This window comes from Hyperolius riggenbachi, chromosome 8 (assembly GCF_040937935.1).
Source record: "Hyperolius riggenbachi isolate aHypRig1 chromosome 8, aHypRig1.pri, whole genome shotgun sequence".
In the NCBI taxonomy this organism is placed as follows: domain Eukaryota; kingdom Metazoa; phylum Chordata; class Amphibia; order Anura; family Hyperoliidae; genus Hyperolius; species Hyperolius riggenbachi.
The window spans coordinates 148,870,220-148,993,384 of NC_090653.1; the positions used below are offsets into that span (position 1 = coordinate 148,870,220).

The following is a 123,165-nucleotide window of genomic DNA, read 5'->3' on the forward strand; positions in this document are numbered from 1 at the left end:
TATAAATCGGTGCCAAATATAGCCGAGAAAAGGGCTGCACAGGCAGACAGCTGTTTGACTATTCCTTAAGTCTGAGGGCTGCAGGTCTCTGGAAAAGAGACCTGTCTTTTCTTCGCAAGTTTCAGAGTTGCTCTGCTGAGGAATTTGCATACACTTGTCATGCAAATTGCCTACCTGCCTCCTTTGAAGGCTTGCAGTATAAATACCTTGTTGGTCATGATGGTTTGTTCCTGCTAACACCTGGAGTGTCAGCCTTTGCTATTGTTTGCTAAGATTATCTTAGAGTAATTCCTTGGAACTGCACTAGGCATTCCTTCTAGTGCAGTCAGGTTGTATCATCTGTTTTACCTGTGCGATTGCACGGTCGCCAGCGGTTTGCGATTGTGAATCGTTCTGTCTTGCGATTGTCTTGTCGCCAGTGTAAATGGGCCCTTAGAGTTAGGCACCACCAGGGGAAGTCTTACCACCTGGGGGGGGGGGGTGTCTTAGCTTTAGGCACCACCAGGGGAGGGTTCCGTGTGAGAGTAGGGAGAAGTTAGGTCATCGTAATAACCTTTCTCGGGTATATCCAGCACCCTTTTATAACTAAAATCACTTATCTCAGCTATATCTGGCACCCTTTTATAACTGTAATTACTCTTCTTGGCTATATCTGGGGCTGTAACGATTGTGTAATTATTTCCGTGGTCAGCGCACAGGATGCGCGCTGACACTGCGGAAATCCTCCACAAGCGTATAATCTGAGAGTACCCAGCAATGGTGCTATGCACCTGTAGAGGGGAATTCCTGCCGGCAGATAGAACTGTGGAGAACAGAGGAACAACTCCTCTGTACTGCCACAGATGCCAGATAGGAATTGTACGAGGGGAAGCAATGCAGGGCAAGATAGCCCTTAAAGAGAGAGAGCACAGAGACAGGATGTATGTGTGTCCACCAATCTAGTCGCCACCCAGCGACGATGAACACACAACAGTGAAGACCAAGTGGGAAGCAATCACAAGAGATGGCGATTGCTAACAGCGACACAAGACTGAATAAGCACAGAGAAGGAATGTATGTATGTTCACCAATCTAGTCGCCACCCAGCGACGGCGAACACACAACAGCGGAAACCAAGTGAGAACGCAATCGCAAGAGATGACGATTGCTAACAGCGAAACAAGACTGAATAAGCACAGGGATAGAATGTATGCGCGTCCACCAATCCAGTCGCCACCCAGCGACGGTGAACACACAACAACGGAAATGAAGTGGGAACGCAATCGCAAGAGTGGCGATTGCCAATAGAGACACAAGACCGGATTAGACAGAGCACAAGTGTAGCAGGAAAGACATAACAATAACAATGATCAGAACGTCAAGGAAAATAACAAATGCTAGCTAAACGTGAACACCGCACTCATTCGCAACAGCGAACGCATTTAAGCACGATCACCGCGCGTTAGGCGCCCAGTGATAAGCGTGCCACCCCAACTAACCAACACACACAACACAAATACGAAATAGAGAACGTGAGCGCTTGCTAAACGGTTACCTCACCGAGCCTACAGCAAGCGTTCGTACCAGACAAGACAGAGAGAAGGAGCAGCCAGCAGCAACCGCAGCTCTGGCCTACAATCCCAGACAGAGCACAGAAGGAACCACCGCTGCTAACGCTAGAGCGGATGCGATCCATAAAGACAAACAGATGGGGCTACCAGTAGCAACCGCTGCTCTGGTTAGCACCCCTAAGGCAGAATACAGAAGGAACCACCGCCACTACCGTTAGGGCGAGTGTGATCCAAACAGACAGAACGATTTCCTGTCGACCGACACTGGCGACAAGACAATCGCAAGACAGAACAATTCACAATCGCCAACCGCTGGCGACCGTGCAATCGCACAGACAAAACAGATAATACAGCCTGACTGCACTAGAAGGGATGCCTAGTGTAGTCCCAAGGAATTACTCTAAGATAATCTTAGCAAACAATAGCAAAGGCTGACACTCCAGGTATTAGCAGGAACAAACCATCATTACCAGCAAGGAATTCTGTGAGCACAAGGTATTTATACTGCAAGCCATCAAAGGAAGCAGCTAGGCAATTTGCATGACAAGTATATGCAAATTCCTCAGCAGCAGAGCAGGTCTGAAACTTGCAAAGTGAAGACAGGTCTCTTTTCCAGAGACCTGCAGCCCTCAGACTTAAAGAGAACCTGTACTGAGTAAAAATATTTAAAATAAACACATGAGGTAACTTCAAATGAACATTGCATAGTTACCTTGCCATCAGTACCTCTCAGAAGCTCACCATCCATTTTCTTCTGACAATTATCCCTTCCAGTTCTGACAATATTTTGTCAGATCTGAAATATATCAGTTGCTGTCAGTAAAATATCAGTTTCTGTCAGTTATAGCTGAGAGGAAAACTGATGTACCAGGTAATGTCCATGTTTCCCTATGGCTCAAGTGGGCGATGTTACAGTTTAACTGTGTGCTGACCAGAAAGTTATGGGTAATGGCCATTTTCAAAATGGTGGACGGAAAATTCCCTTGATCGCAGTGAACAAACAGGACGCGGGACAGGAGAAAGACACTGAGGAGTAGACTACACAGGAGGTAAGTATGACTTGTGTATGCTTATTTTGACTTTTAATTTTCAGTTCAGGTTTTCTGTAAGGAATGGTCAAACAGCTGTCTGCCTGTGCAGACAGCTAAGCGGATCATTACACACAGACAGCAAAATGTCAGGTCTGGCCCTGTGTCCTAACTGCCCTGGCTGTGCACATGCTCAGTACAAAAAAGCCAGGGACACACAACCATTCAGTTGGTGACGCAGGGACACTTGCATTTTATTGTATAGGATAACTGAACTGCTGATATAACCAGGGCCGGATTTGTACTTTTTACCGCCCAAGGCCAACTATACCATCTGTATGGTTGTTATCTCTGTGTGCCCCAATGATAATTCTCCTTACTTTCCATCATTGCTGTCACAGACAATAGCTATTTTAGTAATATACGTATAGATTATAAATTATGTTTTGAACTTTTATGTTATGTTTGCCATCTTGTTAATGATGGACTTATTGTGTCACCATGAGAGTTAGGCAGAGGTGAACCTGCAGGATAGAGCTTACAGGTCTTGCAGGGACGACACAAGTACAGGAAAGAGAGTTTAAAGGTTAAAGCTGTCCTTGTAGATAGGGATGGCTGCATAGAACAGCTTTACTGTCCCTCACTGAGCCGCCCCTAAATTTCTGGTGCCCTAGGCCATGGCCTATGTGACCTTGCCAGAAATCCGGCCCTGGATATAACCAATCTTTAGACGTACTTGTAGCTGCATTTATATCGCTGCAAAAATTATGGGCGCCCCTTTCTACCACTTATAGCTGTACATTGCAAGAAATAACATTTACGTCTATGAACACAGACTGCTCTGGAGCCCTTTTGATCTGATACCCTGAATAGTTACATACAATATATTCAGTCTATCACAATCTATCACACACCATGCAATTCTTGGTAAATTTGGGTTTGCATTTTCCAGCACATCCAAAAATATATATAAAAATATATATATATAGTCAGATTTCTCAATCGAAAAAAAAAATAACTTTTGATTTTCGGTACAACCAATGGTTTTCATTGAATTGCAGTAAAATTGAACAGAAAAATTTGTAATGTGTGTGGCCACCATAGAGGACAACTAACCTGAGAGGGATATGGAGGCTGGGGAGGGGGAAATGTTTCCTGTTGGGGGATTAGGCCTTATAGACACTTAAGAACTAAACACTTTACCTTTATTATTACATTAAAATGGAAAGGGCATGCATACATGAAAATTATCTCTTCTGGTGAAAGATGTGCTGGACAGGAGGCACACATATGCACCAGTAAGGCAGGAGAGTAAAGTGGCTAAAGATGGACTACTGTTTAGTATTAGAGATGTATCGAACGGTTCGCCGGCGAACGGTTCCAGGCGAACTTTGGGGGTTCGCGTTCGCCTGGACCAAGCGAACTTTTGCGGAAGTTCGATTCGCCCCATAATGCATTATGAGGGTCAACTTTGACCCTCTGCATCACAGTCAGCAGGCACATTGTAGCCATTCAGGCTACACTAAGCCCTGGAGCCCCACCCCCCATTATATAAGGCAGGTTTGCCAGGCCATTATACCCACTCGTGTGCCTGCTAGAGAGAGGAAAGGGACAGCTGCTGCAGACTTGTTCTCCTAGGGAAAGATTAGTTAGGCTCTTGGCTTGCTCCTGGCTGATTGTTATTGCTAAAATAGCACCCCTCAACAGCTCTTTTGAGAGCTCTAATGTTTTCCTGATGTGTTTTTTTTTTGTGTGTGTGTTGCTCACTGACATTATACAGCCCTATCTGTTGCAGCTGGACCTTGGTAATTGTTATTACTGTGCCAGCCAGGCCCTTCCTAACTATCTATACTGGGACACCTACCCAGGGCTGTGGAGTCGGAGTCGTGGAGTCGGGCAATTTTGGATGCCTGGAGTCGGAGTCGGAGTCGGGAAAAAATGCACCGACTCCGACTCCGACTCCTAATGAATTTGTAACTGTAATTAAAATAGAAAATATGATAAATTGTTCTATTTCTCAGATAATAGTCATTAAAAATAATGTATTTATACAGTATATATACAGTAATAGCTATGCTTAGTCCACAAAAATGAAATAAACCAATCAAAATTAGTTACTTGTGCTGCTTCAATAAAGCAGTCCCCCTATTTTTAAGGTCAGATATACATATCTGATTGTGACTGTATATATGATGTGTACACAGGAATCTCTTATATATACTAAATAACATCTATGCTGTAAGAATAAAGCCTGATGTGTAGCTGTGTCACTAATAGAGATGGTCAATGAGATGGAAGTAATTCTGCATTGATGCTGATTTATGCAAATGTATGCACTCCCTTTGCTGATGAAATCAAATAATTTGATATGTTATTAAAATTTGGTTTGATGGTGACTACAAATTAAAAGGTAACTGAGACGGATGAAAAGTAAAGCTTTATACATACCTGGGGCTTCCTCCAACCCCCTTCAGGCTAATCAGTGCCTCGCTGTCCTCCACCACCCGGATCTTCTGCTATGAGTCCTGGTAATTCAGCCAGTCAGCGCTGTCCGGCCGCATGCCGCTTCCACAGCCAGGAACATTCTGCACCTGCGCAATAGTGCTGCACAGGTGTAGTATGCTCCTGGCGGCGGAGTGTGTGCATGCGCACTACGCCTGACTGGCTCAAGTACCTGGACTCATAGCAGAAGATCCAGGTGGTGGAGGAGGACAACGAGGGACTGATTATCCTGAAGGCGGCTGGAGGAAGCCCCAGGTATGTATAAAACTTTAATTTCATCTGTCTCAGGTTTACTTTGTTACACAGTAGTACTATACTCTACATATGCACTCCCCACAGAGCTACAGGGAATCCACCGAGAATGCTGTGCACATTGAACACAGAGGTGTTGTCTGTTTACAATCTCCTCATTCCCCTGCAGAGTACCTGCACATCATTCTTACATGTACCCACACTTACATTGCCTGATAGATGTTCTTTGTTCCGGTTTGTACCTTTTACAAGTACTCTTACCAAGGACTAGTTTTAGTCTAAAGGGAATAAATATAGTAGTCTACATATCCTTCTCACTTCAGTTGTCTTGTAAAATTCCTAAGCGTTGGCAGTTAAGAGACGAATTTCATGTTACATACTTTTAATCAACAAAATTGTAATATGCAAATTAGAGGAGTCGGAGTCGTGGAGTCGGAGTCGGTGGAATCCTAAACTGAGGAGTCGGAGTCGGAGTCGGTGGATTTTTGGACCAACTCCACAGCCCTGCACCTACCTATGCCTACCTAACTACTTGGGCACCTACTTACCTATACGGGGACACCTACCTACCTACCTATACTAGGAGACCTACCTATGCCTACCTACCTATACTGGGACTCCTACCTATGCCTAGCTAACTACTGGGACACCTACCTATGCCTAGCTAACTACTGGGACACCTACCTATGCCTACCTACCTATACTGGGTCTCCTACCTATGCCTAGCTAACTACTGGGACACCTACCTATGCCTACCTACCTATACTGGGTCTCCTACCTATGCCTAGCTAACTACTGGGACACCTACCTATGCCTACCTACCTATACTGGGACTCCTACCTATGCCTACCTACCTATACTGGGACTCCTACCTATGCCTAGCTAACTACTGGGACAATAGATAATAAGGTCGTTGTTTCATTGTGGACAGACCAAATTTGATCAGCTGGACAGTCACTGTCATTGAGCTACCACAGCCCGGCGACCATATGGGCTTGAAAACCGACACGGCCTACACTCTCGCCATGGTGCGCACCAGTCCAGCATGGCCGTCACTACGCAAACAGCTGTTTGCGGTGCGTTACACAGTGAGTTTGGTGCGTCAGTGTGAAGCAGAACTCTAATTACACTCCCTGATTGATGTATACACATGCAAGATGTTTTTAAGCACTTTAGGCCTGCAATTTAGCATTCAATGTCATTTCTGCCCTTAAAACGCTGCTTTGCGTCACATCCAGATTTTTCCCTGGGACTTTGGGCATGTATCCCACTCCGCCATGCCCCCCTCCAGGTGTTAGACCCCTTGAAACATCTTTTCCATCACTTTTGTGGCCAGCATAATTTTTTCTATTTTTCAAAGTTCGCATCCCTATTGAAGTCTATTGCGGTTCGCGAACTTTTCGGCGAACCGAACCTTCCGCGAAGGTTCGCGAACCGAAAATCGGAGGTTCGCGACATCTCTATTTAGTATATAATAGGGATTCCATGAAAAGGCAAATGGGTCCCTGTGACCGTATCATATACCGTATTTTTCGGACTATAAGACGCACTTTTTCTCCCCCAAAAGTGGGGGGAAAAAGTGGGTGCGTCTTATAGTCCGAATGTGCATCCATGTGTCCCCCAGAAGGAAGTGCGTGGGCAGACTAGAGTGCACTCACTTACTCAATCCCGGCTCTGAGTGCTGCATCTGCCTATTTCACCTTCCCTGCAGGCAAGTGATGATCACAGACTTTGTCCCCGCTGATGGTATCAGCCGACTTGCTGCATAGGTGGCTCTGGCACGAGCCTGGTCTTTTTCTGTGTCCGCCTCATCCATACGATCTTCACCACTGCTGGTGGCTGACATCGGAGCGGTGCATCTGTGCACCGGCTCTCTAGTTGTTTCATCCCGCTGTATGTCCGCATATCATCCGCGGGCCCCCCTCGCCGCAGATCCACGAACGGGAACATGGCGCCCACCCTCTTCTATCTCCTAGACCATTATCCAATCAGGCGGGGGGCGCTGTCCCTGACCGCCAATCACAGCCATCCTTTGCCTCCTCTCCTCTCCTGATTGGCCGCGATTGTCCCGCCGGCGGGACCATCGCGGCCAATCAGGAGAGGAGAGGAGGCAGAGGATGGCTGTGATTGGCGGTCAGGGACAGCGCCCCCCGCCTGATTGGATAATGGTCTAGGAGATAGAAGAGGGTGGGCGCCATGTTCCCGTTCGTGGATCTGCGGCGAGGGGGGCCCGCGGATGATATGCGGACATACAGCGAGATGAAACAACTAGAGAGCCGGTGCACAGATGCACCGCTCCGATGTCAGCCACCAGCAGTGGTGAAGATCGTATGGATGAGGCGGACACAGAAAAAGACCAGGCTCGTGCCAGAGCCACCTATGCCGCATGTCGGCTGATACCATCAGCGGGGACAAAGTCTGTGATCATCACTTGCCTGCAGGGAAGGTGAAATAGGCAGATGCAGCACTCAGAGCCGGGATTGAGTAAGTGAGTGCACTCCAGTCTGCCCACGCACTTCCTTCTGGGGGGACACATGGATGCACATTGTCAGGGAACAGAGGACTCAGGATGGACAGAGGACAGGGGTATGGACAGCAGACACAAGGGGTGTAGACAGGTGACACAGGGGGACAGATAGAGGACACAGTATGAACAAATGTCATAGGGGGTATGGTCAGCAGACACAGGTGGCGCAGACAAGTGACACAGGGGGACAGAGGACATGGTAAGGACAGAGGTCACAGGGGCTATGGACAGAGGACACAGGTGGACATAATAATTGGGGGGAAAGGGTCTAGAAGACACCCCTGCACTGTAGATGCACCAGGTTTAGCATATTTTTTTTTTCCTGGATTTTGCCCTCCAAACCTAGGTGCGTCTTATAGTCCGGTGCGTCTTATAGTCCGAAAAATACGGTAGGTCTAGGTACTGGGGTAACAGTAAGTGTAAGTGCTATACAACATTGCTAACAACCAACAAGTTTCATCAATCAAGACTTCGTTGGGGTACAACAATTACAGCAAACACCCACCAACACCCCAACAAATCATAAAAAGTACTAATTAGTGTGCTAATAACGCTCAAGTCAAAGCTGAAGGGATATGGAGGCCGAAGCAGGTTCTTCAGGCACACAGGACACTTAGCGCCGCCAAGTTAAGGCGCCCCAGCGGTTGCATTTCTCTCCGAGTTGCAACAACTCGAAGGGGGAACAGTATTTATTTTTGCAGCAGCAGGGAAAGCCTTCATTAAGCACGCCTTGCGCCCAACTCACCCGCGACACGCATATACGTACGCATGGAGGCCGCCATATTTATTTCCTTTTAGACAATACCAGTTGCCTGTCATCCTGCTGATTTTCCGCATCCGCAGTGTCAAGCATGTGGAGAATGCAGTCAAACTTAAATGACACCTGAAGTGAGAGGAATATGGAGGCTGCCATATTTATTTCTTTTTAAACAATACCAGTTGCCAAGCAGTCCTGTTGTTCATTCTGGTATCAGCGTCTGAATCACACACCTAAAACAAGCTTTCAGCTAATCGTTCCACATTTTTGCCAGAAACATCTCATCTACATGCTTGTTCAGGGTATATGGCAGCAGGACTGCCAGGTAACTGGTATTTTGTTGAAAGGAAATAAATATGTCAGCCTCCATATCCCTCACACTTCAGGTTCACTTTAAAGGGCATTAGAACTAAATGAAATCGGTACTTACCTGGGGCTTCCTACAGCCCACCGTAGGTATCGAGGTTCCCCGGCATCCTCCTGGATCCTCTCCCAGTCCCGCTGCAGACTTCATTACCAGAGACACCGAGCCGAGTGTCGGCCTTCCTTAACGGTGGATTTATGCGTCATCACACTGGCCACTACGCGTCATCATGCCGGCTGGCGTGACAGTCCTGCGCAGGGGCGGTTTTCTAACTCTGAACCGTGCATGCGCAGGACTGTCACACCAGCTGCTGTGATGACACATAGCGTCAACATTAATGAAGTGTCGGTCCAACACGCGGCCTGGGTGTCGCCGATAATGAAGTCTGCAGTGGGACCAGGAGAGGAGCCAGGAGGGTGTCGGGGGACCTCGCGGCCTACGGTGGGCTGGAGGAATCCCCAGGTAAGTACCGATTTCATTTATTTCTACTGCTCAGGGTCCTTTTAAGTCAAACATCTAATCTGCATGCTTGTTCAGGGTCTATGACCCTATGAGTATTAAAGGCATAGAATCAGCAGGGCAGCCAGGTACTCTGCATTGTTTAGTATGACACCACCATATCCCTTTCAGGTCGTTTGTTCTGTAAAGGAGACAAATCACCCCACCTCTTTTTTTTTCTTTTGCAGGAATTTCCCATAGGGAAAAAAAATTGCAAAAGTGCTTTGGTTGTAGGTTGTTTTACATTTATTACAGTTTTATCTGAACACAGTGATAGAAAATACATGTATAGCTTTTATAGGTTATTATGATTTAGTCCAATTCTGTTTTTTCTGCTTTTATATGTTGTTGGTTGCTATGGGCAACAACACTACCGTTCGGCACCATATCACGGGAAGTGCGATAACTTGACACTCATCACAGCAAACAGCATAGGAGATAGAACTTCTTAGACGTCGTCAAAGGTTCAAGAGTTTATTTGTAAAACAAATATACAGATGTGTTCATCAGCAATCTTATATCTTCATTACATGTTACCTCCCTCGTGGTGAACCAAATGGTCTGTAGAATCTTATGCATTCCATGCAGACTTGATCTATCCCTAGTGAATAGACCAGGCGGCTTTCTCTTTATGCTAGTTGCACTTAGGCATATATACAGCGGTTACGGAAAGTTACAAGAAGGAAGTCAGCAGAAGTAGAGAGAAGTGCCTTCAAGAGCCCATGTTGACTATTCTTACCAGGGGCGTAACTAGAAATCACTGGGCCCCCCTGCGAATATTTGGATGGGCCCCCCCCCCCATAGGTGCCAAATAATCGTAATGGGGCAGCGTTTCACTGTAAATTAATTGTAAAGTGGGCAGCATTTTACCAGACAATCGTAATGTGGGTCAGAAAATCGTAATGTGGGCAGAGTTCACCAGAAAATCGTAATGTGGGCACCAGTCACCAGAAAATCGTAACGTGAGCAGCAGTCACCAGAAAATTGTAACGTGGACAGCATTCACCAGACAATCGTAATGTGGGCAGCGTTCACCAGAATATCGTAATGTGGGACAGAAAATCGTAATGTGGGCAGAGTTCACCAGAAAATCGTAATGTGGGCAGCGTTCACCAGAAAATTGTAACATGGACAGCATTCACCAGACAATCATAACGTGGGCAGCGTTCACCAGAAAATCGTAATGTGGGCCAGAAAATCGTAATGTGGGCAGCGTTCACCAGACAATCGTAACGTGGGCAGTGTTCACCAGAAAATCGTAATGTGGGCCAGAAAATCGTAATGTGGGCAGCGTTCACCAGAAAATCGTAACGTGGACAGCATTCACCAGACAATCGTAACGTGGACAGCATTCACCAGAAAATCGTAATGTGGGCCAGAAAATCGTAATGTGGGCAGAGTTCACCAGAAAATCGCAATGTGGACAGCAGTCACCAGAAAATCGCCATGTGGGCAGCAGTCACCAGAAAATCGCCATGTGGGCAGCAGTCACCAGAAAATCGCAATGTGGGCATCAGTCACCAGAAAATCCTAATGTGGGCAGCAGTCACCAGAAAATCGCAATGTGGGCAGCAGTCACCAGAATATCGTAATGTGGGCAGCAGTCACCAGAAAATCCTAATGTGGGCAGCAGTCAGTCACCAGAATATCATAATGTGGGCAGCACACACCAGAAAATCCTAATGTGGGCAGCAGTCACCAGAAAATCCTTATGTGGGCAGCAGTCACCTGAAAATCCTTATGTGGGCAGCAGTCACCAGAAAATCGCAATGTGGGCAGCAGTCACCAGAAAATCCTAATGTGGGCAGCAGTCACCAGAAAATCGCAATGTGGGCAGCAGTCACCAGAAAATCGTAATGTGGGCAGCAGTCACCAGAAAATCGCAATGTGGGCAGCAGACACCTGAAAATCGTAATGTGGGCAGCAGACACCTGAAAATCATAATGTGGGCAGCAGACACCTGAAAATCGCAATGTGGGCAGCAGACACCTGAAAATCGCAATGTGGGCAGCAGTGACCAGAAAATCGCAATGTGGGCAGCAGTGACCAGAAAATCGTAATGTGGGCAGCAGACACCTGAAAATCGCAATGTGGGCAGCAAACACCTGAAAATCGCAATGTGGGCAGCAGTGACCAGAAAATCGCAATGTGGGCAGCAGTGACCAGAAAATCGTAATGTGGGCAGCAGACACCTGAAAATCGCAATGTGGGCAGCAGACACCAGAAAATCGTAATGTGGGCAGCAGACACCAGAAAATCATAATGTGGGCAGCAGACACCTGAAAATCGTAATGTGGGCAGCAGGCACCTGAAAATCGTAATGTGGGCAGCAGACACCAGAAAATCGCAATGTGGGCAACAGTGACCAGAAAATCGCAATGAGGGCAGCAGTGACCAGAAAATCGTAATGTGGGCAGCAGACACCTGAAAATCGTAATGTGGGCAGCAGACACCAGAAAATCGCAATGTGGGCAGCAGACACCAGAAAATCGCAATGTGGGCAGCAGACACCAGAAAACCGCAATGTGGGCAGCAGTGACCAGAAAATCGTAATGTGGGCAGCAGTCACCAGAAAATCGCAATGTGGGCAGCAGTCACCAGAAAATCGTAATGTGGGCAGCAGTCACCAGAATATCGCAATGTGGGCAGCAGACACCTGAAAATCGTAATGTGGGCAGCAGACACCAGAATATCGCAATGTGGGCAGCAGACACCAGAAAATCATAATGTGTGCAGCCAGCAGACACCTGAAAATCGTAATGTGGGCAGCAGACACCAGAAAATCGCAATGTGGGCAGCAGACACCAGAAAATCATAATGTGGGCAGCAGACACCTGAAAATCGTAATGTGGGCAGCAGGCACCTGAAAATCGTAATGTGGGCAGCAGACACCAGAAAATCGCAATGTGGGCAACAGTGACCAGAAAATCGCAATGAGGGCAGCAGACACCAGAAAATCGCAATGTGGGCAACAGTGACCAGAAAATCGCAATGAGGGCAGCAGTGACCAGAAAATTGCAATGTGGGCAGCAGACACCAGAAAATCGTAATGTGGGCAGCAGACACCAGAAAATCGCAATGTGGGCAGCAGACACCAGAAAATCGCAATGTGGGCAGCAGACACCAGAAAATCGCAATGTGGGCAGCAGTGACCAGAAAATCGTAATGTGGGCAGCAGTCACCAGAAAATCGCAATGTGGGCAGCAGTCACCAGAAAATCGTAATGTGGGCAGCAGTCACCAGAATATCGCAATGTGGGCAGCAGACACCTGAAAATCGTAATGTGGGCAGCAGACACCAGAATATCGCAATGTGGGCAGCAGACACCAGAAAATCATAATGTGTGCAGCCAGCAGACACCTGAAAATCACAATGTAGGCAGCAGTCACCAGAAAATCGTAATGTGTGCAGCAGACACCTGAAAATCACAATGTAGGCAGCAGTCACCAGAAAATCGTAATGTGTGCAGCAGACACCTGAAAATCACAATGTAGGCAGCAGACACTAGAAAAAAAAATGCACCTGTGAAAAAAAAACAATTCACTTACCTGACAGAAGTCTTCTCCTCTCCCGGCATCTGGCTCGCAGCTCCCCGAGTCCTCCTGCAGCACATCTCCCGCGCTGACAGGCAGAGTGCAGGGCTACGGCAAGATGGCTCCCGAAGCCCTGTACTGGAGACACAAATAGTCTCCAGTGTAGAGCTTCTTCGGCGGCCATCTTGCCGTAGCCCTGCTCTGCCTGCCGGAGACTATGAAGGCTGCTGGAGCGGGGCTGCGAGGAATGAACTGGCGCAGCGTCTATTAGACGCTGCGGCCAGTTGAGCACCTTGCTGGGGGGTCCAGAGCAGCGCTCCCCCCACGCACAGTGAGCGGGCCCCAGAGCAGCCCCGGGCCCCCCTGCGGCTGAGGGGGTCGCATCCCCGGTAGGTACGCCGGTGATTCTTACAGTATACTAACCTCTAACGAGTTAAATGTGACATCATCCCGCAGGGATGATCTAGTACCCATCGCATGCAATTGGCTGATAATAGCATGTGATGGGTGACCCTATCTGCGCCTGCTCCGATGGGACAAGCCAAATATGGTGTTTCCTCTCTTATTACCCAGAAATGAGGGAAAATGTTCCCTGGCTATTGTTTGCCTTTAGGAAATATGAAAACATTCGATGTTTACAGAAAAGATGCCTGGCAGTCTGTACATTGTGGACCGATAAGCACTCCTTGGGCTGGCCTTCTGTGAGACACAAGACCATGTTCCACGGTGCTTATAGAAATGCTTCTTAAAGGGAGACTCTCTGCAAGTCAAGTCTTTTAACTAACCTCAGTTAAAGTAACTGATGCCTAAGAATTCAAGCATATCATACTTAAATTCTAACAAAAATGAGCCATAAATTACTTTTCTCCTATGTTGCTGTCACTTACAGTAGGTAGTAGAAATCTGACAAAGCGACAGGCTTTGGAGTAGTCCATCTCTTCATAGGGGATTCTCAGCAAGGCTTTTATTCTTTATAAAGATATTCCCTAAAAAGGATTTAAACAATGATGCTGGCCAGCTTCCCTGCTCTCTACACAGTTTTTGGCAGTTAGACAGAGCAACTGCCATTCACAAAGTGTTTTTAAAAATAAATAAATCCCTGAGAATCCCCTATGAAGAGATGGACTAGTACAAAACCTGTCGCTTCTGTCAGATTTCTACTACCTACTGTAAGTGACAGCAACATAGGAGAAAAGTAATTTATGGTTCATTTTACACTGGAAAAAACGTACTTATTTGTATATGTTTGCACATATTTAAAATTTAAAAAATTTTCGCCATAGTGCCCCTTTGATTTGGGTTGTAATTGAAATATTTACAAGAACATCTTCCATTTACCAAAAAATGTGTGTAACCAGATTTGTAAAAAACTCTAAATATACATGACTATATTATCCAAAATGTGTGGGGTTTTTTGCAGCTGTGCCATTACTGAAGCCCCCAGATTTCTAGCAGTACTACTGCATAATAGGTACTCCAAGTGTCAAATTTTGACAATGCAATCTAGCGCCCATAGTAAGCAGTGGTACTGAAAGAAATCTGGGGGTCAGTAGTGGTGCAGCTGCAAACCATCCCCCCCAAATTATGAATTATGAATTGCCTAGGGGTAACTCTGGACTCTGAGCTCTCCTTTAAACCACATATTAACACTTTAACTACCTCCTGCTACTTCCATCTCAAAAACATTTCCAAAATCCGTACCTTCCTTTCACAAGAAGCAACTAAAATGCTTGTGCATGCCCTAATCATCTCCCATCTTGACTACTGCAACACACTACTCTGTGGTCTACCAAAAAGTAGACTGGCACCTCTCCAATCCCTACTAAACTTTGCGGCCCATCTCATCCACCTCTCTTCTAGATCCTCTGAGGCAGCCCCTCTCTGCCAATCCCTCCATTGGCTACCAGTTGCCCAAAGGATCCAGTTTAAACTTCTCACACTTGCATACAAAGCTCTACACAAGCTATCGCCTCCATACATTTCCTCTTTAATCTCCAGATACCTCCCCGCCCGGACCCTCCGTTCCTCACAGGAGACCCTTTTGTCCTCCAGCCTCCTCTCACTCTCGAATCCAAGACTTCTCACGGGCTGTCCCTCTCCTTTAGAACTCTCTCCCTCAGCCGGTTCGTCACGCCACGAGTCTGGAAACCTTCAAATGTACTCTGAAAACACACCTGTTCAGACAAGCCTATAATTTGCTATAGGCAGCACTGAAGGCACACTGGCTCACCCACTAATCCTTGTGTTTCCTTCCCTTTTGTTTCCTCCCCACTACCGTGTAGATTGTAAGCCCGCAAGGGCAGGGACCTCATCCTAGTGTTTCTCATACTGCTGTTATTTTAACATTTGTACATGTACCAACTACATATCAACTATGTACCGTATGTATCTGTATTTATTCTATTCAATGTCATGACTGTACAGTGTCTTGTATTTCTTATGTATATTTGTTCCCCATTATTTGTTTGTAATATGTACAGCGCTACGGAGGATGTTGGCGCTATATAAATAAATAATAAAAAAAAAAATAATAATAATAATATGGTCATCCTCTTAACATCGGGGGCTATACAGCCATAATTGGGAGGACAGAACTCCCCAGCTATAAACACAGTTATTAGCGGATAATACCCGGCATAGTGAGTGTTCAAGGTACGGATATTATGTCCCTGGATATCCTCCGGTAACAATAAATTAAGGCTATTAACTTGCCCACCAGCTGGCACAAAATAGAAAGTCAAGTGTGTGGCAAGTGATGAAGTCACTGCAATGCAAAAAAGGCTCTCTGCCCCTTCGCTTCCTGCATGCTGCAGCGGTTCCTATCTACAATGGCTGCATGTGCAGTCTGTATGCATAGCAGTGAGCTGCGAGCTTTAGTGCACTAGGAATCTAGCATAACACAGGCAGGAGTGTGGGATATGGAGGCTGACCAGAGAGATTGACTTGCACTTATGTGAGTGCTGTTGCAGACAATACTGTACTCTAAAATTCTTACAACAAAAAGCATACCATTCTATTCATTATGTTCTCCTGGGCCCCTCTGTGCTGTTTCTGCCACTCTCTGCTGCAAACCTGGCTTGTAATTGCCAGTTTTAGGCAGTGTTTACAAACAAACTAACCAGCTTGTGATAGGCTCAAATAAGCAGAGTGTGTGAGTCATACAGACCCTGCATGGGGCCTGGAGAGGGTGTGTATAGCTTCTATCCAATCACAAGCAGCCCTGCACATTCCAGTCTGACTGCCTCAGCCCGACAGAGCCGACAGTGGAGAGAAGATTAGATCATATAACAGAGATAATACAGTCACTGTGCAAGTAGGAAAGGCTGCAGTAAGCCATACCACATTAGAACAGGTATAGGAACTTATAAGATAGAAGAAATAAGGCCGAAAATTTTGTTACAGAGTCTCTTTAAAGCTTTGTTTAGTTTGGCATGATACAGGTTTTCTTGCACCAATATGTATAGCTTTGTTTAGTTTGTTAAGATACGGGTTATCTCTGCGCCATAATTATGCACCAGTATAGAGGGTACTTGCATTGTGGTCTATAATGGTGCCTGGTTACCATCCGTGCGTCATAATTGCCTGATTTGTATCGGCATTTATATTTAAAAACGATAATACCGTACTTTAAAAAAAAACAAATAAATACTGCAGGCACCCAAATTTCTTCTTCAGCACCCAATAGACAATCATTAACACTGAAGTCAAATGCAGCACCCAAATTGTCCATTGGCAGCATGCAGTGGTGGCTCCGGGACTTTTTTTTGGGAAGGGGGGGGGTGCTATGCAGGTGCTGGACCAACTTCTGGGGTAGCTAAAAATGGGTGTGGCTATAACTGGCAAAAAAATGGGTGTGACCATGACCAGATAAGGGCGGACCTAACTGTAATTTAAACTGAACCCAAGGTGAGAGTGATAAGGAGGCTGCCATATTTATTTCCTTTTAAACAATACTAGTTGCCTGGCAGCCCTGCTGATCTATTTGGCTGCTGTAGTAAACTGAATTACACCAGAAACAGCAAACCCCTGACCTGCTGCATGCTTGTTCAGGATCTATGATTGAATTATTATGGTTGAATTAGAGGTAGAGGACCAGCACGGCACTGCCAGGCAACTGGTATTGCTTATAAGGAGAAAAATATGGCAGCCTCAATAATATTCTCACTTCGGGTTCCCTTTAAAAGTGCAACCCAAAGACAGTGGGCCCAAGTTTTGGTGACCCTTTCTCAGGAAAATTCACATAATTGCGCAGGTTTTCTCAAGAAAATACACGTAATGTGAGCAGATTTGCCCAGAAAATACACTCATTCATGTCGGCAGATTTGACCAAAAAACACGTTCAATCATGTGGCAGATTTGACCAGAAAATACGTGAAATCATGAGGCAGATTTGACCAGAAAACACGTGCAATCATGTGGCAGATTTAGCCAGAAAACACGTGCAATCATGTGGCAGATTTGACCAGAAAACACTTCAATCATGTGGCAGACTTGATCAGAAAACACTTCAATCATGTGGCAGACCTGACCAGAAAACACTTCAATCATGTGGCAGACCTTACCAGAAAATACGGTCCATCATGTGACAGACTTCCCCAGAAAATACACCGGCTAATAAAAAGGAAAAAAACAATTCACTCACCTGCAGAAGACCTCCTGTCCCGGCCTCCATCTGGCGCGCAGCTCCCACAATCCTCTGCCAGCCAGCAACTGAAACTCCTGCGCTGAGAGCAGGGCTACGGGAAAATGGCGTCCCGAAGGCCTGCACTGCAGACTCGAAGTCTCCAGAGCAGGGCTTCAGATGCCATTTTACCGTAGCCCTGCTCTGCCACTTGCAGAGCTGCGGTCTGTTGCTGCCGGTGAACTGACACGGCGTCTATTACACTCCAAAAGTCAGTTCACGCTGGGGGTGCTTTAGGGATGCTTGGAGAATTTTAGGGGGTGCCTCAGCACCCCAAAACACCCCTCCTGGCGCCGCCACTGGCAGCATGTGTCCATTTTTCTGTTTCCCTCCTGCGTGTGCACAATGGCATGTACAAACCAGTATCTGGTTAGTTACATAGTTACATAGTTATTTTGGTTGAAAAAAGACATACGTCCATCGAGTTCAACCAGTACAAAGTACAACTCCAGCCCGTCCCCCACATACCCCTGTTGATCCAGAGGAAGGCGAAAAAACCCTTACAAGGCATGGTCCAATTAGCCCCAAAAGGAAAAAATACTTCCTAACTCCAAATGGCAATCAGAGAAAAATCCCTGGATCAACATCATTAGGCATAACCTAGTAATTGTAGCCTTGGATGTCTTTCAACGCAAGGAAAGCATCTAAGCCCCCTTTAAATGCAGGTATAGAGTTTGCCATAACGACTTCCTGTGGCAATGCATTCCACATCTTAATCACTCTTACTGTAAAGAACCCTTTCCTAAATAAATGGCTAAAACGTTTTTCCTCCATGCGCAGATCATGTCCTCTAGTCCTTTGAGAAGGCCTAGGGACAAAAAGCTCATCCGCCAAGCTATTATATTGCCCTCTGATGTATTTATACATGTTAATTAGATCTCCTCTAAGGCGTCTTTTCTCTAGACTAAATAAACCCAGCTTATCTAACCTTTCTTGATAAGCGAGACCTTCCATCCCACGTATCAATTTTGTAGCTCGTCTCTGCACCTGCTCTAAAACTGCAATATCTTTTTTGTAATGTGGTGCCCAGAACTGAATTCCATATTCCAGATGTGGCCTTACTAGAGCGTTAAACAGGGGCAATATTATGCTAGCATCTCGAGTTTTTATTTCCCTTTTAATGCCTCCCAAAATTTTGTTCACTTTAGCTGCAGCGGCTTGGCATTGAGTACGATTATTTAACTTGTTGTCGATGAGTACTCCTAAGTCCTTCTCCAAGTTTGATATCCCCAACTGTATTCCATTTATTTTGTATGGTGCTAGACCATTGGTACGACCAAAATGCATGACTTTACATTTGTCAACATTGATCATAGTAATAAGACATATTGTTAATAAGCATTTTACTGTGCTTTTAGATGCCCTGGGTGCTACAAATGGTGCTGTTTACTTTAATTCCTATGAAGTAGCCGATCAGCTACTAGCCGCATTTGGATATTTACAAAGTTAACTAGATTTAAATTAAAGACCTGTGTTCATAAAATGTAACCTCTTGAGCTTGCTTATTAAAAAAATAATGTCCAATAAAATATTGAAGGCAAAGACATTTAAAGTAAACCTGATTTCTTGCAATGGACAGAAGGAAAACAGAGAAATGCACCCTTTATGTATTTGGAGAGTTTAGCCTGTCTTAATTCCCCCTCATTTGCGACTAATCATCACTGTAATTTGATCTATCAGCTTTGTCAGCTAAGGAATCTCATCTGCCATGGCAGAGCAGCTAATTTGTAAACACAGGATGTTAACAATCTGTCTGCTTACATGAAAGCAGGAAATAGACACCCTACAGATTAATTGCAGGATTTGTATCAGCTGTAACAAGGCAATGTTCTTCATTAAAGGTTATTTTGCTGTTGCGTATCTTTTAGAGCAGCGAGTAAGTTTAGGTCCGCTTTAAGAGGATGTAAGCAGCTTATTTACACTTTTGTACTATCTTTTCTTTTCAGTGGAAAAAGCGAGAGGAACCATTAAACTGTAGCACGAAAATCTGTAAAATTCCACCCATGCCTAATTAGTAACGTTCAGTCAGAAAGACACTGCACTGTGTAAGCAAAGGGGAAGAGTTACGCATTCTGTCCTCACATGGATGTGGAATTCTCCCTCACACAGTCCTAAGTACACAGTACACACGTCTTCAATTTATATACAGATTGACCAGTTAGGACCAGCCAGAGAGTGCACTGTGTTCATTGCAATGAGCTCCCCAAAAAGAGAATACCTGTGTAAAGTGTTGGTAGTGGGTGATCTTGGTGTGGGCAAGACTTCGATTATACAGCGCTATGTGCACAACATCTACTCTCACTGCTACAGAGCTACCATTGGGGTGGATTTTGCTCTTAAAATCTTGAACTGGGAAAAGAACACTGTGGTGAGACTGCAGCTGTGGGACATTGCAGGTAAGTGGATTTCTGAGGTTGGTCCTGGCAGACCTGCCTATCATCAGACACAAAAGACCATATGCAACTTTTTAACCTGAATTATCTCCTATGAGATACATTTACTCTTCTCTTTAAACTAACGTTTCGGCATTTTACAACTGAAAAAGTACCCATGAGTAGATGAAAAAGTACTATCAAATTTATTTTGAGTATATTCTTGCTAGCTGGTGGCTTAAAAGGCATTTTATGACAAGTTGTAAAAATATCACTTAGGTGAAAAATTGAAATTGGCCCATATTCAATTGAATTGAATATGGGCCAAAGGCTCTAGAAAGGGTAACTTGAAAAAAGGCTTCTTTTATGTGAGACATTTTGGATACATAAGCCCAGATCATTTTCATCCACAAGGCAAACCTAGGCAGTTGCCTAGGGCCTGGAGAGAGTCTAGGGGCCTGGCAGATGCTAGCCCTCAGCTATCTTGCCTAGGGCCCAATTTCATTTTAATCCTTTCCTGCATAAGTCATATTCTCCCCAGGGCTTAAATTAAGTTTTTTGTTTTTTAAATCTTTCTTATAATATAATGTAATATGTGACATAGATATGATATCAGTTGTTATAATGACAGTTTCCATAGATTGCCTGTTCCTGGACACATAGATCTTCAGCATCTGATTATGACTAGCCCTTTTATTTTGGTTTCAGTGGGGTGGTGCTGTTTCCTTTCTCTCCCCATCTCCCTCCCCTCCTCCGATCTCAGATAGCATTACACCCAATTTACTATTTCATGCAGGTTAGGGGGAAGACCTGATTTCAGGTGCATTTCCAACTTGTAATTTAACTACACAGAGTAAAGTGCCTTCACACTTATCCCTGCGATTTCCAGGCACGCGGCTTCATATTAGTGATTTTGCATTTTGCGATGTTTCGCATCCGATTTTTTTTGGGGGGGGGAGTTTTTATGCAAAAGGGAGCCTGAGCATTTAAGCATACCAACGTATAGTTAGTTGTGCCCCCTCAATCCCCCTGCCCGGCGTTAACCTCTCTGCCTGCCGGTTCTTCAGTTTCAAAATGCATTACAGCAGCGACTCTGTCAAAAGTCTCGCTGTGACCCCCGGAACAGAAAGCCTGCAGGTCCTCTCTGCGCATGTGCAGGCTTCATGGATTCTTCCTCCTCTGTTCCCCTGCCCTCTGCCGCACATCCTTCAGCTTCTCTGCACTTTTAGGACTGGTGTTTCTGAATATCCATTTGACAGTACCTCGCAGATTCTCGATGAGCTTTAGGTCAGGCAGGTTTGCCAGCCAAGCAAGCACAGTGATATCATGGTCATTAAACCGGGTATTGCTGCTTTAAGCAGTGTGGGAAGGTGCCACGTCCTTCTGCAGAAATGAAATAAGCATCTCCATAAAGCTTGTCAGCAGAGGAAAGCATGAGGTGCTCTAAATTTACTGGTAGATAGCTGTGCTGACTTTGAACTTGATAAAACATAGTGGACCAACACCAGGAGATGACATTGCTCCCCAAATCATCACTGCCTGTATTCTGTGCCTATCTACTCTTCTTCCAGACTCTGGGACCTTGTTTTCCAATTGGAATGCTAAATTTACTTTCATCTAAAAAGAGAACTTTGGACCACTGAGCAGCAGTCCAGTCCATTTTCTCCTTAGCTTAGGTAAGATGCTTTTGACGTTGTCTGGTTCAGGAGTGGCATGACACAAGGAAAGCGACAGTTGTACCCCATGTCCTGGATATGTGTATGGTGGCTCTAAGCACTGACTCCAGCCGCAGTGTACAATTTTGAACTTTTTCACAATATTCAAATATTCTGATATGCTAAATTGGGGGGGGGGGGGGGGGGGGGGTTCATTGTCTACAGAAGGGCAAAAAATCAGATCCAGGAAATTATAGACCTGTAAGCTTAACATCAGTTGTATGCAAACTATTTGAGGGGTTACTAAGAGATACTATACATGACTTCATAGTAGAAAATAATCTTATTTCTCAGCATCAACATAGGTTTACTAAAGACAGGTCCTGTTTGACTAACATGCTCAGCTTTTATGAGGTAGTGAATGCTAATATGGAAATTGGGAATGCTGTAGATGTGATATACTTGGACTTTGCAAAGGCCTTCGACACTGTTCCCCACAAAAGTCTGGTGCAAAAGTTGAGGATGCAAGGCATGGGGAAGAGTCTGTGTTCCTGGATAGGGAACTGGCTAATGGACAGAAAACAAAGCGTTGTGGTCAATGGATCGTACTCAAAATGGGAGACTGTTAGCAGTGGGGTCCCACAGGGGTCTGTTCTGGGTCCAGTGCTCTTCAATTTATTTATTAATGACCTAGTAGATGCAGTAGTGAGCAATGTTGCTATTTTTGCAGATGATACAAAATTGTGCAGAATCATCAACTCTCAGGAAGATAGTGTCATATTGCAACAGGATCTGGATAGGATGGCTATATGGGCACATACATGGCAGATGAAATTCAATGTTGACAAATGTAAAGTCATGCATTTTGGACGTACTAATGGTCTAGCACCATACAAAATAAATGGGATACAGTTGGGGACATCAAACTTGGAGAAGGACTTAGGAGTACTCATTGACAACAAGTTAACAATCGTACTCAATGCCAAGCAGCTGCAGCTAAAGCTAGCAAAATTTTGGGATGCATTAAAAGGGAACTAAAAACTCGAGATGCTAGCATAATATTGCCCCTGTTTAACTCTCTAGTAAGGCCACATCTGGAATATGGAATTCAGTTCTGGGCACCACATTACAAAAAAGATATTGCAGTTTTAGAGCAGGTGCAGAGACGAGCAACAAAATTGATACGTGGGATGGAAGGTCTCACTTATCAAGAAAGGTTAGATAAACTGGGTTTATTTAGTCTAGAGAAAAGACGCCTTAGAGGGGATCTAATTAACATGTATAAATACATCAGAGGGCAATATAATAGCTTGGCGGATGAGCTTTTTGTCCCTAGGCCTTCTCAAAGGACTAGAGGACATGATCTGCGCATGGAGGAAAAACGTTTTAGCCATTTATTTAGGAAAGGGTTCTTTACAGTAAGAGTGATTAAGATGTGGAATGCATTGCCACAGGAAGTCGTTATGGCAAACTCTATACCTGCATTTAAAGGGGGCTTAGATGCTTTCCTTGCGTTGAAAGACATCCATGGCTACAATTACTAGGTAATGCCTAATGATGTTGATCCAGGGATTTTATCTGATTGCCATCTGGAGTCGGGAAGTAATTTTTCCCTTTAGGGGCTAATTGGACCATGCCTTGTAAGGGTTTTTTCGCCTTCCTCTGAATCAACAGGGATATGTGAGGGAGCAGGCTGGTGTTGTACTTTATACTGGTTGAACTCGATGGACGTATGTCTTTTTTCAACCAAAATAACTATGTAACTATGTACAGGCTATAATTAGCAATATGAAAGTAAATAAATGCGTGAAATATATCACAATGTGTTTAATGAACCTGTATTATATATATATATATATATATATATATATATATATATATATATATATATATATATACAGTGGTGTGAAAAGCTATTTGCCCCCTTCCTGATTTCTTATTCTTTTGCATGTTTGTCACACTTAAATGTTTCTGCTCATCAAAAACCGTTAACTATTAGTCAAAGATAACATAATTGAACACAAAATGCAGTTTTAAATGATGGTTTTTATTATTTAGTGAGAAAAATAACTGAAAACCTACATGGCCCTGTGTGAAAAAGAAATTGCCCCCTGAACATAATAACTGCAATCAAGCGCGATAACTTGCAACGAGTCTTTTACAGCGCTCTGGAGGAATTTTTGGCCCGCTCATCTTTGCAGAATTGTTGTAATTCAGCTTTATTTGAGGGTTTTCTAGCATGAACCGCCTTTTTAAGGTCATGCCACAACATCTCAATAGGATTCAGGTCAGGACTTTGACTAGGCCACTCCAAAGCCTTCATTTTGTTTTTCTTCAGCCATTCAGAGGTGGATTTGCTGGTGTGTTTTGGGTCATTGTCCTGCTGCAGCACCCAAGATCGCTTCAGCTTGAGTTGACGAACAGATGGCCGGACATTCTCCTTCAGGATTTTTTGGTAGACAGTAGAATTCATGGTTCCATCTATCACAGCAAGCCTTCCAGGTCCTGAAGCAGCAAAACAACCCCAGATCATCACACTACCACCACCATATTTTACTGTTGGTATGATGTTCTTTTGCTGAAATGCTGTGTTACTTCTACGCCAGATGTAACGGGACACGCACCTTCCAAAAAGTTCAACTTTTGTCTCGTCGGTCCACAAGGTATTTTCCCAAAAGTCTTGCCAATCATTGAGATGTTTTTTTAGCAAAATTGAGACGAGCCTTAATGTTCTTTTTGCTTAAAAGTGGTTTGCGCCTTGGATATCTGCCATGCAGACCATTTTTGCCCAGTCTCTTTCTTATGGTGGAGTCATGATGAACAATGTCCTTAATTGAGGCAAGTGAGGCCTGCAGTTCTTTAGATGTTGTCCTGGGGTCTTTTGTGGCCTCTCGGATGAGTTTTCTCTGCGCTCTTGGAGTAATTTTGGTCGGCCAGCCACTCCTGGGAAGGTTCATCACTGTTCCATGTTTTTGCCATTTGTGGATAATGGCTCTCACTGTGGTTCACTGGAGTCCCAAAGCTTTAGAAATGGCTTTATAACCTTTACCAGACTGATAGATCTCAATTACAGTACTTTGTTCTCATTTGTTCCTGAATTTCTTTGGATCTTGGCATGATGTCTAGCTTTTCAGGTGCTTTTGGTCTACTTCTCTGTGTCAGATAGCTCCTATTTAAGTGATTTCTTGATTGAAACAGGTGTGACAGTAATCAGGCCTGGGGGTGACTACAGAAATTGAACTCAGGTGTGATAAACCACAGTTACGTTATTTTTTAACAAGGGGGGCAATCACTTTTTCACACAGGGCCATGTAGATTTGGAGTTTTTTTTTTCTCGCTAAATAATGAAAACCATCATTTAAAACTGCATTTTGTGTTCAATTATGTTATCTTTGACTGATAGTTAACGGTTTTTGATGAGCAGAAACATTTAAGTGTGACAAACATGCAAAAGAATAAGAAATCAGGAAGGGGGCAAATAGTTTTTCACACCACTGTATATATATATATATATATATATATATATATATATATATATATATATATATATATATATATATACAGTATATATATATATATATATATATATATATATATATATATATATATATATATATATATATATACAGTATGTATATATATATATATATATATATATATATATTTCCCAGTATATGGTAGTATGAAAACAATTCATGGTTTTAGGGAAACCCATACTGCTGTTTTTTGTTCATTATGTAGCAAGTATTTAAACCTTCTTGCATAGCTGTCATATATGCTTGGTCAGCTTGATACTCCCATTCAACAATACCCTGCTTCCCCGAAAATAAGCCCCAGCATTCCCCTCCCCCCATTCTCCAAAAATAAGTCCTAGTTATAGTTCCTAAAAATAGTCAATTTATATGGTGTCCAGGCAGCTATAGTATGCAAGTAAAAAGTAAAACCCGGTTGAAATAAAATGCAGCAGTACCGATAGACTCTTGACTAAGAAAAGCAGACACTCCCAAAAGAATTGCACTCAGAAGACCCCATGAGACCCAAAAATATAATGTTTGGCAAGTGCCGGGCTCTTAGTAAACGTAGATTGTTTTACTTGGAGAATTGAAATACGGTCAATTATAAGAAATTCATGATAGAATGCATGATTTGGAAAGTTATGATGATGAATGTTTTGACATGACTGTATTTAAATAAATGTTGATTTTCTTTTTGTTCAAGTATAAATAAAAATGTTTTTCATTGAAAAAAAAAAGACATCCCCTGAAAATAAGCCCAAACCTATCTCTTGGAGCATAAATGAATATTTTCGGGGAAACACAATGGTAGCATCATGACAATGCAAGCCTAGGGGTTAGAACGTTCTGACTGCATTATATTCAGCAGCAATTTATGACAATAACAGTATATTTCTCTACTAATAAAACATAATAATAATATCAGATTCTGATGTGTAACTAAATGTAGACATTTGTTTTGATTGTCTCAGGCCAGGAGCGCTTTGGACACATGACTCGCCTGTATTACCGTGAGGCAGCTGGTGCTTTAGTGGTCTGTGATTTGGGCCGGGCTGCCACATTACATTCTGTTATTCGCTGGAAAGAGGACCTGGACTCTAAAGTCTCACTGAAGAATGGGAAACCAATCCCAATGATCCTCATTGGAAATAAGTGTGATCTGATTCCCTATGGTGTAAACTGTCAGAACATTGAAGACATGTGTCAGGAGCTTGGGTTTACAGATTGTCACATGACCTCTGCTAAGGTAAGAAGGTACTCCGATCATATGGGATGAGTCTGACTATAGAACATTTTTTTACTCTCCTACTGACCAATTAGTTTATGCCTACACTGATAATAGGACAACAGAGTATTTTAAGTGTACCATAACTTAGGAACTCCTCTGCAAACAGAGGCTATATGTGAATTCCTCTCACAAAGACAATTCCACACAAAAGTTTGCACCTCTCATGTTGCTTCCCAGATAGTGTTTTCCTGGAGATGTTTCTTATAGTGAAGAGCTGTGAATGTAAACAGTGATGGCTCACTGCTATGACTGTCTTTCCACTGTTTCTTGTCACATTTGCGCATCGTGGAACCACAAACAAGATTGTGACCCAAAACACACAGCTTGGGCCCCTTTTACACTTATCATTTGCTTTCAGTAATTACTGAAAGAAAACTGATTTTCAAAGTAATGCCCATGTTTTCCTATGGCTCAGTTCCCAATATACACGTTTTAACTGAAAGCAAAACTGAAAACGTGTACCAACACATACTAACGCACACCAACACATACCAACACATTAAGTGTAAAAGGGCCCTAAAGAACTAACAAATTACAAAACATTGGTCTATTCTGAAATCTCCTATTTATCTTGATTTAAATCCTACTAGGCATCTAAGGGCTCATTTCCACTTGGGGTGATTTGCCTTTGCCATATGCAAATGCGAACTGGAATCGCAACTTCTTGAAATCAATAGGCTGTTTCCCCCCCAAATAGTGGCTGCAACACTTTTTGGACATTGCATCCAAATCCCCTTAGTCGTGCATTGGCACGCATGGCAGAGGATTTTGCATCAGCCTGAGTACCAGTGATGATCGCGTGCGGCTTTTATTAGAAATCTAGCCTAAGGAAAGAACATAAGCATGTGGTCTGGTGAAAAATTCTTAAGCCCTGACAAAACTGGAAGAGTTTGCAGAGGAAGAGTGAGCCAAACTACCTTTTAACATATGCAGAAATCTCTTGGAGAGATGCAGGAATTGCTTGTGGCTGCCTCTGAAGGTTTGCATCAAAATATTAGGTAAAGCGAACCGGAACTCAGAACTTCCCATTTGTTCAAAAAGATAAGCAACTGCATAATCACCTTTACAGAAAAACATTTCCTTGTTACAGCTTAGAGCTCTTTTAGAGATGTTGTAGTGTAGTTACTTCCTGGTTTTCTGGGAGCACAGAAAGGGTTAAACTTCTGTGTTTACATATTAGCTCTCAACTAGGCTGACACGTCAGACAGCGGGATGCTTAAATTACACTAGCTCATTACTTGCTGAGAAGGGAGAATTGGACAGGCTATTCTCTATAAACACATGCACAGTGGACACAAAGTGAATTTCCTCTTCTCTCCTGTGCAAGACTTCAGGTCCACTTTAAGGTTCCCTTTGTTGCCTATGTTATTTTCATTTGTATTGATTATCATTATTTTTATTTAAATATCACCAACATCTTCCGTAGGGCTGTACATAGTACAAAACAAATATTGGGAAACACATATACTGTACATGAGAAGTTCAAGACACTGAACAGTCATAACATCCGGTTATACAAGTACAAATACATACTATACTTAGTTAATGTATGCATTAAGATATCACTAAAATTTGTATGCGTTCATACGGTAAATTGCAGCAAAATAAGAAACAATAGGAGGAGGTCCCTGCTCTTGCAAGCTTACAATCTAGAGTTAGAGGTGGGCCGAACGGTTCGAAGGCGAACTTTCCCGGAAGTTCGATTCGCCCCATAATGCTCTATGAGGGTCAACTTTGACCCTCTGCATAACAGTCAGCAGGCGCATTGTAGCCAATCCGGCTATACTAAGCCCTGGAGCCCCCCCCCCCCCCCCCCTTATATAAGGCAGGCTCCGGCGGCCATTAGCCTCACTCGTGTGCCTGCTAGAGACTGACTAGGGACAGCTGCTGCAGACTTGTTCTCCTAGGGGCAGATTAGTCAGGCTCTTGCCTTATTAGCTTGCTCCTAGCTAAATCTTATTGCTATAATAGCGCCCCAGAACAGCTCTTTTCAGAGCTCATCCTGCTCTTGTAATCAATTTTTTTTTCCGTGTTTGAAACTGACACTTGTGTTGTTTAGACAGCATTGCTAATTCATACTGTGTGTCCCACTGCCAGCAGCAGCAGCAGCACATTCAGTGACTACCTGTGTGTGTGAGACACTTGTGTTGCTTAGACAGCATTGCTAATTCGTAATGTGTGTGTCCCACTGCCAGCAGCCCACCAGCATCAGCAGCACATTCAGTGACTACCTGTGTGTGTGACAGGGAGCTGCACATTGTACTACCCACCCAGTACTGCATTTACCTACTACTAGAACCTGTTGTGTTTAGTTAACCCACCTCATCACTGCATACACCTACGTTTGTGTTGAGTGAACTCACCTCACTGCATATAACTACCTTTTGTGTTGAGTGAACTTGCCTCACTGCATATCTACCTTTTCTGTTGAGTGAACTCACCTCAATGCATATAACTACCTTTGTGTTGAGTGAACTCAGCTGACTGCATCTAACTACCTGTTGTGTTCACTGAACTCACCTCACTGCATATATAACTACCTTTGGCTTGAGTGAACTCAGCTCACTGCATATAGCTACCTTTTGTGTTCAGTGAACTCACCACTCTGCATATAACTACCTTTTGTGTTGAGTGAACTCACCTCACTGCATATACCTAGCTTCCCCCCGAGATGGACAAAATGGACAAACCATGTAGAGGAAGAGGTAAAGGCAGACCCAGAGGAAGGCCACCTGGCACTGGCAGGTCTGTGCGAGGTGGTGTTGCTGTGATTTCGTGCGGATCTGGCCAAAGTACAGTGCTCAGAAGAAGGCACGTGCCATCACTTCCCAAAATTGTGAGGACGTGCTTGAGTATTTAACACAGAACACCTCATCTCCCGCAGCCACCAGCGCTACAACAAGCACCACATCTGCAGCATTTGACACTTCGCAGGAGTTATTTGGTAATGGTGGTGGTGAAATCACCGATTCACAGCCACTACTGCAACAACAAGAAGAAGGCGCAGGTACACCACCTCATACGTCTGAGTTAGGTGGCGATAGTATGGACGTAACGTGTGAGGAGGGGCATGATGACCCACCTGAAGTTGGTGCAGTTGTGGAGTTGTCTGAGGAAAGTGAAACTGGGCAGGAGGATTATGATGACGATTATACGGATGCCACATATGTTCCCAATAGAGATAGAGATGACCAGGGGGACAGTTCAGAGGGGAGCCAGAGAGGAGTAGGAGGAGATGACTCCATGATAGAAGCAGAGGGAGCTCGTCCTCAGAAACAGCTGGGGGCAGTGTCCGGCGCCATGTATCGCCAGCTAGGGTCAGCCAGCCAACATGCCCTTCAAGGTCAGCTGTTGATGCCACCGTAGTGCCATCACCCCAGGGGGGCTCAGCGGTTTGGAAATATTTTAACGTGTGTGCCTCAGATAGGAGCAAAGCCATCTGTTCTCTCTGCCTTCAAAAATTGAGCCGTGGAAAGGCCAACACTCACGTAGGGACAAGTGCCTTACAAAGGCTCCTGGAGAAAAGGCACAAACAGCTATGGGAAGAACACCTGAGGAAAAGCAGCACCCCTCAAAAGACAAGCCACCCTCCTTCTCCTCTTCCTCCTTCAGGTGCATCGTCTTCATCCGCTTTCTCCCTTGAACCTTCACAGCCACCCTCCTTCACACCGCCTCTGCCCTTGAGCGGTTCCTGCTCCTCTGCCCACAGCAGTAGCTAGGTGTCCATGAAGGAAGTCTTTGAGCAGAAGAAGCCACTTTCGGCCAGTCACCCTCTTGCCCGGCGTCTGACAGCTGGTGTGGCGGAACTATTAGCTCGCCAGCTATTGCCATACAAGCTGGTGGAGTCAGAGGCTTTCCGTAAATTTGTGGCCATTGGGACAACGCAGTGGAAGATACCAGGCCGCACTTATTTTTCACGAAAGGCCATACCCAAACTGTACCGTGCAGTTCAGAGGTAAGTGGTGTCATCTATTGCGAAGAGCGTTGGGTCAAGGGTGCACCTGACCACGGATGCCTGGTCTGCCAAGCACAGGCAGGGCCGCTACATTACGTACACAGCCCACTGGGGAAACCTGGTGACCGATGGCAGCAAGCAGGGAGTACGTGGCTGCGCAGCGGACCGACTTGTGACACCTCCACGGCTTGCAGGCAGGCCTCCTGCCACCTCCTCTCCTTCTCCTCCAGCTACATCCTCTTCGCTGTCAACCTCCTCCTCCTCCTTGGCTGAGTGTCAGTTGAACTCTAGCGGTGCTGCCATCTCCTCTTCCTCTCCAGCTACACAGCCCCATCTCCCCAGAGCCTACGCTGCATGCCAGGTACGACGGTGTCACGCAATTTTAGACATGTCTTGCCTCAAAGCGGAGAGTCACACTGGAGCAGCTCTCCTGGCTGTTCTTAACAAAAAGGTGGAGCAATGGCTGACCCCGCACCAGCTGGAGATCGGCAACGTGGTGTGTGACAACGGCAGCAATCTCCTTTCCGCTTTGAATTTGGGAAAGCTGACACATGTACCCTGCATGGCACATGTGCTGAATCTGGTCGTGCAAAGATTTGTCTCAAAGTACCCAGGCTTAGAGGACGTCCTGAAGCAGACCAGGAAGTTGTGTGGGCATTTCAGGCGGTCTTATATGGCCATGGCACGCTTTGCGGACATTCAGCGGAAAAACAACTTGCCGGTGAGACGCTTGATATGCGATAGCCCAACTCGCTGGAATTCCACCCTGCTCATGTTCTCTCGCCTGCTAGACCAGGAGAAAGCCGTCACCCATTACCTGTACAACTACAGTAGAAGGACACAATCTGGGAAGATGGGGATGTTGTGGCCAAACAGCTGGACACTGATGCGAAATGCATGCAGGACCATGCGGCCGTTTGAGGAGGTGACCAACCTGGTGAGTCGCGCTGAAGGCACCATCAGCGACTTGATCCCCTACGCTTACTTCCTGGAGCGTGCCGTGCGTAGAGTGGTGGATGAAGCTGTGGAGGAGCGGGAACAGGAACAGCTACGGCAGGAGGATTCGTGGAAGCGATTTACATCCGAACCACATGTTTCCTCGACACCTGCTGCACCACAGAGGTGGGAGGAGGAGAAAGAAGAGGAGTCGTGTGGGGAAGGAGAGGAGTCAGACTCGGATGACGATTATGAGGAAGGTGTTTCTGTGGAGGAGGAAGAGGAGGCGGCGGCAGAAGAACAACCGCAGCAGCCATCACAGAGGGCTTCTGCTGCTCCACGTTCCCGTGGTATTGTTCGTGGCTGGGGGGAGGAAGAGGAGTTGCGTGACGTCACTGTGGAAGAGCAAGAGGAGATGGAGAGTACGTCTGGATCCGACTTTGTGCAGATGGCCTCTTTCATGTTGTCCAGCCTGTTGAGGGACCCCCGTATCAAAAAACTCAAGGGGAATGACCTGTACTGGGTGGCCACGCTACTAGACCCTCGGTACAGGCACAAAGTGGCAGACCTGTTACCAACTCAACACAAGGCGGAAAGGATGCAGCACTTGCAGAACAAGCTGTCAATGATGCTTTACAATGCATTTAAGGGTGATGTGACAGTACAACGCAATAAAGGTACCACTGGCAGTAATCCTCCTCTTCCTCACCAGTCCACGCAGGCAAGGACAGGACGCTCCAGCGATCTCGGGGTGATGTCGGACATGCGGACATTCTTTAGTCCAACGCCTCGCAGTAGCCCCTCAGGATCCACCCTCCACCAACGCCTGGACCGGCAGGCCTGGCCTTAAGTGTGGATGTACACACTGCGACTGCGAGCAGCGGGGATGAACCCTTGCTCTACTGGTTGCGCATGCTTGACCTGTGGCCAGAGCTGTCCCAATTAGCCATACAACTTCACTCTTGTCCTGCCGCAAGCGTCCTGTCAGAAAGGACCTTCAGTGCAGCTGAAGGCATTGTCACTGAGAAGAGAAGTCGCCTAAGTCATGACAGTGTTCAGTACCTGACCTTTATCAAAATGAATGAGGCATGGATCCCTGAGGGCTATTGCATGACCGAAGACTAAGTCAGTCCCCACACACAGCATCTCTGCCTGCAGGCCACTTGACTGCTTTCTCCGCCACCACCACCAGGGTCCAGGACTCTTGGCGGATTCCAGAATTTTTAAGGCCGCTGCTAGTAGTGGCCGCTATACTAATTTTTCTGGGGCGTGCACATGCCTGCCTAATTTTTCTGGCTGAACTGCAGGCGGCTGCAACAAAAAAACAAAAGGCATGTACATGTGCCAATCCCCCTTCGTGATCATTACCTTGCTGCGGTGAAGGGGCTTGCCTATCACAATGAAGCAATGACCGCCGGGAGCCGGCTATATGAGTGTCTCGGGTGGGGGTAGCACACCAAAGATAATAAGGTCGTTGTTTCATTGTGGTCAGACCAAATTTGATCAGCTGGACAGTCACTGTTCTGTCATTCAGCTACATCAGCCGGGCGACCATATGGGCTGAAAAGCCACCATCACCTGCACTCTCGTCATGGTGCGCACCAGTCCTGCACGGCCGTCACTACACAAATGGCTGTTTGCAGTCACTGCATACCTTTCACTGCATCTGTGACTGCACATTGTATTATACCTGGCAGTCAGTGCAGAACTTGCACTTGAATGGATGGCAGACTTGCCCTCCATAACGGATTTCCGTTAAAGGATTTAAAGTTGATTCATTACATTTAGGGCCTCAAAAGTCCTCCTGAGTCCTGTATTGTTATTTTTGGTCACTACCTCGGGGCGGGCATGCATGCCTGCCTGCCTGCTGCCCTCCTTGCCTGGATGTGTGGTGGTAGCCGTTTCTTAGGCTCCAACTCTGGAACGCAATACAACCATCTACAGTTTCAAACAATTTAAAAATACAACCATCTACAGTTTCAAACAAGTTAAAAATACAACCATCTACAGTTTCAAACAATTTAAAAATACAACCATCTACAGTTTCAAACAATTGAAAAAAATGGCAAAAAACTTGCCCTCCGTAAAACATTCTTGGCAAATGCTTTCGACTTGGTTTGTCTTCTGCTGGGTCAAGGGTCCATCTGACCACAGATGCCTGGTCTGCAAAGCACGGTCAGGGCAGCTACAGCATGGGTCTCAGCAGGCTCCCACTTCGGGCCGGAATCCAACCTTCATTCCCCGCCCATTACCCGTGGTGACAATGGCAGACTTGCCCTCCACAACGGATTCCCATTAAAGGATTTAAAGTTGATTCATTACAATTAGGGCCTCAAAAGTCCTCCTGAGTCCTGTATTGTTATTTTTGGTCACTACCTCGGGGCGGACGAGCATGCCTGCCTGCTGCCCTCCTTGCCTGGATGTGTGGTGGTAGCCGTTTCTTAGGCTCCAACTCCGGAACGCAATACAACCATCTACAGTTTCAAACAATTTAAAAATACAACCATCTACAGTTTCAAACAATTTAAAAATACAACCATCTACAGTTTCAAACAATTGAAAAAAATGGCAAAAAACTTGCCCTCCGTAAAACATTCTTGGCAAATGCTTTCGACTTGGTTTGTCTTCCGCTGGGTCAAGGGTCCATCTGACCACAGATGCCTGGTCTGCAAAGCACGGTCAGGGCAGCTACAGCATGGGTCTCAGCAGGCTCCCACTTCGGGCCGGAATCCAACCTTCATTCCCCGCCCATTACCCGTGGTGACAATGGCAGACTTGCCCTCCATAACGGATTTCCGTTAAAGGATTTAAAGTTGATTCATTACAATTAGGGCCTCAAAAGTCCTCCTGAGTCCTGTATTGTTATTTTTGGTCACTACCTCGGGGCCAGGGCCGGCCCGCTCATGAGGCGGGGTGAAACATTTGCCTCAGGCGGCAAATCTGGGGGGGCGGCACCCGCCTGTCCATGGATGCTGGGGGCCGCCCGCCGAGCTGGAGGGGTAGTTGGCAGAAAGGGGGTATTGGGCCTAACGGTGGGGAGGGGGGTCGGACCCCCCCCCCTCCCTTGCCTGGGTCCCCCGATCTGCGCTCCTCCTCCAGCGTTAAGTACCAGCGTGCATATGATTAAGAGGCGACGGGCAGGGGAATCACTCACCTCTTCCACGTTCCATCGTGTGCTCCACTGACGTCACTTCCGGCAACGCCGCCCACTGTATTGTAAGTGGACGGCCTTGCAGGAAGTGACGTCAGTGGAGCGCACGATGGAACGCGGAAAAGGTGAGTGATTCCCCCGCCCGTTGCCTCTTAATCATATGCACGCTGGTACTTAACAATGGAGGAGGAGCGCAGATCGGGGGACCCAGGCGAGGGAGGGGGGAGCTCCGACCCCCCTCCCCACCGTTAGGCCCAATACCCCCTTTCTGCCCGCTACCCATCCAGCTCGGCGCCCCCAACCCCCCCCCCCCCCACCCACGCCTGGGGGGGCGGGGGGTGACGATTTTTTTTCAAATTTTTTTCTAATTTTGCCTCGGGCGGCAAAAAGTCTAGGGCCGGCCCTGCTCGGGGCGGGCGTGCATGCCTGCCTGCTGCCCTCCTTGCCTGTGTAGTGGTAGCCGTTGCTCAGGCTCCACACCGGATTCCATCCCTCATTCCCCGGCCATTACCCAGGGTCACAAATGGCAGACTTGCCCGCCTCCATATGATTCTCGTGAAAGGAATGTGGTGTCATCTTTGCCCGCCATAACTGGTTCTCGTTAAAGGATTTAAAGTACATTCATTTCAAATACAGCAAGCCCTCGATAGTCCTCCTGTATTGTTATTTTTGGTCACTACCTCGGGGCGGGCGTGCATGCCTGCCTGCTGCCCTCCTTGGATGTGTAGTGGTAGCCGTTGCTCAGGCTCCACACCGGATTCAAACTCTCATTCCCTGGCCATTACCCGTGGTCACAAATGGCAGACTTGCCCGCCTCCATATGATTCTCGTGAAAGGAATGTGGTGTCATCTTTGCCCGCCATAACTGGTTCTCGTTAAAGGATTTAAAGTACATTCATTTCAAATACAGGAAGCCCTCGATAGTCCTCCTGTATTGTTATTTTTGGTCACTACCTCGGGGCGGGCGTGTATGCCTGCCTGCTGCCCTCTTTGGATGTGTAGTGGTAGCCGTTGCTCAGGCTCCACACCGGATTCAAGCCCTCATTCCCCGGCCATTACCCGGGGTCACAATGCCAGACTTGCCCGCCTCCATAGGATTCTCATTGTAGCGGTACTGAACAAGTACACAGCAAGTAGAAAATGTAATTTAAAAACAAAACGTAAGCTTTTTAACAATGCCATGGAAAGTTGATAAGGAAGTCACACATTACCTGACATCACTGAGTGAGGAAGAGCAATCTCGCCATGTTGCGCAGTAGTCCAGCATGGCCGTCACTATACAAACAGCTGGTAACTTGCGGTGCCGTACACAGTTAGTTTGGTGCGTCAGTGTGAAGCAGTACTCTAATTACCCTACCTGATTGAGGTATACACATGCAAGATGTTTTAAAGCACATTAGGCCTGCAATTTAGCATTCAATGTGATTTCTGCCCTTAAAATGCTGTTTTGCGTCACATCCAGATTTTTCCCCGGGACTTTTGGTGTGTATCCCACTCCGCCATGCCCCCCTCCAGGTGTTAGACCCCCTTGAAACATCTTTTCCATTACTTTTGTGGCCAGCATAATTTTTTCTATTTTTCAAAGTTCGCCTCCCCATTGAAGTCTATTGCGGTTCACTAACTTTTTCGCAAACCGAACCTTTCGCGGAAGTTCGCGAACCCGGTTCGCGAACCTAAAATCGGAGGTTCGACCCATCACTATCTAGAGTATTAATATATTAAATCGTCTATTAAATCAAAACTCTCAAGCAAAGACACATTTTTTTCTAAATGAGAAATGGGTGCCAGTTATTTTTGTCAATTTAAAATTATTTCAATGTCAATTCTGGCTTCTTTTTTCTTGTAGGAGTACAGAATACTTGGCCATGTCTCTATTTCTTTGAATATGCAGTGTACCTTATATGTTTCTTTTATGTTACCATATCTACTCATATCCATGGAGATGGAGCTACAGAAGATGTAATTGTTGTAGCAAGGCTTAAGTAGGGCTAGGGGTCCCATCAACATGTTATTACAGCACCCCATGATTTGTAGTTACCTTCCTGTGTACTTGAGTACTACCTGTGCCCCCTGATGGTTGACCTGAGCTTCTGCAATGAACACTGGTTTTTTAAAGCAGTATAATGGCATAGATAATCCCTGTTACATAACATTGGTAAAGTTCTGTTCAGAAGATGCAGAAAGAAAGATAGCAGCCTCCATGATACAGACTACAGTTCGCAGTTCTGGCCAGCAACATTAGATGGTGCTGTGTATCAATACACCAATGTTTTTAGGCACGCAGCTGGTATTAAGCAAAAAAAAGAAAAGTTTGTGTATATTTGCTTTAAGGAACAGTAAGTTATTGGTTGCTCAGAAAGGAACAGTGAGTACTCTGGAGTCACACATACCCTTGATAGTTAGACTTGTATGGAATGTCAGTCCTGTTTTAAGAGAGATTTAATACCAAACCCCATTCTGGAACAACCCATTACTAATTAAACATACAAACAACATGTAAATATTTTATTTTTGGTCTCAATTTGAGCATCATGTGATGGGATTTTTAGACTTTATTCTCTACTCTCTGGAACCTGGAAGTCATTTTCCATTGATATAGTCTAGAATGATGGAAGAAAGTTGGGTGGCAGACTGAGCCACATCCCATTCCAAGGACCATGCTGAAGGAAGAGGAAATGGCAGTACAGACTACAGACCACAACCCTCTAATGACACTATGAGGACTAATCTAACACTTATATGACAGCAGATTTTAAATATAATCATGGTTAGTTCTGAGATTTTAGGGATGGAAAGGAATGGGGAATTTTGGTACTTTTCCGTTAGCCAGGCGCAACCACTAGGTGGCGTTAATTATATTCTCCCTCCAGGCTGCCATGGATAGTAGGGAAAGATGTAACTCTGGTGGAGTTTTATCGCCACCTAGTGGATGCGCCCGGCTAACGGAAAAGAACCGGAATTTTTATGTTTTGATGGAAATTCACTTTAAAGGTGCATAAAAAATAATGTACTGTACATTACAATACCTGCAAAACAGGCCTAAGCACATCAGACATTGCCCAGTGGGAATTTTGGAGTTATTCTGGACTGCATAGGCTGATTTTTAAGGCATCATTCATTTAGAAATGAGATAGAAATCCGGCCTTCTTCCAACAGCTATTCATTATATTATAACACACTGTGGCCCAGTGGATAGCACCTTTGCCTAGCGCTAGCAGTGCTGGATCCGTGGCTTGAATATGAGCTAGGACACTATCTACATGGAATTTGTATGTGCTCCCTGTGTTGTGCGGGTTTGCCCTAGCTTTAGTATATGCGGTTCTGTATGTGCTTGCAGTTTTGCCACATTAATTAATATTAAGGCAGGGGACACACTTGACTGATTTGTTTTTTTTTCTGCACAGAAAAACGGAGAATTCATGTTATTCAATGGGCTAGTTCGCACTTAATGCGTTTTTCGTTTGCAGAAAAAAAAACGACATCCTGGAGGATAATTCTGCACATTTTGTCAGTTTCTCTATCAATTACATTAGCTGCTGTGAAAAAACGCACAGGTTTTACTGTATACAAACACCTCGAGCTTGATTCACAAAGCCATGATAAAACATATCACGGTCGCGCTAGCGATTTGCGCACGCTATATCGCACATAACGGTTTGCGCTCGCAATCGCAAGTTTTCATGCAAAACATGGCAATTTTCACGTGAAAATTTGTGATTGCACACGAACACCGTTATAGCGTGCGCAAAACGCTAGCGCAACCATGATATGAGTTATCACGGCTTTGTGAATCAAGCCCATATTGTGCAGAAAACGCATGCAGAAAAACTGGAAAACAAGTGTGTCCCCGGCCTAAACATGCATTTTCCAAAGAGATGCAGCATCCACAGACCAGTCAGCACCATCAATTATAATTAAAGCCCTTTATTGAATCAAAAGCAGCATGACGTTGCTCTGAAACAGTGACAGCTCCGCTGTTTTGGTCAGACAGACCTTTCCCTGAAAGTGAATGGCTTGAAAAAGGTCTGTCTGACCAAAACAGAGGAGCTGCCGCTGTTTCAGAGCAACGTCATGCTGCTTTTGATTCAATAAAGGGCTTTAATTATAATTAATGGTGCTGTCTCGACTGTGGATATTTACCGATACTAACGACATGGAGCAGCGGCCATTACACTGTTAGTACCACCCACGGTATGGAGGTAAAATGGTCATTAGAGTTGGACCAAACAGTTCGCCGGTGAGCAGTATTCTGCGAACATCAGCTGTTTGCATTTGCGGCAAACAGCAAACATTTGGCGTATTCTATTCGCCCCTATACATTATCATTGAGCTAAACTTTGACCCCTTACCTTACAGTCAGCAGACACATGGCAGCCAATCAGCTAGCACCCCTTCCTGGACCTCCCACCCCCTATCAAAAAGCAGTTGCAGTGGCCATATTGGATTCATTCTCTGCTGGCTGCTGACTGTTAGTGAGAGCAGGGACAGACTTGCTGCAGATAGGTAGGGAAAGCAATAGCTAGGCCTGTGTTCTTGTTCCACACTTGCTGTGAAAGCACTTCAAACAACCCTATTGAGGGCTAACACATCGGTTTTCTGTGTTTTATTTTGGGCCGAAGGCACAATAGAAGGACACAGAAGCTGGTCACTGTACACAAAACATGCCTTTGTGTCCTAATATGATTTAACAAACATGCCTCGGGTTCTCTTTACCAATTTTTGAAAAGCTGAAAGTCCTGGCTTTCCATTACACCAGGTCCCGTGTCAGTGTAATGCTCCATTGCCAAGTTAAATGGTTTTGAAGGAAATTTGTCCCCTGCATCTTGAGAGGTGTATAGCTGGGCTGCTCCTTCATCGTAACCGGTTCAGCGCCGCAGTGCTGAAAATCTCATGCATCCGAGCAACGTTCACCTCCCATTCATTCGCCTATAACTTTATTGCTACTTATCACAATGAATTGATCTATATCTTGTTTTTTCCGCCACTAATTAAGCTTTCTTTGGGTAGTACATTTTGCTAAGAATTATTTTTTTCTAAATCCACTTTAACAGGAAGATTAAGAAAGAAATGAAAAAAATACATTATTTCTCAGTTTTTGGCCATTATTGTTTGAAATTAATATACGCCACTGTAATTAAAACCCATGTATTTTATTTGCCCATCTGTCCCGGTTATTACACCATTTAAACGATGTCCCTATCACAATTTATGGTGCCGATATTTCATTTAGAAATAAAGGTGCATTTTTTCAATTTGCGTCCATCACTATTTATAAGCTTATAATTTTAAATAATATAATAACATACTCTCTTGACATGCATATTTAAAAAGTTTAGACCCTTGGGTAACTATTTATGTTTTTTTTTTTTTTAATTGTATTTTTTTTATTTATTTTTTTTAATAAAATTGTATGTGGGTAATTTTTGGTGTGGGAGGGAAACTGACTATTTTAAATGTAAAATAGTATAATTGTTTATTTTAAAATGTATGTTGGTGCAGTTTACTATTTGGCCACAAGATGGCCACAGTGAAAAAAGTCCTGGATGCGAACGATCTCGCATCCAGGAACTTAAATGCAGGGGAGATGTTTCCTGGGGGCAGAAATACCACGCTCTCTGGATAGAAAGTGTCGGTATTTCTGCGGGGAAGTTAGATCGGTGAATGGGAATTATATTTCCATTCACTGATCGGGGGCGGGCGGCGGGTGTGCGCGGGCGCGCGCCCGATCGCGCGCACCACGCAGGGAAAGCAGCAGTGCCTTTCTGGACGAGAAAGCTCGTCCAGAAAGGCCGAATTGGTTAATAGAATGTACAGCTCAAGCCAGTAACACACAGAGAGAGGTCAGGAGGGTGTATAGCTTGTTTGCTCCTTCTTCTTCTGTACTGAGACCAGCACAGTATATGACCACCTTAACAATATAAGCTTATATTAACAGTGAAGGTTATATGTGCGTGCAGTTAATAATGGCGCAGGGGGAAAAATGGCACACCGATCTGCCGATAAATGTTTCATAAAACGCTATTTACCGTTTTAATGTAAATACATTAAAATGGTAAATAGCGTTTTATGATACATTGTTTGGCGGAAGGGTGCGCCATAAATGCAGAGCTGCTAGTGAGGCAGTGGGGGTAGGTGATGCTGCCACTGCTCAGTAACGATCAAGGCAGTTTCGCTCCCCGTCTCCAGGCTCTGAATACCCCGCTCAAATGTATTTCTTTCCCCCGCTAGCAGATTCCCGTAGACAGCTCTGCTAGCAGTGCCAGCGCACTTCCGCTATTTATCCTCACAGGTCCCGGTTTACATGTGTTAGGCTTAATCTGCCTCGTTGTTGCTTAGTCCCGTTCCGTGATCGGATTCGGAACACTTCAATAACAAACCGGCAGAGAACAGCGCTGATTGGGGGCTAAGCAACAACGAGGCAGATTAACACATGTAAACCGGGACCTGTGAGGGTAAATAGCGGAAGTGCACTGGCACTGCTAGCAGAGCTGTCTACGGGAAGCAGGTATGATCTGCCAGCGGGGGAAAGAAATACATCTGAGCGGGGTATTCAGAGCCTGGAGGCGGGGAGCGAAACTGCCTTGATCGTAGCGGCATCACCCTGCACCAAAATTTCAGCCCTCAGGCAAGCGTGTGCGGCTGTGTGCCATAATTTCTATGTTCAAAACGGTAATTTAAGGTTTTACATTTACTTGAATGGCCGCGCCATAATACTCCGGCAGAGCTGTGCGCCATTTTTACCTGCCCCGGTTATATGCTTCATCTTACATAGAGGTACGCTCTTTAAGCAATTAATTATCTTTCTCTTCCTTCAGGAAAATGTGAACATCAATCAAGCAATGTCCACTTTAATTAAACAAATGGTAGCAAACATGGAAGAATGTGAATCTACAAATGATCCCAATATTGTAAGACCTTCAGCACATCCTCTACATTTACGTTACACAAAAGGTTGTTCACAGTGTTGTCGCTTTTGATTATAGTGGTATAAATCTGTATACAAAGACATGTAAAATAATGTACATAGTGAATTTGTATGTAGACAGATACATTTGTTATTAGCATGTATTATTAAAGCTTTAGTTTAGACTTCTGTCGTTATGTATATTATGTGGAACGTGTTATGATATGCGATGCAAATAAACCATTTTGGATTATTCTTTTTTTATTACCCAGCATGCTGGGTTTGCAAAGCTGACTTTTTGGGCCAATGCCAGATGCACCTTGGTTAGACCAAATAACAGCCTGTGAACTGTCCAGTTTCTCCCCCTGTCCCATTACCACCCACATAATAAGGTAGTTGGGGAGCAGCAGGGAGGGAAGAAAAGCCCTTAATTCTGATATCTTGGTCAGAGGAGAAGGGGGTGCCAGGCTACTTTATTCTGATATCTGGGGGGCTGTGGGGCACAAGGCTACTTAATTCTGATATCCATGGTTGGGCATAGCAGGCTACTAACAGAGGAACTTTAACCCAGGATTGAACTACATCCCAAGCAGTGTCTGATACTCTCTTTCCTTATGTGAAATCTTTACTTTTTCTCATATTAATCATCAGGGGGGGCAGAGCCGGGACAAGGTTCTCCAGCACCCAAGGCTGAGGCACCAAAGTGCGCCCCTCCACCCCTCCCACCCCAGCCGTCACATACTGATTGCTATTAGACTAAGAATTACAGCCACTGCCATGTATCCCCTTTTCTGATTTCTCTCTGCTTCAAACACATCAGGGGAATGAAAGCTGAGTGAAGTATGTGGCCCCTCCTACACTGGGTCCTGAGGTTGGAGCCTCTCTCGCCTCTGACCAGCCCTGAGGGGGGTCTATGTGGCTGATATTGTGGTGAAACCCCTTCCACGGTGTGATGTCATGCCCATGGTCCTGACAGTTTTCTGTCTGTGAACCTCATTGCATTGTGGGAAATAACTGCTTTTTCCAACTGCCAAGTAAACAATATTTCTTTCTGTAATGGACATTTAGTACAGATCACCTGGCAGAATTAAAGATGTCACCACTCGTGATACATTTCATAAAGTAAATCAGGGAGAGGAAGTATTTTACAATTAGCAAATACTGACTAAGTATCTTGTCATATTTTGCAGAGGAAATGAGTCACCATTCTATCAGATTATTATATTTGGAAGGGGGAGGAACATGCCAGGTCATTAATTCTGCTATCTGGCTGGTACACCAGGCTACTTTATTTTTATCTATGGGTTTGTTGATGTTTTTTTGTTTGTTTTTTTGTTGTTGTTTTTTTTTGGGGGGGGGGGCGCATAGTACCTTGTTTTTGAAGGTGGGGAGCATACTGCTTTATTATATTTTGGGGGCACAATTCCTACATATGTTTTGGTGACACAGTGTTCAGATGTATTTCATACTGCCTCATTATGTTTGGGGTCACACAACCTAATTATGTTTGAGGACGTGCTGCCCAATTATACTTTGGAGCTCAATGGCTGATTATGTTGTGGGTACACTCCACCTATTTATGAGTTTTAAGGGATGTACTTCTGGAGTAAAAATCTGCTTATTTATGTTGTTTGGGGAGGTACCTGCTGCCCTACTATGTTGTTTAAGGGGACACTGCCTACTTGTATTTGGGGTATACGCTGTCTAATTATGTTGTGTAAGAGGACACGCTGCCTAATTGTGTGATCTTCTGTTTAATTATGTTGTCTGAGGGTAGATGCTACATAAATATCCTATATAATAATCTCCCTGTTGCTGCGTCCTCCTGTATCCATTTACCAGCCTAGTGAGCATGCGTGGCACGTGGCCATGGGCGGTCTATGTGTAGCAGTCAGGACGGGTGCAGCAATGCACGCATGCGGGGTCTCTGACGCGCACATAGAATGCGGCTGTGGACGGCGCATGTTAGCCCTTTATTAAATTGGCTTTGTGGCTAGTGATCTTATATAATAGAAGTGGTTATTGTAAAGAACATTGTACATGTTCTATTTTGTATGTTTCTTGTGGCTGTTGTAAGGTGCTTAACCTTTTCAGGACCGACCGCCTAACTCCCCTTAAGGACCAGGATCTTTTGCATGGGAGGGGGTGGGGGGCGCGTGTTTGGGGGGTCAGGCAGCCGGATCGTGTTAGGGCTTGCTGGGCCAGATTTCCCTCCTGGAGCCAGGTGTCCCCCCTTTGCACCAGCAGCCTTCACGCGATGAGCCGCTGAGGACACCTTCACTCTCGCCGACATCCCTCCTCATTCTGACGCTAAGTCCCGGGTCGTGGCATGATGACATCATCAAGGCGCGGCCCAGGACTTAGGTCACAGCGAGCAGAGATGCCGACCAGAGCGGTGGGGAGTGCCGATCGTCCTGGGAAGGGCAGGGAGGTGAGTGGATCTTCTTCTTCCCCCCTTCCGCCGCAGCTCTGTAAGTGATCACTATGATCCGCCGGCGATTATAGTGATCATAGTGATCACATGATCAGAAGCCATACGTGATGGCTTCTGATCACTGAGGGGAGAATCTCTCCTCTCGGGTGCGCACGATCGCTTCGGGGAGTAGTAACAGAGGGTGGCGTAGATCCTTCGCCGCATCAGGCTAGAACAGCCACAAGTGTGGCGTAGAATCTAATGCAGGTGGTCCCCAAAAGGTTAAAGAGGAACTGTAGTGAAAATAACGTAATGAATAAAATTGCTTAATTTTCTACAATATTTATTTATAGATTATTTAGTCAGTGTTTGCCCATTGTAAAATCTTTCCTCTCTGAAATTCTGAAATTTATCACAGGTGGTGGCGACATCATTAGTTCTGCTAGGTGATCTCTGTGCATAGCACTCTTAGTAAACAAACATTCCGCAGAGGGAGATATTGTTTGCCTGGCAGCTAGAAACAGTCATTATTTCCTATAATCCAAAAATGTTACACAGTACACTGTCAGGACCATAGTCATGACATCACACTGTGGGAGGGGTTTTAGCACAATATCAGACAGGCAGATGTTCCTGAAGATCTATTTGAGAAAAGGTAAAGATTTCTCATGGTAAAGGCAATATCGGCTACTGATTGGGATGAAGTTCAATCCTGGATTAAAGTTTCTCTTTAAAGGGACACTGAAGTCAAACAAAAAAAAATGAGTTTTACTCACCTAGGGCTTCCAATAGCCCCCTGAAGCTCTCCACTGCCCTCGCCGTCTCCCTCCGATCCTCCTGGCCCCGCCGGCAGCCACTTCCTGTTTCGGTGACAGGAGCTGACAGGCTGGGGACGCGAGTGATTCTTAGCGTTCCCAGATACATTAGCACCCTCTATGCTGCTATATGATATATGATATATGCTATAGCAGCATAGATGGCGCTATTGTGGCCAGGAACGCTAAGAATCAATTGCGTCCCCAGCCTGTCAGCTCCTGTCACCGAAACAGGAAGTGGCTGCCGGCGGGCCAGGAGGTTCGGAGGGAGACGGCGAGGGCACCGCACAGCTGCAGGGGGCTATTGGAAGCCCCAGGTGAGTAAAACTCCTTTTTTTTTTTTTTACTTAAGTGTCCCTTTAAAGCCTAATCCTTTGTTTGAGGAAAGGAGCTTTGTCCAAAGTTTTGCTGAGGGTGACCCTAATTTTTAGAGCTTGAATACAAAAAGGGGAGAGGGGGAAAGGAGACAATAGATAGCCCACTATGGTGTAGTATGAACAGGCTTGTTGTAGAAGACCAAACTTTGACACCTAAAATAATACTCACAAGTGTGGGTTACCACTTAGGCAACCACTGTGAATGCAGATGGGAAAATTAGACCCCACCCCACTTGGGTTAAGAAGTCGCTCTCTGCAGAAGCAAGTGGTGGACTTACCAGTGGTGTCTTAAAGGGGTGGAGGCAAGAGTGGCCCGCCCCCCTCTCATCGCGCTAGGGGGTGACAGCCGGTCCCCATGCAGGATGCAGCTGTGAATTACTGCTGCCCAGCCCCCCACTGGTCACCCGGACCAAACACCCCCCCCCCCCCCCTGCTTTACTGATCTGCCGTCTGCATGGGCGTCCGCACATACGGCAAAACCGGGCATCTGCCTGAGCCTGGCCGCCCGCTGCCCCCCCTGGCCGTGTGACCGTGCAGCCAGAAGGAGGGGTCCAGCGCAGAGAAGAGAGAGAGCTATGGGCACAGTGGGGAAGGGCGGACGTCTCCCCCCCCCTTCCCTCACCTTAGGGTGCTCTCTCTCCCTCGCTGTCCCCTCCGGAATGAAGTGTGCAGCGGCTGGGCAGAGGGCGGAACTTACCTCGTCTCGCTCCTGCGCCGGAAGTTCTGGTGCCGCACTCTGGTCTGGATCAGACCAGAGTAGCGGCTAATCCATCCGGCGCGTGCGACGAGAGGAGGTAAGTTCCGCCCGCTGCCAGCCGCTGCACACTTCATTCCGGACTCCGGAGGGGAGAGCGAGAGAGGGAGGGAGAGCCCCCTAAGGTGAGTGCCCATAGCTCTCCCTCTTCTCTGCGCTGCTCCCCTCCTGCTGGGGCACACATGGCAACTTTTTCTGGGGACATATCCCACTGCCTACATATACTGGGACATATCCCCCTGGCTACATATACTGGGACATATACCCCTGCCTACATATACTGGGACATATACCCCCTGCCTACATATACTGGGACATATACCCCTGCCTACATATACTGGGACATATACCTCCTGCCTACATATACTGGGACATATACCCCTGGCTACATATACTGGGACATATACCCCTGCCTACATATACTGGGACATATCCCCCTGGCTACATATACTGGGACATATCCCCCTGGCTACATATACTGGGACATATCCCCCTGGCTACATATACTGGGACATATACCCCTTGCCTACATATACTGGGACATATACCCCCTGCCTACATATACTGGGACATATACCCCCTGCCTACATATACTGGGACATATCCCCCTGGCTACATATACTGGGACATATCCCCCTGGCTACATATACTGGGATATATACCCCTGCCTACATATACTGGGACATATACCCCTGCCTACATATACTGGGCACATATACCCCTGCCTACATGTACTGGGCACATATACCCCTGCCTACATATACTGGGCACATATACCCCTGACTACATATACTGGGCACATATACCCCTGGCTACCTGTTCTGGGAACATCTCTACCCCTGGCTACCAGTTCTGGGGACATCTATACCGCTGGCCACCTATTCTGGGGGTACCTATAGACCTGTGGCTACCTATTTTAGGGGAACCACTGCTGTCAGATTGAGTGTATTTTGGGGAACTGCTGCCAGGTGAGAGGTGTCTACATATTAAGGGGACATTCTGCCTATTTATGTGAAAAGCTGTCTATTTATGTGCCTCATGACTGCTGAATTTGTCTTGTTGCGGGCCTCATGGTTACTGACTTTGTCTTGTTGGGGGCCTCATGATTTGTTGGGGGCCTCAAGATTGCTGAATTTGTCTTGTTGCGGGCCTCATGATTGATGAATTTGTCTTGTTGGGGGCCTCATGATTGCTGAGTTGGTCATGTTGGGGGCCTCATGATTGCTGAATTTGTCTTGATGGGGGGGGGGGGGGGGCCTCATGATTGCTGAATTTGTCTTGTTGAGGGTCACATGATTGCTAACTGCGAGACTATGGGAAAAGCTGAATCATCATCATATGAGACAATAGCATTAAACCTACTTTTTCCGCTTTTTAAAACAGAAAATGAAACTGGGAGGTTCTAAAAAAAATGAATAATTTTTTCAGGAGTCGGATGGATGAAATTGTTTATCTTCACAGTTTATTTTCAACTTAATTTTCCATAATGTTCATGTATGAGTTAAAACGTTTGAATTTAGTTTAAATTGCTGTTGGCACTTTGTGATAGTAAAGTGACTTTGCAGTTTGGACACTCCACCTCCAAAAGGTTCGCCACCACTGTCCTAATCTAATGTCCCACCATTGCTTAGTTCATGTAAACTTGTCTCCACCCACGACCACACCCACATTCTGGTTCATGACCACACCCATTTTTCGGCGCAGCGCGCCGCATGACGTAGCTCCAACACCGACCCAGATTTGCGTCGCGCGTACGCCCCGCTTTTTGCTCCCAACTTTTTGCCCCCCCCTGGAAAATTTTCTGCGGACGCCCATGGCCGTCTGGTCCCGTCCTGTTGAAATGCGGAATCCCCCTCCACTTATCACCGCATATCAGTGGTGACATCATGCAAGTAGCCGGCAGCAAGGAAATGCCCAGTAACGGTGCTGCTGTTATAAAGGAAGTGACATCTGTTTACTTCCTGTACACAGCGGACAGCACCTGTTCGCCGGGCAGCGAACAGGTGCTGTCCGCTGTGTACAGGAAGCAAACAGATGTCACTCCCTTTATAACAGCAGCACCGTTACTGGGCATTTCCTTGCTGCCGGCTACTTGCATGATGTCACCACTGATATGCGGTGTGAACAGTATTTCTCGCCGGGCAGTGGAGGGGGATCTGGGATTTCATAGGGAGGGGACCAACTGGCAGAAGAGGTAAACGGGGGAGAAGGGGAGGTATACCCTTTTTCTGACTGCACCTATTCCTGGCTATCTATACTGGCCAGAACCGGGACAAGGTCCTCCAGCACCCAAGGCTGAGACAGCAAAGTGCGCCCCTCCATCCCTCCCACCCCAGCCGTCACACACTGATTGCTATTAGACTATGAGATGCCCCAGGGCCCCCAACCTCCCCAACACCTTAATCTCTAGTTATCTGGCTTGCAGTCACTGCTATGTATCCCCTTTTCTTATTTCTTTCTGCTTCAAACACAATTGGGAATGACAGCTGAATGAATTATGCGCCCCCTCCTACACTGCGCCCTGAGGCTGGAGCCTCTCCAGCCTATGCCTCGGCCCAGCCCTGATACTGGCTACACCAATTCATGACTACCTATTCCTGGCTGCATCTGTTCCGGGCTGCCTATTCGTGGCTGCACCTATTTCTGACTACCTATTCCTGACTATCCATACTGACTACACCTATTCCTGACTATCTATTCCTGGATACACCTGTTTCTGGCTACCTATTCCTGGCTACACCTGTTCCTGGTTACCTATTCCTAACTATACTGGTTACACCTATTCCTGGCTGCAACTATTCCTGACAATCTATACTGGCTACACCTATTTCTGACTATCTATTCCTGGCTACACCTGTTCCCGGCTACCTATTCCTTGCTGCACCTATTCCTGACTACCTATTCCTGGCTACCTCTGTTCCCAGCTACCTATTCCTGGCTACACCTGTTCCTGGCTACCTATTCCTGACTATCTATACTGGCTACACCTATTCCTGGTTACCTATTCCTGGCTACCTATACTGGCTGCTCCTATTCCTGGCTACACCTGTTCCTGGCTACCTAATCCTGGCTGCACCTAATCCGGACTATCTATACTGGCTACACCTATTCCTGACCACCTATTCCTGGCTACACCTATTCCTGGCTGCACCTATTTCTGGCTACCTACACTGGCTGCACCTATTACTGGCTAGTGGCTACCTATTCCTGGCTGCACCTATTTCTGGCTACCTATACTGGCTACACCTATTCCTTTCTACCTATTCCTGGCTGCACCTATTCCTGGCTACACCTATTCCTGGCTACACCTATTCCTTTCTACTTATTCCTGGCTGCACCTATTCCTGGCTATCTATACTGACTGCACCTATTCCTGGCTACGTGTACTAGCTACACCTATTCCTGGCTAACTATACAGGGTGCACCTATTCCTGGCTACACCTATTCCTGGCTGCACCTATTCCTGGCTATCTATACTGGCTGCACCTATTCCTGGCTACACCTATTCCTGGCTATCTATACTGGGTGCACCTATTCCTGGCTACACCTATTCCTGGCTGCACATATTCCTGGCTACCTATACTGGCTGCAACTATTCCTGGCTATCTATACTGGCTGCTGCTATTCCTGGCTACACCTATTCCTGGCTATCTATACTGGGTGCACTTATTCCTGGCTATACCTATTCCTGGCTGCACCTATTCCTGGCTATCTATACTGGCTGCACCTATTCCTGGCTATCTATACCGGCTGCACCTATTCCTGGCTATCTATACTGGGTGCACCTATTCCTGGTTACACTTATTCCTGACTGCACCTATTCCTGGCTATCTATACTGGGTGCACCTATTCCTGGTTACACCTATTCCTGACTGCACATATTCCTGGCTATCTATACTGGCTGCAACTATTCCTGGCTATCTATACTGGCTGCAGCTATTCCTGGCTACACCTATTCCTGGCTATCTATACTGGGTGCACCTATTCCTGGCTATACCTATTCCTGGCTGCACCTATTCCTGGCTATCTATACTGGCTGCAGCTATTCCTGGCTATACCTATTCCAGGCTATCTATACTGGGTGCACCTATTCCTGGCTATACCTATTCCTGGCTGCACCTATTCCTGGCTATCTATACTGGCTGTTGCTGGACTTAGTGCGAGGCACAATTAACCAATGACAACTCGCTGCTATACGGTTAACTACCAACTTTACTTATGTATGGGAGATTAGCTTATTGATGGACTTTATCTGCTCCTATGTGCGGACCTGTGTGTGTGTGACATGCAATGTGGTGAGTCTGGTCGTGTGCCTTGATGTAGTATGTGTACAACAGCACTGTTGGTTTATCGTGTCTTGTACACCATTTTATGCTTTGATAAGTCACAAAACAATAAATGAAATACTTTTTTCAGGGCAACCAGGTCACTTTTCATTGATTGGTTAACAATTGTGGCGGTTGGGTATCTATTTACCTGGTGGAAATTATGGTAACTGAATTTTTGCCTGTCCTCCTTCCCCCCCCCCCCCCCCTTTTCCCCATCCTCCAATATCTATACTGGCTACACATATTCCTGGCTACCTATACTGTAGGCAACTTTTCGTGACAACCTATACTGCAGGAAACTATTCCAGGCTACGTATACTGCGGGCAACTATTTCAAGATACCTATACTGCAGGCAACTATTCCAGGCTAGCTATACTGAGGGCAAATATCCCAGGTTACCTATACTGGGGGCAACTATTCCAGGCTACCTATACTGGGGGCAACTATTCCAGGCTACCTATACTGGGGGCAACTATTCCAGGCTACCTATATACTGCGAGCAAATATTACAGGCTACTTATACTGCGGGCAACTATTACAGGCTACCTATACTGGGGGCACCGATACCTGGCATTACCCGCCGTGGTGTGATTAATATGCGGCATTCACTCCTTTCCTTTTTTGGGGGGGTGGGGGGGTTGTCATTTAATACACACAGAGTCAGACGACCTAGGTACGCCACTGGGACTTCCCCCCCAAAAAAAATGACACAATAGGTCTATTTTAGTATAGAACACAATTTTATTGGAATTTGACTCCACTTTGTTGCAACGCATTTTGTGGGTCAAGCCCGCTTCCTCAGGCAATAGGGGCGTAACTGGGAGAAGTCTCTCAGTGCTTGAGCATCTAATCTAATTTCTAGAGACTTGACCTGCCAGTGGTCCTGTGATGCCAGTGGTACTGAGAAGTGTCCTGTATCTTGTAAGAACCTAGAAATGTCACCGGGTGTTACTACAGACGTGTGTGTGTGTGTGTGTGTGTGTGTGTGTGTGTGTGTGTGTGTGTGTGTGTGTGTGTGTGTGTGTGTGTGTGTGTGTGTGTGTGTGTGTGTGTGTGTGTGTGTGTGTGTGTGTGTGTGTGTGTGTGCGCGTGCGTGTGTGTGTGTGTATGTGTGTGTTGAGACCTATGCAAACTAGAAACTTTGCTTTTCATGCTTTTCTCCTCCATCCTTTCTCAACAAGAAACAAACTTCAGTCTCAGTTATATTTTTTTACAGTGGTCTGAGCCAAACCAATCAAATCCTCTTAGCATGTCTGATTATGACTGAATGTCTGTACCTAGCTTAGATAATGACTTTTGTCAATTTAGAGCTATTACCGTAAATGACATGCAATGACATGTAGTAATCCATTCAGCTCTGCTTCTCGCTAATAGTATAATAGCAGAGGAGCTGTTGATTTTAACACTGTGCCCAGTATTATGTCTTAACAAAAGAATGATGTTCTCCAAGGCGGCTAAATGCTTTTCATCTAGTCCAGAGGCTCACAATGACTTCTTGTGGATGAGAATAATATTGTGTATTTCTGACTCAATTTCTTAATCATAGCTTAACAATGAAGCTTGTTTGTAAAAGACTTTATCCCCAGGGTCTTACTCTTTTATATGAATTAATTTGACATGGGACTGATTCAAATTATAAGAACAAGAATTTCCTGAAAGGGAATATTTACCAACTCTGGTTAGGGAAATAGTTTCATCGTCTCAGATTTTATTAGATCCAGCAGTGAGCTTATTCTAAAATATTTAATTAGACCTTGAAGTTTTATTTTTTACTTCTGGGCTGTACTACAAAGTCAACATTTTCTGTTTAAGAGTGCATTGTGAACTATGAACAGCTGAGAGCGAGGGGTAACCTGCTACTACTTAGTGCTCCACCATGTTGATGCAGCTAGCAGACTATTTGGGGTATGCGGCCTATATTCTGTCCTATATATTATTTCCAGCTTGCATAATAACGCTTTTCAATCTATATTGCATGGAATTATTATTCTTATGGAGTATGAAAGCGGGGGCTTCAAGATTTACAAAGTTTACTTATTTTTCACCTAAACTGAGAGCTAATGCATGAGATAAACCAAATAATGAGAGATAAATCGTGAGTTAAGTCAAATAAGGAGAGATAAACCATGAGTTAAGTCACTTAAAGCAAACCTGAAGCAAAAAAAAGTATGCTATTGTAACGATCGGTGAAGCACAGAGAGGATCTGATTACCGGTGATCTGCAGTATCACGGGGAATACAGATGTATACCAGATTATAAGTGATCTGCAGTATCACCGATAATCCGATATACTAGCTAACCTCTGTTCACCTGTGTAGAGTGTAGTGATTTGGTGTGACAGTAACACTTAGAGGACTAGGCCTCAGTACAGCAAGGAGTACTGCACAGATTCCTTCCGCAAACCTGAGCTCTCCAAGACGGGAGGAGTCAGGCTGACAGTAGGAAGGATATTCTGAAAGTAACCCTCAAGAGGAAGGGTCACTAACAGTGCGAGGAACCCCCTCTAACAGCAAGGTCGGTTCTCGAGGTCGGACAAGCCAAGTCGTACACACACGGGCAGATAAAGTACAAGATCAGGAGGCAAAGGCGGAGTCAAAGTACAGACAGGGTTTCGGCAACGGGGTGTCAGATAGATCGAGGTACAAAATCAGGAGGCAGAGACAGAGTCTAGAAACGAGCCGGGGTTCGGCAACAGAGCATCAGAAATATCGAAGTACAAGATCAGAGTTCAGGAGAATGGTCAAGCAGGCAATAGGTCTTAACAGATAATCACAATCAAATTAGTACTTTAGCTATCAACAGAATCTAGCTAAGTGTAGGATTACAGCTCCAGCTGGTCCCGGCACACTTGCGGATCTAACTACGGATCTGGGTGCTCCCACATATGTGATCGCAACGCCAGACACCGGAGAAATGACCAGACAGCAGTATATATACACTGGTGTCCCCCCAGCACCTCCCTAAGTGCTGGACCAATGACGTGTGGGGCCAGAGTCAGCTGACCAGCCTGGTCAGCTGACTCCTTTCTGGCTGCCATAAATTCCCTGCCTGAGTGCGCGCGCGCGCGTCACTCTGAAACTAGAGGGACTACGAGTCCCAGCCACAGCAACCCCGCTCTGCATCTCTGCAGCGGGGGTATGCGCGCTAACCGCCGCGCTGACTCATGGCGGCGGCTCTTCCGCGTTTTCTTACAGTACCCCCCCCCCCCGAGGAGTGGACTCCGGACAGCTCCTTCCAGGTTTTTCTGGATGTAAAGCATGAAACTCCCTTACTAACTCGTCCGCATGCATGCGGTTCCCAGGTACCCATTGCCTCTCTTCGATGCCATACCCTTTCCAATGTACCAGATATTGAGTAGAATTTTGTACTACCCGAGAATCTAAAATCTTCTCGACTTCATATTCCGGTCGATCATCAATTATTACAGGAGGAGGAGGAGTGGGACCCACATGAACTGCAGGTTTCAGTAGGGATACATGGAAGGACCTAACGCCACGCATGTTCGTAGGGAGATCAATGACATATGTGACATTGTTGATCTTTTTTGCTACCTGGAATGGGCCCACGAACCTGGGCCCCAACTTGGTTGAGGGCTGTCTCAAGGTCAAGTGGCGGGTGGACACCCAGACCAAATCTCCTGGTTGAAACCTCCACTCTAAAGAGCGTCTCTTGTCCGCTTGACCTTTCTGACTCTGAAATGCTTTCACTAGATTATCTTTTATGGTCCACCACATGTCCCTAAATGACCTCTGCCAGGCCTCCAAGGCTGGGAATGGATTGGACGCAATCGGCAACGGAAAGAATTTAGGTAATCTCCCAGTCACTATCTGAAATGGACAGAAACCCGAGGAAGAACTCTTTAAGTTATTGTGCGCAAATTCTGCGTAAGGTAAGAATTTAACCCAATCACACTGCGCTTCAGCAACATAACATCTTAAAAATTGCTCTAATGATTGGTTGACCCTCTCAGTTTGGCCATTTGTCTGTGGGTGGTAGCCCAACGAAAATGACAGTCCCATGCCCATTTGGTGACAGAATGCCCTCCAAAATTTTGAGACAAACTGGACTCCCCGATCGGATACTATGTCTTCCGGAATTCCATGCAGCCGGAAGATATGGGTGATGAATAAGTCGGCCAATTCCTGGGCCGAGGGGAGTCCTTTCAAGGGCACGAAATGGGCAATTTTACTAAAGCGGTCGACTACCACCCAGATGACCGACATGCCCTCCGACCTAGGAAGCTCCCCCACAAAATCCATGGACAAGTGGGTCCATGGTTCACTCGGGGTGGGCAAAGGCTGCAGAGTACCAATAGATGCCAGCCGGGAGGGCTTGCTTTTTGCGCACACCGCACATTCCCTGACAAACTCTTTGCAGTCAGCTGCTAGGGAGGGCCACCACGCACACCTGGCCACAAGATCTTGCGTTCTAGACGCCCCAGGATGTCCCGCATTCTTGTGTGAGTGGACCATCTCCAAGATCTGGAGACGGAAGGTCAACGGGATAAACAAAACCCCCTCAGGTTTCCCTTCCGGGACATCCTGCTGGAAAGGACCTAAAGTTTCCTTCCAGTTCTTCCAAGTCTCGGTAGCGGCTAACACCAACTTTCGTGGAACAATGGTCTCGGGAACAGAGGGCTGTGCTGTCTCTGTCTCGAAACACCTAGAGAGTGCTTCCGCCTTGGTATTCTTACTACCTGGAGTGTACGTAATCAAGAATGTGAACCTCGAAAAAAATAACGACCATCGAGCCTGCTGAGGGCTTAACCTTTTAGCCCCCTCAATGTACTCGAGATTCTTATGGTCGGTAGAAACCGTGATCATGTGCTCCGCTCCTTCCAGCCAATGACGCCATTCTTCGAAGGCTAGTTTGATGGCTAGGAGCTCCCTATTGCCTATATTGTAGTTTCTTTCTGCCGGAGAGAACCTCCGGGAAAAATAGGCACAAGGGTGTAATCTCCCCTGAAGACTAGTGTTGGGCCGAACAGTTCGCCTGGCGAACCTCTCTGGGCCTCTTACTACTTCCGGGTCGCAATGACCCGGAGTAGTACGCCTGCGCTGCCCAGCAGAGCGCGTCCTAGATCGCGCTCCTGTTGCCGGGCACTCTCTGCGCATGAGCGTGACGTCACTCATGACGTCACGCACATGCGCAGAGAGTGCCCGGCAACGGGAGCGCGATCTAGGACGCGCTCCGCCGGGCAGCGCAGGCGTACTACTCCGGGTCATTGCGACCCGGAAGTAGTAAGAGGCCCATGGATTTAGAGATGTTCGCCACATCTCTACTGAAGACCTGAACGTTAAGACAGCACAGCCCCCACCCCCACCTCTGAGGCGTCTACCTCAACTATAAACGGGAAAGAAGTGTCCACGTGCCTCAGTATGGGCGCCGAACAGAACAACCCCTTTAAAGTAGCAAATGCCTGTAAGGCCTCGGGAGGCCAATGAGTGGTGTCTGCCCCTTTTTTAGTAAGACTGGTAAGGGGTGCAACTACTGTGGAGTACCCCTTAATAAACCTTCTATAGTAATTTGCAAAACCCAAGAAACTTTGTAAAGACTTTAACCCCACCGGCTGCGGCCACTCCAGGACCGCGGAGACCTTGGCCGGGTCCATAGACAGGCCCGAGGTGGAGATTATATATCCCAGAAAGGCCACTGACGTAACCTCGAAAATGCACTTTTCCAGTTTAGCATATAACAAATTCTGCCTCAGTTTGTTCAATACCCATCTGACATGGGTTCTGTGATCAGAGAGGTTGTTAGAAAAAATAAGAATGTCGTCAAGGTACACTAAAACGAACTTCCCCAACACCTCTCTAAAGACCTCATTAATGAGTTCCTGGAAAACGGCCGGGGCATTACATAACCCAAAGGGCATTACCAGGTACTCGTAATGCCCGTCCGGTGTATTGAAGGCCGTTTTCCATTCGTCGCCCCTTCTTATACGCACCAGATTGTATGCCCCCCGCAAATCCAGTTTCGAGAATATATTAGCATCCGTGACCTGTGTGAATAGGTCATCTATTAATGGCAACGGGTAGCGATTCTTCACTGTGATTTTATTAAGCCCCCAGTAATCGATACATGGCCGTAAGCCCCCATCTTTTTTCTTAACAAAAAAGAAACCTGCCCCAGCGGGTGACCGGGACGGCCGAATGAAGCCCTTGGCCAAGTTCTCACGGATATAATCCTGCATGGCCAATTTTCCGGGCCCCGACAAATTGTACAAATGGCCCCGGGGAGGTACACAACCTGAACGGAGATCGATGGGACAGTCGAAAGGGCGATGTGGGGGCAGTTTGTCAGCTGCCTTGGGACAGAATACATCGGAATATTCAGAGTACTGATCTGGCACACCTCCCACCTGAACTCTGGTTTGCCCCAATGTCAACTTCCCCAAACACCATCGAAAACAATGAGATGACCAGGTAGTTAACTGACCCGTGGCCCAGTCTATTTGAGGTGAATGGGTTTGCAACCACGGCATGCCTAGGATAATAGTGGAGGTGGACATGTGTAACACAAAAAACCGTAACTGTTCCCCATGCAGTACCCCTATGGTGACTTTCACCTCCGGGGTCTGTGACAGTGGGCGCTCCCGTTGCAGAGGGGAATCGTCCACTGCCGTGACCTGAATGGGGGGACTCACTGGAGTGAGGGGAATACCCAACTCCTGAGCAAATTCAAGGTTCATAAAATTAGCCGCTGTGCCAGAATCAATAAACGCTTCAGTGGCTACTGACTTATTCTCCCATGTAATCGTACAGGGGAGAAGCAATTTTTTCTCTTTAAGGGGTGAAAATTGTGTGCCTAGGGTGTCACCCCCCACTACTCCTAGGCAAACTCGTTTCCCGACTTGTTAGGGCAGTTTCGCACCCTATGCCCTACTTCTGCACAGTACAGGCACAATTGTTCAGTCATTCTCCGCCTTCGCTCCACCTGGGTCAGTCTTGATCGACCAATTTGCATCGGCTCGGGTGGAGACAAGGTCGGAGGAGGTGAGACAGGCGGAGATGCCGTTACTGAGGACGCAGCAGAAGATGCCGCATAAGAAGTCACCCTGACACGGTGACTGCCCCTAGTCTGCCTCTGATGGCGTAGTCGACGATCGACTCGGATGGCCGATGATATGGCCTCATCGACTGTCTTGGGCTCGGGTAAGGTTAACATCAAGTCAGAGACCTCCTCCGACAACCCAGACAGGAAATAATCCATCATAGCAAAGTTGTCAAATCTGACGGTAACAGACCACCTACGAAATTCTGCCGCATAATCCTCGACCGACCCTCTGCCTTGCCGTAAAAGTTTGAGCTTCCGCTCAGAGGTTGCCGCAAGGTCAGGGTCGTCGTATATTACGGCCATAGCCTTAAAAAATTCCTCTACCGAGGTCAGAGCTGTATCTGTGGGAGGCAGGTTGTATGCCCAGGACTGGGAATCACCAGTTAACAGTGTTTTAATGAAAATGACCCGTTGGGTCTCAGTCCCCGAGGATCGGGGTCTCAACTCGAAGTATGATAACACTCTACTCTTGAAATTCCGGAAGTCAGACTTGTGGCCGGAAAATTTGTCGGGTACAGGCATACGTATGTCATCACTAGGAGGGGATCGCACTGAATCAACTGACGTTTGGAGGGTTCGCACAGAGCCTGATAGGGAATCAATTAAAGCTTTGTGCTGGCCCAGTGCTTGATGAATGCTATCCACCGAAGCGGCAAGCACAGTTAGAGGGTCAGTGCGTGCGTCCATCTGTTTATTGGTCTGGCGTTCTGTAACGATCGGTGAAGCACAGAGAGGATCTGATTACCGGTGATCTGCAGTATCACGGGGAATACAGATGTATACCAGATTATAAGTGATCTGCAGTATCACCGATAATCCGATATACTAGCTAACCTCTGTTCACCTGAGTAGAGTGTAGTGATTTGGTGTGACAGTAACACTTAGAGGACTAGGCCTCAGTACAGCAAGGAGTACTGCACAGATTCCTTCTGCAAACCTAAGCTCTCCAAGACGGGAGGAGTCAGGCTGACAGTAGGAAGGATATTCTGAAAGTAACCCTCAAGAGGAAGGGTCACTAACAGTGCGAGGAACCGCCTCTAACAGCAAGGTCGGTTCTCGAGGTCGGACAAGCCAAGTCGTACACACACGGGCAGATAAAGTACAAGATCAGGAGGCAAAGGCGGAGACAAAGTACAGACAGGGTTTCAGCAACGGGGTGTCAGATAGATCGAGGTACAAAATCAGGAGGCAGAGACAGAGTCTAGAAACGAGCCGGGGTTCTGCAACAGAGCATCAGAAATATCGAAGTACAAGATCAGAGTTCAGGAGAATGGTCAAGCAGGCAATAGGTCTTAACAGATAATCACAATCAAATTAGTACTTTAGCTATCAACAGAATCTAGCTAAGTGTAGGATTACAGCTCCAGCTGGTCCCGGCACACTTGCGGATCTAACTACGGATCTGGGTGCTCCCACATATGTGATCGCCAGACACCGGAGAAATGACCAGGCAGCAGTATATATACACTGGTGTCCCCCCAGCACCTCCCTAAGTGCTGGACCAATGACGTGTGGGGCCAGAGTCAGCTGACCAGCCTGGTCAGCTAACTCCTTTCTGGCTGCCATAAATTCCCTGCCTGAGTGCGCGCGCGCGCGTCACTCTGAAACTAGAGGGACTATGAGTCCCAGCCACAGCAACCCCGCTCTGCATCTCTGCAGTGGGGGTATGCGCGCTAACCGCCGCGTCCAACGCGGCGGTTTCTCCGCGCTCCGCAACCTTCTGCACGGAGACAGCCGCCTCATGCTGAGAGGAGGCGGCTGCCTCTCCGTGTGTGTGGCCACTGTGCACGGAAAGAGCCACCTGCCGCTGACTCATGGCGACGGCTCTTCCGCGTTTTCTTACAGATATAATGAATTGTGTGTGTAATACAAATAATGAATAGAATATTAGTAGCAAAGAAAAGAGGCTCATATTTTTAGTTATATGGCTTTTTCTTTTTATAACATTGCATCATACTGTCACCATTGCAGTTTGAGGGCTCGTTTCCACTAGTGCGGCGTGCGTCTCGTAGACGCACGCCGGCACTGAGCGGGTGGGCGGGATCGCAGGCGAATCCCATGAGCCGTGCCATGCACGGCTATGGGAATCGCAGCCTCCGCCGCGAATTCTGTAGGGGGTTCCGGCCGAATCGCTACTGCAAGCGATTCGGCCGGCGGCGCAGTTATCCCCTATGGCAGAGTTTCCCCGCGCGATTTGCCTGCGGGGAAACTCTGCGGATTCGCGGCCGTTTCCGCGAGAGTGGAAACGGGCCCTCAAAGCCACACACTTTTTCAAGCTATAAAACAAAATCAGAAATTATGACCCTTTGAACTTTCTTGCAGTAAAACCTTATCTCAAGCTGTCTCTCACTGTTTCTTGGCTTTTTAAGTGCTTTAGGAAACTGGACTGTATTCGATCCAGTAGGTTGAATAGCTCAGAGGAGCTCTTTTGCATGGATAAAAACTGAAGCTATTTAACTCTTCCTGTTCTGTAAAACAATATGAGATGCTTTTCTTTGTTACTAATATTCTATTTCTTAGCTGTACCTGGACCCATTGTCAGAATCTAGATGGGTGAAGTGGTAATGCCCAGACTCCTGTGGCGAGAATATGCAGGCAGTTCCTGGAAGGTGAAGGGATTGATACCATTGACTGGCCACCAGCAGACCTGCTTGAACTAAACTTAATAGAACACTTCTGGGACATTATATCTGTCTATCAGATACCACCGGTTTTCATCTCAGACACTCCATGATCTCCTGGGGCACTGCTTGATCTCCTGGACAGTCTGAGATCTGAGAGGTCCAGCTATGGGAGGTGATCCCCAGGACTGTCATCTCATTAGGAGCACACCCTGACATTGTCCGGCATGCATACAAGCATGGGTGTGTGTGTGGGGGAGGGGGGGGGAATGTTCATACAAATTACTGAGCACAATTTTGACCACCTTTGAGAAATTTCAGAATGTAAATCAGGGTGAGGAAAGATTTTACAATGGGCAAACACTGAGTAAATAATTTATAAATGAATATTGTGAAAAAATAAGCAACTTTGTTCATTACGTTATTTTCAATCAAACAAACACAGAACATTTATATCGCGGTTTTCTCCTGGCAGACTCAAAGCGCCAGAGCTGCAGCCACTAGGACGCACTTTATAGGCAGTAGCAGTGTTAGGGAGTCTTGCCCAAGGTCTCCTACTGAATAGGTGCTGGCTTACTGAACAGGCAGAGCCGAGATTCGAACCCAGGTCTCCTGTGTCAGAGGCAGAGCCCTTAAAGGGAAGGTTCAAGCAAAATAAAAAAATGAGTTTCACTTACCTGGGGCTTCTACCAGCCCCATGCAGCCATCGTGTGCCCTCGTAGTCACTCACTGCTGCTCCATTCCCCCGCTGGCAGCTTGCCAACCTCGGAGGTCGGCGGACCGCATTGCGTACATTTTTACGCATTCCCGCTAGGGCAGGAACATTAACACATACATATTAATGCATTACTGGTTCAATGCGTAAAAATGTACGCAATGCGGCCCGCCGACCTCCGAGGTCGGCAAGCTGCCAGCGGGAGACTGGAGCAGCAGTGAGTGACTACGAGGGCACACGATGGCTGCATGGGGCTGGTAGAAGCCCCAGGTAAGTGAAACTCATTTTTTTATTTTGCTTGAACCTTCCCTTTAACCATTACACTACAGTTGCTCTTAAAATAACGTACTGGTATGTCCTTTTTTGATACACTATTCAAAACACAAGCTTATCCAGCACATAGCTTGGCAAGCAAAAGTGCACTTAGCAAAAAACTGGAATCATGATAACCTCTCCCCTGAGGAGATCTCTAAAAAATGTAGTGACATAATGATTACAGAAAACATATTAGTCAGGATCTCTAACAACACTACACGTTTCCTGATTACTTAGAGACCTAGGATAACTTGGCTGGGAAATTGTGCATGGAGGCCATTGATTCTAATTTAATACTTACTTTGGATAAATAAGATATTTAATCTAATATTGCTCTCAAAACTGTCTGACACCTAGTGGTATAGTTAACTGATTGCCCAACTTTTTTGTTTATTGTTGTATTAAACAGCCTCTCTAAGCTAACAGTAAGAGAATAATCAAAAAACTAATATTTTGTTTACCCCTTCGTGGGATTTTATACATGCATTACTCACATCTTCCAACTTTTTGAGATAAGAAAGAGGGGCACTTAAGCCATGCCCTGCCACACCCCTAACCACACCCCCAGCACACCCCTAGTCACGCATAACATAAAGATTTCATAATAAAAATATGTTGTTTAATCATTCAAACCTGGTCCTCTCTTTCCTGGTTTACGTTACTTTCTATTAACATTTGAAAATAACAAATATGTCAATTTGAAGGAATGGGATGAAATTTAGAGTCAACTAAACACATTATTCAGTGCAAAAATTCATATTTACATATATCTGTGCATCAGTCCCAAAGAGGGACTATCCCTCAGAAAAAAAGGGACAGTTGGGAGCTATGCATTACTGTCAGTTTATATTATTCATGTTATACGTTAACTATATAACATATGGGCCTTTTTATAGCATACCAGTCCATCTGATTTGTCTTAGATACTTTTTGCTTAAGAATCCCACTGCTGTGCCAATGTCAGGTCTTATAAGGGTAGCAATATAAAGTAGTTTTCTCATAGCATAGCTGTTAATTATCTTGAATATTGATTTCTTTAGGCTAATTTGTCTCCGTGGGAAAGTTAAATCATTTAGTATCATTCATCCCAAAAGTTTCAGTCTCTTCTTGTATATTGTGACCTTTACTTTCGAATTAATCTGTATACCAAGGTAATGTTTTATGTCACCTGGGTCATATGCCCTCATTTAGGGCTTGTAGTAATTTAAATTTAAAGGTATACTGTTATGCCACACAACCCCTGCAGACAACTGAAAACGTTCAGAACTAATGACCAGTTTCTACATTGCCTCCATCAAATCCATCCTCTTCTCCTCTACTATCACCTGGTCTGCAGGTGAAACCACAAGCAACAGGCTCAATCTTCAAAGAGTAATCAACGCCGCAGATAGGATCATCGGATCACCCCTGCCGCCACTGGACCTCCTACAACACTAGACTGATGATCAGGGCCAACAGGATATTGAACCCACCACAGCAGTTGCTACTTCAACCATCTCCCATCCAGGCTGCCACTACAGTACCATCGCCACCAAAACCTCCAGACAAAGGAACAACACCTTCCTCCCCCAAGCTGTCCTTCTCCTGAACTCAATTAGAGATGGCCCGAACCTCCGATTTTCGGTTCGCGAACCGGGTTCACGAACTTCCGCAAAAGTTTGGTTCACGCGAACTTTCGCGAACCGCAATAGACTTCAATGGGGCGGCGAACTTTGAAAACTAAAAACACTTATGCTGGCCATAAAAGTGATGAAAAAGATGTTTCAAGGGGTCTAACACCTGGAGGGGGGCATGGCGCAGTGGGATAGTCGCCAAAAGTCCCGGGGAAAAATCTGGATTTGACTCAAAGCAGCGTTTTAAGGGCAGAAATCACATTGAATGCTAAATTGCAGGCCTAAAGTGCTTTAAAACATCTTGCATATGTATACATCAATCAGGGAGTGTAATTAGAGTACTGCTTCACATTGACCCACCAAACTCACTGTGTAACGCACCGCAAACAGCTGTTTGTGTAGTGACGGCTGTGCTGGACTGGTGCGCACCATGGCCAGAGTGCAGGCCATGGTGGTTTTCAAGCCCAGTGCTTTAAAACACCTTGCATGTGTTTACATCAATCAGGGAGTGTAATTAGAGTACTGCTTCACACTGACACACCACATTCACTGTGTAACGCACCACAAACAACTGTTTGTGTAGTGACGGCCGTGCTGGACTGGTGAGCACCATGGCCAGAGTGCAGGCCGTGGCGGTTTTCAAGCCCATATGGTCGTCAGGCTGTGGTAGCTTAAAGATAAAACAACAGTGACTGTCAGGTAGGTATATGCAGTGATTGGTATTATAATGTGCACCTGTCACACACAGACAGGTACCGGACAGGCTCAGTAACACTGCGTGCGCTCACGTAGGTAGGTGGGTGCACTGAAGTGAACAACAGGTAGTAGGTATATGCAGTGATGGGTATTACAATGTGCACCTGTCACACACAGACAGGTACCGGACAGGCTCAGTGACACTGCATGCGCTCACGTAGGTAGGTGGGTGCACTGAAGTAAACAACAGGTAGTAGGTATATGCAGTGATGGGTATTACAATGTGCACCTGTCACACACACAGGTAGTCACTGAATGTGCTGGTCCTGGCAGTGGCACACACAGTAGGAATTACCAAGGCTGTTTATGCAACACAAGTGCCAGTGGGACACTGTAACAATTGGTGTCAGCAACCCAGATTTTTCTGATTATTGGTGATCTGCAGAATCACCAATAATACAGATGCTATACCTGATTATGTGGTGACCTGCAGAATCACCATAATACTGGTATAGCTAGACACAGGACAACCAATGTGGAATTGTGTTTTGGTGCGACAGTAAAGAAAGAGGAGATCTCCCGAGAAGCAGGAGATGCAGACAATACTGCAGCCAAGAATCCCCTGAGGGGCAGGGAATTCAGACTGCACTGCAGCCAGTGAGCACCTGAGGAGCAGGAACCACTGACTGTACTGCAGCCAGTGGACACCTGAGGAGCAGGGACCACTGTCTGTGCTGCAAGGATGATCACCTGAGGAGCAGGTGATTAAGACTATACTACTACAGCCAGGGATCCCCTGAGGAGCAGGGGATTCAGACTGTACTGCAGCCAGTGGACACCTGAGGAGCAGGGACCACTAACTGAGCTGCAAGGATGATCACCCGAGGAGCGGGTGATTAAGACCCTACTGCAGCTAGCAGACACTTGAGGAGCAAGTGTTGCAGACAGTGCTGCAAAGACTGATCACCTAGGGAGTGGGTGACAGCTCTCAGAAATTCCTCACTAATGGCTAGACCCAGTGGCGTAGCTAAGGAGCGGTGGGCCCCGATGCAAGTTTTACAATGGGGCCCCCCCCCAGCACTCTATGCGTAACAATTGATACGGCGCACCAAAACCTGCCAAGGGCAACTACAGTGTCAGAGGTGCAAGAAAAGGATGGTAAACAGTTTGTTAAGGATTACCACTATTCAAAGTATCTATTGAAGTTATTATTATGAGCACAGGACCAATAGAGAGCTAATACTGTAGTTGAGGGAGGGCCCTTCGGGGCCCCTCTGGCCCAAAGGCCCCGATGCGGTCGCTACCTCTGCAACCCCTATTGCTACGCCCCTGGCTAGACCCACTAGTGAGGATAGGAAGGTCAGACAAGCAGGGTCAGCAACGTACGGACAGATAAGGTACATAGACGGAAGGCTGATTCAGAGTAAGGTACAGGCAGTGCCGGCAACAGTAATCAGATAGGCAGAAGTACCGAATCAGCAAACAGGAGAGTAGTCAGGAAAGCAGAATATCATAATAGATAATTAGTAGTAATATAGCAATATCCTAGTCTAGGTGTGAAGTCCTTGGTTTCAACACCTGGGATCTAGACTAGAGAATAGTACACAGATATCACAATGCAATAAGTACTTTAAAGAGGAATTCCAGTGAAAATAATGTAATAAAAAAAGTGCTTCATTTTTACAATTATTATGTATAAATGATTTAGTCAGTGTTTGCTCATTGTAAAATCTTTCCTCTCCCAGATTCACATTCTGACATTTATTACATGGTGACATTGTTACTGTGGACAGGTTATGTAGCTGTTTCTAGCTGTTCTGGCTGTTACAGACAGCTGTAAACAGCCATTTCCTGTCTGTGAACATTGTTACATTGTGGCAGTTTGCCCAGAGTACCGCGGTATTCAGAGCTTCTTGTGGGAGGGGTTTCAGCACAAAATCAGTCACACAGCGCCCCCTGATGGTCTGTTTGTGAAAAGCATCATATTTCTCATGTAAAAGGGGGTATCAGCTACTGATTAGGATAAAGTTCAATTCTTGGTTGGAGTTTCTCTTTAAGCTATCAACAGAAACTGGCTAAGTGTGAATTCCTAGCTCCAACTGGTTCTAACACACTGTAAGATCTGACTAGGGTCTGAGCGCTAGCACGTTAGTGTTTGCAACAGCAGACAACCAGCAACTGACAGGCAGGTCCTATATATACTCAGAGCGCTCCACAGTGCCGCCCCAGTCACTCAGCCAATCCGGATCACTACTGGAGTCAGCTGACCGGCTGATCAGCTGACTCCTCTTTTACTTGCATAAAGGTCCTGTCGCCTGGTGCGCGCGCCCATAGCTCTTAATCTATGTGCACTAGAAGGACCAGGCAAAGCAGCAGCATGTAGCTGTGCGGCAGAGGCCGCCGGCTGATACGTGGAGATAGCCGCCATGCCGCTTGGCCATGCGGCGGTATCTCCGCTATCCTTTACAGACACACACAAAAAAAAATTGATCACAAGAACAAGATTAGCTCTCAAAAGAGCTGTTGAGGGGTGCTTTTTTAGCAATAACAATCAGCCAGGAGCAAGCTAACAAGCCTACAAGAGCCTAACTAAGCTTTCCCTATGAGAGTCTGCAGCAGCAATCCCTTCTCTAATTACTGCAGGCACACGAGTGAGTCCAATGCCTGACACTGCCTGTTTTTTATAAGGGGGGTGGGGCTCCAGGAGGGAGTGTAGCCTAATTGGCTACAATGTGCCTGTTGACTGTGATGTAGAGGGTCAAAGTTGACCCTCATGATGCACTATGGGGGCGAACCGAACTTCCGGAAAAGTTTGCGGTTCTCCGCGATCGCAAACCCCGGAAGTTCGTCTGCAATCGGTCGCCGGCGAACCGTTCGGGCAATCCAGGGGTCGGCAACCCGCGGCTCCGGAGCCGCATGCGGCTCTTTTGCATCTTCGCCGCGGCTCCTAGGCGGCTCCGGTGTCAGTGGCTGCGGCGCACGTGACGTGTGCTGTTGTCGCTGGCCGGCAGCCTATCAGAGAGGCCGCCGGACCAGTGCAGTGCAGGGCTTCGGGCGGCCATTTTCCCGTAGCCCTGCAGGCAGGACGTGACGTAGGAAGAGGATCGTGGGAGTTGCGCGCCACAAGGTCGGGACCGGAGGTCGGGACAGGAGGAGATCGTGACAGGAGGTCTTCTGACTACTAGGTGAGTAAATGGGGTTTTTTTTTCAGATCTGCTGAAGGATTGTGCATATGGGGGTCAGATCTGCTGAAGGATTGTGCATATGGGGGTCATATCTGCTGAAGGATTGTGCATATGGGGGTCAGATCTGCTGAAGGATTGTGCATATGGGGGTCAGATCTGCTGAAGGATTGTGCATATGGGGGTCATATCTGCTGAAGGATTGTGCATATGGGTAGAGTTGAGCTGAAATTTTCGTAATTTCGCATTACTATAATTACGCATGCGAAATTTGCGATTACGATGCGAAATTAGCGTAGCGAAATTGCCATTAAAATCGTAATTGAAAATACCGTAAGCGTAATTTTCAACGCGAATTTTCGCGTTTCGTTCATGCCGTAATTTCGCATTAAACGCTACCGTAATTTCGCGTTAAACCGTAACGCTCCGTATAATATAAAAAAGCCGCCGACTTTAAGGGTTAATAGCAAAGCCCCCTTAAATGCTAAGAGCCTCAAATTTGGAGAATATATTAAGGAGATCAGGAGGAATAAGAGGAAAAATTTTTTTTCAAAAATACCTTATAGTTTTTGAGAAAATCGATGTTAAAGTTTCAAAGTAAAAATGTATACATTTAAAAACCCGCCGACTTTAACGGTTAATAGCAAAGCCTGCTTAAAGTTTAGGAACACCAAATTTCTAGGGTATATTAAGGGGATCAGTGGGAATAAGAGGAAAAAATTTTTTTTCAAAAAGACCTTATAGTTTTTGAGAAAATCGATTTTTAAGTTTCAAGGTCAAAAATGTCTTTTAAATGCGGAAAATGTCAGTTTTTTTTGCACAGGTAACAATATTGTATTATTTTCATAGATTCCCCCAAGTGGGAAGAGTTTTACTTACTTCGTTCTGAGTGTGGGAAATATTAAAAAAAAACGACGTGGGGTCCCCCCTCCCAGACCTCTTTAACCCCTTGTCCCCCATGCAGGCTGGGATAGCCAGAATGCGGAGCACCGGCCGCGTGGGGCTCCGCACCCTGACTATACCAGCCCGCATGGTCCATGGATTGGGGGGTCTCGGAAGGGGAGGGGCAGCCAAGCTTTCCCCTCCCCCTCCGAGCCCTTGTCCAATCCAAGGACAAGGGGCTCTTCTCCACCTCCGATGGGCGGTGGAGGTGGAGGCCGCGATTTCCTGGGTGGGGGGTTCATGGTGGAATCTGGGAGTCCCCTTTAAAAAGGGGTCCCCCAGATGCCCACCCCCCCTCCCAGGAGAAATGAGTATAAAGGTGGTACTTGTACCTCTTACTCATTTCCTTTAAGAGTTAAAAGTAAATAAACACACAAACACATAGAAAAAGTATTTTAATTGAACAAAAAACATAACCACGAAAAAAGTCCTTTAATATTCTTAATTAACCATTAATACTTACCTGTCCCTTTAAATAAATGATCCCATGCAATATCCTCGGAAATGTTCTATCAGTTACAATGTAACAAAGTTATTACAATGTAACAACTTTGTTACATTGTAACTACGCCGCACCCGACGTCACTCGCCGCCGCCGCCGCCGCCGCCGCGTCTGTGCTGCAGGACCCGACAGAGCTCTGAGCTATATTCTGAGAAGCATCTTTGTATTTGGGCTCCAAGGAGCCCCATTGGTCCTTAGCAGACCAATGGGGTTCCTTCAAATCAGAAGGAACCCCATTGGTCTGCTAAGGACCAATGGGGCTCCTTGGAGCCCAAATACAAAGATGCTTCTCAGAGCTCTGAGCTATATAGCTCAGAGCTCTGTCGGGTCCTGCAGCACAGACGCGGCGGCGGCGGCAGCGGCGAGTGACGTCGGGTGCGGCGTAGTTACAATGTAACAAAGTTGTTACATTGTAATAACTTTGTTACATTGTAACTGATAGAACATTTCCGAGGATATTGCGTGGGATCATTTATTTAAAGGGACAGGTAAGTATTAATGGTTAATTAAGAATATTAAAGGACTTTTTTCGTGGTTATGTTTTTTGTTCAATTAAAATACTTTTTCTATGTGTTTGTGTGTTTATTTACTTTTAACTCTTAAAGGAAATGAGTAAGAGGTACAAGTACCTCTATACTGATTTCTCCTGGGAGGGGGGGTGGGCATCTGGGGGACCCCTTTTTAAAGGGGACTCCCAGATTCCACCATGAACCCCCCACCCAGGAAATCGCGGCCTCCACCTCCACCGCCCATCGGAGGTGGAGAAGAGCCCCTTGTCCTTGGATTGGACAAGGGCTCGGAGGGGGAGGGGAAAGCTTGGCTGCCCCTCCCCTTCCGAGACCCCCCAATCCATGGACCATGCGGGCTGGTATAGTCAGGGTGCGGAGCCCCACGCGGCCGGTGCTCCGCATTCTGGCTATCCCAGCCTGCATGGGGGACAAGGGGTTAAAGAGGTCTGGGAGGGGGGACCCCACGTCGTTTTTTTTTTATATTTCCCACACTCAGAACGAAGTAAGTAAAACTCTTCCCACTTGGGGGAATCTATGAAAATAATACAATATTGTTACCTGTGCAAAAAAAACTGACATTTTCCGCATTTAAAAAACATTTTTGACCTTGAAACTTAAAAATCGATTTTCTCAAAAACTATAAGGTCTTTTTGAAAAAAAAATTTTTCCTCTTATTCCCACTGATCCCCTTAATATACCCTAGAAATTTGGTGTTCCTAAACTTTAAGCAGGCTTTGCTATTAACCGTTAAAGTCGGCGGGTTTTTAAATGTATACATTTTTACTTTGAAACTTTAACATCGATTTTCTCAAAAACTATAAGGTCTTTTTGAAAAAAAAATGTTTCCTCTTATTCCTCCTGATCTCCTTAATATATTCTCCAAATTTGAGGCTCTTAGCATTTAAGGGGGCTTTGCTATTAACCCTTAAAGTCGGCGGCTTTTTATATTATACGGAGCGTTACGGTTTAACGCGAAATTACGGTAGCGTTTAATGCGAAATTACGGCATGAACAAATAACCATTGTAATGCGAAAATTACGCGAAAATTACGCTTACGCGAAATTTCGCGAAATCCTTCTTCATTACGATTATGTACTTACGGCCATAATCGTAATTACACTAATTACGCGAAATTTCGCGAAATCGTAATTAGGTCATTACGCTCATCCCTACATATGGGGGTCAGATCTGCTGAAGGATTGTGCATATGGGGGTCAGATCTGCTGAAGGATTGTGCATATGGGGGTCATATCTGCTAACGATTTGTGCATATGGGGGTCATATCTGCTAACGATTTGTGCATATGGGGGTCATATCTGCTAACGATTTGTGCATATGGGAGTCATATCTGCTAACGATTTGTGCATATGGGGGTCATATCTGCTAACCGTAACGATTTGTGCATATGGGAGTCATATCTGCTAACGATTTGTGCATATGGGGGTCATATCTGCTAACGATTTGTGCATATGGTTTTGCGGCTCCCAGTTTTTTTCTCTTTTCGGAAACCGGTCCAAATGGCTCTTTATGTCTTAAAGGTTGCAGACCCCTGGGGCAATCTCTAAACTCAATCCGCCATCCTTGCAAAATCCCCTAGCATCCCATACCTCGCCTCTCAATCATCTTTTGCATTGCTGATTCTGACATGTACTCTCTCTATGTCTGTAGCAGTGGCGGACATACGGCCGTGCAGGCCGTGCCGCCGCACGAGGGCCCCTGAAGTTCCGCTGCTTCAGGGGCCCATTAAGTATTGCAGGGTTTTTTTTTTTATTTTACCTTTTATTTTTTTTAACCTGGGGGGCCCCGACTCCTGTCCTCCCCCCTCACCTCGGGCCCCCATCCCCTCATGTGTCGGGAGAGCGGAAAATACAGGAAGTCTCCGGCCGGGGCTGCGCAGCTGCCGCTTGGTCTCCGATATGTCTCCAACTTGGAGACATATCGGAGACCAAGCAGCAGCTGCCTCTAGCGTCTTCTGCCTGCAGCCCCGGCCGGAGACTTCCTGTATTTTCTGCTCTCCCGCCGGCCGCCGCGCATATCCCGGGAGGGGGGCCCCGAGGTGAGTGAGGGAGGATAGGAGTCGGGCCCCCCACCCGGATAGCTACCCACCCGGCTACCTTACCCACCCACCCGGCTACCTTACCCACCCGGCTACCTACCCGGCTACCGAACCACCCTGCCGGCTACCTACCCACCCACCCATCCGGATACCTACACACCCACCCGGCTACCTACCTACCCACCCGGCTACCTAACCACCCACCCACCCGGCTACCTTAACCACCCGGCTACCTACCCCGCTACCTAACCACCCACCCAGCTACCTACCCGGCTACCTAACCACCCTGCCGGCTACCTACCCACCCACCCGGCTACCTACCCACCCACCCGGCTACCTACCCACCCGGATACCTACCCACCCGGTTGGCTACCTACCCACCCGGCTACCTAGCTACCCACCCGGCTACCTAACCACCCTGCCAGCTACCTACCTACCCGGCTACCTACCCACCCACCCGGCTACCTACCCACCCGGATACCTACACACCCACCCGGCTACCTACCCGGCTACCTACCCACCCACCCGGCTACCTACCCCGCTATCTAACCACCCACCTGGCTACCTACCTGGCTACCTAACCACCCTGCCGGCTACCTACCCACCCACCCGGCTACCTACCCACCTGGATACCTACACACCCACCCGGCTACCTACCTACCCACCCGGCTACCTACCCACCCGGCTACCTAGCTACCCACCCGGCTACCTACCTACCCGGCTACCTACCCACCCACCCGGCTACCTACCCACCCGGATACCTACTCACCCACCCGGATACCTAACCACCCACCCGACTACCTAACCACCCACCCGGCTACCTAACCGGCTACCTAACCACCCACCCGGCTACCCAACCACCCACCCGGCTACCCAACCACCCACCCGGCTACCTAACCACCCACCCGGCTACCTACCCAGCTACCTAATCACCCACCCGGCTACCTACCCGGCTACCTAACCACCCACCCGGCTACCTACCCGGCTACCTAACCACCCACCCGGCTACCTACCCACCCACCAGGCTACCTACCCACCCGGCTACCTACCCACCCGGCTACCTACCAACCCACCAGGCTACCTACCTAAAGACCCACCAGGCTACCTACCCACCCAGCTACCTAACCACCCACCTACCCACCCATCAGGCTACCTACCCACCCGCCTACCCAGCCACCCACCAGGCTACCCACCCACCCGGCTACCCAGCCACCCACCAGGCTACTTACCCACCCGGCTAAGGGCTACCTACCTACCCACCCGGCTGCCTACCTACCTACCCACCAGGCTACCTATCCACCCAACCACCCATGGGAGCTGCGCGCCGGATGGAGGCTGGGACAGGAGGTCTGCTGCTGCAGGTGAGTAAATGTTTTTTTTTATTATTTATTTTAGCAGGTGTATGTTCTGGGCAGGTCTGCCACATGATTGTGTGTATGTTCTGGGCAGGTCTGCCACATGATTGCATGTATGTTCTGGGCAAATTTGCTACATGATTGCATGTGTTTTCTGGGCAAATCTGCCGACATGATTGCACGTATTTTCTGGGCATATCTGCCGACATCATTGCACGTATTTTCTGGGCATATCTGCCGACATCATTGCACGTATTTTCTGGGCATATCTGCCGACATCATTGCACGTATTTTCTGGGCATATCTGCCGACATGATTGAATGTATTTTCTGGGCAAATCTGCCGACATGATTGAATGTATTTTCTGGGCAAATCTGCTCACATTATGTGTATTTTCTTGAGAAAACCTGCACAATTATGTGAATTTTCTGGGGAAAGGGTCACCAAAACTTGGGCCCACTGTCTTTTGCGTTGCACTTTTCAAGGGAACCTGAGGTGAGAATAATATTGAGGCTGCCATATTTCTCTCCTTTTAAGCAATGCCGGTTGCCTGGTTGCCGTTCTGGTCCTCTGCCTCTTATTCTTTCAACCATAGACCCTGAACAAGCATGCAGCAGGTCAGGGGTTTCTGACAATATTGTCAGAACTGAGAAGATTAAGCTGCATGCTTGTTGCTGGTGTAATTCAGTTTATTACTGCAGCCAAATAGATCAGCAGGGCCGCCAGGCAACTAGTATTGTTTAAAAGGAAATAAATATGGCAGCCTCCATATCACTCTCACCCCGGGATCACTTTAAATTACAGTTAGCTCCGCCCTTATCCGGTCATTGCCACGCCCATTTTTTGCCGCGGCGCTGCGCGCCGCAGGTTCTATCCACACCCATTTTAGCTACGCCCATTTTTTGCCGCGGCGCAGTACGCGTGCCGCAGGTCAGGGGGCCCACAATTGATATTTTGCACAGGGGCCCACTGCTGCCTGTGTCCGCCACTGGTCTGTAGTGTCAATATGCCTGTGCTTAATGTCTGTTACTGTCTGGCACTGTGTAATTTCCTCTAAGGGCAGTCAGTTACATGACTATGTACTCTGTAAAGTGCTGCAGAAGATGTCAGCGCTGTATCAATCCATAATAATAATGTGGTAGGACCAGGACTAAATTTCTGAAAAGGCCACAAAGGGTGGCTGCAGCCCAAGGAGGCACCTGGTCACAACAATAAGGTTCATACATATTATGAAAGAGGAGGTTGCAAATGGGGAGCAACACACGAAAAAGGGAAGTTTATGTCCAAAGGGACTGATTATGAAAGAGTAGAGTGGTGTGTGTGTGTGTGTGTTGTATTGGTTGTACTATATAAAGTACGAACCAATACACATAGTCACAGGAAGGAACAAGAGCCATACAAATTGTATGTAGCTGTACACCAGATATTTTAGAATGTGCATATAGCTGAGACAACAAGGGAGGAAGAGTGATACCAAGCTGCAATAACAGAAAGAGCCCTATCCGTGCAGAATAGTAAATGAAGACTCTCACACTATAATCAGTATTTCTGTCATCTTGTGTTCCATTTTGCGACAAGAACTTTAGCTGTATTACATCAAGCTATAAACAAAAACTATTCATTGGTCCTATCGTTCCATCTATAAACTGTGGTAGTTTGTTGACCGCTGAAGAGTATATTTAATAGCAAAGAATCTTTTTCATTTAGCCAAGAAAGATAATTTTTTGTTTGGCTTACGGTCCTTCCTGTAAGGATTGGAATAGTAAGTGAGTGATGTCTGTATTATCTGATCTGGAAGTGCTTCTTAAGGCTGTTCTGTTGTACTGCATGCAAGTCAGTGTGTGTGTTTGTGTGTGTGTGTGTGTGTGTGTGTATGTGTGTATGTGTGTGTGTGTGTGTGTGTGTGTGTGTGTGTGTGTGTATGTATGTATGTGTGTGTGTGTATGTATGTGTGTGTGTGTGTGTGTGTGTGTATGTGTGTGTGTGTGTGTGTGTGTGTGTGTGTGTGTGTGTGTGTGTGTGTGTGTGTGTGTGTGTGTGTGTGTGTGTGTATGTATGTATGTGTGTGTGTGTATGTATGTGTGTGTGTGTGTGTGTGTGTATGTGTGTGTGTGTGTGTGTGTGTGTGTGTGTGTGTGTGTGTGTGTGTGTGTGTGTGTGTGTGTGTGTGTAGTGTGTGTGTGTGTGTGTGTGTGTGTGTGTGTGTGTGTGTGTGTGTGTATGTGTGTGTATGTGCAGTGGCGTAGCAATAGGGGTTGCAGAGGTCTTGACTGGATCAGGGCCCTTGGGCCATAGGGGTCCTACCTCAACCGCAGTTTTAGCTTGGTCCTGTGCTTGCAAGAATCACCTCTATAGATGCTTTAAATGGTAGTAATCATTAACAAGCTTTCCCCTATCCCCTTCTTGTACCTCGGACAATGTGGTTGTCCTTGGCAGGTTTTGGTGCGCCGAATCAATTGTTATGTATAGAGCGCTTAAGGCTGGCCTGATGCAAAACTTGTACCAGCAGGGCCGGCCTTAGGTTTCACAGCGCCCTGAGCAGAACCAGATTTTGGTGCCCCCCCCCCCCCAAAATTCATCCTCTTCGCGTGTGAGCGCACCACACACATACACTAATGGGGGGGGGGGGGATCTGCTGCCTAAATACACTAAAAGGGGATCTGCGACTGTAAGACTAGTAGCCTAAGCCTATATACACTAAAGGGGGGATCTGCCTACAGTAAAGGTTAGATAGGTAGCTGCCCCCAGTATAGATTAGATAGGTAGCTGCCCCCCCCCCCCCCAGTATAGGTTAGATAGGTAGCTGCCCCCAGTATAGCTTAGATAGGTAGCTGCTGCCCCCAGTATAGATTAGATAGGTAGCTGCTGCCCCCAGTATAGATTAGATAGGTAGCTGCTGCCCCCAGTATAGATTAGATAGGTAGCTGCTGCCCCAGTATAGATTAGATAGGTAGCTGCCCCCCCCAGTATAGATTAGATAGGTAGCTGCCCCCCCCCCCCCAGTATAGGTTAGATAGGTAGCTGCCCCCCCCCCCCAGTATAGGTTAGATAGGTAGGTTTCCTCAGTATAGTATAGATAGGTAGCTGCCCCCAGTATAGGTTAGATAGGTAGCTGCCCCCAGTATAGGTTAGATAGGTAGCTGCCCCCAGTATAGGTTAGATAGGTAGCTGCCCCCAGTATAGGTTAGATAGGTAGCTGCCCCCAGTATAGGTTAGATAGGTAGCTGCCCCCAGTATAGATTAGATAAGTAGCTGCCCCCAGCATAGGTTAGATAGGTAGCTGCCCCCAGCATAGGTTAGATAGGTAGCTGCCCCCAGTATAGATTAGATAGGTAGGTGCCCCCAGTATAGGTTAGATAGGTAGCTGCCCCCAGTATAAGTTAGATAGGTAGCTGCCCCTCCAGTATAGGTTAGATAGGTAGGTGCCCCCAGTATAGGTTAGATAGGTAGGTGCCCCCAGTATAGATTAGATAGGTAGCTGCCCCCCCCCAGTATAGGTTAGATAGGTAGGTTCCCCCAGTATAGATTAGATAGGTAGCTGCCCCCCCCCATATAGGTTAGATAGGTAGGTGCCCCCAGTATAGATTAGATAGGTAGCTGCCCCCCCCCCAGTATAGGTTAGATAGGTAGGTGCCCCCAGTATAGATTAGATAGGTAGCTGCCTGCCCCCCAGTATAGATTAGATAGGTAGCTGCCCCCCCAGTACAGGCTAGATAGGTAGGTGCCCCCAGTATAGATTAGGTAGGTAGGTAGGTGCTCCCCTCCCCTCATACTGGAGGGGGAGCCGCGGGGAGGGCAGCCCGACCTCTCCCTCCCTTCCTCTCCGGGCCACCCTCCGTGCTCCCCCCTCCGATGCTGCTGCAGACTGCAGAGAGAACAACTCACCTCCCTGGTTCCGATCGCCGGCGCCTCTCACGGTGTATCACTTGCCGCTGGTCTCCTCTTGTACATTGACACTGATACACAGTAAACTTCCTGTTAAGCAGGAAGTTTATTGTGCATCAGTGACAATGTACAAGAGGAGACCAGCGGCAAGTGAGAGGCGCCGGCGATCGGAACCAGGGAGGTGAGTTGTTCTCACTGCTGGCTGCAGTCTGCACTCTGCAGGGGGGAGCACGGAGAGCGCCCGGAGAGGAGGGAGGGAGAGGACGGGCTGCTCTCCCCGCGGCTCCCCCCTCCATCACGGTGGCCGCACGGGGGGGGGGGGGCGGAGCGAGACGGACACAGCCAGCTACATGCGGCCAGGCGGCAGGAGCGCCCCCTGGAAGCCGGCGCCCTGAGCGATCGCACAGGTCGCTCAGGTCAAAGGCCGGCCCTGTGTACCAGGGCCCATAGCTCCATAGCTACGTGTGTGTGTGTGTGTGTGTGTGTGTGTGTGTGTGTGTGTGTGTGTGTGTGTGTGTGTGTGTGTGTGTGTGTGTGTGTGTGTGTGTGTGTGTGTGTGTGAATTTTTGAATTTTGACAGCTATTAGTTCTGAGTCACACACACCCTGCCTTTAGTAGGAATGTGACAGATTTATATTCAACCTCTAATTTGCCACAGCTATGTTACCAGTCTACATACTATATTATTAACAGTAGCTGTGGTTCAAGCTTACTTCCCATTCTTTCTGTTTTGAACTCTTGTGTTACTGTAAACCTATAAATTAACTCTTTCTAATCCTATGTCATACTACGACATTGGCCTTTTACTGCATAGGTTCAATGTGGAACATAGTCCAACATAGGAAAAATGGCTGTGGTTAGGTAGTGGTGCTGCAGCCAGATTAAATCTGGCATTCTGTCAGCCCCTTTAGATCGCCGGCCACTTCCTCCATTGCTGTGCCGCTCAATATTACGTGGCTGGATTTGGGCTTGTCACCAGGGACTCCATGGCGGGATCTAGTCTGGCATGACACCGCCCAACGTCGATCTCCTGCAGCACCACACTGAGTCACGTAATTATGAAATTACACTGGTGCACATGCAAGGGGGGGGGGGGGGGGGGGGGGCGGGAGGTGGACCTACAGTGTATGAGCTGCTGCTGGCTCGCCCCCTCCCCCTAATGCTGGGTTGTCTAGTAGCTCTAAAGCAAGCTATTAGAGACCCTCTGGACCCCTGCCACTTCTGCAATTTCATACAGAAATTGGTTTGGAAAAGGGTAAAAAATGGGGACTCTAACTGTTGAAAATCTGTAAGCAGGCATCCAGATCTGTAAGTGGGAATTACCTCTCAAAGTTCTTCACTAGGAAACCTGTGGTGAAAGATTGAACTTCTTAAACTACAAATCATACTTAATTTATAAATTAATAATTTTAATTTATAAATTAAGAATTTTTGAGTGCAGCATCTTTAAACGAAAGCCTGCAGCTTTCAGATGGGAACAGTGGCTGAAGGGAGAAGAATGGAAAGACAGCAAGGGGCCAGGATGATTACAGAAGGCTAGAAGAAGCCCCAGGTAATGAAACTGGTGGCCTTAGTGTCACTTTAGATTCCCTTTACATTTAAATTAATTTGTGTTGAAGAGCATTGGATAGGTGGAATGTGTACAAAAGTGGGACTTAAAGGGAACCTGAACTGAGTAAAAATATTTAAAATAAACACATGATGTAGCTGCAAATCAATATTAAATACTTACTTCACTGTCAGTTCCTCTCAGAAGCTCACCATTTTCTACTAAAAATGATCTCTTCCACTTCTGACAAGATTTTGTCAGAACTGAAATATACCAGTTACTGTCAGTTATATATCAGCTGTTGTCAGTTACAACTGAATCTGCAGGGTAATGTCCATGTTTCCCTATGGCTCAAGTGGGCGATATAACAGTTTAGCAGTGTGGTGACCAGGAAGATGTTATGGGGTAATGGCCATTTTCAAAATGGAGGACAGATAATTCCATCGATCACAGTGGACAAACAGGTCACAGGATAGGAGAAAGAGAATGATGAACAGACTATATGGGATAAGTATGACCTGTGTATGTTTATTTTGACTTTTTATTTTCAGTTCAGGTTCTCTTTAAGAAGGAAACAGTTCAGTAAAGCCAACTTTTACATTACACTCACATGAGAAGTAGAAATAGCACAACCAGAAGCCTAGAAAATGTTATAGTCTGAAAACTGAACACATCTGCCTCATGTTGTCCATTTCAACCCTTGTCTTATGTTAGTGTGAGCCCTGGTTGGTCCAGCTGGGGGCTGTAAACTTGGATTACCACACAGCCAGATTCCCACTGACATTGCTGCTGTAAACAAGGGAGAATGCCTCCAAGGGCCCGTTTACACTAAAGGTGGCCATACACTGGCCCGATTCGTGGCCGTTTCGACAGCAGATTCGATCCTGGGATCGAATCTGCTGCCAATCGTTCACGCTAAACGCACCCGCCGATCCGATTTCCTCCCGAAATTGGACCGGTCCATCGATCGCGCCGTGCGGGAAATTACCCTCGATCGCCCGCGGGTAAGGAGCGCGTCGCTAGCGGCGGCCGATCCAATCAGGTATAAATTACCTGACGCAGGCTCCCGGGCGTCTTCTCCGCATCTTCTCCGCATCTTCTCCGAGCTGCACCCGCTCCATCCCGGCGCTTCCTGTCACTGCAGTGACCAGGAAGTTCAAATAGAGGGCGCTCTATTTGAACTTCCTGGTCACGGAGTGACACAGGAAGCGCCGGGATAGAGCGGGTGCAGCGTGGAGAAGATGCGGAGAAGATTCCCGGGAGCCAGCGTCAGGTAATGTATGTGCGGGGGGGGGGGGGGGACAGGCGGCAGCGGCGGCTCCACAGATTGTGATCGGTTTCAGACTGAAATCGATTCACAATCTGTTTGCAGTAAAGGCAGCCATACGATCCCTCTCTGATCAGATTCGATCAGATAGGGATCTGTCAGCTGGTCGATCTAATGGCAAATCGACCAGTGTATGGCTACCTTAAGTCTGTTGCATCCCAACAGACAATACCATCGCAACATGATACAGTGAGATTCCTATGGGCAGGGCCGGGCCGAGGCATAGGCTGGAGAGGCTCCAGCCTCAGGGCGCAGTGTAAGAGGGGGCGCACAATTTATTCAGCTGTCATTCCTAATTGTGTTTGAAGCAGAAAGAAATAAGAAAAGGGGATACATAGCAGTGACTGCAAGCCAGATAACTAGATATTAAGGTGTTGGGGAGGTTGTGGGCCCTGTGGCACCTCTTAGTCTAATAGCAATCAGTGTGTGACGGCTGGGGTGGCAGGGATGGAGGGGCGCACTTTGGTGTCTCAGCCTTGGGTGCTGGAGGACCTTGTCCCGCCTCTGCCTATGGGGCCTTGATATTGAGTGCGATGGGCTCGCCTCTGACATAGTAGCACACAACATGATGTGCATTAACCGAGGAACACCTGCATTTACAGTGGGAGTGAGGCATACTTTCATTGCACTGTATGGCTCACTTTATGGTTGCACTGCAATGCTATTGAGTGGTGTGACTTTGCGGGCCATGTTGCAACATACTCAGTGTGAAAGGGCCCTTACACTTTGGATCAGTAAAACCTGTGCCTGTATTGGTACCATTCTTTTCCACACAAGTACTTTCTACTTGCCAGTTCCAGGTCCAGAGTAGTTCCATCACCTGCTTCTCTTCAGCTGCTGGCAATACTCTTCTCTTCTGATATTGCAATCATCTGACACATTACTCTTGTGCTGTCCTAAACTGTTGCTTAGTTTAATTTATCTCTTGCTCTAGGGCTCGAGTCTTTGGTTGCCTGACTAGTAATTATTCTGCAAGTCAAAGATATATTTACTTTTGAACGTTAGAATGGGTACACATCAAAATTATTATTGTTAAAAATATTTAAATGACGTTTCTTCTCACCAGTACAGTACTATTAATCCTCATGTTTCCCACGCTGCAGGTTTGTCAGTACAGTACATAAGTATACTTGTTGTAGTACATTGTGAAAAGAAATACAGAGGGACTTTAAAAAAATAACTTTGGTTTCCTGTGACGTATTCGTACTATGACTATGCTGTTTGGGATTACACTCAAATTGTATGTATGGTCTAAAGCATTGAACATAGCATAACATTAAAGCGCACCTGAACTCAGTACTTCCTCTCTGCTCTAATAGATACTCAACAGCATAATAGCCTTTGAAGAAAAACGTTTCTTTGTTACAGCCGATACAAATCCTGCAATAAATCTGCATTGTCCCTACTTCCTGCTTCCATGGAAGCAGACATATTGCTAACATCCTGTGTTTACGAATTACCCCTCTGCCGTGGGAGGAGCTAACACAGCTGAAGAGATCAAATTACAACTTGTGATTAGTCACAGATGAGAGGGAATTAGACAGGCTAAACTCTCTAAATACTACAGGGTGCATTTCTATATGTTTTCCTTCTGTCCTGTGCAAGAGTTCAGGTCCACTTTAACAGCTAAAACCATCTGAGTGGTTTCCAGGGTGCTGGAAGGGTTAACACTCCAGCTTTTTACTTAATTTAGCTGATAATTGATAAGATTGCCATTGCTGGCCAGTATTATCAGATTGTGTTGGAAATGTACTACCTATATAAACAATGCTGAAAAGCTGTTGCTGTATCCAGGGGGGAAGCAGATAACTTTCTCTTCTTTATTTGCTCAATAATTACTTAAATAGAAGTCTATCTGCGAATTTGTCCTGCAGCCCTCAGTGACACCAGTTAGCTTCAGGGAGGTGTAAATATGCATTCATAGTTTATTACAAGCTTCTAAAACTTTTAAGTTTCTTCTTCAGGCATGATACAGAAGTGGATCAGAACCATACAAAGGTCTATTTAACATACAGAGATTTACTGTATATAATATGAATGATTTTGCAGGTTTATTCAGCAATCTGACACCACCAATAACTTTTGCACGGTTCTGATTCAGTTCTGTATCATGCCAAAAGAAGAAGAAATTAAAGTTTTGAAAGCTTGCAACAAACTATTACAGTTAGTCATAAGCAGGGCCGAGGCTGAGGCAGTAAAAGGCGCAAGCTTCAGGGCGCAGTGGCGTGAGGAGCATATTCCTATCCGCTTGCCCCGTCACCCTCTAGTCTAACCTCCCAGGCTCCCCAAGAGTTTGGAGCCATGTGTCCTGACCGGAGCAGGAGCTCCGATCATAAGTGACTGTGTGCCCGCCCACAAGCCACGCTGCTATCAGAGAGAAGACAGTGGCGGCCGTAGTATCAGTGTTGCTTAGCTTGCTTCCTACAGTTGCTAAGCAACACTGATGCTACAACCGTGCCTGTGACTGCTCTCTGATGGCAGTGCAGCTTTATGGGCGGGCACGCAGTTACTTATGATCAGAGCTCTCGCTCCGGTTAGGACTCATGGTGGCTGCAAATCGGAACTGTCGGGGAGCCCAGGGAAGGATAGTTCAGACTGGAGGGTGACAGCGGCACAGGCTTCCTGCAGCATTGCCTGCGAGCAGGGCCGGGGCTACCATAGGAAAAAATGGGCAATTGCCCCAGGGCCCCAGAGCCTGTAGGGGCCCCCAAGGTGTCCCTCCCCCATGTTGCTCCCCAGGGACTCTGCAGAGTATTTGGCAGAGTAGGGTCTCATCTGTGCTGGCGGGCAGGTGAGATACTACACTGACATAGACTCTGCAGAGGCCCCTGGGAGCACAGTTAAGTTGGGAGGTGATTGGGGGAGGGTCAGCAGCCAGCTCAGGGGCCCAGGAAGGAAATTTGGCTGCAACAAAGGGAACCCAAGGACACTTTTTGGTCGGGGGGTGTGTCTGTTGGGGGGCCCCAGGCTAATTTTGCCCTAGGGCCCAATTGTTACTTGAAACAGCTCTGCCTGTGAGCTGCCCGAGCACGGGAAGGTGTGCAGTACGGGGGGTGCACTATGGACTTCCTGCCTTGGGTGCTGGAAACCCTTGTCCCAGCACTGGTCATTAGCCCTTTTCAGTCCCTTTTCCCGATCACTCACCTCCTCCCAGCCCGTATTTTTTTCCAGGGTACTGGGGTGGATGATTGGGAAAAAGGATTGTTGGCGGTGATCTGAAGAGTCTGTACCTCCTCACACAATAGTGAGGAGGAAATGTGGCATTAGTGACAGGGGGCAGCACCACCCAACTCCCTTGCACGCACACCAGTATAATTCTGTTATTACTGGGCATAAGCAGTTAACAGTCACTGCTACAAATCATGGGAAATGTGATAGTCAAGTGTTCAGGCAGTTGGTATTTTATCCGACACTTTGATCCACATGGGGGGCTGCTGTGGCAGATCAGATCTAGCAGTGGCACCCCTACAATTGGTGCGAATGTGCCCACATAATATTTCTATTATGTGGTACAACAGCGGTGGGTGGGGCCAGCAGCGATCACAGTGTTGGACATAGAGGATAACACAGAGGCAGACTTTGATGGCAACAGCGCCATCTAGCAGCAGCCACTTTTTCTGGTGTCAGACTAAGTCCGACATTGGACCTAGATAAAGCCAATGTCGCACATAGTCTGACATAGGATTGGAAAGGGTTAAAGGTATCCCCCGAATCAAAGTTTTTCAGTTACATGTTGGCAGATCTACTGTACTTCATGACTAACACTGGTCCATTCATACCTCACTTGAGGTTTTGAGGGAACCCAGAGTTCATTTTTGAAAGTCTATTTAGCTCTCAGCGATAGGAAAGTGTGATACAGAAGAGACTTGGTTATCTGGCACCGACAGGGAACGGTTGATGCTGTGTGCTTCCTGGTTGCTTGAGACTCGATGCTAAAAATAAGCCTAGCTAATAGAGTTGGGCCGAACGGTTCGCCTGCGAACGGTTCCATGCGAACTTCCGTGGTTCGCGTTCGCGTCCCGCAGGCGAACCTTTGCGGAAGTTCGGTTCGCCCCATAATGCACCATGGAGGGTCAACTTTGACCCTCTACATCACAGTCAGCAGGCACAGTGTAGCCAATTAGGCTACACTAGCCCCTGGAGCCACTCCCCCCTACTAAAAGGCAGGCAGCGGCGACCATTACGGTCACTCGTGTGCCTGCATTAGTGAGAGTAGGGCGAGCTGCTGCACACTCTCTCTCATAGGGAAAGATTAGTTAGGCTTAGCTTGTCCCTGGCTGCATACCTGTTCTGTGAACCCACCACTGCATACCTGTTCTGTGAACCCGCCACTGCATACCTGTTCTGTGAACCCACCACTGCATACCTGTTCTGTAAACCCACCACTGCATACCTGTACTGTGAACCCACCACTGCATACCTGTACTGTGAACCCACCACTGCATACCTGTTCTGTGAACCCACCACTGCATACCTGTTCTGTGAACCCACCACTGCATACCTGTTCTGTGAACCCACCACTGCATACCTGTTCTGTGAACCCACCACTGCATACCTGTTCTGTGAACCCACCACTGCATACCTGTACTGTGAACCCACCACTGCATACCTGTTCAGTGAACCCACCACTGCATACCTGTTCTGTGAACCCACCACTGCATACCTGTTCTGTGAACCCACCACTGCATACCTGTTCAGTGAACCCGCCACTGCATACCTGTTCTGTGAACCCACCACTGCATACCTGTACTGTGAACCCACCACTGCATACCTGTACTGTGAACCCACCACTGCATACCTGTTCTGTGAACTCACCACTGCATACCTGTACTGTGAACCCACCACTGCATACCTGTTCTGTGAACCCACCACTGCATACCTGTACTGTGAACCCACCACTTCATACCTGTTCAGTGAACCTGCCACTGCATACCTGTACTGTTCAGTGAACCCGCCACTGTATACCTGTTCTGTTCAGTGAACCCGCCACTGCATACCTGTTCTGTTCAGTGAACCCGCCACTGTATACCTGTTCTGTTCAGTGAACCCGCCACTGTATACCTGTTCTGTTCAGTGAACCCGCCACTGCATACCTGTTCTGTTCAGTGAACCCGCCATTGCATACCTGTTCTGTTCAGTGAACCCGCCACTGCATACCTGTTCTGTTCAGTGAACCCGGCACTGCATACCTGTTCTGTTCAGTGAACCCGCCACTGCATACCTGTTCTGTTCAGTGAACAGTTTGGTGTGTCAGTGTGAAGCAGTACCTTAATTACACTACCTGATTGATGTATACACATGCAAGATGTTTTAAAGCACTTTAGGCCTGTCATTTAGCATTCAATATGATTTCTGCCCTTAAAACGCTGCTTTGCGTCAAATCGAGATTTTTCCCGGGGACTTTTGGCGTGTATCCCACTCCAGATGTTAGACCCCTTGAAACATCTTTTCCATCACTTTTGTGGCCAGCATATTTTTTTTTTTTTTTCAAAGTTCGCATCACCATTGAAGTCTATTGCGGTTCGCGAACTTTAACGCGAACCGAACCTTCCGCGGAAGTTCGCGAACCTGGTTCACGAACCTAAAATCGGAGGTTCGGCCCAACTCTACTAGCTAATACAGTACTATACCCCATGCTATATACACACCATGAAGGCTATATTACATTTTAAAATACAGTAACTGAAAGTATATTAACTTTGGGGAGCTGTGGAACTCGGTCTTTAGGGCCAGCAGAGCCCACAAACAGCCTAAGAGGTTGGTCGTCACCACTGTAATTTGTGCTGGTTGGTTGAGACTGCTGGTTAGTTCAGTTCTGGATAACCGGGACTCTGCTGTATTTACTGTTTAAGCAGGACATCTCAGAGAAAAAAACCTGGTGAAACTTGCAGTTATAAGTTCAGTTATCCTTTGAGTACTGCTCAGAAGACTCTGAACTTTTTTGGTTATGTCTGGATAGAAAATAAGTAACCTTTAAAAAAAACTGTCTAAGAATGAAGCCAAATGACATCTCTAATGCACGGGAAAAGATGGGAATAGAAGCAGGAAACCACAGTGATATCTGGTCATCAGCCAGCCTATTCCACTCAGCCACATTCAAGGTCACCAGATGCCTATTGCTAGGTTTAATGGGAATGCAATGATAGACAGAAATGTCTCCATAACCGCAGTGATAGATCTGTGAGTATAGATGTGACAAACCTGTCTCACATACTTCCTACTTGTCTGCTGCTATGTCAGCATAAAACAGAGAAGACATATGTTCTCTCCTCAGAGCTTTGTCAGGCTGCTTGTCAAGCTGAGGTGACCCTGTTGTGTGACTTCCGTTCCTACAGCCAATATATTTGACATAAATTAACACTGTTGCTGTCAGGAGGAGGGTGAGAATGGCAAGTTTAACAACTGCTGGGAGCTAAGTTAAAGGTTATCCTTGGTTAAACCACCTGTGCACCTGTTTGGCTACATTTTATAAGGCTATAATTTTGTGGGGCCATGCTTTCTCATACCAGACTTCAAAGCTTACAAAGTGTGGAACTTGTTTGGCATTAGCTAGGAACAAGTACGCACCTTCTAATGACCTTTGCAGAGCAGTGCAGCCTAACTTAACTCAACTGTTAATTTGTTCATTCTTTTGCTTTCTATGCAAAACTGACATGCGTAAGCAGTTTGGGTCACTAAATATATAAAGTAGTGGATTCATGCTCTACAGACCAAAGTCAATGATGCAGGAGCAAAAGATAATCTACAACATCAAGTTTACAATGAGAAGTCTTTGGTGTGGTTTGAGAAATAGTATAATCAAGAACTATTGACTGCAACAGCTGTGGTAGCCCTTAGACACAGTTAATGAAGTGATGCAAAATTCCCAGCTTTTCTGCAATAAGTCTCGGAAATTAAATAATACGCCTACAAAATATATTGTATGTATATTTGCAGGTCACTGAAGCATTAAGGCATTAAGTATAAATGTGTGAAGTAGAATAATCTGTTTGAAACATGTTAAAACTAGTTAAACATGGTATAAAGAAAAAATAACAAGCATTACTGTTGTGACTGAATGATTAAAAGCGTACTTAGGCATGGGGCCCACTAGCAGTGCTCCTGCAGCGCTTACCGATCTAGGGCGATTTTTGGCGCAGTGCTGTGCAGATAATTTTGGCGCCACCATAGGCCATTATGAAAATTACGGCTATAGTAGCACTCTAATTTGGGCACTGGCAATAACTAGAGCTGAAATAAGAAAAAGAGGTAATTCGGCTGCTGGCAATAACCGATGCCTGAATTACGTATGCCCCCTACCGAATTGCAACAACTCAGACGGGAAATAGCATTAATGCCACCCAGAGGGTGAGCCATCTTTCAGCTTCACTCTGCACCAAAATTTGGCTCCAAATCCAGACCTCCATGGTTTGATAAATTTGATTTCCATTGACAATTTCTGTGTGATTTTGTTGTCAGCACATTCAACTATGTAAAGAATTAAGTATTTAATAAGAATATTTCATTCATTCAGATCTAGGATGTCTTATTTTTGTGTTCCCTTTATTTTATTTATTTTTTGAGCATTGCAAATATGGTCCCTACTGGCAGCACTCAGTGCTGTATCTTCTTGTCAGCTCCATATACTACCTGTATTTCCTTGTGTTTGCCTGTTGTTGACCCTGACTTTCTGCTTGTCTATGTACCTGAACCTGCTTTCAAATTTATCGTATACTTGGACCTGGCTTCAATGCATCAACCTCTTCCTGAACCTGATCCAGTCTGATTGCCAACTGCCTTGACCTCTGCCTGAACTTGACCAAGCCCTATTACCACCCTACTCAACCTCTGCTTGAACCTGACTACAATTATGCCTGCTGCATTTTCAGCTATTGATATCCTTGTGTGAGTTCTCATTGAGATATTTTAACAGTAGGTCTTGGAAATTGCTAAGGTGAAACTAGGTGTGAGACATAGATTAAGAAACTGGATTTTAATAAAATACTTGAAAAAGTAGGTATATAAATGTATTTCATTTTATAATGTGTGCATGTATCACCACTAAGATTTGGCAAACCAACTTTTAATAGATGCCTTTTATCTATTCAGCAGGGTAGTAGTGTTTAATCAGACATTCCCTTATTAAGTAAATGAGCAGCTAGCACCATAAGTCCACCATTCAATTATCCTAAATACTATATTGAGGCATATAGATGTGGACAGAGCCCCTTGTCCTCAACAATAAGACAAGGGTTCTTTGAAAGGGGGGAGGGATCAAACCCCACACCTAATGTTGAAAGCTATGAGGTTGATACTGTAATTTGCTCTTCCATCCTGCAAGGTTAAGGGTTAAAACTCTACCATGCAAAGATGGATCCATATATAAACATGATCCAGCCACCCTGCACTCTATTCTCAGCCTGATCTCATTTAAGATGGATTGAGACCAAGTGAAAACTGACCTGTGGTCTGATTATCTACATTTTGGAATTATTTTTGGCAATCATGGGCACTGCATCCTTTTAGGGATGCGTATAAAATGGCGCAGACAAATTTGGGCGCAGCATCAAGCCGATAAACTGCTTACTGAGGTCCTGAACAAGTTCTTGCGGTGTTAATTACTATTCCCCCCCCCCCCCCCCCAGGCCGCCGTGGATAGTGGGGATAGATGTAATTCATCTGCGAGCTATTTCTGGTGGTCGAATTACACTGTTTTTAAGCAATTTGGGCTCCGTTTTTCGCCAGCGCCCAAATTAGCTTCTGAGTGCTGCTATAGCCATAATTCACATTACGGTCTATGGTGCGCCCAAATTTGTCGCCTCCAAATTGTTCTGCCTCGTCCTGTTAGGGTTATCCACAATCAAGTCGGCAGTCAAAAAATAATTTGAGCTCTTTAAAGCATCAATGACAGCATGCTGTTTTTCTGTAGCATCGACAGCTCTGCTGTTTTGGTCAGACAGACCTTTCTCATGCCTGGAACCCACTAGGAGAGCTTTTCTGAGCGTTTTGTGATTTGAAAAGCTCTTGCTAATCCTACTGGAGTGATGTGATTTTATAAAAATCCCCCATAGCATTGCAAGAGCTTTTTAAAATCATATCACTAGCACTTAGAAAAGGCTTCTAGTGGGTGTGAGCCCTAACAATATTATGTCATATTGAACAGCTTGAGAAAGCTTGTTACTTGATGTTATACTGAACAGCTTGAGAAAGGTCTGTCTGACTGAAACAGTGGAGCTGTCACTACTACAGTAAAACAACATGCTGTCTTTGATGCAATAAAGAGCTGAAATAATTTTTTGATGGTGCTGACTCGACTTTGGATGTTCGTTGGATTATGTGAGTGTGCAGAGATACAGGGAGACGTAACACAGTGGTTCTCAAACTGTTTGGTCAAAGGCACCCTTGAGGGCTTTAAAATATTTTTCAAGGCACCCTTCGGCAAAAAATAACTAACAAAATGCCTTTATGATCCTTATCAGGCAGCACCCCCCTCCCTCCAAGTAGCTAGTGATGCATATTGGCAGCATCCCCCTCCAAGTAGTCAATGACTGATACCCCCCCCCCCCTTCCAAATAATCAGTGACCTACCCCGATTCCTCTGATGTCCAACTTCAACCAGCGGGACTAAGGGTTAACTAACTGTCGGGTAGTGCAGCTGCATTGTACATCAATGAGTGGTTGCATTACCTGATGGCAGTGCACAAAGGATTGGGATGCATGCCGAGGCACCGCTGGGATGTGCTCAAGGCTCATCAGGGTGTCACAGCACCCAGTTTGAGAACCCCTGACGTAGCACATCACCCATTCCCTTCCTGGGTACTTCCTTCACACTGAAGGCATCATTTTAGGGCTAAAAAGTACCATCTGACTTGCACAGTAAAAAAAAAATTAGCAGCCTTTCACTGTGCAGCTTATCATTGTGAAGCAACGCCTCTACGGCCCTTAATGTCACAGGAAATGCAGTGGGACTTGGGATATGGCCGCACTTATTATTAAGGAGGGAGGGGAACTGATACTGGCTGCACTTCTTATTTGGAAGGAGCTTTGCTTCAGGTGGCACAAAGTCTAGAACCTACCCTGCTGCAAGTAGTGAGAAATTGTACAAATTACATCTACATGGGCATCACCATTTGGAGCATAGCATTCTGAAATGATGGTTACTGGAAAACAATACCAGAAGACATGTTTGCCACAAAACACACAGCTTTTTACTAGAAAAACCTAATATTAACTGTATGCTATGGTTTGGGGGTTGATTTTTTGCCTCAGTACTATGTATTCTTCATTGCACCAGAAAGGGCTTATAGGTACTATAAGATCGCCGTCTGTCTGAAGACTGAAGTTCAGCTGAAAGTAGACCTTGCAACATGACAATTGTCCCCCTTTATATGCGGTAGACTATTCCATTTACACGACTGCAAGTGATTGATGATGGTGGTCTTGCTTAGAAAGCCATTTTACCTTAATACTGCAATCTCTTTATTTAGGTGGAAATCACATAACATTCACTGTGCACAGCCTGGCATCATGTCACTCTGGAAATGATGCCAACTGGTATAATTAAACTGAATTACATCATTATTTGGCAGAAGAAAGGTGCTTTTTGAATGGATCTTCAAAAAATGAAGTCATGCAGCAGTGAACAGCGCAGCTTATCCTACGGCATAGATCAGCATATCTTTAACTCAGATTGATCAAATAAAACCCAAATTGGGTTAGGCACAGGTTTCCTCTACCAGGAGAAAAGCAGCATCCCTTCCATTCACAACTGGCACAACGAGGCCATTTATTTGTAGTCTATTTTAAGCCGACGAAAGGGGGCACTGTGTGAAGGGATGCTAATAAATGGTCAAGCGATTCTTAGGAACAGCAGACATCTGGTGCCTGTCATCTCCCACTAGAAACAAAGACAACAAACACATGTATAACCAGTATAGGGACACCTGCCAGAGATGAGTACAGCCCACATATCTTGCCAAGCTTACAGAAGGAGCCTCCTCTGCCTCTCATCTCATCTGTTCCTCTGATAACTAGGTCACTGTGTAAATGTACCAGGGTGTTTATTGCTGGCTAATGAGACTCAGGATTGTAGTGCTTGGCACTGTACATCTGATCATTTTCTTACTTCCACAAATGAATCAAAATTGCATCATGCCTCAGAGGTTAAGGGAAACAAAAATATAAATTTGTAGACTTCAAAGTTGGTTATCTAGATAAACAGAACAAAGCTTGTGGCATTGAAAACTAGAGTATGATTCATTATGTCAACATTTAATTAGGAATACTCCTATGTGCTTTCGCCCATCTTAATTTTAATCAGCAGACCAAATTGTGGTTCTCTGGGAAAATTCCTACTTATTGCATTATACAAGAGTGGTGCAGATCATGCAGATCAAAATGTTATGAGATAAGGCCTTTAATCCAGTGCTTTGACAACGCAAAAACTTACCACCCATAGAGAAAAACACACCCTGGGGACCTTAACTGCAGCAATTCAGTGAAAATACCCAGGTAGGTTACTAACACAAAAAATGTATTAGAAACAGAGATAGTGTAGTGTGTTCTTTTCACTTAAAGAGACACTGAAGCGAAAAAAAATATATGATATAATGAATTAGTTTTGTACTATGAATAATTACTAGAAGATTAGCAGCAAAGAAAATATTCTAATATTTTTATTTTCAGGTATATAGTGTGTTTTCTAACATTGCATTATTTTATAATATGTGCAGATTACACAACACTCTGCATTCAAAATGATTCCTTCAGAGCAGTCTGTGAACTAATGACCTCTTCTCTGGCAGATAAAAAGAAAACTGTTCACTTATAGTTGAGATAATAAAAGTCAGAAGACAGCCCTCTCCATGACTTTGAAAGTCGTAAAGAGATGAATGGCTTTTTTGCATAGAGATAACAACTGGAGTTTCTTAACTCTTCCTGTACTGGAAACAATTACACTGATATATCTGATCTTAATGTTTTATTTCTTAGCTGTGCTACACATACAAATCATAATATCATATTTTTTTTCCGCTTCAGTGTCTCTTTAACCCCTAAAGGAAACCTCAATTACAGGGCAGCTGCCCTGTGCCCACCAAGTCAATCTCGATCCTCCACTCCCCTGCCGCGGCTAAGTTTAATTTTACCCTGACTGGCCCCTGTGCCTGTGCGGCTCTGGCCGTACACTCCTCGTTCACGCTCCCGTCGCCGACACGTCATGTGCAGGCGCAGTAGGAGATTTTCTCATACTATACCGGCGCAAGACGCTCCTGGTGACAGAAGCGTAAATGAAGAAGCGCGCTGCCAGAGCTGCGTAGGCACCTTGGCCATCGACTGGCCCATTGGGGCAAAATGAAACTTAGCCACGGCGGGGGACCGGAGGATCGGTAGTCAGGTGTTAGTGCCTCCAGTAAAGGTAGTCAGGTGTTGGTGCTCTCAGTATAGGTAGCCAGGAGTAGGTGCCCTCCCTCCTTTTAAGGCTCATACACACGGGGTACGGCCGTCGCCGGCAACCACGTGGCACGCGCGTGTTGCGGCGACGGTTCGCCCGTGTGTATGACGCGCGCGCCCGAACCGTCGCCCGTCGGAGCTGTCGTCAGGCGATTGACATGTTCAATCGCCGGCTACAGCCGTCGCCGCAACCTCGCCGGAACTGTCGCTAGTCCCGCATGTGTATGCGGGCTAGCGACAGCTACCCACACACGGCACACGGAGCTTCCGGCGGGGGGGAGGAACCTCTGCGACAGCTTCCGCCGCATCGCTAATCCCTCTGCTGCCGTGTCGATGCAGAGGGACTTGGCGACGAGCTGTCGCCGAACTGTCGCGCACACGCTCCCATGCGCAGCGACAGCTACAATTGTCCCCCCGTGAGTACTTAGCTTAAGGCTCATACACATGGGGCACAACTACCGCCACAAACACGTGGCATGTGCATGTCTGGGCGACAGTTGCTCTGTGTGTATGAGGCGCACACCCCGACCTGTCGCCGGAGACAGCAGTTGCCGTGCGATTGAAAAGTTCAATCGCTGGCAACTTCTGTCTCCACAACTGTCGCTAGTCCGCCACGCGTACTGCATGTGTATGCGGACTAGCGACAGCTACCCACACACTGTGAACGGAGTTTCCGGTGGGGGGCCGAACCTTCAACGACAGCTTCCGCCGCGTCTCTGCCTGTTGGGCAGAGACGTGTAGACAGCTGTCGCTCAGGCGGAGCTGTCGCTAAGCTGTTGCGCACATGTCTCCTGTGTGCTAGCAACAGCAATGACCATAGCCCGTGTGTATGTACCATTAGATCGCCAGCTCTAGGTGCCCCCTTGGAAGCCGTCACCTTGGCCATCGACTGGCCCATTGGGGCAAAATGAAACTTAGCCACGGCGGGGGACTGGAGGATCGGTGAGTGACTTTGCGGGCACAGGGCGGCTGCAGGGGGCTGGTAGAAGCCAAGGTAAGTGAAAGTATTTTGACCCCCTTTGGTTTAGGTTCCGAGCTCAGTGAGCCAGTATAACCTCTTTTGATGGAGCAATATGGAGGGATGACTTGCCTTTGGAATTTCAGCTGGAAACAGAGCAAGCTATTAAAAGAAGAAGTAGTGAAGACGTAATTATGGAAGAGAAATACAGTAGAATCTCGTTATAGTAAACTTTGATGTGCAGTAGTAAACCTCTGGCTATAGTAAACTCTGTACCCAGGTCCCAGCCATGCACCTGTATATATAATATACAACGTATGACACATTCAGATATGGTTAACTTCTGATACAATAAACTACTTGGCCAGGTCCCTTCAAGTTTACTATAAAGGGATTCTACTGTAAACAGTACATGCAGCTGTGGATAAAGCAATGGATTTGAATTTCACTAATGCTAGAGAAACATCATATTCTAAAGAATTATGGGACGTGCTCAGAACAAACAGTGTTTTGCTGATGCAGAATTGCAGGGCTGGACTGGCCAGCCATTCAAAGTGTAATTGAGGTGAACCTCAGGTTAAAAATGACATACTTATTTAAGAAGTGGGAAGCTCTGGATCCTATAGAGGCTTCCCACGCTCTACTTTTGTCCCACATTGCCAAAAATTCCAACAGGGTCTTGCCAGAATGAAGACAAGTACGGCTGAAACTTCTGGAGGGTACCAACGAGCAGCGGCAGCAGTGAGAGGGACACAAGAAGCATCTACAACATCCAGTGGCTTCCATCTTCTTCCATAAGTATGTATTTTTTTACCCAAGGCTCGCCTCAGGTTCCCTTTAAAAGCACAAACTGTGCAATGGTAGGATACATGTACATGGTAGGAACTAATCCAATAAACCCATTTCTAATAGAGATAAAAAAGACACTGGTTGTACAACGTACTTAGCGTTATAGAAGAAGAGAGAGGTAGTAGTGCCCATCCAAATAAAACTTCACAGCTGTAATAGAAAACTTTAAAACCGTTGCAGGCATACAATACCCCTGACAGAGAGAGTGTACAAAAGCAGTGGGAGGTCAACAGCCATTTTGCACATGCCCAATGTCAGGCGAAGCACCACATTGGGCCACATTGGACTGTCACGAAAATGCTTGTTACTGCCTAATTGTAAGTTGCACTCCATTGTATCAGCCACTTCTTGTGCATTAGGATTCTGCTATGATTGGAAGTAGAAGCTGTTTTGAGGCTGCTTTCTGTACTGCGGTACATTTTTAGAGTCGGTGCCTCTAATGGAGCATATTGTTCACCTATATATTTGTTGATATGGTTACATACTGGCTGGCTAGTTACATACTGGCTAGTGATCACTTGGCTGGAGTCGGTCAGTTTCTCATGGGTTGTAACATAAATAAACAACCATATTTTCAAATGCAGAGATAATAATTTATGTTTTAGTAATTAGCTGTGTGTAGAGGGTTCATAGCTACGGTAAAGACATTCATTTGTAAGCTTTGGAGGACAGCCTCTAGCTAGAGTTATCTATAAGTTATGATAAATGTCACATTATTTAGATCCATGGGAGACAGAGTGAGAATATGAGTTTAAATTACTTATATTGTGCAAGGTTGGAGAAACAAAGATTTCCAGCCTAATCTCTAGTAAAAAAAATAAAAGAGATCCGCTGGTCCAACACACAGGGAAGGCAGTAATTAAATGACCCCTCAAATGCAAACAAAGAATTCTCAGTTCCACATATTCAGGGGCACAAGGTAAGCCCCATAGCTGATATCAAGATCAATCCTATTCTAAGGTTCCTAAACCATCAGTGAATGTTATCCCAAATGGGCAGCTCTTAAAGAGACACTGAAGCGAAAAAAAAATTATGATATTATGATTTGCATGTGTAGTACAGCTAAGAAATAAAACATTAAGATCAGATACATCAGTCTAATTGTTTCCAGTACAGGAAGAGTTAAGAAACTCCAGTTGTTATCTCTATGCAAAAAAGCCATTAAGCTCTACGACTTTCAAAGTCGTGGAGAGGGCTGTTTTCTGACTTTTATTATCTCAACTGTTATTGAACTATTTACTTTTCCTCTGCCAGAGGAGAGGTCATTACTTCACAGACTGCTCTGAAATAATCATTTTGAATGCTGAGTGTTGTGTAATCTGCACATATTATAGAATGATGCAATGTTAGCAAAAACACCATATACCTGAAAATAAATATATGAGAATATTTTCTTTGCTGCTAATCTTCTAGTAATTATTCATAGTGCACAACCAATTCATTATATCATATTTTTTTTCTTGCTTCAGTGTCTCTTTAAGGCAAGTATACACATATAATTAATGTCGCCCACAGGGAATGGAATTCGATTGCTTGGGCAAAACTTCAAGACTGAGTTCTGTATAGACGTGTCTTTACTGGGGGGGGCATCAGCACAGTGCAAGACAAAACAGGACAGGCAGGCGAGATTAGTAGGAGAAAAATAGCATCTGCCTGCGCATGCCCGATATAATCTGCCAATCTGGATCTCTCAGCAACGCAAAGGTGAGTATCAAGGTATAGGTACCTAAATGTGTCCTCTAAGTGTAGGTCACCAAAGACGTCCCCTCTAGTATAGGTAGATTACCCCCCCCCTACATGTTGGTAGCCAAAGATGTCCCCCCAAGTATAGGTAGTACCACAATTTAGGTGGCCAAAGGTGCCCCCCAGTACAAGCTTGCCAAAACTGTCTTCCTTTCTTCCCCCAGTATAGGTAGCCCCCACCAATAGGTAGCCAAAGGTGCCCCCTGAGTATAGGTAGCCCCCACCTATAGGAAGCCAAAGCTGTGTCCCCCACTATAGGTAGACCACCACCAATAGGTAGCCAAAGGTGCCCCTTGAGTATATGTCGCCCCCTACCCATAGGTAGCCAAAGATGTCTCCATGGGTATAGGTAGACCTCATCAGTGCTCCCCATAGATAGTCAAAAAGTGTCCCCCAGTGTAGGTGGTGTCCCCCAGTCTAGGTAGCGTCCCCCATAGGCAGCCAAAGGAGTCCCCTGTATAGGTTGTTTACACCTCATGCAGCCAAAGGTATCCCCCACAATAGGTATTATATTTTAAGCAAGTAATGTAGTGTACAATCACTACATTGTACATTGATTATACCTGTGACAGATTTCTGCCTTTGGAACACCTGTCAGTCCCTCCCCATCATGATGAAATTCTAAATAATGTTTACAATATTAAATGCACTGTGATTGCCAGACCAGCTACACCAGCTACACCGCTCACTCCCTCACAGCACCACATAATATGAATTAGTAGCACCAAGATAACACTTTTAACTATTTAAAATCTCACCGTATAGTTTATTCATCTGCCACAAATTCTTGATTGACAAGTACCACAGAAAAAAAAATCAAGATATAATATTCAGTTATTTTGCAAATTATATTTAACTAGCTGACCTAAGCCTGTTTAAAAACGAGCTCTAAGTCTTTCACTGCCGGCCGCGCTTGTGCACCCGCCCGCTCTGCCGACCGTCTCCTGCCCCGTCCTGCGTCCTCATTCATGGGAGAACGCAGAAGCATATGATCAGATTGATCAGGTGATCGGTTTGTAAGGCTCTGATTTGCTGGTCAGAGATATGTGTCACTTTTGGATGCTGTGTAGGGTAGCAGGAGTGATCACAGCAAATCCCAGCCTTCCAAATCTATCACCTGTTTACATGATTTTCCACCGATTCTGCTACACATTAGCAACTTGAATAAAAAGAAAAACCCTTCCCTAATAGCCAAAGGGGTGAGACTCAGTGGCCCCTACAATTTGTTGCTTTTTTGTATATTACTGTAACAGGTAAGTCCTTTATCTTCCACTGTTTTAATTGCCTTGCACTGTATACTGGAATACTACAAGTATCATGGCTTTTGCAATGACTGCCTGATGCTCAGCTTCAAAGTTTAAAGTGGACTAAGTGGACAAAGTAAACTTAAAGTGGAACTGAAGATTACCAAAAAAACAAATAGTTTTACTTACCTGGGGCTTCTGCCAGCCCCTTGCAGCCATCCTGTCCTGTGCTGGTCCTCAACGATCCTCTGTTCTCCCGCCGCAGTGCAGTTTCATTTCTGTAGGTGGAAATGAAACTGCACCACGGCGGGAGAACGGAGGCATGTTGAGGACCGGCGTGGGACAGGATGGCTGCAAGGGGCTGGCAGAAGCCCCAGGTAAGTGAAACTCTTTGTTTTTTTGGTAATCTTCGGTTCGGTTTTAAGTGAGAAGAATATGGAGGCTGCAATATTTATTTCTGATCCACCTTTTCTGGGAGTGCCCTAGAATAAATGGTTACTGGGACTAGATACTGTCACTAATCAGTAGGGTGGTGTCCGTAGAAATCCCTAAGAAGTATCTATAACAGAGTATGGAAGAGAACAATTATCCCTCACCTATTTAATGCCGCTAAAAGTTTGATCCCTCTGAAATGGAAGCAAAAGGATCCCCCTACAGTAAGTCGATGGTTTGTGAGACTTAATCAGATGAGGTTATGGAAGAACTGATAGCAATACAGAGGGATAAAATGGAGGAACACAGCTTAAAGTGGATGACCTGGCAGGCCTTCCAGAACTCTCATGATTATAAAAAACTTCTCTCTCTGTCCCTAAAGGCATGTACACACACCTGATTTCTTCAAATGACGGGTCGTCAGACCCTCTCACGATGGCGGCCGTTCTAGTGACAGTTTCCCTGTGTGTACAGTCTGTCGGCAGGCTGATAAGGCTGGTTTTGACTGATCTGCTCGGCGTGTATATGTGTGTGTGTATTCATATACAGTATATATATATATATATATACAGTGTATATATATATATATATATATATATATATATATATATATATACAGTATCCCTTTTTTCTCTCCTTGTTTTCTCCATTCTTCTTCCTCTGCAAGCTTTGGTACATTATATATAGCTTAATTTCTGTTTATGTTTCCTCTTCTGTGCCTTAATAGAGAGAGCTATAGCAAATGTCAATATATTAACCATACACGTTAAGCATAATATGATCACAATGATATAGAGACTGTATTGTTATTATCTTTATGACCTGTGTCATCTCCGTTTTTATTTTCTTTCTTTTTTTGGTATTATATGGTATAGTCCCTGACATATTTACTTTTCTGGGAAGATATTTATTGTGTGTAACATATGTTTGTTTACTTGTTAAAAATATATGGAAACATTTAAATAAATATTATAATACTGTAGTACCGTAATAATATTAATTATAAAAATGACATGAATGAAGCAAATAAAAAGACTACAATTTCCACGCCTTTAAAGCCATGTCACTAATTTAAAAAAAATCACAAGCTTTACTATTTTCTTTACTACATGGTTATATTTGTATGCCATGTGTTAAACAGCGTATAGTTTGGGCTGGTATGGCTCGATGTCCCAAACACCCTGTTCATTCCTGCGTAAGATTACACACCTCTCTTTAAAATACATGTATTTGTACTACAGTAATAAGCCCAAAATATATTAGAGGAAACAGCTAATAATAGCACCTCAAGCAAAGTTTGAAGACTGTTATCTGGTGAATGAACAGAGCATGGGTGCAATCCATGCAAACCCTCTTGGCTTTCTGAGGTTCCAGGTGGCCAAAAATGTGATTCTTTCTGCTACTGATAGTTGACTCTTCGGAGACATTTGTGGGTGATGATGTGTCTTGGACTTTGGATATTTGCTAATTTAGCAGCATTTTTAACACCTCTGAATATGATCTAACCTGTCATGCTTTGTTTATGTTCTGTACAGATAAAAGAATCTCTGCACACCCACTTACAAATACCTTTTTATACTGTACCAGCCTGTACATTAGATCTGGCTGCTACAAGCCAGGAAGGCAGTCTTCCCCAGCATTACATTCAGAAGTGCTTTAATGTTGTCTGACAGAGCATGCAATATCAGAAATCTAACAGCCGATGGGATGATGACACATGGACAGATCACCGTCACATCCTCTTACAGGAATGACTGGGGTGGGGTATGATTGGCAGAGTAGATGGTAAATATAACAGCAGCTCCGATGAATAAGGATAAAAAGGCAGTATAAGCATTACTTGGCAAGCTTAGTGATACGGTACACTTCCAACAGCTGAAAGATGACACATGGATTGGTATGCATGAAAATATCAAAATTCAAAGCCTTGTATGAATAAGCTAAATTGTGAGTGTAAAAAAGACTCTGAGGCTGGGCACAGGCATGTAAGAAAACATTCAGACAAAGTAGACCTGAACTCTTGCACAGGATCAGAAGGAAACCATAGAGAAGTGCACATTGTATGTATTTAGAGAGTTTAGCCTGTCTAATTCCCCCTCATCTGTAAATAAATACCACTGTAATTTGATTTATCAGCTGTGTCAGGTGGCTGCCTCGGCAGAGCAGATAATTTGTAAACACAGGATGTTAACCCTATGTCTGCTTCCACAAAAGCAGGAAGCAAACACACTTCAGATTTATTGCAGGATTTGTATCAGCTGTAACAACGGGAGAACTGAGAATCGTGGAGGACCGGCGAGGGACAGGAAGGCTGCAAGGGGCTGGCAGAAGCCTCAGGTAAGTGAAACACTTTGTTTTTTTTAGTCTTTAGTTCCGCTTTAAATAGGAGCTGTCAGCCATACTATGCCAGATAGAAAAAATGACATATATAAGTAGATAAATACTAGCTCTACTTACATAACATGTGTATTGCACGGTCCAAGTGTTGATTTCAGTGAACTTTATAAAATAAAAAAAGGGAAATGGAGAGAATTCTGTTCGCTGGCAGGGGCCATCTTTACTCCCTCCAGCTGAAGCCAATGGTGAGGTCATTTCCTCCCTTTCTCTCCCCTCCTCCCCTCACCAATAGCGAACCTTATGTCTCAGGCACCCCCGCATCTATGGAAACCCCCCAGCCCTGCTACCATATCCATAGGGATTCCCCCTGCATTTACCCTCAACCCTGCAGCATCCTCTCTCGTCCTGCAGCAATACAGCGCTTAGTGGGGAAGAATAAATGCAGCTCCATCGCCTGGAACCATGTTGAGGCGAGTCTGTGTGCTCTGCATATATTCTTCCCCGCTAAGCTCTACAATGCTGCGGGACGAACACCGAGCCAGGAATGCTACAGGGTTGATTGTAATTGCAGGAAATTCCTAAGGAAATGGTAGCAGGGACTGGGGTCCTCATGGATGCGATGCGGTGCAGTGGTGGCGGCCACTGCCCACATGAATCGGCGGAGATGCCTGGCGGGCTGGAGTGTGGGGAGGGGGCAGACACGGACAGTCATGGGAGGCAGCCAATGAGAGATAAAGGAGTGAGAGTGACCAATCAGGCTGAACTAGCTGTGTCTGTGCAGAAACTCCTCCCACCCACCCCAGCCTGCACTGCCACTTCTCTTTTGCGGCTGATTACTAGCTGCGTACTAAGGAGCTGGGGACATGAGGATTCATCTCTGCAATAAAAAAGTAAGATTGATTTTAAAGTTATGCATTGCCTTTTTAGCATTCCTTTTATATGATCAACAGATAGAAATAGAGAATTGATTTTGTTTTTCATGCCTAACAGTTACTCTTTAAGCAATGCATTCAAACAGTTTGGCATTACAAAAGTGCAATAAATACAGTTTATGTGTGGAAAAAAATACACTTTATTGTTTTGAGTGGCTCAGTGTACAGTACAGATTGATTAACCACTTGCCGACCGCACACTCATACCGTGCGGCGGCAAAGTGGTAGCTGGAGGACCAGCGACGCAGTTCTGCGTCGCCAGGTGCCTCCCTAATTAATCAGGAAAGGCCGCTCGCGCGAGCGGCCGTTTCCTGTCAGATCACGGAGCGGGTCTCCAAGAATAGCCTGCGAGCCGCTGATTGCGGCTCGCAGACTAAATGTAAACGTAGGAGACGTATGTCTCCTTTGTTTACATTGTACGGCGCTGCTGCGCAGCAGCGCCGTAAGGCAGATCGGCGATCCCTGGCCAATCATCGACCGGGATCGCCGCCATGTGACAGGGGACGTCCTGTCACAGGCTGCACAGGACGGATAGCGTCCTGTGCAGCCCCGATCACCAGGGGGCAAGGTAGGAGAGGGAGAAGCGGAATTTCGCCGCGGAGGGGGGCTTTGAGGTGCCCCCCCCCCCCGCAACAATACAGCCAGCAGGAGCGATCAGACCCCCCCTGCACATCATCCCCATAGGGGGGAGAAAAGGGGGGCGATCTGATCGCTCAGCATACACCCTGATCTGTGCTGGGGGCTGCAGAGCCCACCCAGCACAGATCACAAAAAACAGCGCTGGTCCTTAAAGAGAACCAGAGATGAAGCAACCTCATGTATTTTACCTTATAAATCAGTGGGAACATGACAGTAAACACCTAATCTGCTCTTTGTTTCATTGTTCTCTGTTTAATTTGCCTGTTATCACCTCTAAGATAAGAATCCCGACTAAGCAGTCGGTCTGGCTTTGCTACAGAATAATTATAGCTGAGACTGTGTTCTTTGCTGTCTTCAAGTCCAAGCCTGCCCCCTGCTGGCTTTGCTCAGGAATCATTATAGCTGAGTCATTATAGCAAAGCCAGACTCAATGCTCACTCCGGGATTCTTATCTCAGCTAGATAACAGACACTTTTAGCAGTGAGGATGGAACAGAGAGCATGGTAAATGTTTTCTCTAATGTTCCCACTGATTTCTATGGTAAAATACACAAGGGTGCTTCGTCTCTGGTTCACTTTAAGGGGGGGGGTAAAGGGTGGGTCCTCAAGTGGTTAAAGTGATAAAGCTGCCATACATGCTTACTACCTATGTAGAGTAGGACTGATTATTTACTTTCCAAATAGCCCTTCAGGAATGCATTGCAGTGATATCCTCTGATCTCAGCAGAGGATAATACATCACTGACACACATGATGGAAGGATAGTGTATTAGCAGGGAGATGGATTCTGTTTGATAGATTGCCTACTCAGTGATAACTTGTCACTTTGTGTAATGAAATAACTGATCATTTATAAACACTCTGACCTTTTGGGAGGGAATCTAGGATTTGTCACAGCTTTGGTAATGATATAATAACTATTTGGATATAAATAACATCCACATTTAATTTAAATAAAGTAACTTATAACCCCAACATCCCAAATATATATAAGCATAAGTAAATAGTGCAAAATGGGACTTTATTATGAGCAAAAAGATTACAAGGTGCCAGACTATAGAAATAGTGTGTTTAAAACATATTACTAAAACAACATAAAAGGGGTGACAAAACACAATCATTCTAAAAGAAAACGTACAAAACAATCCTCCATCTCAAGTGTTAGAACATGACAGTACAGCGTTATATATAACTGTATATATAATTGTACGTATGATACAAAAAATGCAAGTAGCTGTAACCATACTGAACGATGCACAGTAGATAGAACAATGATTGTATAGTGGCGTGCCCCCAAGTTTTGGGCATGGAGTGTGCCACCTGAAGGTAAAACACCATATGGATGATTAAAAAAAATGAAGTAAACTTCAAAAAATAAGTGTATATATTTCTTTAAGGGGGTAGTGTAAATCCTTTATTCCTTTGTAAGCATATAGAAGACTATCAATATATAAGCAGAGATCTAAAAATCATCAGGAGGGGTGTACCCAGGGCCGGATTTCTGGCAAGGCCACATAGGCCATGGCCTAGGGCACCAGCAGTTTAGGGGAGGCTCAGTGAGGGGCAGGAAAGCTGCTCTATGCAGTCATCCCTATCTACAAGAACAGCTTTAACCTTTGAACTCTCTGTCCTGTACTTGTGCCGTCCCTGCAAGACCTGTAAGCTCTATCCTGCAGGTATACATCAGTCTAACTCTCATGGTGACGCAATAGGTCCATCATTAATGAGATGGCAAGCATAACATAAAATTTCAAAACATAACTTCTAATCTATACACGCAGGGGCGTAACTAGAAATCACTGGGCCACCCTGCAAAACTTTGGATGAGGCCTGTATACACGTATTACTAAAATAGCTATGTCTGTGACACCAATGATGGAAAGTAAGGCAAATTCTCATTGGGGCACACAGAGATAACATCCATACAGATGGTATAGTTGGCCTAGGGCGGTAAAAAGTACAAATCCGGCCCTGGGTGTACCTAGTAATGACTGGGACCCAGAGATAGATTAACCACTTCACCACTAAGGGTTTGTTTCCCTTTATGGACCAGAGCAATTTTCACATTTCAGCGCTCCTCCCATTCATTCACCAATAACTTTATCACTACTTATAACACCTAAATGATCTATAAATCGTTTTTTTCAACACAAATTAGGCTTTCTTTGCGTGGTACTTTTTGCTAATAATCATTTTGTTTTATATGCATTTTAATAGGAATAAAAAGAAGAAAGTAGAAATAAAACATTATTTCTCCATTTTCAGCCATTATAGTTTTAAAATAAAATGTGCGACTATAAATAAAACTCACACATTTTATCTGCCCATTTGTCCCAGTCATTACAATGTGTTTTTGATTTTATCATTGCACTCTAAGCCCTAAATTGTAATAAAATAACAATATACTGAATCCTCGTGGCATACATACACAAAAAGCTAAGTCTCTAACATTACAGTTTATGTATTCTCTTTAAAAATTCTGTCACTTTTTTTTTTTACAAGTTTTTTAATTTTATAAATATGGGGGCAGGGTAGGGAACATAAATAGTTAATGGCCTTTATATTATTTTTATAGAGTCCACTATTATTGCTAGTGGTATTGCTACGTCCTTTTGTGTAAGTGAAACTGATATGCCGTAGATAAGTATAAAGGTGCGTACACACGCACTACAAAAGGCAACGATGGGTCCGCCGGACCCGTCGTTGCCTTTTGTAGTGCGTGTGTACGCAACTTTAGTCTAAAAATGTAGGTCTGACTCACTTAATAAAAGTATAGGCGTCAACTTATACACGAGTCACGAGCAACACTGAGGTATATAAAATGCTGTATAATTATTACAAATGGATACATCAGTAACATATTTTCACATAGTTTCTTTCATAGAACATCAAGCAATTCAAATCTCTAGCTTTAGCATGGCTTGCAATCCAACATCCCTACCACAGTCTAGTACAATTTTATTTATGAGTGAAGCCAACTTATTAGTATGGTTTTTGGATTTGAGAGGAAACTTAGTTTCTGGATGAAACCTATACAAACAGAGAGTACATCTAAACTCAGTGCAGATGAGATAACGTCATTGGTTTCACAATCACACCAAAGTCCCAAAGAGCCCCAATTTCCTAAAACATCTGTATTCCACCACCACTTTTCTACCTCTAATTAATAGTATATAAAAGTTGTAAATAAAAGAAGAAGAAGAAGCACGGGCAAATAAAAAATCACTGCTAGTAGATGCAGGCCAGCTGACACCTTCTCTAAGTACTCAAAGTACTGCAACAAGTGCACATGCCAAGAGACTGATAACACTTCAGATGCACAACAACCCGTGACCTTGCAAGCTGACGCAGACATGAAATAACATTCTTAAAAAATGATGGAAAGAAAAAAATATTATAAGAAAAATAAGTTATAAGAAAAAAAAAATAAGCCTTATTTTACCTACTATACCACCACACACATGCACCTACAGCATATATACACACATATTAGGCTAAACTTGGCTCAGGTGGCCTTTCTTTGTCAACTTGGCTAAGATTTGGATGTGTGTACAAGTATCCCATCAAGCTCGTTCGAAGATTTAGAATGCTGGATTTTAAAAGCTTTAAATTACCTCCTTACTCCTCCCTCTAGTAGCTGCTCATTCATCTCATCTCCTTTCCTCATAGAAACAGTCACGTCACTCTGATATAGCAGAGTGAAGCATCTGTACAGGACTCGGCCCCTGAACTGTCGCTTGAGGGATGGAGTCCCAATCCTTCCAAGTGACAACCATTGTGAAAGTATGCACCTTTAGCATGTCCGGTTCTAGACTTTTTACTGCCTGAGGCAAATTTGTGAGCTTGTGCACCCTTCCCGATTTGAAATGATCGCACAGCACCATGCGGTGTCGCGACTAAAAAAAGTCTTCCTCAGTATAGGTAGGTAGCCAGGCATAGGTGCCCCCTGTATAGGTGCTCCAGTACAGGTCGCCAAACATAGGTGCCCCAGTATAGGTAGCCAGGCATAGGTGTTCCCAGTATAGGTAGCTAGGCATAGATAGGTGCCCCAGTATAGGTAGCCAGGCATAGCAGGTGCCCCTGCATAGGTAGCCAGGCATAGCAGGTGCCCCAGTATAGGTAACCGGACTTAGCAGGTGACCCAGTATAGATAGCCAGGCATAGCAGGTGCCTCAGTGTAGGTAGCCAGGCAGAGCAGGTGCCCCAGTATAGGCAGCCAGGCATAGCAGGTGCCTCAGTATAGGTAGCCAGGCATAGCAGGTGCCTCAGTATAGGTAGTAGCCAAGCAGAGCAGGTGCCTCAGTATAGGTAGCTAGGCATAGCAGGTGCCTCAGTATAGGTAGCCAGGCATAGCAGGTGCCTCAGTATAGGTAGTAGCCAGGCAGAGCAGGTGCCTCAGTATAGGTAGCCAGGCATAGCAGGTGCCTCAGTATAGGTAGTAGCCAGGCAGAGCAGGTGCCTCAGTATAGGTAGTAGCCAGGCAGAGCAGGTGCCTCAGTATAGGTAGCTAGGCATAGCAGGTGCCTCAGTATAGGTAGGAGCCAAACAGAGCAGGTGCCCCAGTATAGGTAGCCAGTCATAGCAGGTACCTCAGTATAGATAGCCAGGCATAGCAGGTGCCTCAGTATAGGTAGTAGCCAGGCACAAGTGCCCCCTGTAGAAAGCCAGGCAGCCCCCTGCTCCCTCACCTCCTTTGGTTAAAGAGCGGCATCCTGGCCGATCCCTTTCCCCTAGTTTTTATGGTCACACATGATGTCTAGATTGTAAGCCTTTGGGCGGGGTCCTCCTCCTTTTGTGTTCTACCTAGTGTTGGGCGAACAGTGTTCGCCACTGTTCGGGTTCTGCAGAACATCACCCTGTTCGGGTGATGTTCGAGTTCGGCCGAACACCTGATGGTGTTCGGCCAAACTGTTCGGCCATATGGCCGAACTAAGAGCGCATGGCCGAACGTTACCCGAACGTTCGGCTAGCGCTGTGATTGGCCGAACGGGTCACGTGTAGTGTTGGGCGAACATCTAGATGTTCGGGTTCGGGCCGTACATGGCCGCGATGTTCGGGTGTTCGAGCCGAACTCCGAACATAATGGAAGTCAATGGGGACCCGAACATTCGTGCTTTGTAAAGCCTCCTTATATGCTACATACCCCAAATTTACAGGGTATGTGCACCTTGGGAGTGGGTACAAGAGGGAAAAAAATTTAGCAAAAAGAGCTTATAGTTTTTGAGAAAATCGATTTTAAAGTTTCAAAGGGAAAACTGTCTTTTAAATGCGGGAAATGTCTGTTTTCTTTGCACAGGTAACATGCTTTTTGTCGGCATGCAGTCATAAATGTAATACATATAAGAGGTTCCAGGAAAAGGGACCGGTAACGCTAACCCAGCAGCAGCACACGTGATGGAACAGGAGGAGGGTGGCGCAGGAGGAGAAGGCCACGCTTTGAGACACAACAACCCAGGCCTTGCATGAGGACAAGAAGCGTGCGGATAGCAATTTGTGTTTTGTCGCCATGCAGTCATAAATGTAATACAGATGAGAGGTTCAATAAACAGGGACCGGAAACGCTAACCCATCACAGATGTTCATTGTTCATGTTACTTGGTTGGGGTCCGGGAGTGTTGCGTAGTCGTTTCCAATCCAGGATTGATTCATTTTAATTTGAGTCAGACGGTCTGCATTTTCTGTGGAGAGGCGGATACGCCGATCTGTGACGATGCCTCCGGCAGCACTGAAACAGCGTTCTGACCAGTGGCGGACATACGGCCGTGCAGGCCGTGCCGCCGCACGAGGGCCCCTGAAGTTCCGTTTTCTTCAGGGGCCCATTAAGTATTTTTTTTTTTTTTAATTATTTTATTCCCCGGGGGGCCCCCCGATTCCTATCCTCCCTCCCTCCCTCACCTCGGGGGGCCCCCCTCCCGATATGCGCGGCGGGAGAGCGAGCGAGCGAGCGGCAAATGCAGGAAGTCTTCAGGGCTCTCCAGGCATCCGCTAGAGGCCCAGCCGCTTAGTCTCCAATATGTCTCCAGTTGGAGACATATTGGAGACTCAGCGGCTGGGCCTCTAGCGGATGCCTGGAGAGCCCTGAAGACTTCCTGCATTTGCCGCTCGCTCTCCCGCCGCGCATATCGGGAGGGGGCCCCCCGAGGTGAGGAAGGAAGGGAGGGAGGGAGGATAGGAGTCGGGCCCCCCACCCGGATAGCTACCCACCCGGCTACCTAACCACCTACCCACCCGGCTACCTACCCACCCACCAGGCTTCCTACCTACCCACCCGACTACCTAACCACCCACCAGGCTTCCTACCTACCTACCCACCCGGCTACCTACCCACCCACCAGGCTTCCTACCTAACCACCCACCTAACTACCTAACCACCCACCCGGCTACCTACCCACCCACCAGGCTTCCTACCTAACCACCCACCCGGCTACCTACCCACCCGGCTACCTACCCACCCGGCTACCTACCTACCTACCCACCCGGCTACCTACCTACCTAACCACCCACCCGGCTACCTACCTAACCACCCACCCGGCTACCTACCGGGCTAGTTACCAACCCACCCACCAGGCTACCTACCCACCCACCCGGCTACCTACCTAACCACCCACCCGGCTACCTACCTAACCACCCACCCGGCTACCTACCGGGCTAGTTACCAACCCACCCACCAGGCTACCTACCCACCCACCCGGCTACCCACCCACCCACCAGGCTACCTACCTACCTACCCACCCGGCTACCTACCTAACCACCCACCCGGCTACCTACCTAACCACCCACCCGGCTACCTACCGGGCTAGTTACCAACCCACCCACCAGGCTACCTACCCACCCACCAGGCTTCCTACCTACCCACCCGGCTACCTACCTAACCACCCACCCGGCTACCTACCGGGCTAGTTACCCACCCACCCACCAGGCTACCTACCCACCCACCAGGCTTCCTACCTACCCACCCGGCTACCTACCTAACCACCCACCCGGCTACCTACCTACCCACCCACCCAGCTACCCACCCACCAGGCTTCCTATCTACCTACCCACCCGGCTACCTACCTAACCACCCACCCGGCTACCTACCGGGCTAGTTACCAACCCACCCACCAGGCTACCTACCCACCCACCCACCAGGCTACCTACCTAACCACCCACCCGGCTACCTACCTAACCACTCACCCGGCTACCTACCTAACCACCCACCCGGCTACCTACCGGGCTAGTTACCAACCCACCCACCAGGCTACCTACCTAACCACCCACCCGGCTACCTACCGGGCTAGTTACCAACCCACCCACCAGGCTACCTACCCACCCACCAGGCTACCCACCCACCCACCAGGCTACCTACCTAACCACCCACCCACCAGGCTACCTACCTAACCACCCACCCGGCTACCTACCTAACCACCCACCCGGCTACCTACCGGGCTAGTTACCAACCCACCCACCAGGCTACCTACCTACCCACCCACCAGGCTACCTACCTAACCACCCACCCGGCTACCTACCGGGCTAGTTACCAACCCACCCACCAGGCTACCTACCTACCCACCCACCGGGCTACCTACCTACCTAGTTACCCACCCACCCACCAGGCTACCTACCTACCTACCCACCCACCCACCCACTCACCCACCCACTAACCCACCCACTAGGCTACCTATCCACCCAACCACCCATGGGAGCTGCGCGCCGGATGGAGGCTGGGACAGGAGGTCTGCTGCTGCAGGTGAGTAAATGTTTTTGTTTTATTTATATTAGCAGGTGTATGTTCTGGGCAGGTCTGCCACATGATTGCATGTATTTTCTGGGCATATCTGCCGACATGATTGCACGTATTTTCTGGGCATATCTGCCGACTTGTTTGCACGTATTTTCTGGGCATATCTGCCGACTTGATTGCATGTATTTTCTGGGCATATCTGCCGACTTGTTTGCACGTATTTTCTGGGCATATCTGCCGACTTGATTGCATGTATTTTCTGGGCATATCTGCCGACTTGATTGCACGTATTTTCTGGGCATATCTGCCGACATGATTGCACGTATTTTCTGGGCATATCTGCCGACATGATTGCACGTATTTTCTGGGCATATATGTGTATTTTCTTGAGAAAACCTGCACAATTATGTGAATTTTCTGGGGAAAGGGTCACCAAAACTTGGGCCCACTGTCTTTGCGTTGCACTTTTCAAGGGAACCTGAGGTGAGAATAATATTGAGGCTGACATATTTCTCTCCTTTTAAGCAATACCAGTTGCCTGGCTGCCGTGCTGGTCCTCTGCCTCTTATTCTTTCAACCATAGACCCTGAACAAGCATGCAGCAGGTCAGGGGTTTCTGACAATATTGTCAGAACTGAGAAGATTAGCTGCATGCTTGTTGCTGGTGTAATTCAGTTTATTACTGCAGCCAAATAGATCAGCAGGGCCGCCAGGCAACTAGTATTGTTTAAAAGGAAATAAACCCTCACCCCGGGTTCGCTTTAAGTTACAGTTAGCTCCGCCCTCATCCAGTCATTGCCACGCCCAGGTTCTATCCACTATTTTTTGCCGCGGCGCGCTTCGCGCGCCGCAGGTTGTAACCACGCCCATATTTTGCCGAATTACAATTTTGCACAGGGGCCCACTGCTGGCTGTGTCCGCCACTGGTTCTGACATAACGCTGGCTGCCGGGCAAGCCAGCACCTCTATTGCATACATTGCCAGTTTGTGCCAGGTGTCTAGCTTCGATACCCAATAGTTGAAGGGTGCAGATGGATTGTTCAACACAGCTATGCCATCTGACATGTAGTCCTTGACCATCTTCTCCAGGCGATCGGTGTTGGAGGTGGATCTGCACGCTTGCTGTTCTGTGTGCTGCTGCATGGGTGTCAGAAAATTTTCCCACTCCAAGGACACTGCCGATACCATTCCCTTTTGGGCACTAGCTGCGGCTTGTGTTGTTTGCTGCCCTCCTGGTCGTCCTGGGTTTGCGGAAGTCAGTCTGTCGGCGAACAACTGGCTAGAGGAGGGGGAGGATGTCAATCTCCTCTTTAAAGTCTCCACAAGGGCCTGCTGGTATTCTTCCATTTTGACCTGTCGGACTCTTTCTTCAAGCAGTTTTGGAACATTGTGTTTGTACCCTAGGCAATGACCTCTTTGGCCTAGGGGCCCGAAACTCACCAGTCATGTTCCCCCTAAGGGTCCCTACAATGCTAGAAAATTTGGTACTGCTGAGCCATTGCCCTTTGAAAAGATGTGAGATTTTGGAAAGTGAATTAGGGAGGCAATGAAAGTCTATGGGGGATTTTACCAATTTTGGACCCCTGTAACTCTGGTTTGCAGAGATGTAGGGACCCCATCTTTGGAATCCAAGTCTAACAATATGTCTTCTACCTGCATAAGACATTTCGTGAAATTCAGACGTTGCTAACGGCCATGGCTGAGATTTATGTACGTCACCATCACTACCATTGAAATAGCCAAAATAAACAGGTTTTTGTGACCCTAGGCTATGACCTCTTTGGCCTAGGGGCCCGAAACTCACCAGTAATGTTCCCCCTAAGGGTCCCTACAATGCTAGAAAATTTGGTACTGCTGAGCCATTGCCCTTTGAAAAGATGTGAGATTTTGGAAAGTGAAATAGGGAGGCAATGAAAGTCTATGGGTGATTTTACCAATTTTGGACCCCTGTAACTCTGGTTTGCAGAGATGTAGGGACCCCATCTTTGGAATCCAAGTCTAACAATATGTCTTCTACCTGCATGAGACATTTCGTGAAATTCAGACGTTGCTAACGGCCATGGCTGAGATTTATGTACGTCACCATCACTACCATTGAAATAGCCCAAATAAACAGGTTTTTGTGACCCTAGGCTATGACCTCTTCGGCCTAGGACTGCATTGAACGCGACCCACGCATTGTGCGCATTCTGGACAACACCAATTACTGGGTTTATACCCTTCTGGATCCACGGTACAAACACAATGTTCCAAAACTGCTTGAAGAAAGAGTCCGACAGGTCAAAATGGAAGAATACCAGCAGGCCCTTGTGGAGACTTTAAAGAGGAGATTGACATCCTCCCCCTCCTCTAGCCAGTTGTACGCCGACAGACTGACTTCCGCAAACCCAGGACGACCAGGAGGGCAGCAAACAACACAAGCCGCAGCTAGTGCCCAAAAGGGAATGGTATCGGCAGTGTCCTTGGAGTGGGAAAATTTTCTGACACCCATGCAGCAGCACACAGAACAGCAAGCGTGCAGATCCACCTCCAACACCGATCGCCTGGAGAAGATGGTCAAGGACTACATGTCAGATGGCATAGCTGTGTTGAACAATCCATCTGCACCCTTCAACTATTGGGTATCGAAGCTAGACACCTGGCACAAACTGGCAATGTACGCAATAGAGGTGCTGGCTTGCCCGGCAGCCAGCGTTATGTCAGAACGCTGTTTTAGTGCTGCCGGAGGCATCGTCACAGATCGGCGTATCCGCCTCTCCACAGAAAATGCAGACCGTCTGACTCAAATTAAAATGAATCAATCCTGGATTGGAAACGACTACGCAACACTCCCGGACCCCAACCAAGTAACATGAACAATGAACATCTGTGATGGGTTAGCGTTTCCGGTCCCTGTTTATTGAACCTCTCATCTGTATTACATTTATGACTGCATGGCGACAAAACACAAATTGCTATCCGCACGCTTCTTGTCCTCATGCAAGGCCTGGGTTGTTGTGTCTCAAAGCGTGGCCTTCTCCTCCTGCGCCACCCTCCTCCTGTTCCATCACGTGTGCTGCTGCTGGGTTAGCGTTACCGGTCCCTTTTCCTGGAACCTCTTATATGTATTACATTTATGACTGCATGCCGACAAAAAGCATGTTACCTGTGCAAAGAAAACAGACATTTCCCGCATTTAAAAGACAGTTTTCCCTTTGAAACTTTAAAATCGATTTTCTCAAAAACTATAAGCTCTTTTTGCTAATTTTTTTTTCCTCTTGTACCCACTCCCAAGGTGCACATACCCTGCAAATTTGGGGTATGTAGCCAGGGCCGGATTTCTGGCAAGGCCACCTAGGCCATGGCCTAGGGCACCAGAAATTTAGGGGCGGCTCAGTGAGGGGCAGTAAAGCTGTTCTATGGAGCCATCCCTATCTACAACTACAGCTTTAACCTTTGAACTATTTGTCCTGTACTTCTGTCATCCCTGCAAGACCTGTAAGCTCTGTCCTGCAGGTACACATCAGCCTAACTCTCATGGTGACACAATGGGTCCATCATTAAAGAGATGGCAAACATAACATATCTATACACATATTACTAAAATAGTTATTGTCTGTGACATCCAATGATGGAGAGTAAGGAGAATTCTCATTGGGTCACACAGAGATAACAACCATACAGACGGTATAGTTGGCCTTGGGCGGTAAAAAGTACAAATCCGGCCCTGCTTGTGGCAGGGGAAAGGTGACAGCCAGTACACTTGTAGTGCGGTTCGGCAAGGGTTGTAGGTTCATGAAGGGTGAAGTCTAGGGTGCCAGGACATCTGTGCCTATACGCTCCTGTGAGGTAAATCCGGGCCTGTATGTAGCATGTAAGGAAGCTTTACAAAGCACGAAAGTTCGGGTCCCCATTGACTTCCATTATGTTCGGAGTTCGGCTCGAACACCCGAACATCGCGGCGATGTTCGGCGAACGTTCGCGAACCCGAACATCTAGGTGTTCGCCCAACACTAGTTCTACCTGATCATGCACCTCCGTTACTGTAAACCCATGCTATGCATTTGAGTAAACCTAACTTGCCTAATCTCCATGCTCCATCCAGTGACTGAGTAAGCATTACCTTGTAATCATACTGTGCCGAGTGATCTGGTTAACTTGTATTCCTGTATTGTCATATTGCTGTATGTCACCCCTAAATATTGTCTGTAACCTAAACTAATGTCAAGCGCTGCGTAATATGTTGACACTTTAAAAATACAATAAATAAATAAATGTCACAGAGTTTGCATCTCCGCTGGCCACTGCACTTTTCTGGCACAGTAGCAGCTCTTCACTCTGCACACCAGTGTGACCCCCGCACTAAACACAAGAGAGTGGTGTGTCCCTGCCTGCTAGCGCATCTATAGAGGAAGTTCTTGTCAACGCACAATAGCAGGCAGGGACACATTGCTTCCTGTGTTCAGTGCGGGGGTCACGCTGGTGTGCAGAGTGAAGAACTTCTGTTGCCCAAAGCGCCAGAGAATGCAGCGGCCAGCGGGGATGCAAACTTTGTGACGTCACGTGTGACCAGAGAAGGTGAGGGAAAGGGGTCGGCCAGGATGCCACTCCAGGGAAGACGCCACCTGACACACTCGTCTCAGGTGGCGTCATAGGCGGTCCGGCGCTGACCTTTAGGCTCAGAAATTACCATAGAACATAACTATGTTCTAACAATATTTAAGTCTTTAGACAAGTAAAATTAAATCGGGAATGAGATATCTGGTCAGCACTAGAAGCCAAGGACCTCTGTATATCACTATGGCTAAAATGAGTGCTATCTAGCCATGCTCTGGCAGGTGAAGTTATACCACAATTCAAAGTGGAGCATTACTCTGGTTAGATAATAATTTATAATATAATATTGAACCTCGCCACCAATCTGCAATGTGAAGCCGGCCTCAGCGTCAGCATCAAAAGAGTATGGAGCTGTGTAAAGGTGTCCCCTTATGATGGCTACCCCCTCTCCAGCATTCTGACAAGTTGGAAAAACCTCTGCTGAATGGTATTGTAATTCTTACTGCAGCTCACAGAAGAAAAAAAAACACAGCAGTCTTAAGAAGGCTTATTAGCTAAAAAGCCAATAAATGGTATCATCCTGATTCAAAACTCATGCTCTGTCACAAACTCACAAAAGATTATTTTGAGAAAAAGGAATCATAAGTATGTATGTTTATATGCAATTATAAATTAAGCATGGAAATGTTATTTTTCTTTCCACAGATAAAACTAGATGCCTGTGAATTTTGTTGTGCGCTTACATCTTCATCCTGCTATAAACTGATCTCCATTCCCCCATTTACTAAAAAAAAAAGTCTGTTAGGCCAGAAAGCTGCTTTAAGGGCCTACTGTATATGAATGAACAATGTTGTTTTTTGTATATGTTACGGCCAGAACTCGAAGTGTGGCCACTTCGGGTTCTGGCCGGACACTTTGGGTTCTGGACGGCCAATGTGCGAAGTGGCCGCAGTGCAGCGGCCAATGTAAGAAATGAAATTATGACACTTAGTTACAATGTATTTTACGGCCGTCTCGCTGCGGCCAAATGTATTAGAAGTTGGTTAATTGAATGAAATATAGCCGGCGGCTATGTAATAGATGAAGCCGCCGGCTTTCGCACTGCCTCCTCTCCTCCTCCTCCCCCCCCCCCCCCCCCCGCCTCTCTCCTCTCCCTGCCATCTATACAATACGGAGCAGCCGGCGGGGACATGCGTGCGGAAGCAGAGCGGGGAGGCTGCAGACATTGCTTCTGCCAGCACCCGCTCTGCAGGAACGGCAGGATTCCCCTGCCGCGACGAACGACTCTCCGGGACACACGTGTTACCCCCCGGCTGCTCCGTATTACATAGCCGCCGGCTATATTTCATTCAATTGACCAACTTCTAATACATGTGGCCGCAGCGAGACGGCCGTATAATACATTGTAACCTTGTGTCATCATTTCATTTCTTACATTGGCCGCTGCGCTGTTCTTACAGTGGCCACACTTCGGGTTCTGGCCGCAACATATACATGGAATCATTCTTCATTTTGCTTTATTCTTACCCATTCAGTCTTCAAATGTATAAGTAAGCATTGTAATGAACAGTTTATTAGTAATTAATAAAACATATTGCACTTTAAAGAAAAAAAAACAAATAAAATGTTTTGAAATAAAAGTTTATGCTTAATTATAATAATTACAGCATAAAATACATACTATGTTTTTACAATTAAATTGTGTTATGACAGCATAATTATAGTTTTAAAGGATGTAAACGTGATAAATAAGATGAATACAGCCTTTGGCAATGTCTAAAAGAATACCCTTTCTAGTAACAAAAAAAAACTCATTAAAACATCCACATCTATTAAGAAGGAAATATTTATGACCCCTTTAACTGAGGCAAATGAAGTCACGTGGAGTTGCCTACTAGGTTAGAGAAATAGCAATAGTACAGCTGGCGTTCCAAAATTAGCCTTGGGCTTTGTTACATACCACTTAAAGGGAACTTAAACCAAAGTGAAAAAAGAGTTTCATTTGCCTGGGGCTTCCACCAGCCTCCTGCAGACGTCCGGTGCCCGTGCCGTCCTGGAACAATGCTCCGGTCCTACTGCTGCAGCTAAGTTTTGTTTTCGGCGACTGGCCAGTCACCGAGCCACTGCGCCTACGTGGCCCTGGCTGCGCGCATCTTCTCTCTCACCTTTGTCGCTGCTCTGCGCAGGAAGAGAAATGTACTGCACGTGCCCAGGACAGCAACGGCAACGTGAGCGAGTGTGAGGACGCTCGCGGCTAGGGCTGCACAGGTGCAGTGGTTGGGTGATTGGCCAGTCGCCGAAAACAAAACCTAGCCACAGTGGGGAGCATCATTCCAGGAGGGCACGGGCATGCTGCAGGGTGCTGGTAGAAGCCCCAGGTAAGTGAAACTGTTTTTTTGGGGGGGGGGGGTTCCCCTGTTTTCTCCTTTTTTTTATGAATTTCTTTTTTTTTCACTTTGGTTTAGGTTCCCTGTGATGGATGCTCACTGACATGCTGATGCCTTCAAAAATCAGGCCCTAACTTTTCAGTGTTAGAAAAAAAACCTTTTAGCCCATCGAACTGAATTTACTTAATTTAGCATATTTTTTCAGCAATTATGAATACATTTATTGTGCTATAATTCATTATGAATAACAGTTAAGAAGCTCTTTTCCAGCTTTTATTGAAACATTTGACCAACAATGAATAGTTAAGTGGCGTGAGTGGAGGGAATAACTTACTAGCATAATGCCATTGCTATTTAGTTACTGATGTTACGCTAACATAGTTAGATTTATGTAGCCATCAGTACCACATCTAATTGGACAAAGTAGTTGGCCAATGCAATTTGCTTTTTTGTTCTAGGTTTTATAAAGAAGGCTCTGTGCTAAATTATTCTTGTCATTTCAAATGACCTTTCAATTAGAGGCCCAGCTGAAGCAATGTTTTGTTTCAGGTTTCCAGAGTTCACACAACTGTCTGTCGTCTCATTCTCCTATCTTTACAGTCTTCCTTATCGTATTTCTAGAGTCAATCTTCATTCTCAGCTCAAAGGAGGAAATGGAAAAAGTAGTCTGTGGTTTACAGCAATATTAACATAGTTATGAACTTTTATTAGGTGTATTGAAGGAACACCCACTCTGTTTGGTAGCCATAATTTAGGACTTTTGTGTTTGTACTTCAGTCATTTTTATATGTTGAGTCTTAGTGGTTATTTGTCAGAAATAAGTTATTCATTGTATAAATGTGTATATTTCTGTTTTTTAGATGTAAAAGTGATTGCGGTATTCCAATGTTTACTATCGCATAGATATGTCTTACATCAAAACATAGATTTGGGTTAGACTGCGTTACAGAAAAAGTAGTTTGGATTTAAATGCCTCCATGGATGGAGCTGTCTTGATTTGGGTGTGGTAAGGAGTTCCAAAAGTTAGGGGCAGCATGTCAGAAGGCTCTGGGTTCAAAATTTTTGAGGTGGACTCTGGAGGCGACCAAGTTATTAGATCCTGTTGATCTGAGGTTGTGGGAGGTTTGCTGCAGTTGCAATAAATCCTTAAAGTATTCAGGGCCTAAATTGTGTAGAGATTTGAATGTTAGTGGGTCAACCTTGAAGAGGATTCTCCATTTTGTAGGTAGCCAGCGGAATGAGAAAAGGATCAGTGTTATGTAGCAATAGTGGGGTTGATTTGTTAACAGTCTTGCAACTGTGTTCAGTACCTATTTCAGTCAGTGCAGGCCTTTATTTCGAAGACCTATATAGAGAGCATTGCATTAGTCCAGCTGTTATTAAATAATCTAGTTCACACACAGTTTTTAAATGCATTTAAAGAGGAACTTTAACCAAGGATAGAACGTCATTCCAATCAGTAGCTGATGCCCCCTTTCCCACGGGAAATCATTACCTTTTCTCAAACAGATCATCCGAGGGGTCTGTATGGCTGATATTGTAGTGAAACCCCTCCTACAGTGTGATGTAAGGACCATGGTTTGCTGTCCGTGAACCTCATTGCATTGTGGGAAATAACAGCTTTTTCCAACTGCTAAACAAAAAATATCTCCCTCGTGTGCAGAACTCTCAGTAAAAGAACATTGCATACAGATCACCATACAGATACAGACCATACAGATGGCAGGACTTAAGATGTCACCACCAGTGATAAATTGTAGAATGTTAATCAGGGAGAGGAAAGATTTTAGATTTTACAATGGGCAAACACTGACTACATAAAGAGAATATCATAAAAAATAAGCAACTTTTTTCATTATGTTATTTTTACTACCGTTACTCTTTATGAGCCAGTTCACAGTCCTCAGCTGCATTGCAGAATAATTCTGCGTGTCAACTCACTGCCCAATCAGTTCTATGGGGCTGTTCACAGTACTGCACTGTAATGAATCCCGTTATTCTAGCTCGCCACATACAGGCTCTATGTCCAGTCCCCATTGCAGATCACACACATTTTATGGCATGCAATATGTAATGCACCACTGTGAATCCAGCCTTACAGAAAATATTTTTACATTGAATTAAAAAAAAATGTAAATACAGTGCATTATGGAGACTGCAGAGGGAGGAATGTGGTGCCGACTGTATTTTCCTTTATTTGTGAAACATTTTATTTTTCAATTTTCTTTATTGCTTTTACATTTTCAATCTATTTCCACACAATTAATATAAACCAGTGTACATGAATATAGACAATGGTCCTGAACATGGACTCTAGCATGCCACAGAGTTCTCCTTAATAGGAGAATTTCAGACAAGAACAAATCATGCATTTTTCTATTGCCGTGTTATAGTTGTTTATTATGTGCTCTAGTAGGAACTGAGTCATTTGAGGATGTCACGCAGATTTCTACACTGTAATTTAGAAAAATGCAGCGTATTTTTCCATGCTGAACCAAGAGAAAAAAAAACCTTTCTTCAGAATCTTACCATTTTCATGTGATACAGGAGAATGACCATAAAGGAAAGATATGCTGTCCTGCTGGTTATAAAAGTTATAACCTTAAAATGGGATCTCTCAACTTAATATTATATAAAGTTTTTGCACTGAATGCTAAACAGGAAATGATGCCTGCCTTAGTATCGGACCTAGGGTTAAAAAAGAAGAAGGGTTTTCTAAATGCATTTCTGGAAATACTGTAAGATAACTAAAGACTAACTGCAACCATCAGACAGAAGTGTCCCTTGTCAATACTGCATGTTGAAAATAACTGTGATCTTGCTGCTTTTCCAGAAAGCAGCTGTGAAGTATTTCCTGTTTCCTCAGCCTAGGCTGGATACAGGAGTACAGTTGTAGTCATCCTGCCAACATGGCTATTCAGTACCTGTACAACGTATATTCTGTGTGTAATCATATTGCTGTATTTATGGTTCTATGAAATCAGCTCCGAAATAGTTAATTGCTAAATCATTTGCATTGTTTGCTGTTTGCAGTTTTCTCTCCTACATCTAGGTGGAGAATTCCTCTCACCAATAGGAGAGCAGCTTTTATACTGTGGAGATTTTGTAGCCAATAAGAGAAAGTCTTAGCTCAAAGAAAAAATAATTTGCTAGAAAGTGGGTTGAGTGAGCTGAGAGCAGAAAAGAACTGATAGAGATCTGATGAGGAGAGCTTTACTCAGAGCTGCCGAGCTATCTGGAGGTGAAATCCTTTCTTCATTGGCACTAGTGACTGCATCCCTTTCTGAAGAGGAATATGACAGGCGGTGACAGATTACCTCACATGGCTGCTTCATTCTGCCTCATCTGAAGGAACTGTAAGCAAGCAACTGACTGGCTGATAGTGAATCCAGTTTTTGGTATGTTTATCTGCCTGCATAGCAGCTCCAGCAGATTCAAACAGCCAGCTTTGAGTGATTCCTGTTGGATTGTGACTTTCACATAGTCAGGCCTACCAGGGTCTTATGCAAGTCTTCTGGGGAAATACTGCGCTTCAATGGGATAACACACTCACAAATTCAGGGGATCGCAATTACGGGAGGTTCACTCCACCTCTATCGGCAACACTTAAATCAATCACTGCGCATACTTCTTACCCTGTAAAATCATAAAAAGCACATAGTGCCCAGTACTGCTTGAATCAAGCTATAGCTAGCACCCCGTGCCGCACACCTGGGGGTAGTGCCACCACCTTATAGGGGAAGTTTTAACAGGTCCCCCCTTTGTGCTTGCACTCACCGAAAGAGCATCTTGCTCTATTGCATATCACATTAAATCCACACTTCTTTGCCAGCCAAGGGGAAGTAGACAGATGTCAAGCATAAATCCATTTAATAAAATAAAAGCATCTCGCAGGCTTACAGTCACAAGTCTCGGCTCCACCGCGAACAAACAGAGCCACTCGCTTCCACTATGTATTCCTGCTTCTGGGTGACGTCAATGCGCTCCTCCGACTCTGCCCTACGCGTTTCGTCACGCTCCGTACTGCACCATTTGGCTCCTGGTCTCTCCTTGTCATACAGGTGACCTTGGTATCCCCACAGTGACCACCTTTTCTACTAGATTAGTCACATACTTGTTTCAAGTGTGTGATTCAGACACTACTGCAGCCTAAGAGATCAGAAGGATTGCCAGGAAACTGGTATTTGTAAAAGGAGATAAATATGGCAGCCACCATATCCCTCTCAGTCCAGATGTACTTTAAACAAGGGGAACCAGCCACTTCTCGTTGTTCTCTGCTGTTTGGTTCCCAAGTTAAAAAAAAAAAATATTTGTAAGATAAAAATGGCCATAACCCCATAAGTACTTCAAGTACTTTTGGGTCATAGCACATCTTTACGTCTCAACTCTCTCCTTCAGAGCTCAGATGCTGAAATGGGCGTGCAGGGAAAAAAGCCCTTCCAGCAAAGGATGCCCTTCTATTTACAGAGCACTGACAAGCAGGTTGTTTGTGACAGTATTTTGCATGGTTCTGATCCAGTTCTGAAACATGCCTGAAGAAGAAACTTAAAGTTTTGAAAGCTTGCTGTAACGATTGGTGTCCGCACCCAGAGAGAATCTGATTATTGGTGATCTGCAGTATCACCAACAATGCAGATATATACCTGATTATTGATGATCTGCAGAATCACCAATAATACAAGTATAACTAACCTCTGGACACCTGATAACGTGTAAGTGTTTGGTGCAACAGTAGATGAGCATGGACTACCTGAGGAGCAGGTGGCCCTAGACCATATGAGGAATATCTCCTTAGTAAAGGGCTGGAGATAACCAGAGAGCTGGTGATTCCCTGAACTACTGGGAATCAGACTCTACTGCAGTCAAGGGACTCCTATGGAATAGAGTCCCTGACTGGATTGCAGAGAATCCCCTCTGAGAGACAGGGAGTCTCTGCAGCTACCTGACACCTAACCGGGTGGTGTCACAGGTAGTACAGACAGGCTGATCATCCAAGGAGTGAGTGACAGCCAGAAGGGTCGGCCAGGCCGGGTCGGCAACACACGAGCAGATAAGGTATAGAGACAGAAGGCTGATTCGGTAACCAGGTACAGGCAGGGTCGGCAACAATTAATCAGATGTGCATAGGTACCGAATCAGATAGCAGGAGAGAGGTCAAGAGAGCAATAGGTCATAACAGATATCAAGCAGAGGCCTAGTCTAGAGTGTGAGGTCCGTGGTCTCAACACCCAGGAACTGGTCCAAAGAATAACACAGTACTGACACAGTATCCCTAAGCTTGGGTGTGAGGTCCGTGGTCACAACACCCTGGAACTAGTCTAAGGTATAACACAGCAATGACACAGTATTCCTAAACTTGGGTGTGTGGTCCTTGGTCACAACACCCTGGAACTGGTCTAAAGAATAACACAGCAATAACACAGTAATCTGGCTAAGTGTGAATTCCCAGGTCCACCTGGTTCTAACACACTGTGGGATCTGACTATGGTCTGAGTGCTAACACATAAGCATTCGCAACGGCAGACAACCTGAGACTGACCAGCGAGATCTATATATAGAGCAGCACTCCTCAGCGCCACCCAGCGCCATTCAGCCAATGACGATCTGCGCTGGGATCAGCTGATCAAGCTGATCAGCTGATCCCTCTCCTCTTGGCATAAAGGTCCTGCCTCCCAGCGCGCTCGCGTAGCTCTCCATCTGTGTGCACTAGAAGGCTCAGATACACCAGATGCATGCTGCTGTGCGGAAACCGCCGGTCTGAACGCGGAGACAGCCGCCTCGCCACCAGACCGCGCGGCGGCGTCTCCGCAATCCTTTACACTTGCATAGAAATCTTGTACAGTTAGTCATTAAAGGTATCACCTAAACAACTTTTGTTGTTATGTCTTTGCATTTTTGAGGACCTGGAGTGGAGGAATAGGGGGACACTGGTAGGCAATCAGCTAGGCAACATGTCTCTGTGCCCCATTTCATTGCTAAATCCGCCTAGGGGTACACGTTAAACTGTTAATTTACTAAATTAACAATGTTGTTAAACACACATACCACCCATATGAAAACATGAATGTCTCCAGGCAGGGCTCAACTTGTTAAAACGTGCATGCAATATGCGCTATTGGGATAATGCAATAGCCGTACATACAATGTAAAGGGAGAATCGAATTTGACATTTTCATCTGTCTTTAAAAAAACCCTGCAGCATAATTTTGCACACTGTTTGTGTTTTGTTATTGATAGTCATTAGGTACACTATAAAAATGTGTAGCTTTAAACACATACAGTGTCAGGAAAAATTTTGCATGTAAAAAACGCGCTCGTTTTCTACACAGATAAAGTGTAAATTAAGAAATAGTTGCATCACCTTTCAAAGCAATATCTGTAAATCAAGGTGCTTCCTGTGATTTAATATAAGTTTTCCACTACTCTCTTCACATAAGCGATTTCAAGAAAACACGTTGTTATTCTTATGTGTAATAATTGTTTTACTAAGTTCTGCCACATCATCTCTGTTGGTCTTTAAAGAGAACCCAAAGTGGGTCGCTATGTACATAAAAAAGTTACTTACCTATGAAGAGGAAAGCCTTCCCACGTCCTCCTTCAGACCACCGTTGCTGCCCAAGACCCTTTGGAGTTTGCGCCAACGCTCCTCTTCATGCTTGAGCACAGCCGTACTGTGCCTGCACATATATGAGCAGCTTTTGCTTAGTGTGAAGATACGTCTGTACTAGTGCAGGCAGGGCCAGGCCGAGGCATAAGCTGGAGAGGCTCCAGCCTCAGGGCGCAGTGTAGGAGGGGGCGCACAATTCATTCAGCTGTCATTCCTAATTGTGTTTGAAGCAGAAAGAAATAAGAAAAGGGGATACATGGCAGTGACTGCAAGCCAGATAACTAGATATTAAGATGTTGGTGAGGTTGTGGGCCCTGTGGCACATCTTAGTCTAATAGCAATCAGTGTGTGACGGCTGGGGTGGGAGGGATGGGGGGGCGCACTTTGGTGTCTCAGCCTTGGGTGCTGGAGGACCTTGTCCCAGCTCTGAGTGCAGGGCCAGTATGGCCGCACTCATGCATGAAGAGGAGCCTGGCCACGTGACATATCTGAAAAGCTCTTGTTAGATATGTTCTGCATCCCTCCCCAAGGCAACGGTGGGGGCCAGGAGAACCACTTAGTAGATAAGTATCTCATTGGGGTACAGTTAAAAATGGCGCCTGACGAATAATGGCAACATTTTTTAAACAATATTTTTTTAAAACGATATTTATCGTATTTACAATTGGCAATGTTCATCTTCGTTTGCTATTGTAAATTTTTTTTTTTATTCAATAACATTGTTATACCGAATAGCCCTAACTAAATCGCCGCATTCTCGACGCTCTAATCTAACAAATTGCCCCCAAACTCCCCGGGGGCAATCCGGGCTTCGCTTCCCAGTGAGGCAGGGCTATGAGCAGCAGCCCCGCCTAACGCGTGTCTGTCAGCGGTGGATCTCCGCCTCTCCCCCGCCCCTCTCAGTCTTCCTTCGCTGAGAGGGGTGGGGGAGAGGCGGAGATCCGCCGCTGACAGACACGCGTGAGGCGGGGCTGCTGCTCATAGCCCTGCCTCACTGGGAAACGAAGCCCGGATTGCCCCCGGGGAGTTTGGGGCCAATTAGTTAGATTAGAGCGTCGGGAATGCGGCGGTTTAGTTAGGGCTATTCGGTATAACAATGTTATCGAATAAAAAAAAAAATTTACAATGGCAAACGAAGATGACAATCTGCGCCATTATTTAACCCTAAAAAGGATAAATATCGTTTTTTAATAAAAGTCTATGAGGCGCCGTTTTTATCACTGGCGCTATGCGCCGTTTTTCACTGATCTGTCTCATTGTTTTTATACCACCTTGGGTACACTTTAAATTTAGCAATCCTCAGTCTTTCAGATGTACTCTTGTGTAAACTTTTTGAGCCCCTGTCCTGCTCTATAATCCAATAAGGTTTCAGTTCTGATCATGGACAAATGACTTGACATTCCCATCAAGAGTGAGAAAGGGATGATTTAATCAACAGAGGAAAGTGTTCCAGTTGCTGAAGCAGCACAGCAGCCCCTCACCATCACAATACCACCATGCTGAATGAGTCCTGGTGTGTTGTTTTTACTCTGGAATGAAGTATTTGATTTGCACTAGACATAATGGGATCTGCGTTATGTTATCCAAAGCGTTCACCTTTGACTTGTCTCTTCACAGAACATTATCCCAGAAGGTTTGGGTATCACCCAGGTGTTTTTTTGTTTCTTCTTCCTATTATTATTATTATGAGACAAGCATTGTTGTTACTTCAGGATAGGTTTACACCTTCACTTTCTCATACTTTGTGATTTCTTTGATGACTTCTTGTACATTTTGGAGTAGACTTAAGCTACGTACAAAATAACGCACATAAATCCAGGCACATCGCCTCAAGTTAGGACATTTAAGTAAGTTAGCAGGGAGGTGCTA

General features: G+C 46.0%; 1 protein-coding gene across 1 annotated transcript; it reads left to right on the plus strand.

The window, feature by feature from the left end:
- The first annotated feature begins 19,886 nt into the window (after positions 1-19,886).
- LOC137528342 (ras-related protein Rab-32-like) lies at positions 19,887-86,323 on the plus strand. Its single transcript, XM_068249621.1, has 4 exons — positions 19,887-20,088; positions 26,206-26,480; positions 41,380-41,472; positions 86,242-86,323. The coding sequence occupies exons 1-4, from the start codon at positions 19,887-19,889 to the stop codon at positions 86,260-86,262; spliced, it is 591 nt and encodes a 196-aa protein (XP_068105722.1). The 3' UTR covers positions 86,263-86,323.
- The last annotated feature ends 36,842 nt before the right edge of the window (positions 86,324-123,165 follow it).

What these genes read in the sequence shown, in the direction of transcription:
- LOC137528342 (XM_068249621.1), top strand. Translation starts at nt 19,887, where the DNA reads ATGAGCTCCCCAAAAAGAGAATACCTGTGTAAAGTGTTGGTAGTGGGT. An exon ending in GTCACATGACCTCTGCTAAG is followed by an intron (nt 26,481 to 41,379) that starts GTAAGAAGGTAC and finishes CTCTTCCTTCAG; the next exon opens with GAAAATGTGAACATCAATCA. An exon ending in CTACAAATGATCCCAATATT is followed by an intron (nt 41,473 to 86,241) that starts GTAAGACCTTCA and finishes AACCTGATCCAG; the next exon opens with TCTGATTGCCAACTGCCTTG.